Source organism: Oncorhynchus nerka, linkage group LG1 (genome assembly GCF_034236695.1).
Source record: "Oncorhynchus nerka isolate Pitt River linkage group LG1, Oner_Uvic_2.0, whole genome shotgun sequence".
Taxonomy (NCBI): Eukaryota; Metazoa; Chordata; class Actinopteri; order Salmoniformes; family Salmonidae; genus Oncorhynchus; species Oncorhynchus nerka.
Genome location: NC_088396.1, coordinates 18988334 through 19132512, shown reverse-complemented (window position 1 = coordinate 19132512; position 144179 = coordinate 18988334). Strand labels below are relative to the sequence as shown.

General features: G+C 42.7%; 2 protein-coding genes across 5 annotated transcripts in view; both read left to right on the top strand.

Annotated features, from left to right (window-relative positions):
* Positions 1–36158: 36158 nt before the first annotated feature.
* On the top strand, positions 36159–124706 carry slc4a3 (solute carrier family 4 member 3). Of its 4 annotated transcripts, XR_003860606.2 has the most exons (25): positions 36159–36277; positions 47646–47848; positions 74739–74900; positions 75860–76119; positions 76696–76910; positions 82544–82755; positions 99264–99406; positions 100097–100277; positions 100401–100536; positions 101789–101896; positions 104102–104279; positions 106089–106197; positions 106973–107157; positions 107349–107577; positions 107691–107906; positions 108290–108438; positions 108725–108919; positions 109000–109203; positions 109441–109530; positions 111542–111708; positions 113939–114192; positions 118523–118692; positions 119990–120163; positions 120647–120848; positions 120998–124706. XR_003860606.2 is itself a non-coding variant. In XM_029635324.2 (24 exons), the coding sequence occupies exons 3-24, from the start codon at positions 74867–74869 to the stop codon at positions 120725–120727; spliced, it is 3690 nt and encodes a 1229-aa protein (XP_029491184.2). In that variant the 5' UTR covers positions 36159–36277; positions 47646–47848; positions 74739–74866; the 3' UTR covers positions 120728–124706. The 4 variants fall into 4 exon arrangements, 3 of the variants coding, with proteins under 3 accessions (XP_029491184.2, XP_029491386.2, XP_029491463.1); XM_029635324.2 differs by having other exon boundaries at positions 120647–124706; XM_029635526.2 differs by lacking the exon at positions 101789–101896 and having other exon boundaries at positions 120647–124706.
* Positions 124707–142877: 18171 nt separating this feature from the next.
* Positions 142878–144179, top strand: part of LOC115109911 (insulin-like growth factor-binding protein 2-B) — an 18328-nt gene continuing 17026 nt past the window's right edge. The window contains exon 1 of the mRNA XM_029635193.2: positions 142878–143247. Within this exon, the coding sequence (XP_029491053.1) occupies positions 142884–143247 (364 nt within the window). The 5' untranslated portion in view covers positions 142878–142883. The remainder of the gene's footprint in view (positions 143248–144179) is intronic.

The window sequence follows — 144179 nt, the reverse complement described above, 5'->3', positions numbered from 1 at the left end:
AACAAGATTTCTAATCAATCGTCAGGTACCCTAATATGAAAATAAACAATACAATTTAAGACGGAATGTAGTATGTTCAATACCGGAGATAAATAACGAAGTGCGCGCCCTCATCCACTCGCGCCACAAGACTACAGTCAAAATGAGAGCCACCTTGAAAAACTACAACTACTAACTAATTTCTCAAAAACAAGCCTGAAACCATTTCTAAAGAATGTTGACATCTACCAACTTCCGGGTTGGAGCGAGCGGTCGCATCCGCACTTCAGTCCGCAGGTAGTATAACTTTTCATTACATTTCATTATAGTACAACGGTTTGATTTGTCTAATCTTAGCAATTTCTTCTTAGCTAGCTACATAGCCGTCATTGTATCAAAGATAATTGCGTAATTATCGTATTTCGTCGTCCTAACGTAGTCTACACTGCTATCTGCCCAGCAGCTAGCCAGCTAGCAAACGTCCACCGTCTACCGAATAGCAGCACTGTAGAAACTATTACACTCAACTGAACAACTTGATTAGTGTAGTGTTAGCTAGCTACATAGTTGTCTTTGCTGTCTTCGTATCCAAGATAATTGTGTAGTTTAGAGTGTGTAGTTTTAGAGTGATTATCTTAATTTACCGAGGTTAGCTAGCCAGCTATTTGTCGTCCTTAACGTAGGAGACACTGCTAGCTAGCCAACAGCTAGCCAACGTCTACCGAATAGAACTTCCGCACTCAACAACCCGGTCGCATTCCGCTTCGCTCCACAGGTAGTATCACATTTTCATTTCATTTCATTACAGTACAACGGTTTGATTTGTTTGATCGTAGCTAGCTACATAGCTAGCTACATAGCCGTCTTTGTATCAAAGATAATTGTGTAGTCTAGAGCGATTTTCTAGGTTAGCTAGCCAGCTATTGTCGTTCTTTTAACGCAACGTAACGTAATCAACACTGCTAGCTAGCCAGCTAGCCCCGAATAGCAGCACTGTAGAAACTATCACACTCAACGGAACGACTTGATTAGTGTAGTGTCAACAACGCAGCCACTGCCCGCTAGCCTACAAAGTCAACAACGCAGCCACTGCCAGCTAGCCTACTTCAGCAGTACTGTATCATTTTAATCATTTTAGTCAATAAGATTCTTGCTACGTAAGCTTAACTTTCTGAACATTCGAGACGTGTAGTCCACTTGTCATTCCAATCTCCTTTGCATTAGCGTAGCCTCTTCTGTAGCCTGTCAACTATGTGTCTGTCTATCCCTGTTCTCTCCTCTCTGCACAGACCATACAAACGCTCCCACACCCGCGTGGCGCGGCCACCTAATCTGGTGGTCCCAGCGCGCACGACCCACGTGGAGTTCCAGGTCTCCGGTAGCCTCTGGAACTGCCGATCTGCGGCCAACAAGGCAGAGTTCATCTCAGCCTATGCCTCCCTCCAGTCCCTCGACTTCTTGGCACTGACGGAAACATGGATCACCACAGATAACACTGCTACTCCTACTGCTCTCTCTTCGTCCGCCCACGTGTTCTCGCACACCCGAGAGCTTCTGGTCAGCGGGGTGGTGGCACCGGGATCCTCATCTCTCCCAAGTGGTCATTCTCTCTTTCTCCCCTTACCCATCTGTCTATCGCCTCCTTTGAATTCCATGCTGTCACAGTTACCAGCCCTTTCAAGCTTAACATCCTTATCATTTATCGCCCTCCAGGTTCCCTCGGAGAGTTCATCAATGAGCTTGATGCCTTGATAAGCTCCTTTCCTGAGGACGGCTCACCTCTCACAGTTCTGGGCGACTTTAACCTCCCCACGTCTACCTTTGACTCATTCCTCTCTGCCTCCTTCTTTCCACTCCTCTCCTCTTTTGACCTCACCCTCTCACCTTCCCCCCTACTCACAAGGCAGGCAATACGCTCGACCTCATCTTTACTAGATGCTGTTCTTCCACTAACCTCATTGCAACTCCCCTCCAAGTCTCCGACCACTACCTTGTATCCTTTTCCCTCTCGCTCTCATCCAACACTTCCCACACTGCCCCTACTCGGATGGTATCGCGCCGTCCCAACCTTCGCTCTCTCTCCCCCGCTACTCTCTCCTCTTCCATCCTATCATCTCTTCCCTCTGCTCAAACCTTCTCCAACCTATCTCCTGATTCTGCCTCCTCAACCCTCCTCTCCTCCCTTTCTGCATCCTTTGACTCTCTATGTCCCCTATCCTCCAGGCCGGCTCGGTCCTCCCCTCCCGCTCCGTGGCTCGACGACTCATTGCGAGCTCACAGAACAGGGCTCCGGGCAGCCGAGCGGAAATGGAGGAAAACTCGCCTCCCTGCGGACCTGGCATCCTTTCACTCCCTCCTCTCTACATTTTCCTCTTCTGTCTCTGCTGCTAAAGCCACTTTCTACCACTCTAAATTCCAAGCATCTGCCTCTAACCCTAGGAAGCTCTTTGCCACCTTCTCCTCCCTCCTGAATCCTCCTCCCCCTCCCCCTCCTCCCTCTCTGCAGATGACTTCGTCAACCATTTTGAAAAGAAGGTCGACGACATCCGATCCTCGTTTGCTAAGTCAAACGACACCGCTGGTTCTGCTCACACTGCCCTACCCTGTGCTCTGACCTCTTTCTCCCCTCTCTCTCCAGATGAAATCTCGCGTCTTGTGACGGCCGGCCGCCCAACAACCTGCCCGCTTGACCCTATCCCCTCCTCTCTTCTCCAGACCATTTCCGGAGACCTTCTCCCTTACCTCACCTCGCTCATCAACTCATCCCTGACCGCTGGCTTACGTCCCTTCCGTCTTCAAGAGAGCGAGAGTTGCACCCCTTCTGAAAAAACCTACACTCGATCCCTCCGATGTCAACAACTACAGACCAGTATCCCTTCTTTCTTTTCTCTCCAAAACTCTTGAACGTGCCGTCCTTAGCCAGCTCTCCCGCTATCTCTCTCAGAATGACCTTCTTGATCCAAATCAGTCAGGTTTCAAGACTAGTCATTCAACTGAGACTGCTCTTCTCTGTATCACGGAGGCGCTCCGCACTGCTAAAGCTAACTCTCTCTCCTCTGCTCTCATCCTTCTAGACCTATCGGCTGCCTTCGATACTGTGAACCATCAGATCCTCCTCTCCACCCTCTCCGAGTTGGGCATCTCCGGCGCGGCCCACGCTTGGATTGCGTCCTACCTGACAGGTCGCTCCTACCAGGTGGCGTAGCGAGAATCTGTCTCCTCACCACGTGCTCTCACCACTGGTGTCCCCCAGGGCTCTGTTCTAGGCCCTCTCCTATTCTCGCTATACACCAAGTCACTTGGCTCTGTCATAACCTCACATGGTCTCTCCTATCATTGCTATGCAGACGACACACAATTAATCTTCTCCTTTCCCCCTTCTGACGACCAGGTGGCGAATCGCATCTCTGCATGTCTGGCAGACATATCAGTGTGGATGATGGATCACCACCTCAAGCTGAACCTCGGCAAGACAGAGCTGCTCTTCCTCCCGGGGAAGGACTGCCCGTTCCATGATCTCGCCATCACGGTTGACAACTCCATTGTGTCCTCCTCCCAGAGCGCTAAGAACCTTGGCGTGATCCTGGACAACACCCTGTCGTTCTCAAATAACATCAAGGCGGTGGCCCGTTCCTGTAGGTTCATGCTCTACAACATCCGCAGAGTACGACCCTGCCTCACACAGGAAGCGGCGCAGGTCCTAATCCAGGCACTTGTCATCTCCCGTCTGGATTACTGCAACTCGCTGTTGGCTGGGCTCCCTGCCTGTGCCATTAAACCCCTACAGCTCATCCAGAAAGCCGCAGCCCGTCTGGTGTTCAACCTTCCCAAGTTCTCTCACGTCACCCCGCTCCTCCGCTCTCTCCACTGGCTTCCAGTTGAAGCTCGCATCCGCTACAAGACCATGGTGCTTGCCTACGGAGCTGTGAGGGAACGGCACCTCAGTACCTCCAGGCTCTGATCAGGCCCTACACCCAAACAAGGGCACTGCGTTCATCCACCTCTGGCCTGCTCGCCTCCCTACCACTGAGGAAGTACAGTTCCCGCTCAGCCCAGTCAAAACTGTTCGCTGCTCTGGCCCCCCAATGGTGGAACAAACTCCCTCACGACGCCAGGACAGCGGAGAGTCAATCACCACCTTCCGGAGACACCTGAAACCCCACCTCTTTAAGGAATACCTAGGATAGGATAAAGTAATCCTTCTCACCCCCCCAATTAAAAGATTTAGATGCACTATTGTAAAGTGGCTGTTCCACTGGATGTCATAAGGTGAATGCACCAATTTGTATGTCGCTCTGGATAAGAGCGTCTGCTAAATGACTTAAATGTAAATGTAAATGTAGTGGAAGCCATAGGAACTGCAATATGGGAGGAATTCCTTTGAATATCTCATACACAAGCATTTGAATGGAATGTGACCTCCAAAAAAAAAATCAGGATGGATTTTCCTCGGGTTTTGGCCTGCCATATCAGTTCTGTTATACTCACAGACATCATTCTAACAGTTTCAGACACTTCAGAGTGTTTCCTATCCAATGCTACCAATTATATGCATAGCCTAGCTCCTGGGCCTGAGTAACAGGCAGTTTACTTTGGGCACGTCAGTCATCCGAACTTCCGAATACTGCCCCCTAACCTTAAGAATTACATAAGTATTCACACCTCTGAGTCAATACATGATGAATTACCTTTGGCAGCAATTACAGCTGTGAGTCTTTCTGGGTAAGTCTCGAATAGCTTTTCACTCCTGGATTGTACAATATTTGCACATAAACAATAAAACATTCTTCAAGCTCTATCAAGTTAGTTGTTGACTGCCATTTTCAAGTCTTGCTATAGATTTTCAAGTCGATTTAAGTCATAACTGTAACTATGCCACTCAGGAACATTCAATGTTGTCTTGGTAAGCAACTCCAGTGTATATTTGGCCTTGTGTTTTAGGTTATTGTCTTGCTGAAAGGTAAATGTGTCTACCAGTGTCTTTTTGAAAGTGGACTGGACTAGGTTTTCTTGTAGGATTTTGCATGTGCTTAGATCTATTCCATTTATTTTTATCCTAAAAAAACTATAACAAGATGCAGCCACCAACATGCTTGAAAAAATTAAGAGTGGTACTAAGTGATGTGTTGTGTTGGATTTGCTCCAAACATAATACTTTGTATTCAGGACAAAAAGTTTTTTGCAGTTTTACTTTAATACCTTATTGCAAACAGAATGCATGTTTTGGAATATTTTTTATTCTGTTCAAGCTTCCTTCATTTCACTCTGTTAATTAGGTTAGTATTGTTGTTGATCCATCCTCAGTTTTTCTCTTATCACAGCCATTAAACTCTGTAACTGTCTTAAAGTCACCATTGGCCTCATGGTGGTTTCCTTCCTCTACGGCAACTGACGCCTGTATCTTTGTAGCGACTGGGTGTATTTATACACCATCCAAAGTGTAATTAAGAACTTCACCATGCTCAAAGGGATATTCAATGTCTGCTTTTCCCCCATCTACCAATAGGTGCCCTTCTTTATGAGGCATTGGAAACATCCTTGGTCTTTGTGGTTGTTTCTGTGTTTGAAATTCACTGCTCGACTGAGGGAATTTACATTTAATTGTATTAGTAATCATGTTAAACACTATTATTGCACACAGAGTGAGCCCATGTAACTTATTATCTGACTTTTTCCTCCTGAATTTATTTAGGCTTGCCATAACAAAGGGTTTGAATACTTATTTACTCAAAACATTTCATTTTTAATTAATGTGTAAACATTTCTAAAAACAAAATTCCACTTTGACATTATGGGGTATTGTGTGTATGCCAGTGACAAAAAAAAGTAATCCATTTTAAATTCAGGGTGTAACACAACAAACTGTGGAAAAAGTCAAGGGCTGTGAATACTTACTGAAGCCACCGTATTCAATTTAGAGTTCACATGTTAACACCACATTTTTCACGTGTAAATAATAACATGTTTTCACCTCACATGTGAATTGTGAAAACCTAACCCTCACATGTGGAACTGCATTTTCACGTGTAAAAGTTTTTCGCGTGAAAATCGAATTTGCACTTTCACATGTGAAAAACATTCATGTGAAAATCTAATTTGCAGTTTTAAATGTGAAAAACTTTTGAATGTTGTCAGGTGCAGTTTCATGGTGTCACAATTTTCCATCCCATGTTGTCACATTTATTTCACATGAGATCGTGTTTTCAGATGTGCTCAAATGTTTTCACGTGTTGTTCTAGGTTATCACTTTGCTTTTACATGTTGATGCATGTTATCACATTAACTTCACATTTGATCATTTTTCAATAAGGGCTGTACTTCTAACCTACTTTTGTTTTGTCAATCCACAGATATGTCACTCACAATAACAATCCATAATAACCGACAAAGCTTTTAGGAATAATAACAAGTAAATTGTGGAAAAGCACCCCCCCCCCCCCCTTTCCCCCCCTCTACTTCTCTGGAGTAGACTTTCACAGGGGACATGGTGGGGTGTGGGAAAGTGGAAATGCTGGAGGATGGGAGGGACAATGACCTCAGCACTGAGATCTGTTCTCCACATTAGGCTAAGAGGCTAGAGAGACTGAGAGGCTGGGCTAATTATCTAGTTTCCTGGAGCCACGGAGGGAGCAGAGGCCCTGGCCTGGCCTCATACTGGGCTGAAAAGTGAAGGTTTAGACCACTGGGTGGTACTGAAATTTTGAGACAGAGTTTACTTTCATTTTAGAGAAGATTTGGGGGTGGGGGAGGTAGGAATTCCCCCTGTCAGGGCTGATTTACTGATTCACTTTAGCCTTCAGACACCAAAGGGTTTTTGTCAATGCTTATTAACTGCTGTAAATGTTATATCTTTACTGTCTTCACAATGGAATGAAATGTCCTTTGGACCTACTGAATATTGAACTGCATCGGCAAAGATACATGATGTGAACACAATAACAATAGCCGTTGAAAGGACAGCACATTTTAAATTCAGGTAATTACAAAGAGTTGAACCTTTGACAGTCATCTGTCTAACATTTGTTTGACATTCTGTGGTCCAGAGAAAGCCTTGAGCTGATTATAAATCCTCTGATGTGGCCTTAACTTCGAACAGTACCACCAAAAGCATTCCCAAGTCTAGACGATAAGCTAAAATATATATTTTAACTGCAAAACAATGTACCAACTTCAAACCATTCCCTGACAGTGTGTACTTTGATATTTTCCCTCAAAGTAGACTAGACATAACATAGTAAATGTAAATCCAGGACACTCAAATTAGCATGATATGTAAAGCTTGGAAGGGTTACACAAGACAGATGGTTACATAAGGCAACAATGTAAGTAGGGTGGATGGGAGCTGTATAAAGCAAATGTCTTGCAACCCAAAGGTTGCGAGTGTGAATCTCATCACTGACAATTTTAGCTAATAAGCAACTTTTCAACTACTTACTGCTTTTGAGGTACTTTGCAACTACTTAGCATGTTAGCTAAACCTTCTCCTAACGCCAACCTTAACCCTTAAGCTAACCCTTCCTCTAACCCTTTAATGTGACTAGTTATTGCTTGTTTTTCTAAAGTCTACCAATCTTGCCGGTAGGCATGCTAGCTAAGACACAGGTAACTGCCAAAATAATGGAAACACTCGAGTAAGTTAGAGATATGAAGTATATTGAAAGCAGGTGCTCCCACACATGGTTTCTGAGTTAATTAAGCAATTAACATCCCATCATGCTTAGGGCAGGCCATTATTTTGGCTACCATGGCTATGCACACATAGGATGACAATGCCCCCATCCACAGGGCACAAGTGATCACTGAATGGTTTGATAAGCAAGAAAAGTATATAAACCAAATGCAATGGAGCTCTCAGTCACCAGATCTCAACACAATTAAACCCAATTGGTAGATTCTGGAGCGGCACCTGAAACAGCGTTTTCCACCACCCTGAACAAAACACCAAATTATGGAATTTCTCGTGGAAGAATGGTGTTGCATGCCTCCAATAGTGTTCCAGCCACTTGTAGAATCTGCGCCAAGCTGTATTGAATGTGTTCTTGTTGGTGGTGGCCCATCACCCTATTTAGACACTTTTTGTTGGTGTTACCTTTATTTTGGCAGTTACCTAGCTACTCTAACTTGATTGATAGCCTGAAATTACTTCTTCATAGATAATTATGAGGTTGGAAGATTGGGAACCTATCTGGTCTAGCTAAAGCAAACTTCATACAATTTCTTGGTGGCTAGTAGTATTACAGAGAAACAACAACCACCATATTATTTAAACAAACATTGAACATCTCATTCCAACATCATGGGCATTAATATGGAGTTGGTCCCCCCTTTGCCGCTACAACAGCCTCCACTTTTCTGGGAAGGCTTTCCACTAGATGTTGGAACATTGCTGCGGGGACTTGCTTCCATTCAGCCTCAAGAGCATTAGTGAGGTCGGACATTGATGTTGGGCGATTAGGCCAGGTTCGCAGTTGGCGTTCCAATTCAGCCCAAAAGGTGTTTGATGGGGTTGAGGTCAGGGCTCTGTGCAGGCCAGTCAAGTTCTTCATCACCTATCTCGACAAACCATTATGTATTGACTTCGCTTTGTGCACGGGGACATTATGCTGAAACAGGAAAGGGTCTTCCCAAACTGTTGGCACAAAGTTGGAAGCACAGAATCATCTAGAATGTCATTGCATGCTGTAGCGTTATGTTTTCCCTTAACTGGAACTAAGGGGCCTAGCTCGAACCATGAAAAACAGCCCCAGGCCATTATTCCTCCTCCACCAAACCTTACAGTTGGCACTATGCATTGGGCAGGTAGCATTCTCCAAATGCAGATTCATCCTTCGGACTGCCTGATGGTGAGTTCTCACTCCAGAGGACAGCTCCAGAGTCTAATGGCGGCGAGCTTTACACCCCTCCAGCCAATGCGTGACATTGTGCATGGTGATCTTAGGCTTGTGTGTGGCTGCTTGGCCATGGAAACCCATTTCATGTAGGTCCTAACGAACAGTTATTGTGCTGACGTCGCTTCCAGAGGCAGTTTGGAACTCGGTAGTGAGTGTTGCAACCGAGGACAGACCATTTTTACGCAGTACGCGCTTCAGCACCCGCCTGTCCCATTCTGTAAGCTTGTGTAGCCTACCACTTTGTGGCTGAGCCTTTGTTGCCCCTAGACATTTCCATTTCACAATACAGTACTTACAGTTGACCAGGGCAGCTCTATCAGGGCAGACATTTGACAAACTGACTTGTTAGAAAGGTGGCATCCTATGACGGTGTCACGTTGAAAGTCACTGAGCCCTTCAGTAAGGCCTTTCTACTGCCAATGTTTGTCTATGCAGATTGCATGGCTGTGTGCTCGATTTTATACACCTGTCAACAAAAGGTGTGGCTGAATTAGCCAAATCCACAAATTTGAAGGTGTGTCCACATACACTATATATACAAAGTATCTCTTGTCATATTCCCACAATGCTCCCACAACCTAAATATATGTTTTTGGAACTTTTAAAGAACATAAAACGTGTTCTGCAAACATTCTTGCAACATCAGGCTAATGTTTTTTCAACCTAGTAGAAACATAATCATCTGCACAACTGGATAGATTTTGTGTTTTGGGAACATCTCTTGTCATGTCCCCACAATGTTACCACAACCTACAGAAATGTGTTAGGTACTTGTAAAGAACATAACATGAGTTCTGGGAATGTTCTTGTAACATAAGAAGATTTTTGCCCCATAAATGAAACATTGTATAATAATCTACACATCTGGACAATTTCTGTGTTTTGGGAAAATACTATATATTTTGTTATGTCCCCACGATGTTCCTACTAGACCAGTGGTCACCAACATTTTTGAGTGAAGATCATTTTTGCAGTCAAAAAGCAAGCCAAGATCTGCTGCTTAGAATTTTTTTTTTACATCAACTTAAGAAAAACAGTTTTGTAAGAATGAGCTTTGTGCAGCAGGCCTAATACATTATCACAGCATATTAGCTGTATGCCTGGCCTGCCATCATTGTTCTTCTCAGACCATATTATATTTCAAAACTCGAACTTTGATTACAAAATAGATTAGTTTTGGTGTAACACTTGCGAGGCACAGCAGAGCATAAATTGAAATAATTTAACTTTTTTATTTTACTGCAATGATTTACTGCAAAGAAAACTAGGTCAAATCATGACGTCAGTGATGTCCAGGGCAGAAAGTTGGAGGTCTAGAAACATGTCAGAGTTTCTGACTTGGAACTCAGAGTTGGATGACTGTTCCAAACAATTTTTCCCAGTCGGATCTCCGAGTTCCCAGTTGTCTTGATTGCACTGAAGTCAGAAGTCATAGATGTTTGATTTCCCAGTTGTTTTGAACACGGCATCACTCTCAGCGGATAGCAGCAGAGGGTCCACCTCTCACGGTCCTTGCTCTCTTCTTCCTTTCCTCTAGTGAGACTGACCAGAGTGGGGACACTGTCCCTGTGCAATAATAGTGTTTAACAAGATTTTTGAATGACTATCCCATCTCTGTACCCCACACATACAATTATCTGTGTGGTCCCTCAGTCGAGCTTTGAACACATATTTAACCACAAAGACCAGGGAGGTTTTCCAATGCCTCACAAAGAACACCTATTGGTAGATGGGGGGAAAAAGCAGACATTGAATATCCCTTTGAGCATGGTGAAGTTATTAATTATACTTTGGACTGTGTGTCAACACACACAGTCACTACAAACATACATCCTTCCTAACTCAGTTGCCGGAGAGGAAGGAAACCACTCAGGAAGTTCAACATGAGGCCAAAACAGTTACTTAGTTTATGGCTGTGATAGGAGAAAACTGAGAATGGATCAACACCATTGTAGTTACTCAACAATACTAATCTAATTGACAGAGTGAAATGAAGGAAGCCTGAACAGAATATAAATATTCCAAAACATCCATCCTGTTTGCAAGACAATTTAATTTAATTTTACTAGGCAAGTCAGTTAAGAACAAATTCTTATTTTCAATGACGGCCTAGGAACAGTGGGTTAACTGCCTGTTCAGGGGCAGAACGACAGATTTGTACCTTGTCAGCTCGGATATTTGAACTTGCAACCTTTCGGTTACTAGTCCAACGCTCTAACCGCTAGGCTACCCTGCCGCCCCACAATAAAGTAAAACTCCTTAAAAATGTGGCAAAGCAATTAACTGTTTGTCCAAAATACAAAGCATGATGTTTGGGTCAAATCCAACACAACACATCACTGAGTACCACTATTCACATTTTCAAGCAAAGTGTCGGCTGCATCATGTTATGGGTATGCTTGTCATCGGCAAGGACTAGGGACTTTTTTATGATACGATTAAATGGAATAGAGCTAAGCACAGGCAAAATCCTAGAGGAAAACCTGATTCAATCTGCTTTCCCACAGACACTGGGAGACAAATTCACCTTTCAGAAGGACAATAACCCAAAACACAAGGCCAAATATACACTGGAGTTGCTTACCAAGATGACATTAATGTTCCTGAGTGGCCTAGTTACAGTTTTGACTTAAATCAACTTGAAAAATCTATGGCTGTCTAGTAATGATGGCTGTCTAGCAATGATCAACAACCGACTTGACAGATATTGAAGAATTTAAAAAGAGTAATGTGCAAATATTGTACAATCCAGGTGTGCAAAGCTCTTAGAGACTTACCCAGAAAGACTTACAGTTGGAACCGCTTCCAAGGGTGATTCTGCATTGACTCAGGGGGTTGAATATTTATCTATTCAAGTTATGTTAGTGTATTAGTTTTCATTAACTTTTTACAAATGTTAGAATTTTGTGTAGATTGTTGACAAAAAATTACAATTAAAATCATTTTAATCTCACGTTGTAACACAGCAAAAGTTGAAAAAAATCAAGGGTGTGAATACTTTCTGAAGGCACAACAATACACTTGTAAAGTTGCCGACACCTTTTTGTCCCAATATGCCCCCATGTTGAACAAAACCACTGAAACGTCATCCCAAGGTTCAAATTCTTAAAATGTAGTTTTCTTTCATTTCTGTCAGGATTCAATGACCAGAGCCAGTCTTCAAAATTCTAGGAAGCTCAAGCAAGAACAGAACAGAATAGGGAACATTCTGTTGTTCCAGAGTGTAACTAGGACTCCTGAAAGTATCGACTCCTTTAACCTGGCCTCAAAGGCGTAACATATTAAATGTAAATCTGTGACATTCAAATTAGTATGACATGTTACGTTTGGTATGGTTACTTAAGACAGAAAGCTCCTTAAAGCCAAAAATGAAAAAAGGGGAGGTTGGTCGGAGAGGATGGGTAGGTGTATAACACGAAAGTCTAGCAACCCAAAGGTTGATTTTTCGAGTCACATCACAGACAACTTTAGAATTTGAGCTAATTAGCCATTTGACCTAATACTTTTTAGCTACTTTGCAACTAATTAGCATGTTAGTCAACCCCTCCTCTAATCCTAACCTTAGCCTTAACCCTAACCTTAACCCCTAACCCCTACCCTAGCTAAAACTAGACACCTAGCCCCCTTGCTAATGTTAGCCACAACAAATTGGAATTCATAACATATTTGTATTGCAAATACGTAACATATTGTACACATTGCAATTCGTAGCATATGATACAAAATAGATGATGGGCATCCACAAATGAATACATACCATACGAAACGTAACATATCATACTAAATGGAGTGAGACAGATTTACATTTACTATGTTTCATCTACCCCTGACTCCAGGTTGTCTCCTTGGGGCCTTTGTGGAAGTGGAGGCTATACCGATACTGTTTGTAAAGTCAGATTGTCGTGTTTGTTGTTCTTCTGCTGTTGAGCTCTCTGCTTTGTGCAGCCTGTCCTCTGTCTTTTCGGGTCTGTCCTGGAACTTTTTCAGTACTTGTTTCTTTTGATTATTTTGTTAACAAGTCTCAATCACTGCGCAAGGCACTGTTGGAAATATTATATGATTGAGCCATTTTCATACAGAGTTTTCTTGGAAGGATACCTTGGTTTTGGCTGTTTTAATTTTGCTTTCAGTTTGTCCATCTTCTGCCCCAGAAATGTTCCTTTCAAATATTTAGTTGTCTTGAACTTGGATCCCAATAGGAATGCTTTCATTATTTGCATATTTGCTGCCTTTCTTCTTCCAACTTCCCTTCAAAATGTCTGCCTTGGCCACGCTGTATGTTATGTTCCATCTGCTGCATTATCCTCCACAAAAAAATCACTCACAAACATAATCATTTTTGGATTACAACATCTTGATTAAAAGACAGCGTTTAAAAAAATATGTTTCTACCTTTCAAACAAATAACACTTTTGTTTTGAACATGTCTGAGTTAGTCCACTGGCTTGAAATCTGTTTGGTTTGAAATCTATAATTTCTGCTAAAAATGTGTTTTTACCTGTATGACATCTGAAAACGAATATCTACATCTTGAAACTACATAACCTACACATCCAAGCGACCGACACACAAAAACTGGGACATACTGAACTGTATGTTGTCTTTTCACAATTCTCCAAGGAAGCAGCAGAGACATTCTAACACCGAAGCCTCAGTATTCACTATGAGAAGATACTGCTTCAGCTAATTTTATGATGTAGTATTCATTGCACAATAGATGCATTTCATAAGGACACAAAGACACTGGGATCACGTTTGAGACTTCACAAGACCATCCCTTCTTTTTTCTAGGACATGATTTATGTAGTCACATGTCAGATTCTGATTCTTTGTTAGTCATGTTAAAAATGCGTCTTGGTCCAAGCAAGTCTGAAGTATCATTTGTTTACATACCCCACTCGATTTTACATCACAACAGGAAAAAGGACATTTTCAAACTGCTCCTCGCTATAAAAATGCAACAAAGCCTTGGGGGAGTCTACGGTAATGTGTGATGTGAAAGAGACTACCTGCACTTAACACTTCTCTTCTCTACTCTTCTGGTGGTCTTTAAGCAGTTCTCTCCTGTGGGATCTAGGTCTGTAATCACTGGAGAAACAGCCTAGCCCCTAGGGCACAACCACAGTGCCTAGGTCCCTATCTGGAAGACTGGGAGACAATGGATAGTTACAGCTCTCGGGACTACTGAGGAATACATTGTTTACACTCCTGAGAAATGAAACTCAGACTTGATTCAGTTGTGTATACGTTTGGCATTGGTTAAGGTGTGCATTGAGGCATTTCAGGCTGAGGAACATTTTCAAATAATAGCCAAGCCATCCATTTTTTTTCAATGCATAACCTATCGACAGCATGTATTATGTGTTTAATGTTCAAACTATTAAGGCTAATCTCAACTTGATATTCTTACTGTATCTTCCATGTAAGGCACTTGATGAATATCAATAGGATTCTTCCAGGGCTAGTTCCCAATCCCCACCCCTGCATTGTCTGACACTGCTAGGAACTTTTAGCTCAAACACAGCCCACATCGTAGCTTCACTTAGTTGGCGTCGTGGCAAGACAGGGGGATGAAGTGTCAACGTTTATTCAGAAGTCTTGTGGATTCATGTTTAAAACCACATTCGTAGGGAAAGGGCACTCAGCAATAAAGTTCGTAATAGGAGACCTCTCTTCTGTTTTAATTTCGACAGGGAAACGAGAATAAAGTTCAACATGAACATCTCGCTTGTATGCCTCACTTTTATTAACCTAAAAAAAAAAGATTTAAAAAAAAAATACGATATTGTTTTTTACGGAATTCATTTACACACTTGCCCTGGGTTGTGTCCGGAAGGGAGAAAACAGTTTTAAATCCAGTGAAACCACCTGAACTCATCCAATAGTAAAATAACTTTTAGTTTTCTGTTCATAAGTGTTTTGTGATGGTGTATTTTATGGTGTGCCCTACTAAACACAACCCTGGTAGAGACTATTCTCCTGCTCCTCCATCTGGGCTCTGTTTGTAGCAGTGACACACAGCAACTTCAGATAATCTGTCTTCCAGATTTCCACCCATCACAATGATGTTTTTTCCCCTCCTGTTTATAAGTAGGCCGTCATCCAGGCGTTGACATTCCAGGATGCCGGATCACAATTTGCCGTAGGCAAATGGAAGAACATCAATCAACAGCTCATTGATAATGAGGGAAATGTACTCCCTTCATCTTCTAATGTTGGCATGACACTTTTCAAACAACCCCATCTTGTTTGCTTTTGCATAGTTGTGGTTCATTTCATATTAGTTCAGTATTGAAATAATGTTGTTAAGTGTTACTTTCAGTGACTAGTTAACCATGTTAAAGAATGTTGGAAATGATGAGGCATTGTCTCTGAATTCTGAAATGATTGAACTACTTTTTATATCTAGTATCAGTACCCCACCTAGTGAGCAAAGTGTGTATTGCTAACTCTGAAAGACAGCTTGCCTTGCCCTATATACCCCTTTAAATCCCATCTCTTTGTACAATCTCTCTAGCGATGGTTATGTTGCTCTACTACTTGTTGGTGCCCTGTGATTTATGTGACATGATGGTAGTATGCCTATATTGGGACTGAATAGGTTGATATTGATATTCAGCTAGGTAGCCTAGTGGTTAGAGTGTTGGACTAGTAACCGGAAGGTTGCAAGAATCCCTGAGCTGGCAATGTAAAAATCTGTTGTTCTGCCCCTGAACAGGCAGTTAACCCACTGTTCCTAGGCGGTCATTGAAAATTAGAATTTGTTCTTAATTGTCTTGCCTGGTTAAATAAAGGTAAAATATATACAGTATATTTATGGTCAGTGCTCAGACCATACACTGCATCAAATTGGTCTGCATGGCTGTCGTCCCAGAAGGAAGCCTCTTCTAAAGATGCTGCACAAGAAAGCCCGCAAACAGTTTGCTGAAGACAAGCAGACTAAGGACATGGATTACTGGAACCATGTCCTGTGGTCTGATGAGACCAAGATAAACTTATTTGGTTCAGATGGTGTCAAGCGTGTGTGGCGGCAACCAGAGAAGTGTATCTTGCCTACAGTCAAGCATGGTGGTGGGAGTTTCATGGTCTGAGGCTGCATGAGTGCTGCCGGCACTGGGGAGCTACAGTTCATTGAGGGAACCATGAATTCCAACATGTACTGTGACATACTGAAGCAGAGCATGATCCCCTCCCTTCGGAGACTAGGCCGCAGGGCAGTATTCCAACATGATAACGACCCCAAACACACCTCCAAGATGACCCCTGCCTTAATAAAGAAGCTGAGGGTAAAGGTGATGGATTGGCCAAGCATGTCTCCAGACCTAAACCCTATTGAGCATCTGTGGGGCATCCTCAAACGGAAGGTGGAGGAGTGCAAGGTCTCTAACATCCACCAGCTCTGTGATGTCGTCATGGAGGAGTGGAAGAGGACTCCAGTGGCAACCTGTGAATCTCTGGTGAACTCCATGCCCAAGAGGGTTAAGGCAGTGCTGGAAAATGATAGTGGCCACACAAAATATTGACACTTTGGGCCCAATTTGGACATTTTCACTTAGGGGTGTACTCACTTTTGTTGCCAGCGGTTCAGACATTAATGGCTGTGTGTTGAGTTATTTTGCAAATGTACACTGTTATACAAGCTGTACGCTCACTACTTTACATTGTAGCAAAGTGTCATTTCTTCAGTGTTGTCACATGAAAAGATATACTCATATTTACAAAAATGTGAGGGGTGTACTCACTTTTGTGATATACTGTATATATTTTTTTTTATTCAAGGTCCACATACAAAAGGTATGTGGACACCCCTTCAAATGAGTGGATACGTCTATTTCAGCCACACTTGTTGCTGACAGGTGTATAAAATAAGGCACACCGCCATGCAATCTCCATAGACAAGCATTGGCAGTAGAATGACCTTACTGAAGAGCTCAGTGACTTTCAACATGGCACCGTCCTAGGATGCCACCTCTCCTAACAAGTCAGTTTGTCCAATTTCTGGCCTGCTATAGCTGCCCCGGTCAACTGTAAATGCTGTTATTGTGAAGTGGAAACGTCTAGGAGCGACAACGGCTAAGTAGTGAAATGGTAGGCCACACAAGCTTACAGAACGGGACCGGTGAGTGCTGAAGCGCATAAAACTTGTCTGTCCTCGGTTGGAACACTCACTACCGAGTTCCAAACTGCCTCTGGAAGCAAGGTCAGCACAAGACCTGTAAGTCGGGAGCTTCATGAAATGGCTTTCCATGGCTGAGCAGCCGCACACAAGCCTAAGATTACCATGCGCAATGCCAAGCGTAGGCTGGAGTGGTGTAAAGCTGGCCGCCATTGGACTCTGTAGCAGTGGAAACGCGTTCTTTGGAGTGATGAATCACTCTTCACCATCTGGCAGTCCGACGTTTGAATCTAGGTTTGGCGTATGCCAGGAGAACGCTACCTGCCCCAATGCATAGTGCCAACTCTAAAGTTTGGTGGAGAAGGAATAATGGTCTGGGGCTGTTTTTCATGGTTTGGGCTACGCTCCTTAATTCCAGTGGAGGGAAATCTTAACTACAGCAAGCAATAACTTTCTAGATGATTCTGTGCTTCCAACATTGTTGCAACAGTTTTGAGAAGGCCCTTTCCTGTTTCAGCATGACAGTGCCCCCATGCACAAAGCGAGGTGATTTTGGAATGTGATGTTTGACGAGCAGGTGTCCACATACTTTTGGTTATGTAGTGAATATCTTGTTAGCAAATTGTGTAGACAAAATGTAATTATTTTGTAAATGCCTCATGTGGCCTGTATTTATTTCCTTGGAATGTATCACAGAGTGCAGAATTGATCATGGATGCTTGAGTGTGGGCATCTGAAGAAAGTGATGTATCTTAAAATGATATTTAGAAACGTTATATGCCAAACATTGGAATTTGAACCCAATCAAATTGAAAGAGTAACTTCAACGAGTTATTTGTGAAAACGGATCATAAGCGTAAAATCAAATTTTCCATATATTGGTGTAACCAGCTTTGGTCCTACATAAAGAGTTTAAACCAGGGTCTATCAACATTACACTTCTTGAAGAAGCCTATTCTACTCTTCTCACAGAGTTCAAACCAGGGTCTATTCACATGTCACTTCTCGGGGAGGCCTGCAGGGTGATAATGAGTTGTGAAATCTACAATACATTTGTGAAAACAGCTCAAATGTGTGAAAACATATTGTTCAGTGCAGAGTTTTTCTTATTAAATCTTGTTCTGAGGGCTGCTCTGCCTCGAGGGCACAGAACAAAGGGTTTGAATCGCACCCAAAACCCTACATTTTAACCATGAACTAATCTCTCATGGACAGATTCTGCACATAAATAGAATAATCTGTCGTGACGGGATGGAATACGTACACTCTTATAAAAAAAAGGTGCTATCTAGAACTTAAAAGGGTTCTTCGGCTGTTTTTGGTTCCAGGTAAAACCCTTTTGAATTCCATGTAGAACCCTTTACACAGAGGATTCTACATGGAGCCCAAAATAGTTCTACCTGGAACCAAAAATGTTCTCCTATGGAGACAGCCGAAGAACCCTTTTGGAACCCATTTATCTTAGAGGGTAGGATAACGAGCAGCAGTAGGTCCGGTGTTTGGGTTTACATCACTAAGATCAGGGGCTTTGACAGAGTTTCCTTTTGCGAGGGTGGAGACTTCACCAACCAAAACTAAATTACACAACATTTGAGTTCTGAGTCAACTGAGATTAACTGTTCACATCAGAGGAGGCTGTTGGGAGGAACTATAAGAAGATAGGCTCACTGTAATGGCTGAAATGGAGTACATGGAGTGTAAGTCGCTCTGGATAAGAGCGTCTGCTAAATGACTTAAATGTAATGTAAATGTAAAAATATCAAGCATATGGAAACCACATGTTTGACTCCGTTCCAATAACTCCATTACAGCCATCACAATGAGCCTGTCCTCCTGTAGCTCCTCCCACCAACCTCCTCTGATTCACATCTTGCCTGGATGTAAGATATTAGGTTCTCAAATCAAAGCAGATACCCTTCAGGACAGCAGGTAACCTAGAGGTTAAGAGTGTTGGGCCAGTAACCAAATGGTTGCTGGTTTGAGTCCCAGGACTAACTAAGTGGAAAAATCTGTTGATGTGCCCTTGAAAAACTGCCCACATCAACCATATTGCTCTGGCTAAGCATGTCTGCTACATGATTAAGATGCAATAAAGAAAACTCCTATATGTTTCCTACATCCCAGTTGTTACATAACAGACCTTAAACTGATGACTAAACACTTAACTTCTTGAGAAAGTATCACCAATGTGCTATTGAACATTTGTCTAATCGAAAGAAGGCATGTACAGTAAATCTATATAAATGTGCAGCATTGTGGGCTACAGTCAATCTCTACAAGGCTACTACTAGCCTACTACAGTACGCTATTCTGTGGTGGATGCTCATCTGGGTTAGCCTGACAACACACGAAATTCGTTCAATTTATACTTCATCCTGAGACTGCCATCATTGAAGTCATATGTGGTGATGGGCATTGTACAAAACTAGGTCGTCAGCGATTGGATCGTCTCTAACCAATCTGAGTATCAAAGCCAATGACGAATTTTCAAACTGGGCTTTGCCCATGTGTGTTCTGGCTCAACACATCCGTTTTTGGACCAGTCAAAGGACCCCGAATATTTTTGCATTAGGTGAAAGGTCAGGGAAGTACTCAGATCCAGACGCATTGGTTGTCGCTTAAATTAGGGTTAAAGGTTAATAATAATTTACATTTGTGGCTGTGGTAACTAGTGAAGATCAGACTCAGAGACTCATTGCAAAGAAAGAACTAAAAGCCGTGGGCGTGGCGTAGCGTTTAGCTAGAGCAGAGTCTGTGTAGCCAGAGTCTGTGTAGCCAGGCAACATCTGGATGCTTGAGTGAGGTTGCTTCACTGCATCACGTGGTTGAAGCATCACGCAGCTGGCTGTATCGCAGCGCGTTTCCACTATGAAGCATCATCGCGACTGCTGCGCAATTTGACTGCAAGCCTTTGCTACCAATTCCACCTAGGCAGCTCTCCAAACGCACAGGTAAGAGTTCAATCCAGATAGGAAAAAGGTTCTGACCAATAATATCATACAATGATGCAATGTTATTCGGAAAGCACAATAAAGAGCTCTAGCCGTTTTAGCCTCTGGAGTCTCCTTTTACAAGCTGCCATTAACCACATTATCCAGTCAACAAAGTAGCCTATTTGCGTTTAATATAAAGCAGAGACAAAGGACTTGATAACATGCAGCGTTCAAATGCAACCTTGCAAATGCACATCAAAGGGTCCATGCAGGTTATCCATATAGGACGCGTGGTAGCGCTGTGTATCGCAAGATGCTCACGGTATCGATGTAGCTGATATTATGGGTTGCTGCGGAGGCGGCGTAGCGCTGAATTTGATGGCTTTATTTGTGTCAATAGTTTTCAATTATGCTTAGCCTACTTAGGCCACTGAGTCAATATGTAGCCAATATGATTTTCGTTCGCATAGAACAAAGGACTGAATTGTTGGATGAAAGCGGATCCTATCAGCTTTATTATTGGGCGAATTCACAAATGACTTGAAAGTAGGTTAGGGTAGTAGTGTTTTACTTGCAGTGATGGTGTAAACGTGTACGGTGATATTTCAGTCAATACAAAATGCATTCATTATTCCCCCAATGCCCTAACTATTCATTCAATGCACCCTTCACTCTTCTATTTTGTCTCATTGCAATCCATGAAATTGATGTTAGGATTGTCTACCTGGACTCAGGGGTAGACGTAACACAGTGAATGTTAATCTATCTCACTCCATTTAGTGTAATCTATTACGTTTCGTATTCTAAAAAAATGCATGGATGTCCATCATCCATTTCGCATATTACGAATTACAATTCGTAATTGTAAAAAAATGGTAACGAAATGCTCTTTGTACAATACGTTACGAATTTGAAATAGGTATGACATGATGTTACAAATTCCAATTTGTTGTGGCTAACAATAGATAGTGACTAGGTGGCTAACGTTAGCTAGGTGGCTAGGGGTTAAGGTTAGCTTAAAAGGTTTAAGGTTATGGTTAGAGGAAGGGTTAACTAACATGCTACGTTGTAAAGTAGCTAAACAGCTAGCACATTTGGTTCCTTGGAAGTTGTGGGAATGTACTCTACCATTCAAAAGTTTGGGGTCACTTAGAAATGTCCTTGTTTTCCATGAAAATATACATTAAATTAATTGAAAATATAGGCAAGACGTTGACAAGGTTATAAATAATTATTTTTTTATTGAAATAATAATTGTGTCCTTCAAACTTGCTTTCATCAAAGAATCCTCCATTTGCAGCAATTACAGCCTTGCAGACCTTTGGCATTCTAGTTGTCAATTTGTTGAGGTAATCTGAAGAGATTTCACCCCATGCTTCCTGAAGCACCTCCCACAAGTTGGATTAGCTTGATGGGCACTTCTTACGTACCATACGGTCAAGCTGCCTCCACAATAGCTCAATAGGGTTGAGATCCGGTGACTGTGCTGGCCACTCCATTAGACAGAATACCAACTGATTGCTTCTTCCCTAAATAGTTATTGTATAGTTTGGAGTGGTGTTATGGATCATTGTCCTGTTGTAGGAGGAAATTGGTTCCAATTAAGCGCCGTCCACAGGGTATGGCATGGAGTTGCAAAATGCAGTGATAGCCTTCCTTCTTCAAGATCCCTTTTACCCTGTACAAATCTCCCACTGTACCACCACCAAGCACCCACAGACCATCACATTGCCTCCACCATGCTTGACAGATGGCATCAAGCACTCCTCCAGCATCTTTTCATTTTTTCTGCGTCTCACGAATGTTCTTCTATGTTATCCGAAAACCTCAAACTTAGATTTGTCTGTCCATAACACTTTTTTCCAATCTTCCTCTGTCCAATGTCTGTGTTCTTTTGCCCATCTTAATCTTTTATTTGTATTGGTCAGTCTGAGATATGGCATTTTCTTTGCAACTCTGCCTAAAATGCCAGTATCCCAGAGTCGCCTCTTCACTGTTGAAGTTGAGACTGGTGTTTTGTAAGGTACTATTTAATGAAGCTGCCAGTTGAGGACTTGTGTGGCCATCTGTTTCTCAAACTAGACACTCTAATGTACTTGTCCTCTTGCTCAGTTGTGCCCCGGGGCCTCCCACTCCTTTTTTTATTTTGATTAGGGCCAGTTTGCGCTGTTCTGAAAAGGGAGTAGTACACAGTGTTGTACGAGATCTTCAGTTTCTCACATGGAATAGCCTTAATTTCTCAGAACAAGTATAGACTGACACGTTTCAGAAGAAAGTTCTTTGTTTCTGGCCATTTTGAGCCTGTAATCGAACCCACAAATGCTTATGCTCCAGATACTCAACTAGTCTAAAGAAGGCCAGTTTTATTTATTCTTTAATCAGAACAACAGTTTTCAGCTGTGCTAACATAATTGCAAAAGGTTTTTCTAACACAACGTGCCATTGGAACACAGGAGTGATGGTTGCTGATAATGGGCCTCTGTACGCCTATGTAGATATTCCATTACAAATCAGCCGTTTCCAGCTACAATAGTCATTTACAACATTAACAATGTCGACACTGTATTTCTGATCAATTTGATGTTATTTTAATGGACAAAACAATACTTTTCTTTCAAAAACAAGGACATTTCTAAGTGACCCCAAACTTTTGAATGGTAGTGTACGTTGTTGGTTTCCCATTGGTACTGGGAAGGAAGCCATACGTTTTCTGACCGGTAAAGCTAAACACTTTTAAAAAACTTTCTGAGAACAGAAGTGAAAGTTTTGTTAATGTTCTAAAAACATGACTACATGATAGGACCATGAGGAAACCTGTAGAAAACATTATGCTGAAGTACTGAAATTCACACCTAAGAAACACATTCTCAGAATGTTATGTGCTAGCTGGGTATCCTGCACCATTCCTAGAACTTGTGGGAAGGTTGTACAGTGCATTCAGAATTTTTCCCCCCACATTGTTACATTACAGCGTTATTCTAAAATTGATTAAATTGTTTTTTTCCCCCTCATCAATCTATGCACAATACCCCATAATGACAAAGGGAAAACAAGTTTTTAGAAATGTTAGCAAATGTATAAAAAAACTGAAATACCTTATTTACATAAGTATTCAGACCCTTTGCTATGAGACTCGAAATTGAGCTCAGGTGCATCCAGTTTCCATTGATCATCCTTGAGATGTTTCTACAACTTGATTGGAGTCCACTTATGGTAAATTCAATTGATTGGACATGATTTGGAAAGGCACACACCTGTCTATATAAGGTCCCACAGTTGACAGTGCATGTCAGAGCAAAAACCAAGCCATGAGGTCGAAGGAATTGTCCATATAGCACCGAGACAGCATTTTGTCGAGGCAGAGATCTGGGGAAGGATACCAAAACATTTCTGCAGCATTGAAGGTCCCCCAAAACACAGTGGCCACCATCATTCTTAAATGGAAAAAGTTTGGAACATCCAAGACTCTTTCTAGAGCTGGCCGCCCAGCCAAACTGAGCAATCAGGGGAGAAGAGCCTTGGTCAGGGAGGTGACCGAGAACCCGATGGTCATTCTGACAGAGCTCCAGAGTTCCTCTGTGGAGATGTGAGAACCTTCCAGAAGAACAACCATCTCTGCAGCACTCCACCAATCAGGCCTTTATGGTAGAGTGGCCAGACAGAAGCCACTCCTCAATAAAAGGCACATGATATCATGTAGTTTGCCAAAAGGCACCTAAAGGACTCTCAGACCATGATAAAAAGTGTATCTGGTCTGAAGAAACCAAGATTGAACTATTGAGCCTGAATGCTCAATAGTTTCTCCACTTCTGGAGGAAACCTGGTACCATCCCTACGGTGTAGCATGGTGGTTGCAACATCATGCTGTGGGGATGTTTTTCAGTAGCAGGAACTTGGAGACTAGTCAGGTTCGAGGGAAAGATGAACAAAGCAAAGTACAGAGAGATCCTTGATGAAAACCTGCTCCAGAGCGCTCAGGACTTCAGACTGGGACGAAGGTTCACCTTCCAACAGGACAATGACCCTAAGCACACAGCCAAGACAACACAGGAGTGGCTTCGGGACAAGTCTCTAAATGTCCTTGAGTGGACCAGCCAGAGCCTGGACTTGAACCTGGTCGAACATCTCTGGAGAGACCTGAAAATAGCTGTGCAGCGAAGCTCCCAATCCAACCTGACAGTGCTTGAGAGGATCTGCAGAGAAGAATGGGAAAACTCCCCAAATATAAGTGTTCCAAATTTGTAGCATCATTCCCAAGAAAACACAAGGCTGTTATCGCTGCCACAGGTGCTTCAACAAAGTACTGAGTAAAGAGTCTGTATGCTTATGTAAATGTGATATGTCAGTTTTTTTTATATGTATATATTGCAAAAAATATATAAAAACCTGTTTTTGGTTTGTCATTATGGGGTGTTGTGTGTAGATTGATGAGGAGCAATTTTATTTCAATCATTTTAGAATTAGGCTGAAACACGTTATTTTTGTTGAGAAAATAAAGCGGCCTGTATGCAAAATAACCATTGGACAACCACGCTCTCACCAAGCTCTAAGAAACATATGACTCTCAGAACATAACGTGATAACTGGGTAAAAACTAGTAAGTAGTTGCTAATTAGCTAAAATGCTAAAGTGGTCCATGATGAGATTCAAAAATGTTTTTTTTGCGTTGGACGCCTACCCATCCACTCGCCTTTAGTTTTTGTCTTAAGTAACCTTCTGTTTCATGTAACCAGACCAAACGTAACATATGAGTGTGGCAGATCGACGTTTACTATGTTACATCTAGTCTTTGAGACTAGGATAGCAGAGGCTAAATTGACATACCAAGTGCATGACTTAGTCCTAGAAGCCTATTGATTTTGCAGAATGGGAGATGGGTAGTGTCCTGTTGTTGAAAACCACATGGCGCCTGTATTATGAGGTCTCAATTTCAATTCAGTATGCTTATCATTAAACATTCAGGCAGTTTTAACAGTATCACAATTATAGAATTATATTTACGAAATAAGGTCTTATATTGCTTATACTGTCAGTGATGTAGTGGTAAAAAAGTGTGTATCAATTCCAGAGACGGATCGAGATAAGCCGAATAACCAGCGAAATAAACCAAAACATATTACATTTTTAGAACTGTATTGTTTGGTTTCCTTTTTACGCAGGTCTATAGGAAAGGCCTAATGTATATTTCTGTAGTTAAAGAGATTCTCCGGTACTTTTGTATACTTTTTAGCCAGTAGTTCTGAAAGTAACACTCAAGACAAAAGTGGTCCCTGAAAATGGCGTACTACGTCACATATGTGAAGATATGTGCACCTTGTCATTGCTCTCTCTCACTTGCTCTGTTGTGTGTGCTTGATGTGCCTCTTTCTAGCTGTCACTCATATGGTAAGAGGCTGAAGCTCATTGGTTGAACTCAATGTTAGGGGAATGGCCCACATGGGGGAAATGTAGGGAAAATGGTGCTTCCAGAAAAACAGTCACTTTCAAACTAGGGATTTCATGGCTAATTTAGCCAAGACAGTCATTCTGCTTATAGATTAAGCATTTATGACCTACACATGGACACATCCAGCCCAAAGTGGGAGGTTTAAGAAATGCTTTGTAGTTGGCAAAGTTCTGAAGCATGTCTTTTAAAATGACACAAAATGCACATCAGCTCATCTGTCACAAAATAGTTTGGACTGGACACTAGAAACGTCCAGAAAAATAGGATGTGGATATGTTTATATTGAAATGTGTTATCTTTTAAATAACATTTGTGTTCTTAGTAACTCATGTGAGCTGCACTTTAATTCAGTTTTCTGTACTGTAAACTGCTAAAGTACAAAATGGAGAATGGCCCTTGGTTAATTCTAAAATGTTGTATTATATATCCATTTGAAGAGAAACAAGTTATAAATGGGTTTGAGGGGACCCCACATGGGGCTGGATAACAAGTTTGGGAACTACTGTACTTTTAACCATTCTCTCTGCGTGCTTACTCTTTCTGTTTGCATTGTATCCTGCCTCACCACTGTCTGTCAAACTACTCTGTGTAAGGCAAAGTTATTTTGTTATGTGAACTTATAGTAGCCTATATTTTGTTAAGTTATAGCTAGCTTAATTTCAGTCAACTTCTCTTTCTGAGGTCAGTCTCCGTTTAACGTCAGCTTCTAACTTCATCCATATAGCCAGCTAGTTATATTTAGCTATCTAGCTAACCATAGCCAGAGCCCTTGAGTTACAGTAGGTAGCCATCTGACTGAAATTTAAGCAACTTTTTTTTGTACGCTCATTCTCAGTGACTGTTTTTTTGGGGGTTGGTGGATGTCAAGGGATGGCAGGAGTTGAGGGTTGTTTTTAAAAAATGCCTTACGTCCTGCATCGCGCAAGGCCACTGTCAGCGGTGTCTCTCTCTACTTGTCACATGCCAGGGTTGGTAGATTTCATGTCTCGGTCTGTGCATTTGCCATTGAACAGAGTGGTGAATGAATGCACTGCTAAGAAGGCGAATCTGGGAAGAGCAGGCGAACATAATGAGCATACCTGAATCATTATTTCACTATTATTTCATTATTTCACTGCAGAGAGGCAGGTGCGATTGGAACTTAAATCAAGAATATTAGCATTCTGCCTCCCGAGCAATTTGAGCAATTGGTTTTAATTCCTGGCCATATGGCATTTTGCCCAGCCGGGGTCACATTCATAATCTCTGAAGTGCAGTCAGTGATTTCAAATGGGTTATTAGACTTCTCAGGTAAATTAACCATATGTTTCATAGAGCTTGGTGAGAGTGGGGTTGTCCTATGATTATTTTCCATACAACCTTCCTATAACTTTCTGGGAATGATGCTGGAAAGTTGCTTGGCTTTGGACCATTCATGCAACTTGACCCCAAAAATATATTTTCTTGGTATTTTGTTACCTTAACAGAATGTTTCCTAAAAGTTCAAACATGGTTACATTTAATTTCTAGAAACGATTTCCAACTGGTTTGACATTGGGAATGTTCTCAAATAGTAGGAAATGTATGGCTTCGTTCCCAGGACCAATGGGAAACCAAAAGCGTAGTTTTCACACAACTTCAAATGAACCAAATGTTCTAGCTGGGTGAGTCCTAGGGCTGCAAGATTAATCAAGTTTTTATCGAAATAGCAATAGCTGTGCTATTTTGGAATGGCACTTTTTCACTTTTTAAACTAAAAAAACAAACTTGATTTATTGCTCGATTTGATGGAGTTTTCTCTCATCTCTCCTCTTTTTGCCTCTTCCCAATCCCACACACACCAAGCCCCACCCACGGTCACTAAGGCAAGCAGTTCCTCATGCTCGAGATTAGTTATGCATGCATTGACAAAACAGTCAACTAATTTGACTGGGGGCTTGCCTGTTTTGCATATTATTTTTACATGAATACATGTCACATATCAGTTTGCAAACAATTTAAAACATTTATATCATTGAGTTAATAAAGCCACATATACATGGTCTCTATTTTGTTTTCTTGAGTAGGGCAGCTCTAAAATGCAAGTGTTAAAAAAATATGGTGCGTTGCGCCATGATTGGCTCAGTGTTCTGTCATTCATGGGGACACTACGTCACCACCAAGTCTAAGGGTAGAGCTCGAACATTCAAGCACCTTGGGTGCTGCCATAGAGTTACATTAGAAGTGCCTATCCAAGAAGGCTCAAGGTCATTGGCAACAGATAAAATTACATCAAATCACTTTATATCTACAGTAGCTTTGATTGGACTGACTTTCAGAATCTTAGCTAGCAGTCATCATCATGAATTAAGTCGACAATCTACTGGCAAATCCTTTTTAATCCTTGTCGTATGAAGATAAATAATGTAGAGAAATTATAGATAAAACGTATCGGTGCTTATCGGCCAATGGACATAAACATTACACAACAAGTTGGAAATCGCAAATTTATCAATGAGTGGTTTGGAAGGAATCAGTGGCTAACTGCAAGCGTGGAGTCGAGGTCTGGTCCAAAGTCTAAGATTAAGGGTCTCTTTTCCTAGTTTAAAATGATAAGCATTCAACATTGGTGAATGTCAATGAAGCGTGATTTGTGCCTAAAACAACTATTAACTCTGAACTGCAAAATCAGACTTTAGTGAGTTCAAGACAACTGGGAACTCGGGAAAAATGAGCTATGACTGGGAAAATACATTTTGAACTTTCATCCAACTCGGAATTGTAAATCCGGAACTCGGGCCTCTTTCTAGAGCTACGACCTGAAGATCACTAACGTCATCATGATTCAACAATTTTTTTGTTTTGTCGAGCTCCCTTTGATTAACCTGTTGCTTCTACTCGGGACGCTTGCGTCCCAACTAGAGCTCTGGAAATGCAAATGCGCTACGCTAAATGCTAATAGTATTAGTTAAAACTCAAAAGTTCATTAAAATACACATGCAGGGTATCGAATTAAAGCTACACTCGTTGTGAATCCAGGCAACAAGTCAGATTTTTAAAATGCTTTTCGGCGAAAGCATGAGAAGCTATTATCTGATAGCATGTAACACCCCAAAAGACCCACAGGGGACGTAAACAAAATAATTAGCATTTCGGCGTTACACAAACCGCACAATAAAATAGAAAACATTCATTACCTTTCACCATCTTCTTTGTTGGCACTCCTAGATGTCCCATAAACACTATTTGGGTCTTTATTTCGATTAAATCGGTCCATATAAAGCCTAGATATCGTTATATGTAGACTGTGTGATAAACGAAAAAAACATCGTTTCAAAACGTAACGTCATTTTTTAAAATTCAAAAAGTCGACGATAAACTTTCACAAAACACTTCGAAATACGTTTGTAATGCAACTTTAGGTATTAGTAAACGTTAATAAGCGATAAAATTCATCAGGAGGCGATGTAAAGATCATTAGCTGTCCGTCTGGAAAAATGTCCGGTTAGAAACTCAACGAAAATATCCGGTCCTAGACCTAAGTAGATACGGTGCCCTGCATGTGTTTGACCAAGAAAAAACTTGAAGGGAAATGACAAGACTCTAGACACCGTGTGGAAGCTGTAGGTACTGCAACCTCAGTCAATTAATTGTGGTTCACCTTTATCAATGGGTTCAAGTAGCGCATTGATATATTTTCCCATTTTCAGTGATCAGTTTTTCCTGTGCTTTTCGATGTAAATGCCGTTCTGGTAAAGCCACAGCAGTGATTTAACCAGTTTTATAAACGTCTGAGTGTTTTCTATCCACACAGACTAAGCAAATGCATATACTATATTCCTGGCATGAGTAGCAGGGCGCTGAAATGTTGCGCGATTTTTAACAGAATGTTCAAAAAAGTAGAGGGTCGACTTAAGAGGTTAAATTACTAAATTTGATGACTTTGATGACTAAATTTGCCCACGAAGGACTGCTGCGCCACTTCCCTGTTCAAGTGAGCACAGCACAACAAGGTGAGTCCAAAAATGTCTTGTATGTATGCTGCTGCATAAATGATTTAATATGCCAGCGAGATATGTATACTGCACCTTAGAAAGTAATACTAAGTGTATGTTGTTTAGTAAGCTGTTAGTTTTGGGCACCGTTTGTCACCATTATAATGCAATTAATGTATTGTTTATTGTTATGTTGTGTAGTGGCTTTGCTGGCATGCACCCCACATTATTAATTTTTGGCCCCACCAAGATTTACACTCTAAAATCGCTACTGATTATACTATTCATTTGTGTAACTTGCTCTCTGCAAAACACTAGTTAGTTGGTCATAGAAAACTACAAATGTGCCTTAAATAATTGTGTTAGCCCCTAATGCTAATCGCTAGTTAGCTAGCTGGCTAAATCCAATGAGATTGGGCAAATCTTGCTAGCAGACATTTGCCCTGATAAAGGCCGGTACCAGTGGTGGAGTATATAAGCATTGTTTGTTTAAACGCATGTTCTTAATCCAAAAGGATAAGGCAAAGAATATTCAAAAAATGTAGTCTGAAAATGTACTTGTATATACTGAAAAATATATATAAATGCAACATGTAAAGTGTTGTGTAAAGTGTTCCCATGTTTCATGACCTGAAGTTTTGAGTGAGCGTGCAAGTGGCATGCTGACTGCAGGAACGTCCACCAGAGCTGTTGCCAGAGAACTGAATGCTAATTTCTGTACCATAAGCCGCCTCGAACGTCGTTTTAGAGAATTGTGCAGTACGTCCAACCAGCCTCACAACCACAGATAATGTGAAATCTTTGCATTTACATTTTTGTTGATATTTAAATATGAACAAACATTTAACTGACCAACACTTTGGTTCCTACTCTGTCACAACCATCTCCTCCATAACTTTTGAATTCATTGTCATGCCAAACAAAACTGCATTCGAAGTGCCCACTGTATACCAGGTGTGTGTAATGATGGGGAGCAGGTGTGCGTTATGATGGTTGTCAGAAAACCTGAGCGCTGGAGTTGGTGTGATAGTACCCCCGACAATACCGGCCAAAAGAACAGCCCCAAGGGCGAGCAGGCGGAGCAGGAGGATCCTGGTGGAGAGCCATACATGATCACCAGGATGACGGTCTTCCTGCTTCCTTTGGTGTAAGTCGCTCTGGATAAGAGCGTCTGCTAAATGACTTAAATGTAAATGTAAATGTGGTGGACAGCATGCTGGGGCCTCACGTGGGCAGTGTTCCAAACTTCCTCTGAGCGCTGGAACCACTCATCCACCGCAGGGGCTTTGGTCTGGCTTGGCGTCCACGGGGCCAGGGCCAGCTGATATCCCAGGACGCATTGGAAGGGAGTCAGCCCGTTGGAGGAATGACAAAGTGAGATCTGGGCATAATCCACCCAGGGAAGGAACCAGGCTTACTCCCCCTACTGGTCCTAGCAGTGACTCCTAAGGAACCTCCCAGCTCCTGGTTGGTCCTCTCCACCGTTGGACTGATGCCAGTACGGTGAGGCTGGCCATGGCCTCCAGCTTCTCCATGAAAGCTCTCCATACCAGCGGTGTAAATTGGGGGCCACGGTCGGAGATAATGTCCTACGGAAGGCCAAATCTGCTGGAACAGTGCCTCAGAGACATGGAGAGCGTTAGGGAGACCAGAGAGAGGGATAAAACGGTGGAATTTAGAGAATCTGTCCACAACAACCAAAATAGTGGTGAAACCATCAGACGGAGGGAGATCAGTGACAAAATCAATGGACAAAGCCACTGAGGCACAGGAAGGGGAAGGAGTTTTCCTGCTGGAGCATGTCGGCAGGATTTGGTTTGGGCACATATTGAACAGGACTTGACATAGCTGGGGATTTCCTGTGCCATGGAGGGCCACCAGTGCTTATCTGAGATGGATAGAATGGTGCGGGTGATACCTGGGTGTCCAGCGGCGAGGGATGTGTGTGCCCAGGTCAACAGCCAAACTCTTACTCCAGTGGGAACGTAGATGCGTTCAGGACGACAGGTAGCAGGAGCGGGTACTCTCTCCAGAGCCTGACGGATGTCCCAAAATATGCGGCCAACAATACGGGAGGACAGAATGATGGGCTTGAGGGCAATCAACTGACGTGGAACCACAGGGTATGGGAAAGTCACTCTTCCGGCATCCTGGTGCCCAGGTGGTGACTTTCTGAGGATGACTTTGTTTATGGGTACTGGGATGATGAGGAAGGAAAGATTTCCTGGTGCATGGGTACCACAGTGAAGGTGAGTAGTGCTGTGATGTGCGTGATTGTGCCGGATCCCAATGGTTGATTATCCAGGGCTTGGATGGGAAAAGAACAGTGGGTATGAGGTTAGGTTGAGGGTGGAGACAGTGGCTGGTCGATGAAATTCCCCATGGCACTGGAGTCCACTAGAGCTGTAGAGACAACACTTGAGGGACAGCCAGCGAAATGGAAACCAGAAAGGTTTTGGCGGGAAATTATGATTATGGAATACTCACGCCTACCCTGGGAGACGAAAGATCACGGGGCCTCTCCTCTGCCCTTGTTGATCCTGGGACACAGCTGAAGCTGGTGCCCCTCCAGGACGCAATAGGGACAGAGCCCCAGCTGTGTCTGGTGATGCCGCTCTACCGCGGAGAGGTGTGTGGCCTCTAACTCCATGGGGTCAGGCTCTGCCTCAGGACAGCCAAAGGAGGAGGGCGAGGAGAGAGGTAGGCGCCGGCGCTCCCGAAGAAGGTTGCCAAGACGTATGGCCATTGCGATGAGCGAGTCCAAGTAAAGGTTGTTGTCCCAGTGTGCCAACCTCCTTGCACAGTCCTCTACTGAATAGGGTGCAGAGCGCTGGTTCATTCCATCCGCTGGAGGCTGCTACGGTCTGGAAGGTGAGGGTGTACTGAGCAGCGATTTGGCCATCCTGCTGGAGTTGGAATAGTCGCTCACCTCCCCCTCTGCCCTCCGGTGGATGGTATAAAACCACCCTGATAAGAGCCATGAACCTCTTGTAGGAACCCAGATCTTCCTCCTCTTCTCCTCCCAGACGGCTGTAGCCCACTCCAACTCCCGCCCGATCAGCAGGGATATGACTGTGGCAAACTTGGACCTCGCTGTATTGGGGGCTCCTGTCTGATGGGCGAAATAGAGGGATCACTGGAGTAGTATGACGGGGTCTGGGTAGCCTGGGGGAATGACTCGCTGAGACGACTCGTGGTAGAAGGCCCTCAGCTAGTTGAAGGTGAAACCTCTCGGAAGGCGTCGAGGCAGTGGAGGTACGCGGAGGACCTCTTCCATAGCTGCACCTAGTTGCACCAGCTGATTGTGGTGTTGGCGGAGTTCACCAACTGTCTGAGGACTTTTTCTTCTGCTGCTTTCATAATTAATGCGGCAGTATTCTGTGACGTATACACAGTGAGTCAGGAAGCAGGTGCAGGAAGTGAGTTTAATAATAACAAAACAAGAATACCGTACTGAACATGAAAACAAACCAATACTGCCTGATGACTGAGGGCTAAATAAAGAAAAGATAATCAAGGTGTGTGTAATAATGGGCAGCAGGACTAGGCGTGACCGATAATTACATTTCTATGATTCTAACAGTTTACCCAGGTGTTTTGACCTATAATCACAAGTAAAATTGCAACCAAAATATTTGCTAAAAAAAAAAACCGCAAATACATTTTTTACCATATCGTGCAGCCCTAATGTGAATCATCCTAGGGTGTCTGCAGCAGCCCAGTAGTCTCTAAATATAGATCCATACATCAACAAATAGGACGGCTTACAGCTTGCCTAGAGTGGGCAGATATTGCCTCAACTGAGTATTCTCGACTACCCTACCGCTGAAGTGCTCACAAGTGACAGGATAGCATTCTCAGCTATAAGTGGGTCTGCCGTTTTTGTTAGGCAAACTCTGTATAAACCTTGACACTTACTTACAGTGGCCATTGTCACAAAGTAATGGTCACTTTAATACTTTTCAACCAGAACCTGTATTCATAAAACGTTTCAGAGTGGTAATACTGATCTAGGATCAGTTTGGTATTTCAGATCATAATGAATAATATTCTCCAGACTATGATACCCCCATGGCAAATGTGGTGCACATTCATGCATGTTTCATTCTTACCGACTGCCTAACACGCTTGCGTAGCACACAAATACCATCCACACTACCTTGAAATGTTTCCTCCCTAACACCCTCGGCCTATTAATCGGATAAATCTGCCGTATGCATTGCCTGCAATCAATCGAAGTCTAACATGGAATCAATTTGTGCCTATTTAAGCTTGTTACTAGATCTATTGATTGTCCTAGGGCCAAGGATTTGACACAGATTATAGACTGAGGGAGGGGTGCCTGTTCTAACATGCTGAAATGAGCAGGGCTCTACATGGCAGAAATGAGCTCAGGCTGTCTCTCAATTCCAATGCTTCATGTTGGTGGCATGGGGGAGGGTTTGCTTTGCGGAGGGTTGTGTGGATTTTACACAGGCACAGGGGAGGGTAGTGCATTTTTTCCCTGGTTCACATTTGCTCTTTTTTAGGTTTAACTGTATAATTTCTTCCATCCTATCCACATTTCCTCATCTGCTTGCATGCGCATCCTTTATATCAAGGGGGTTTTCAAATAGCAAAATCTGATAGGCGGCAGCGTAGCCTAGTGGTTAGAATGTTAGACTAGTAACCGAAAGGTTGCAAGTTCAATTCCCCAAGCTGACAAGATAAAATCTGTTGTTCTGCCCCTGAACAAGGCAGTTAACCCAACTGTTCATAGGCTGTCATTGAAAATAAGAATTTGTTCTTAACTGACTTGCCTAGTTAAATAAAGGTAAAATAAAAAAAATAGGCATTGGAGAGGCCAGTTGCATCATTGTGCATGAAAGAACAGTGAAGACATGATACAGAGACACGCAGCTCAAAAGCTCCCCTATTAACAATAGTGGTAGGTGGATCATTTTTCCAGGTCTGCAATAGGCTAACTAGCAGTCATACCACACATAAAATCATTCATTCAATATCAAATAAAAATGTATTTGTCACATATGCCAAATACAACAGGTGTAGGTGTACAACACCTTAGTTTGACACGCTTACTTACAAGCCCTTAGCCAACAATGCAGTTTTAAGAAAATAGAGTTAAGAAAAGATTTCCTAAATGAAAAAAATAAAAAGGTTAGTCGAGGTAATTTGTACATGTAGGTAGGGGTAAAGTGACTATGCAGAGAAAATAAACAGTGAGTAGCAGCAATGTAAAAACAAAGGGGGATGGGGTGTCAATGCAAATAGTCCAAGTGGCCATTTGATTAATTGTTCAGCAGTCTTATGGCTTGGGGGTAGAAGCTGTTAAGGAGCCTTTTGGACCTAGACATGGCACTTCGGTACTGCTTTCTGTGCGGTAGCAGAGAGAACAGTCTACGACTTGGGTGACTGGAGTCTTTGCCATTTTTTGTGCCTTCCTCTAACACCGCCTTGTATATTGGGCTGTACGCACTACCCTCTGTAACGCCTTACGGTTGGATGCCGAGCAGTTGCCATACCAGACGGTGATGCAACCGGTCAGGAAGCTCACGGTGGTGCAGCTGTAGATCTTTTTGAGGATCTGGGGACCCATGCCAAATCAAGTCTCCTGAGGGGGAAAAGGCGTTGTCATGCCCTCTTCACGACACGTGTTTGGAACATGATAGTTTGTTGGTGATTTGAACACCAAGGAAGTTGAAACTCTCGACCCGCTCCACTACAGCCCCGTCTATGTGAATGGGGGCATGTTTGACCCTCTTTTTCCTGTAGTCCACCATCATCTCCTTTGTCTTGCTCACATTGAGGGAGAGGTTGTTGTCCTGGTACCACACAGCCAGGTCTCAAACCCTCAAACTTCAGGCCTGTAGCCCTGCATGGTAAACTCGATATCCATCTTTATAAACACAAGGTTGCTACAGTTATTGTTATTTCTGGTCGTAAACATTATTTTGAGTTAATTCGATGAGGGGAGAGGGTGTGCAATACATTTTACAGTGGTTTGTGGTTTTGTTTGCCAAAGAGTACATTGCTTTCTCTATGGATGGAGGCATTCCTCAGATGCCAGGCATATAAACATGTTGAGACACACTAGTGGTGGAAAAAGTACCCAATTGTCATACCTGAGTAAAAGTAAAGATACCTTAAAAGAAAATGAAGTAAAAGTGAAAATCACTCAGAAAAATATTACTTGAGTAAAAGTCTAAAAGTATTTGGTTTTAAATAAACTTAAGTATCAAAAGTAAATATAATTGAAAAAATATACTCAAGTACAGTATCAAAAGTAAAGTATAAACAGTTAATAATAAGCGAATCAGACGGCACAATTTTCTTGTATTTTTTAAATTTACAGATAGCCTGGGGCACACTACAACACGCAGACATAATTTACAAATAAAGGATTTGTGTTTAGTGAGTCCTCCAGATCAGAGGCAGTATTGATGACAGGGGGTTGGTATCTTGATAAGTGAGTGAAGTGGACCATTTTCCTGTCCTGCTAAGCAATGAAAGTGTAACGAGTACTTTTGGGTGTCAGGGAAAATGTATGGAGTAAAAAGTACATTATTTTCTTTAGGAATGTATAGTAGTGAAGTAAAAGTAAAAGCAGTCAAAAATATGAATAGTAAAGTAAAGTACAGATACAGTACCTAAAAATAAATACTTAAGTACTTTAGTACACCACTGAAAGACACACACACACTTCATCATGCATCCCTCTACATAACTCCCCCCCCACGGACACTCAGTCATAAACACAGCCCCTAGAGCCTAGACCCTGCTGTTAGTCAGCCAGATACTGTAATGTGACGGGCTTGTCATTTGATACGGGTCTGTCGAGAGGTTAAGGTGGTTGACTGGAGAGAGGTTCCTTTCTATGTGGAGGTTAGCTGTGGCCAGGGTGGCGACACACTCCACTGGCTGCTAGCTAGGAAGACACCCTGGCATAGAGAGGAGGGAAGGTAGGACCCTTAGTATTTATTGTGCAGACCTCGAGACATCTCTATTAAGGGCACAAGGAGGCAGTAAAACTAGTCGTGCTCAAGACTGGCATTCTTAGAGCCGTGTCACATTCAGATAGCTTCAGCACTAAAACGTAAAGGGGGATTCTCCATGGGTGGGCTAATATCTATGGCCAGGCTATTCATCATGATTGGATTTTTTAACTGCTTACTGCAACAGACGGAGCATGCAGACGCATGCCTTTCAATTACAGTTTTAGCGTAACTATATACTTGTTCGGGCTCTGAGTGCAGTGGCCCACTTTCACAGACACTGGGGAATCTCAAGGGCATCTAGAGGTGGAGGCTGGAACTAGTAGCTAGCTACACCATAGTCTTAATACAGTAGGCGGGCCCTTTGATAGGCTTGTCGGCATTGTGGCCTTCAGAAAGTATTCATACCCCCTGAATTCAAAATGTATTAAATATATTTTTTTCTCAATGATCTACAAACAATACCCCATAATGACAAAGTGAAAATATGTTTTTAGAAATTATAGCAAATTTATTGAAAATGAAATACAGAAGTATCTCATTTACATAGCCTGCGTATTAATACTCCTGAGTAAATACTTTGTAGGTGCACCTTTCTGGGTAAGTATCAAAGAGCTTTCCACACCTGGATTGTGCAACATTTGCCCAAATTTCCTTAAAGATATTCAAGCTCTTTCAAATTGGTTGTTGATCATTTTCAGGTATTGCCATAGATTTTCAAGTACATTTAAGTCAAAAATCAGCCACTCAGGAACATTCACTGTTTTCTTGATAAGCACCTCAAGTGTAGATTTGACCTTGTGTTTTAGGTTAATGTCCTGCTGAAAGTAGAATTCATCTCCCAGCAGACTGAACCAGATTTTCCTCTAGGAATTTGCCTGTGCTTAGCTCCATTCTGTTTATTTTTAATCCTGAAAAACTCCCCAGTCCTTAATGATTACAAGCATACCCATAACATGAAGCAGCCACCACTATACTTGTAAAATATTTGACTGACCGTCTCAATTCGGTCTTATATAGCAAAATTAGAAATTGTGTTTTTTACATTGGATAAAACTAGAGACTCAGAGCTAGAAAATGGTATATCATACACTACAGTTGAGGAACAATGGAAAAGTAACCTCGCTTTTGAGAAAATGGCCCTTTTAATGTTTTTGTACACCTACTGGAGAGCTCTTTGTTGTCTATACCCACACCCTCTTAAGTTTTAAGCACCCATCGCTTTATTTAAATTTTTATTTTTATTTCACCTTTATTTAACTAGGTAGGCCAGTTGAGAGCAAGTTCAACTTCAGCGATTTTTGCAATTCGTTCCAGTCATTGGCATCAGAGGTTTTGCAGATCTTTCAGAACATCTGCTATCTGGATTTGGGTGAAGGAGAAACTGGGGAGGCTTGGGGAAGAAGCTGTGGGGGGTACGGAGCTGTTGGCCGGGGTTGGGGTAGCCAGAAGGAACGCATAGAGAAATGCTTATCGAAATTCTCGATTATCGTGGATTTATCGGTGGTGACAGTGTTTCCTAGCCTCAGTGCAGTGGGCAGCTGGGAGGAGGTGCTCTTATTCTCCATGGACTTTACAGTGTCCCAAAACTTTTTGGAGTAAGAGCTACAGGATGCAAATTTCTGTTTGAAAAAGCTAGCCTTAGCTTTCCTAACTGACTGCGTGTATTAGTTCCTGACTTCCCTGAAAAGTTGCATATCGCGGGGACTCTTCGATGCTAGTGCAGTCCGCCACAGGATATTTTTGTGCTGGTTGAGGGCAGTCAGGTCTAAGTGAACCAATGGCTATATCTGTATCTGTATCTATAGTTTTACATTTTTTTGAAAGGGGCATGCTTATTTAAGATGGTGATGAAATTACTTTTAAAGAACTACCAGGCATCTCCTACTGACGGGATGAGGTCAATATCCTTCCAGGATACCCGGGCCAGGTCGATTAGAAAGGCCTGCTCGCAGAAGTGTTTTAGGGAGCGTTTGACCATGATGAGGGGTGGTCGTTTGACTGCGGACCTATCGCGGATGCAGGCAATGAGGAAGTGATCGCTGAGATCCTGATTGAAAAGAGCAGAGGTGTATTTGGAGGGCAAGTTGGTCAGGATAATATCTATGAGAGTGCCCATGTTTACAGATTTATGGTTGAACCTGGTAGGTTCCTTGATAATTGCATGAGATTGAGGGCATCTAGTTTAGATTGTAGGACTGCCGGGGTGTTAAGCATATCCCAGTTTAGGTCACCTAACGGAACGAACTCTGAAGATAGATGGGGGCCATCAATTCACATATGGTGTCCACGGCACAGCTGGGAGCTGAGGGGGGTCTATGACAGGCGGCAACAGTGAGAGACTTATTTTTAAAATTAGAAGCTCAAACTGTTTGGGCATAGACCTGGAAAGTATGACAGAACTTTATAGGCTATTTCTGCAGTAGATTGCAACTCCTCCCACTTTGGCAGTTCTATCTTTACGGAAAATATTGTAGTTGGGGATGGAAATCTCTGAATTTTTGGTGGCCTTCCTAAGCCAGGATTCAGACACGGCAAGGACATCAGGGTTGGCTGAGTGTGCTGAAGAAGTGAGTAAAACAAACTTAGGGAGGCGGCTTCTGATGTCAACATGCATGAAACCAAGGCTTTTACGGTTACAGAAGTAAACAAATGAGAGTGCCTTGGGACACGCAGGGCCTGGGTTAACCTCCACTTCACCGAGGAACAGAGGAGGAGTAGGATGAGGGTACAGCTAAAGGCTATCAAAACTGGTTGTCTAGTGCGTTGGGGACAGAGAATAAAAGGAGCAGATTTCTGGGCATGGTAGGATAGATTCAGGGCATAATGTACAGACAAGAGTATGGTAGGGTGCGGGTACAGTGGAGGTAGACCTAGGCATTGAGTGATGATAAGAGAGATTGCATCTCTGGACGCATTAGTTGTGCTGGGTGAGGTCGCCACAGTGAACCATAACAATGATAACTATCTTAAACAACAGTATATAAGGCATATTCACATTAGAGAGTAGAGGTCGACCGATTAATCAGAATGGCCGCTTAATTAGGTCCGATTTCAAGTTTTCATAACAATCGGAAATCGGTATTTTTGGGCGCCGATTTGCCGATTAAAAAAAAAATATATATATATATTTTTTTACTCCTTTATTTAATCTTTATTTAACTAGGCAAGTCAGTTAACTGCCTCGTTCAGGGGCAGGAAGACAGATTTTCACCTTGTCAGCCTTACAGTTAACTAGTCCAACGCAATAACGACCTGCCTCTCTCTCGTTGCACTCCACAAGGAGCCTGCCTGTTACACAAATGCAGTAAGCCAAGGTAAGTTGCTAGCTAGCATTAAACTTATCTTGTAAAAAACAATCAATCATAATCACTAGTTAACTACACATGGTTGATGATATTGCTAGATATTATCTAGCGTGTCCTGTGTTGCATATAATTTGACTGAGCATACAAGCATACCTAAGTATCTGACTGAGCGGTGGTAGGCAGAAGCAGGCGTGTTAACATTCATTCAAACAGCACTTTCGTGCGTTTTGCCAGCAGCTCTTCGTTGTGCGTCAAGCATGGTGTGACCGAAGTGAAATGGCTGGCTAGTTAGCGCGCGCTAATAGCGTTTCAAACTTCACTCGCTCTGAGCCTTGGGGTGGTTGTTTCCCTTGCTCTGCATGGGTAACGCTGCTTCGATGTGGTGGCTGTTGTCGTTGTGTTGCTGGTTCGAGCCCAGGGAGGAGCGAGGAGAGGGACGGAGGCTATACTGTTACACTGGCAATACTAAAGTGCCTATAAGATCATCCAATAGTCAAAGGTTAATGAAATACAAATGATATAGAGGGAAATAGTCCTATAATAACTACAACCTAAAACTTCTTACCCGGGAATATTGAAGACTCATGTTTAAAGGAACCACCAGCTTTCATATGTTCTCATGTTCTGAGCAAGGAACTGAAACATTAGCTTTCTTACATAGCACATATTGCACTTTTACGTTCTTCTCCAACACTTTGTTTTTGCATTATTTCAACCAAATTGAACATGTTTCATTATCTACTTGAGGCTAAATTGATTTTATTGATGTATTATATTAAGTTAAAATAAGTGCTAATTCAGTATTGTTGTAATTGTCATTATTACAAATACATTTTTATAAATCGTCCGATTAATCGGTATCGGTTTTTTGGTACTCCAATAATCGATATCGGTATCGGGGTTGAAAAATCATAATTGGTCGACCTCCATTAAAGCGAGGCATAAAGCAATCACAGGTGTTGATTGGGAGAGCAAGCTAAGACAACAACGAGTAAGACAACAACAGCTAATCAGCTAAGACAGCAACAACAGGTAAAATGGCGATGAACGGGCAGAGAGGGTCAGTTAACTACACACAGGGCCTGAGTTCGAGGCTGGGGCTGACAGATAAACAAAATTAACAAAATGGAGTAGCGTGATTAATGAACAGTCCAGCAGGTATCAGCTATGTAGCCAAGTGATCATAGGGTCCAGTGAACAGCAATAGATGAAACAGGGAAGCCGCTAGGTTCGCGGCTAACTGGTGCTAGCTTCGGGACATGAGCGTTAGCAACTTTAGTCACTCGGTTTAAATTTTTAATGTTTAATTTCACCTTTATTTAACCAGGTAGGCTAGTTGAGAACAAGTTCTCATTTGCAACTGCGACCTGGCCAAGATAAAGCATAGCAGTGTGAACAGACAACAGAGAGTTACACATGGAGTAAACAATTAACAAGTCAATAACACAGTAGAAAAAAGGGAGTCTATATACATTGTGTGCAAAAGGCATGAGGAGGTAGGCGAATAATTAAAATTTTGCAGATTAACACTGGTGTGATAAATGATCAGATGGTCATGTACAGGTAGAGATATTGGTGTGCAAAAGAGCAGAAAAGTAAATAAATAAAAACAGTATGGGGATGAGGTAGGTAAAAATGGGTGGGCTATTTACCGATAGACTATGTACAGCTGCAGCGATCGGTTAGCTGCTCAGATAGCAGCGATGATCCAATGCAAAGGGCCTGAGCTTACGGCAAGAATCCAGTGGTGTAGTGGATTCTAGTCATGTTTAAGGATTCACATGTGAGGCTGTGTACTAAACAACCACAGATTTCAAGACTGAATGCTGTTTTATACTACAGGTGTGTTTGTAAATTTAATCTGGAGAGCCAGAGTGGGCTCTGGGCGTTCGTAAACTCAATTTCGTAAATTCAGTGTTTCGCTCTCGGAGCATTCAGAGCTCACACTGGACGCTATGGCCGATGAGTAGGGTTGATCTGAGCGTTCTGACCTAACAACAGCAGTCAAGCACCCAAGCTAACTGGCTAATGTTGGCTAGCTACTTTCAGACACAAATGAGAGAACAACTCACTCTGACCATTTTACTCGCCCTAGTAGAGCTGGTTAGGCTGTTTTTATGTTATCCAGAACGTTGGTGACTGCAATTGTGCTGCTGGCAACAATTTAACTATGCTTTTTAGCCAACTTTTACTGACACCGGCCATATTCAACAGGTGTTGAGGTTTTGTAAATTCGTCAGTTATTCTGCTTCCAGCTACGTCTATCGACAGTTGTCGCAGTGACATCATAAACATTCTATTGAAATGGTTACTTGCATAGTGGAGTCTTTTGTTTGGACATGTAGCTAGCTAGCTAAACAATGAACCATATTCCCAACTCATAACATTACTACTGCATGAATCTGCAGGTAGCTAACCAACCATGTTCATTGTTAGCTAGCTAACATTAAGCTATAACTAGCAATGCAAATGGCTCTGAGATATGAATAATATTACTACACAGATCATACACATAATGTTAGCTAGCAAGCCAGCCAGCTAATGTTAGCTAGCTAACAGTACACTTTAACTTGAAATGAAAATGACTTTCTGACTAAATGTAAAACGTATAATATCTGAAAATGTAGACTATTTTCTAGAATAAAATGTAGACTAGAATCTAGACTATTTTACCCGTCACGGATGCCATGGTTGGCCTTAGTTTGAAGATGTAATCTCTTTTCAATGCTGTCTGCATATTTGCAATCAAACGGCAGAATTTTCTTCATCTCCTTAGCTATCATACTCTAATTCCACTGATTTCAAAACTCGGTCCTCCAGAAAGTGGAGAGCAACACTTATGCAGTTCTACTACGTGATATCTTTCAAAAAAGGATTATCTACACATACTGACCAGCTCATGTTATAGACAGAAGCGTTCTACATGGCAGACCGATCCTAAAACATCTCTCAACATCTCCGGTCCACTCATTATCTCAGCCAATCATGGCTAGCGGGAAGGTTGCTGACTTTCTCCATGGCTAAATGAAGTAGGCATGTAATTTAACAATGTTATTTGTATTTTCAGATGGAATACACATTTGTTATTAGGGCACATGAAAGTTCACATTACCAGAAATAATTTCTGCCCCCAAAAAGTTTACTTTCAAAAAGTAGTGACATGCGGCACACGCCTAGTTTCCTGAAACGGGTCACATATGGAGAGTGGTACTCAGTAATGTTTTGTATTTGATTTGTCCCAAACATAACACTTTCTATGCAGGACAAAATGTGAATTGCTTTGCCAATTTTTTGCAGTATTACTTCAGTGCCTTGTTGCAAACAGGATGCATATTTTGGAATATTTGTGTTCCTTAAACGCTTCCTTCTTTTCACTCTGTCAATTAGGTTAGTATTGTGGAGTAACTACAATGTTGTTGATCCATCCTCACTGCTGGACTGAGGGACCTTACTAATAATAGTATATGTGGGGTAAAGAGATGAGGTAGTCATTCAGAAATCATGTTAAACACTATTATTGCACACAGAATGAGTCCATGCAACTTATGTGACTTGTTAAGCAAATCTTTACTACTGAACTTTTTAGGCTTGACATAACAAAGGGGTTGAATACTTATTGACTCAAGACATTTAAACATTTCATTTTTCTTGAATTTGTACAAATTTAGAGAAAAAAACATCAGCAATCTACACACAATATCCCAAAATGACAAAGTGAAAACAATTTTTGCAAATGTATTAACATAAAAAACAGAATAACAGATATTATTTACATAAGTATTCAGACACTTTGCTATGAGACTTGAAATTGAGCTCAGGTGCATCCTGTTTCCAGTGATCATCCTTGAGATGTTTCTACATCTTGTGGTGAATTAAATTGATTGGACATGATTTGGAAAGGCACACACCTGTCTATATAAGGTCCCACAGTTGACAGTGCAACCATGAGGTTGAAGGAATTGTCCGTTGAGCTCCGAGACATGATTGTGTCGAGGCACAGATCTGGGTAAGGGTACCAAAACATTTCTGCAGCATTGAAGGTCCCCCAAGAACACCGTGACCTCCATCATTCTTAAATGGAAGAAGTTTGGAACCACCAAGACTCTTCTTAGAGCTGGCCGCCTGGCCAAACTGAGCAATCAGGTGGAGAGGGGCTTTGGTCCGGATGGTCACTCTGACAGAACTCTAGAGTTCCTCTGTGGAGATGGGAGAACCTTCCAGAAGGACAACCATCTCTGCAGCACTCCACCAATCAGGCCTTTATGGTAGAGTGGCCAGACAGAAGCCACTTCTCAGTAAAAGGCACATGACAGCCCGCTTGGAGTTTGCCAAAAGGCACCTAAAGACTCTCAGACCATGAGAAACAAGTTTTTCGGGTCTGATGAAAGATTAAACTCTTTGGCCTGAATGCCAAGTGTCATATCTGAAGGAAACCTGGCACTATCCTTACGGTGTAGCATGGTGGGGACAGCATCATGCCGTAGGAATGTTTTTCAGCAGCAGGGACTGCAACTAGTCAAGATCGAGGGAAAGATTAATGGAGCAAAGTACAGAGAGGTCCTTGATGAAAACCTACTCCAGAGCGCTCAGGACCTCAGACAGGGGAAAAGGTTCACCTTCCAACAAGACAACAACCCTAAGCACGCAGCCAAGACAAAGAAGTCGTGGCTGTAATCGCTGCCAAAGGTGCTTCAACAAAGTACAGAGTAAAGAGTCTGCATACTTATGTAAAGTTAGCAAAAGAGTCTTAAAACCTGTTTTTGCTTTGTCATTATGGGGTATTGTGTGTATATTAATGAGGATAAATGTAATCCATTTTGGAATAAGGCTGTAATATAACAAAATATTGAAAAGTCTAGGGGTCTGAATACTTTCTGAAGACACTGTATGTAGGGTTGCAAAGGGAGGATATATTACTGTAAACTTGTTATCTTTCAACTTCCAGAATTTTTGTGACTTTCAAGTTTTTTTTGTGTATTGGATCACATTACATATAGTGTTCTTTTTGGGTACTTCATGTTATCGGCGGTATATGAAACTATCTCTGGCCCTCTTTCTGGCCTTATCACAAGTAAAATATACAAAGTAATCAAATAAGATTTTAAAATAAAAATTTGAATAACAAAGCTGTAAAACATTATCCTAAATATGAACCATCAACTAAATGAATACCATTGGTGTTTAATATGAGGGTTTCAGCATGAAATATTATTTCTATATAAAATGTTTTACAAGCACTTATTTATTCTAATATAGAAATATGTCTTTGTTGTAAATATTTGCCACCAAACTGGTTGCAGTTGTGAAAAAGTCAATGGTTGGAAGAGTTGGAGAGTTAAGCTGCTTTTTTCCCTCATAAATTAGGCTATTTTCTCTTGAACAATATGGTGTTTCCACTAGAAACTACTGGACAATATGGATACAGATATAGAAAATGAATGCTATATATGAATAAAGTTTTAAAAGTATAAATTACCAAACTTACCATAGATTGCCATATTTTACCTAAGATTCTTCTAACTTTGGTAACTTACTACCGGTAGCTTTGCAACCCTACAAATAGTAAACAATGGACATTTTTCCACCTTGCCCTCTTATAGGCTGTTGTGGAATTTTCACCATATAGTTGTTTATTTACATTTACATTTAAGTCATTTAGCAGACGCTCTTATCCAGAGCGACTTACAAATTGGTGCATTCACCTTATGACATCCAGTGGAACAGTAGTGCATCTAAATCTTTTAAGGGGGGGGGGGGGTGAGAGGGATTACTTCATCCTATCCTAGGTATTCTTTAAAGAGGTGGGGTTTCAGGTGTCTCCGGAAGGTGGTGATTATCAATTTTATGTGGCACATGCAGTATATGTGGCATTTTTCTAACCAATGGGGAGCCTCAGTTCCAGTGCCCCACAGCAAGTAACATACTGTTCACTCGGGACACTGTTCGTTATATCGAGTTATTCTCTGAGCGACCAATCCTAGCCAGCTCGAACGCGACTGGCACTGGGCATAAAAATACATAACAAGGCGCCTGGACCAGATTTTTTTTGGTCTGGATCCTGGATGTCATCCAGGCAGGCGGATCTTTGGTGGGGGGAAAGATTGTTTTCAGCCCCCTTGCCCTCTCTCCCACTGCCCTGGCCTGGGTAATTACGGCTCTACTGTTCATGGTATGTTTACACAGATGAGAAACACCTGTTGCTTCTCCCCAAGCAGAAATCAGTCAGCCGAGGCTATTTTGGCAACGTCAGGATTATTAGGTGATCCCAAGGTGCCCTTGGCAAGCGTCGTTACATTGATAGCAGTTTTCCACTTGCACTTTGGTTTATTGTATAACGTAAACAAACATTAAAATAAATGTCTGTCTATTAATATGCTAGCTATATAGCGTAGCTGTTTTGGGGCTTGCACGAGACTATTCCTTGGCAGCGTGCTAAGACTTGTGACGCAAGTCGGCCTATAGGGACCATGCTTGCGTCAATATATTTGAGTCAAGTATGGCAGACGGCTGTTGCAGATTTACGAAATTAATGTAGTACTTCCCAGAACATTGTCCTTCAAACTGCCCCTTCAGGTGATTAACTCCAAAAACAAGTTACTCCTGCTGACATGAAGGTTTGACAGAGGTAACGGGCAGAGAAGGTCTAGAGAACATTTAAATGAATCCTTTTATCATTAATATACAATTCCTTTGCAAGCCTATTAGCTAGTCTGCCGCCAATAACAATGTTAAAATCTCCATGGGTTCTCCAAGGGTTCTCTGTTTACATCTGGTTGTGATGGTTGTATAGTTCCAACAGTCATTTGTAGCTGTGGATTGATACGTTTACTTTAATCAACCTCTATTGTTCTTGTGTGTATTAGTAGAAACAACATGCTCCTGTCACAGAGCTTTTGTTTCTGTAAAGTATTGTTTATAAGGTCAAACAGTTGCAGCCAGTTATTTTAATCTGCTGCGTTTGTAATGCCACTCTGTGCCGTGTCAATACCACAATGAGAGTGGGTTTCCGCCACAGATAAGTTATAACCACTCCTATTGCTCTTTCCATTTGTTTTTGAATTACATGTGCATCAATGTATAATGTGTGATTAGACACAATCTAATAAATTGTGATAAACAAAATCACACAATTTATGAATTGTGTAGTTACACTATTTGTAGCTACCTTGTAAACAGTACATGTTAGGGACACCAAAGAACATTGCAACAGTTAAAAGGACACCAAAGCCTGGTATCTCTATTTATCAACCAGTGATAAGAGAGGACTGTCATTAGGCACATTCCTAAAGGGCCAAGGCTGTAGAGGCATTAATCGTCGTGCCATCCTTTCAGGTTGAGAGGGCTGCAAAATTCACATGGCCAATGGCCTTACCTAAAGTTGCACTGACAAGCATGCTGGCACTGAGATTGTTTGTTGGGCATATAAGAGAGTAGACATATAGACAGGTGGTCAGGGGCATAGGTCTCAGAGGAAAGGGAGGATAGAGAGACAGTTGGTGTTGGGCATGCCTTTGGGGATGGCAGGATGCCACTGTAATTAATCAGGAGTGATGGCATGGAGGGGAACTGGATTGGGATAATCAGAAGCAGATGCTTGTACTGACCACTATTCTGAGAGGGCCTGACCTGCTGTATTTCTGCAGTCTCTGTGTTTGGTTATTTTGTGTATACGATGTCTATTCATTCTGTGGAATAGAATAGCAGAGTAAAGAACTGTCAATGTTGTTCTCCTACTTAGCTTTAACTGATATCATATACTGTATGTGCCAACTCCTTAGGGTAGCGGCAGGAGCTAGGGTTAGGGTTGTGGCAGGATCGGTGTTAGGGTTGCGTCTGGAGCTAAGGTTAGGGTTGCAGCTAGAGCTAGGGTCAGGGTTAGGGTTGTGACTGGGGTTAGGGTTAGGTCTGCAACTGAAGCTAGGGTTGGGGTTTGTATATGTGTGTCTGTCAGTGTGACTGTTAACAGGCAAAACTAGGTTCCCTTCTCACTTAACTGTCCCCTGTACTTCTCTCTCTTGCCTACACAGGTTATGCCACTCCACAGGCTTCCTCAAACCCCCACTGTGAAAGAGAAGGGCTGATCCCTAAGCTCTAGCTACTCTCCTCCCACCTCCACCCACCTCCCTCCCTAACCACACATAGCCCCCCACTCCCACTCCGCCGGACCCCGTACCCCATGGCTGCAGGAGGCCATGCCCCTGAGAAGGATGTGTTGATCAACCTGCATCAGGTAAGATCGATCGATTTATTTATTTATCCATGATGTTTATTTTCCTTCAGGAGGACATTACTTCCGCAGCTCAATATATGTTACACATATAATATGTACAGTGCCTTGCAAAAGTATATATCCCTCTTGGCGTTTTTCCTATTTTGTTGCATTACGACCTGTAATTGAAATGGATTTTTATTCTATTTCATGTAATGGACATACACAAACGAGTCAAATTGGTGAAGTGAAATTTAAAAAATAATGTTTTAAAATTGATTTATTTTTATACGGAAAAGTTCAGTACAGATCAGGGTTGGGTTCTAAAAACATATCTGAAACTTTGAACATCCCACGGAGGACCATTAAATCCATTATTTAAAAAATGGAAAGAATATGGCACCACAACAAACCTGCCAAGAGATGGCTGTCCACCAAAACTCACGGACCAGGCAAGGGCATTAATCAGAGAGGCAACAAAGAGACCAATGATAACCCTGAAGGAGCTGCAAAGCTCCACAGCGGAGCTGGGAGTATCTTTCCATAGGACCACTTTAAGGTGTACACTCCACAGAGCTCGGTTTTACAGAAGAGTGGCCAGAAAAAAGCCGTTGCTTAAAGAAAAAAATAAGCAAACACGTTTGGTGTTCGCCAAAAGGCATGTGGGAGACTCACCAAACATATGGAAGAAGGTACTCTGGTCAGATGAGACTAAAATGTAGTTTTTTGTCATTAAGGAAAATGCTATGTGTGGCGCAAACCCAACACCTCTCATCAGCTCGAGAACAGCATCCCCACAGTGAAGAATGGTGTTGGCAGCATCATGCTGTGGGGATGTTTTTCATCGGCAGGGAATTGAAGGAATGATGGATGGCACTAAATACAGGGACATTCTTGAGGGAAACCTGTTTGTCTTCCAGAGATTTGAGACTGGTGCGGAGGTTCACCTTCCAGCAGGACAATGACCCTAAGCATATTGTTAAAGCAACACTCGAGTGGTTTAAGGGGAAACATTTAAATGTATTGGAATGGCCTAGTCAAAGCCCAGACCTCAATCCAATTCAGAATCTGTGGTATGACTTAAATATTGCGGTACAAGGTGTGTAACCTCTAGCGTCGAGCAATCCCGTATCCGGGAGCGTAATTATAGCCTCAATCTCATTACCATACTGCAACGTTAACTATTCATGAAAATCGCAAATGAAATGAAAGAAATATATTCACTCACAAGCTTAGCCTTTTGTTAACAACACTGTCATCTCAGATTTTCAAAAAATGCTTTTCAACCATAGCTACACAAGCATTTGTGTAAGAGTATTGATAGCTAGCATAGGATTAAGCCTAGCATTCAGCAGGCAATATTTTCACAAAAACAAGAAAAGCATACAAATAAAATAATTTACCTTTGAAGAACTTCGGATGTTTTCAATGAGGAGACTCTCAGTTAGATAGCAAATGTTCATTTTTTCAAAAAAGATTATTTGTGTAGGAGAAATCGCTCCGTTTTGTTCATCACGTTTGGCTAAGAAAAAAAATCTGAAAATGCAGTCTCTACAACGCCGAATTTTTTCCAAATTAACTCCATAATATCGACAGAAACATGGCAAACGTTGTTTAGAATCAATCCTCAAGGTGTTTTTCACATATCTATTCGATGATAAATCATTCGTGGCAGCTGTATTTCTCCTCGAAGCAAACGAAAAATACACGCAGCTGGAGATTACGCAATAATTGCAACGGAGGACACCAAGCGGCCACCTGGTAGATGTAGTCTCTTAAGGTCAATCTTCCAATGATTTGCCTACAAATAAGTCACAATGCTGTCGACACCTTGGGGAAACGACAGAAAGTCTAAGCTCATTCGTGACCCATACACAGCCATATAAGGAGACATTGGAACACAGCGCATTCAAAATCTGGGGCACTTCCTGTATGAAATTTCATCTTGGTTTCGCCTGTAGCATTAGTTCTGTGGCATTCACAGACAATATCTTTGCAGTTTTGGAAACGTCAGAGGGTTTTCTTTCCAAAGCTGTCAATTATATGCATAGTCGAGCATCTTTTCGTGACAAAATATCTTGTTTTAAACAGGAACGTTTTTTTTATCCATAAATTGAAAGAGCGCCCCCTATATCCAAGAAGTTAAACAATGTACTGAGTAAACGGTCAGAATACTTATGTAAAGTATTCAGATGGCGTCGAAGGAGATGGCTGCTGTTTTACGATCCCGTAACCAATTGTGCTATTGTGTATGTTTTTTCGCATTATTTGTAAGTTATTTTGTACATAATCTTTCTGCCACCCTGTCTTATGACCGGAAATAGCCTTTTTTATTATCAGGACCGCAATTACTCACCCCATACTGGAGGAATACTTTTTCCTCAACAAGTCGGACGGGAAGGATTTACTTCAGACCCGACAAGGCATTCATCCCCGTAATTCGCTGGAGAAAGAGACAAAGGTATCGTGGACGAATATCCGGGTGCCTTGTAAAGATCCGTCGCCGAAAGGGTAATCTACCTTTACCATTGGTCCTATTAGCCAACGTACAATCAATCGATAATAAAAATAGACTAACTACGATCACGTATATCCTACCAACGGGACATTTAAAAACTGTAATATCTTATGTTTCAATGAGTCATGGCTGAATGACGACATGAATAACATATAGCTGGCAGGTTTTCAGCTTTTTTGGCAGGATAGAACAGCGGCCTTTGGTAAGACAAGGGGTGGCGGTCTATGTATATTTGTAAAACAAACTGTTGGTGCATGAAATCTAAGGAAGTGTTGAGGTTTTGCTCGCCTGAGGTAGAGTATCCCATGATAAGCTGGTGACCACACTATTCACCAAGAGAGTTTTCATCTGTATTTTTCATAGCTGTCTACATACAACCACAAACCAATGGTGTCACTAAGACCGCACTCAATGTGCTGTATCGGCCACAAGTAAACAGGAAAACGCTCACCCAGAGGTGGCGCTCCTAGTGGTGGGGGACTTTAATGCAGGAAAAATACATTTCTACCAGCATGTTAAACGTGCAACCAGAGGGTAAAAACTCTAGACCACCTTTACTCCACACACAGAAACACGTACAAAGTCCAATTGGCAAATGGAGGGCGAACAAAAACAAAAACTAAAGCAGGAAGCACCAGTGACTCGGTCAATAAGAAAGTGGTCAAATGAAGCAAATGGTAAACTACAGGACTGTTTTGCTAGCACAGACTGGAATATATTCCGGGATTCTTCCGATGGCATTGAGGAGTCCATCACATCAGTCACTGGCTTTATTAATAAGTGCATCAATGACGTCGTCCCCACAGTGACCGTATGTACATACCCCAACAAGAGGCCATGGATTACAGGCAACATCCGCACTAAGCTAAATAGTAGAGCTGCCGCTTTCAAGGAGCGGGACTCTAATCCGGAAGTTTATAAGTAATCCCGTTATGCCCTCCGACGAACCATCAAATAGTAAAAACGTCAATACAAGACTAAGATTGGAGCCGGTGTAAAACGATTCAACGCTCGTCGGATGTGGCAGGGCTTGCAGACTATTAGACTGCAAAGGGAAGCACAGACACAAGCTGCCCAGTGACACAAGCCTATCAGACGAGCTAAATTACTTCTATGCTCGCTTCAAGGCAAGTAACACTGAAGCATGCGTGAGAGCATCAGCTGTTCTGGACGACTGCGTGAACATGCACTCCATAGCCGATGTGAACAAGACCTTTAAACAGGTCAACATTCACAAAGCCGCAGGGGCAGACGGATTGTCAGGACGTGTACTCAAAACATGCTCTGACCAACTGGCAGGTGCCTTCACTAACATTTTCAACCTCTACCTGTTTGAGTCTGTAATAACAACATGTTTAAAGCAGACTACCATAGTCCCTATGCCCAAGAACACTAAGGTAACCTGCCTAAATGACTACAAACGCATAGCACTCACATCTGTAGTCATGAAATGCTCTGAAAGGCTGATCATGGCTCACATCAACACCATTATCCCAGAAACCCTACCACACCAACAGATCCACAGCTGATGCAATCTCTATTGCACTCCACACTGCCCTTTCACACCAGAACAATAGGAACACGTATGTGAGAATGCTAATCATTAACTGCAGCTCAGCGTTCAACACCATAGTGCCCACAAAGCGAACCCTGGGACTAAACTCCTCCCTCTGCAACTGGATCCTGGACTTCCTGATGGGCTGCCCCCAGGTGGTAAGGGTAGGTAACAACACATCCGCCACGCTGATCCTTAATACGGGGGCCCCTCCTGAACTCTCTGTTCACTCATGACTGCATGGCCAGGCACGACTTCAACACCATCGTTACGTTTGCCGATGACACAACAGTGGTAGGCCTGATCACCGACAACGATGAGACAGCCTATATGAAGGAGGTCAGAGACCTGGCCGTGTGGTGCCAGGACAACAACCTTTCCCTCAACGTGATCAAGACAAAGGAGATGATTGTGAACTATAGGAAAAGGACAACCGAGCACACCCTAATTCTCATCAACGGGGCTGTAGTGGAGTAGGTTGGGAGCTTCAAGTTCCTTGGTGTCCACATCACCTACAAACTATCATGGGCCAAGCACACCAAGACAGTCATGAAGAGGGCACGACAAAACCTATTCCCCCTCAGGAGGCTGAAAAGATTTTTAATGAGTCCCCAGATCCTCAAAAGGTTCTACAGCTGCACCATTGAGAGCATCCTGACTGATTGCATCACTGCCTGGTATGGCAGCAGCTCGGCTTCCGACTGCAACGCACTACAGAGGGTAGTGTGTACGGCCCAGTACATCACTGGGGCCAAGCTTCCTGCCATCCAGGACCTCTATAACTGGCGGTGTCAGAGGAAGGCCCTAAAAATTGTCAAAGACTCCAGCCAGCCTAGTCATAGATTGTTCTCTTTGCTACCACACGGCAAGCGGTACTGGAGCGCTTCCGGAAGTCTATGTCCAAGAGGCTGCCAAACAGCTTCTACCCCCAAGCCATAAGATTCCTGAACATCTAATCAAATGGCTACCCAGGCTATTTGCATTTCCCCCCTATTACACTACTGCTGCTCTGTGTTTATTATCAATACATAGTCACTTTATTTTATTTATTTTTATTTGACCTTTATTTAACCAGGTAGGCTAGTTGAGAACAAGTTCTCATTTGCAACTGCGACCTGGCCAAGATAAAGCAAAGCAGTTCGACACATACAACAACACAGAGTTACACATGGAATAAACAAACATACAATCAATAATACAGTAGAAAAATCTATGTACAGCATATGCAAATGAGGTAGGATAAGAGCGGTAAGGCAATAAATAGGCCATGGTGGTGAAGTAACTACAATATAGCATTTAAACACTGGAATGGTAGAATGTGCAGAAGATGAATGTGCAAGTAGAGATACTGGGGTGCAAAGGAGCAAGATACATAGATAAATACAGTATGGGGATGAGGTAGATTGGATGGGCTATTTACAGATGAGCTATGTACAGGAGCAGTGATCTGTGAGCTGATCTGACAGCTGGTGCTTAAATCTAGTGAGGGAGGTAAGAGTCTCCAGCTTTATTGATTTTTGCAGTTTGTTCCAGTCATTGGCAGCAGAGAACTGGAAGGAGAGGTGGCTGAAGGAAGAATTGGCTTTGGGGGTGACCAGTGAGACATACCTGCTGGAGTGCATGCTATGGGTGGGTGCTGCTATGGTGACCAGTGAGCTGAGGTAAGGCGGGGCTTTGTAGACTTGTAGATGACCTGGAGCCAGTGGGTTTTGCAATGAGTATGGATCGAGGGCCAGCCAACGAGAGTGTGCAGGTCGCAGTGGTGGGTTGTTTATGGGGCTTTGGTGACAAAACGGATGGCACTGTGGTAGACTACATCCAATTTGTTGGGTAGAGTGTTGGATGCTATTTTGTAAATGGCATCGCCGAAGTCGGGGATTGGTAGGATGGTCAGTTTTATGAGGGTATGTTTGGCAGCATGAGTGAAGGATGCTTTGTTGCGAAATTGGATTGGAGATGTTTAATGTGAGTCTGGAAGGAGAGTTTACAGTCTAACCAGACAACCAGGTATTTGTTGTTGTCCACATATCCTAAGTCAGAACTGTCCAGAGTAGTGATGCAGACGGGCAGGCAGGTGCGGGCAGTGATTGGTTGAAGAGCATGCATTTAGTTTTACATGCATTTAAGAGCAGTTGGAGGCCACGGAAGGAGAGTTGTATGGCATTGTATGGCTCATCTGGAGGTTAGTTAACACAGTATCCAAAGAAGTGCCAGAGGTATACAGAATGGTGTCGTCTGCGTAGAGGTGGATTAAAGAATCACCAGCAGCAAGAGCGACATAATTGATGTATACAGAGAAGAGAGTCGGCCCGAGAATTGAACCCTGTGGCACCCCCATAGAGACTGCCAGAGGTCCGGACAACAGGCCCTCCGATTTGACATACTGAACTCTATCAGAGAAGTAGTTGGTGAACCAGGTGAGGAAATCATTTGTTGAGTCTGCCAATAAGAATGTTGTGATTGACAGAGTCAACAGCCTTTGCCAGATCGATGCATACGGCTGCACAGTAATGTCTCTTATTGATGGCGGTTATTTACATTTTACATTTAAGTCATTTAGCAGACGCTCTTATCCAGAGCGTTTAGGACCTTGAGCGTGGCGGAGGTGCACCCATGACCAGCTCTGAAACCAGATTGCATAGCGGAGAAGGTACGGTGGGATTCAAAATGGTTGGTAATCTGTTTGTTATCTTGGCTTTCGAAGACCTTAGAAGACAGGGTAGAATAGATATATGTCTGTAGCAGTTTGGGTCCAGAGTGTCTCCCCTTTGAAGAGGGGCATGACCGCGGCAGCTTTCCAATCTATCAGAATCTCAGACGATACGAAATAGAGGTTGAACAGGCTAGTAATAGGGGTTGCAACAATTTCACCGATCATTTTATAAAGAGAGGGTTCAGATTGTCTAGACCGGCTGATTTGTAGGGGTCCAGATTTTGCAGCTCTTTCAGAATATCAGCTATCTGTATTTGGGTGAAGGAGAAGTGGGGGAGGTTTGGGCGAGTTGCTGTGGGGAGCGCAGGGCTGATGACCGGGGTAGGGGTAGCCAGTTGGAAAGCATGGCCAGCCGTAGAAAAATGCTTGTTGAAATTCTCAATTATAGTGGATTTTTTGGTGGTAACAGTGTTCCCTAGCCTCAGTGCAGTGGGCAGCTGGGAGGAGGTGCTCTTATTCTCCATGGATTTTACAGTGTCCCAGAACTTTTTTGAGTTTGTGCTACAGGATGCAAATTTCTGTTTTGAAAAGCTAGCCTTAGCTTGTCTATATTTGTTCCTAACTTCCCTGAAAAGTTGCATATCACGGGGGCTGTTCGATGCTAATGCAGAACGCCACAGGATGTTTTTGTTCTGGTCGAGTGCAGTCAGGTCTGGAGAGAACCAAGGGCTTAAAAGATTCCCACAACTTTCAAGGAACCAAATGTACTTTAAGGGCTTGTAAGTAAGCATTTTTCAGTAAGGTATACGCTTGTTGTAATTGGGCGCATGTTACAAATAAAGTTTGATTTGATTTCTATTTGCCATATATTGAAATCCAATATGGACTTTAACAGAATGTTTCCTAAAAGTTCAAACATGGTTACATTTTATTGACATTTTGGTAATGCTCTCAAATAGTTACGAGGTCGTTAAAAACAACATTCTTCTGTGGGAATCGCAGTACTTCAGCATGAATGTTTCTACTTGTTTCCTCCCGGTTCTAGAAAATTAAGAAACCTTCCATTAAAACCACACGCAAATGTTAGTAATGTTCAAAGAATGTTCTAAGAATATTATTTAATGACCGATACATTCTGTTCTCAGCGTCAACAGATCTCTATCTTCTATCTTGTTAAGTGTGTTCGCGTGTGCTGGCTGCACCCACTAATTGGCCACACATGATCTTAATGAGTTCTTGTTTCCTTTAAAATATGGTCTGTTTGAATAGAAAATGTTTTTATGTTAAAAAAAACATGGCACAGTTAAAAATGATGTTTGCATGAGTAATGCCAAAGCAAATTCATTTCCATGTGTCCTATCTGTGTTCGGAGTTCAAAACAATTAACCCAAACTAACTGTTATTAAACGTCTTGTTGAAACATTAAGTAAAGGTTTTAAGGAAGTTATTATTCAAAAACCTCCAAATAATCACAATGTTAAGAAAATGTTCTCAGAATGTTATTTAACTTCCTTAAAATAACCTAGAATTTCCTCATTTTTTTCTCAGACCCTCCCTGCAACCTAAAAATGTACATTTCCAGAACAGGCAAAATGTTCACTTCCATTCTCAGAACATTTTAAAATACTTTTTCCAGTCAGGAAACGTATGGCTTCATTCCTAGAACCAATGGGAATCCGAAAATGTACAGTCCCACAACTTTCAAGGAACCAAATGTACTAGCTGGGACACTCCTTCATTAAAAAATTCAATACATATGTGTATTAATTTTAACTGATCAAAAATAGCTATAAATATCACAGTGGGCCTTGAAGGTGAGCAAGCGGGAAAATACTGTGGGTAAATACTAGCTAGTCTACTAGCTTGCCTTCTGGACATCAAAGGTTAAGATCTTAAGCTCTCCAGTCAGTATCCGTCATGCTGCATCAGAATTAACCTCTAGCCTCTGGCCCTGACAGAACCTCTTAAGGATAATGCACTGTATGCTCGATGGTATGTGCCACTTCCCAGGTAGAACAAGTTGACAGATAGATGGGTGGGAAATAAGGGCAGATGTTGCTGCCGTCAGCTGTTATCACTGCTGAGAGATCAGAGGTAACAAACTGCCAGTGTAGCCAGCCACTGAGCTGCTTAGCTGCAGGGTGAGGCACTCATGCTATGTATCCTTACACTTGTATGACCCCTGTAGATTATACTGTGGATGTACTGTATTTAGATGTGTTTGCATGTAGAGATAGATACACTTGCTGTATTACAGTGTGTGCAACAGTGTTTGTGACAGCATTTAATTTGAAGCGTACAGAAACACACTCATTTTGAATCCTGCCCGAGCATGTGTGTGTGTGTGTGTGGCATTTCCCATGCACACTAGGCTGGCTATCGAAGGCTTTGTCTCTTCGTTCATCTATCAGCTAGCATCGAGAGCTTAGCCTCTCTCTGTCAGTGCCACATCTCCTTTGATTGGCTGTGAGAGAGTGAATTCAATATGTGCCCTTTCATAGACACATCTGCTATAAACAATAATGCCATTTCACCTCTGCATTTCTCTTTCTAAATCCTTTTTTGTAATTTCTCTCTCTTTCTGAGCAGTCATCTCTCTCTCACGCTCTTTCTCTTGGCTCCTTTTCCCTCTCTCTCTGGGCAGTATGACGTAGTTTAAATGCTAAACCCGCCTCTTCTCATGACAAACCAGTCATTAGTTTGTTTTTTCACTTTGACATTTTGCAGCAGTCACAAAATATCTATCTAGGAATAGCCTGCTGTAAAAAACAGCATAGACCAGCATAAATTTCAAGCTAGTTCGTTCTGGTGTATGTTGGTCAGCGCTGGTCAGATGCTGGTGGAGCTGGTCTGACCAGCATGGCCTAGCTCAGTGGTCACCAACCTTTTCTTTGGCAAGATCACTCTCTCAAAATGCAAGCCGAGATCTACTACACAGATTTTTTTGTTACATACCTTAAAAAACGTATGTATATGCAACATTAATCTATTAAAAACTGTACTGTAGCAATGAGGTTTGTGCTATACACCCAATACATCACAGCATATTGGCTTTGCTTGAATTGCCCTGGAAATGCATTGTTGTTTGGACAATTTATTGAAGTATGCCAAATAATAACTCCGATAATAGATCAGTTGTTATATTACTTGTGAGGCACAGCTGAGTGTGCAGCTGAAATAATTAGCTTTTTATTGTAGTTTTACTGGGCTGCTGGTGCCTGCATCTGATGGTTAGTCTCAGTGGAGGGAGAGAGCAGCAGACTGAGGGTCCGCCTCTCAACGTCCCTCCGCTCTCCCTTTTATCTGCTGATACTGACCAAAAAGGGACACTGTCTTCCAGCTGATAGAGAAACTCATGCCTCATGCACAAATTCATGTTGTTACTCCAATGAAAAGAGAAAGTGAAATATTCCTCGATATTAAAAAAGAGCCATTAATAACAAAGCAAGTCAAAACACATTCTTACTCATTAATTACAGCTGCAGTGCTGGTTGTAGTGCGAGTGGAAGTAGGAAGAATGCACCTGTTATGGCTTATAAAAGTATTTCATAAAAGGTGTTGACAGTGCTGAGTAAAATCTTAAACATGAACACACTCAAAAACAGCATCTCTTTGCTGTATTTGTATTTGTCTCTCTACTCCTGGTTTTAAAATGTTTAGAAATCTCACAGTATGAACTTTGCTTTAACTTTCTTTTATGCCTGCTATGTTACTGCAGACAGACATGGCAGCTGAATCGGGTGCACCTACCACCAATAGCGCAAATAAATAAATAAAATAGGAACGCAAGGCTTTAGCGTAGCGTTCTTTACATCATTTTTTGCCTATTGTCTATGAATGCCTTGGAGATCGACCAGTCGATCGCGATCGAACAGCTGGTGACCACTTGTCTACCTCGTTATGCTGGCCAACCAGCCTTCTGTTTCATTTGATTTATTAGGCTCCCCATTAGCCGACGCCAATGGTGACAGCTAGTCTTACTGGAGTCCGACATATAACGGAAAATACTTTACAGACCAAAATACTTTCTCTGACCTCCTCCCTATAGGGTGTCTCATCGTGGTCGGTAGTCAGGCCTAACACTGTTGTGTCGGTAGCAACCTTAATGATGGTGTTGGAGTCGTGTTTGGACACGCAGTCGTGGGTGAACAGGGGAGTAAGTACACACCCTTGAGTGGCCCCAGTGTTGAGGATCAGCGTGGTAGACGTGTTGTTGCTTACCCTTTCCATCTGGGGGCGACTCATCAGGAAGTCCAGGATCCAGTTGCAGAGGGAGGTGTTTAGTCCCAGGGTCCTTAGCTTAGTGATGAGCTTCGTGGGCACTATGGTGTTGAACGCTGAACTGTAGTCAATGAACAGCATTCTCACATAGGTGTTCCTTTTGTAAAAGTGGGAAAGGACAGTGTGGAGTGCGATTGAGATGGCGTCGTCTGTGGATCTTTTGGGGCGGTATAACGAATTTGAGTGGGTCTAGGGTTTCTGGCATGAGGGTGTTGATGTGAGCCATGACCAGCCTTCCAAAGCACTTCATGGCTACCCACGTGAGTGAATTAGTGTCTCGCTCCTTGAAAGCGGCAGCTCTAGCCTTTATTTTGATGCTGATGTTGCCTGTAATCCATGGCTTCTGGTTGGGATATGTACATAGGGTCACTGTGGGGACAACGTTGCCGACGACTGAGGTGGTATACTCCTCAACGCCATTGGATGAATCCCCAAGCATATTCCAGACTGTGCTAGCAAAACAGTCCTGTAGCGTAGAATCCGCGTCATCTGACCACTTCCATATTGAGCGAGTCACTGGTACTTCCTGCTTTAGTTTTTGCTTGTAAGCAGGAATCAGGAGGATAGAATTTTGGTCAGATTTTCCAAATGGAGGGCGGGGGAGAGCTTTGTACACATCTCTGTGTGTGCAGTAAAGGTGGTCTACAGTTTTTTTTTTCTCTGGTTACACGTAAAACTGATTTAAGTTTGCATGCATTAAAGTCCCTGGCCACTAGGAGCGCTGCTTCTGGATGAGCATTTTCTTGTTTAATTATGGCCTTATAGAGATGTTTGAGTGTTGTCTTAGTGCCAGCATCGGTCTGTGGTGGTAAATAGACGGCTACGAATCATATAGATGAGAACTCTCTTAGTATATAGTGTGGTCTACAGCTTATCATAAGGTACTCTACCTCAGGCGAGCAATGCCTTGAGACTTCTTTAATATTAGACATCGCTCACCAGCTGCTTTGACAAAAAGACATACCCCCACCCCTCGCCTTACCAGAAATCCAATATAGACGGTGTTAATTAAGAGATAGATGGGAGGGGTTCAATGGTGCTGAAGGGTGGGACAAATAACAACAAGATAACAAATGTAAAATATACTGTTAAAAATATATGTCAAATAGAAATCAACTGAATGGACATCAGAAATAGGAAGGCCAGGACTAAAAACAAACAAAATATACAGTTGAAGTCAGAAGTTTACATACATTTAGGTTGGAGTCATTTAAAACTTGTTTTTCAACCACATCTACTTTGTGTATGACACAAGTAATTTTTCCAACAATTGTTTACAGACAGATTATTTCACTTATAATTCACTGTATCACAATTCCAATGGGTCATAAGTTTACATACACTAAGCTGACTGTGCCTTTAACAGCTTGGAAAATTCCAGAAAATTATGTCATGGCTTTAGAAGCTTCTGATAGGCTAATTGACATCATTTGAGTCACTTGGGGGTGTACCTGTGGATGTATTTCAAGGCCTACCTTCATACTCAGTGCCTATTTGCTTGACATCATGGGAAAAATGAAAGAAATCAGTCAAGATCTTTTTTTTAGACCTCCACAAGTCTGGTTCATCCAATTTCCAAATGCCTGAAGGTACCACGTTCATCTGTATAAGCAATAGTACGCAAGTATAAACACCATGGAACCACGCAGCCATCATACTGCTCAGGAAGGACACACATTCTGTCTCCTAGAGGTGAATGTAATTTGGTGTGAAAAGTTCAAATCAATCCCAGAACAACAGCAAATGATCTTGTGAAGATGCTGGAGGAAACAAGTACAAAGTATCTATATCCACAGTAAAACGAGTTCTATATTGACTTAACCTGAAAGGCCACGCAGCAAGGAAGAAGCCGCTGCTCCAAAATCACCATAAAAAAGTGTTATTGCTTCTTAGTTTACTCCAATTAGGGGAGGGGTGGTAGGGTTTGCAGGAAATAATACATGAAAATATGTAAACATTTAAAAATAAATCTGTTAAAGGAATGAAATATCTTATTTTTTATTTTTTTTACAAGTTCTTTAAATGTGCTGAGAATGTTCCAAAGCCAAGCAACTATCCTGCACCATTCCCAGAAATTTGTGGGAAGGTTGAATGCAAAATAACCATAGGACAACCACACGCTCACCAAGCTCTAAGAAACACATGATTCTCAGAATGTTCTAGCTGGGGTGCCTTTAACTCTGCCTTTAACTCTCAGAAAAGCAAAACGTCAGTTTAGGGCTAGGTTATTTTCCCTCAAATACCATCTATGTACAGTGGGGCAAAAAAAGTATTTAGTCAGACACCAATTGTGCAAGTTCTCCCACTTAAAAAAAGATGAGAGAGGCCTGTAATTTTCATCATAGGTACACTTCAACTATGACAGACAAAATGAGAAGAAAAAAATCCAGAAAAATGTATTTGCAAATTATGGTGGAAAATAAGTATTTGGTCAATAACAAAAGTTTATCTCAATACTTTGTTATATACCCTTTGTTGGTAATGACAGAGGTCAAACATTTTCTGTAAGTCTTCAAGGTTTTCACACACTGTTGCTGGTATTTTGGCCCATTCCTCCATGCAGATCTCCTCTAGGGCAGTGATGTTTTGGGGCTGTTGCTGGGCAACAGGGACTTTCAACTCCCTCCAAAGATTTTCTATGGGGTTGAGATCTGGAGACTGGCTAGGCCACTCCAGGACCTTGAAATGCTTCTTACGAAGCCACTCCTTCATTGCCCGGGCGGTGTGTTTGGGATCATTGTCATGCTGAAAGACCCAGCCATGTTTAATCTTCAATGCCCTTGCTGATGGAAGGAGGTTTTCACTCAAAATCTCACGATACATGGTCCCATTCATTCTTTCCTTTACACTGATTATTTGTCCTGATCCCTTTGCAGAAAAACAGCCCCAAAGCATGATGTTTCCATCCCCATGCGTCACAGTAGGTATGGTGTTCTTTGGATGCAACTCAGCAATCTTTGTCCTCCAAACAAGACAAGTTGAGTTTTTACCAAAAAGTTTTATTTTGGTTTCATCTGACCATATGACATTCTCCCAATCTTCTTCTGGATCATCCAAATGCTCTCTAGCAAACTTCAGACGGGCCTGGACATGTACTGGCTTAAGCTGGGGGACACGTCTGGCACTGCAGGATTTGAGTCCCTGGCGGCGTAGTGTGTTACTGATGGTAGGCTTTGTTACTTTGGTCCCAGTTCTCTGTAGGTCATTCACTAGGTCCCCCCGTGTGGTTCTGGGATTTTTGCTCACCGTTCTTGTGATCATTTTGACCCCACGGGGTGAGATCTTGCATGGAGCCCCAGATCGAGGGAGATTATCAGTGGTTTTGTATGTCTTCCATTTCCTAATAATTGCTCCCACAGTTGATTTCTTCAAACCAAGCTGCTTACCTATTGCAGATTCAGTCTTCCCAGCCTGGTGCAGGTCTACAATTTTGTTTCTGGTGTCCTTTGACAGCTCTTTGGTCTTGGCCATAGTGGAATTTGGAGTGTGACTGTTTGAGGTTGTGGACAGGTGTCTTTTATACTGATAACAAGTTCAAACAGGTGCCATTAATACATACAGGTAACGAGTGGAGGACAGAGGAGCCTCTTAAAGAAGAAGTTACAGGTCTGTGATAGCCAGAAAGCTTGCTTGTTTGTAGGTGACCAAATACTTATTTTCCACCATAATTTGCAAATAAATTCATTAAAAATCCTACAATGTGATTTTCAGGATTTTTTTTCTCATTTTGTCTGTCATAGTTGAAGTGTACCTATGATGAAAATGACAGGCCTCTCTCATCTTTTTAAGTGGGAGAACTTGCACAATTGGTGGCTGACTAAATACTTTTTTGCCCCACTGTATATCCTCAAGGTGAAAATGCTGAACATATCCCACTCTTCTTTTAATATTCTCTGCTGCAGAATCAATGGATGATATTCAGTCTGATTAAATGGGTTTAGCAGTGATGACTCATACTGGGGCTATGGGACTATTAATGTGTGTGTGTGTGTGTGTGTGTGTGTGTGTGTGTGTTAGATTCAATGTATAAGGAGTCTGCAGTCTCACAGAATGAGCTCCAGTAAGTGGATACTGATGAGTCACCATGTATGGCGGCATATCATTTTTCTACTACAATATGCTTAGAATTGTTACTTTTGCAGGTGGGAGGATCAGTTATCACACACACACACACACACACACACACACACACACACACACACACACACACACACACACACACACAATAAATCTCAAGCTAAGGTGGAGCCCTGTCTCGTTTAGTTTGTCTGCTCTTCCAACGTTTACCTCAGCTAGAGCGATGGCACATCTGATCCCCACTGGTGTAGGGTGAGGTGGGATGGGTGGGGGTCAGCAACAGTGGTGTTAACATAAACCACATGTAGGCAAGCCCTATCCCCAGGGGCCAACTGGGACTGGGTTACCATGGTGATGTCATCCAAGCAGCCACCAGCCAGCTTCAGCACTATGTCAGCTGCAGTAACAAGGGGAGATCAGGGGGGCAGGACCTCTGGAGCCCAAAGGAATCCAGTCAAATCGGACTCCCAGGTCCTTGGATATTTTGCTGTGTGGTCACTTCCAAACTATTCACAGCACTAAAGAGGTTTGCATACCTGTGTAACCCTTCTATTTCAAGGTGGGAGTTCCAGGAAGCCTGTGGGATGGCATAGCCTGTGTAGGCATGAGAGAGAAGTACATGGGTAGAGTTAGGTTTGTGTAAAGAAACACAACTATGCCTACGCTAGAACATGCAGGGAAAGGGGGCATTGTGACAACAAACTTGGATTAGATGGACATCGTAAATGTGTGCCCAATATGGATCATTGTTAACTGGTACTGGATGGAAAACCATATTTTACAGGTTCTAAATGACTACCTAAAGGCCTGCAGTTTTGGGAATGGAGAAGTCTGCTAGCTGCTGCCCATAGAGTGTCCTACAGTGGTTCGTCCTTTAAAAGTTGCAGCTTACTGCAGCACAGCTTGCATGGTGCCACAGAATTCTATGCCACTGTTACCATTAATTATATGGCACTGTTACCAACCACTGTTACCATTAGTGCTAGTTTGACCACAAGAGGGCATCTTTGAGAAGTATTTGATAGCCTTCAATAGTGGCTGTACTAGAGAATTTAAAACCTTTTTTGTAAGAACATAGTATTTGGGACTGATTTTAAGAAATTTTGCTATATTGATTTGATTAATGAAACCAATAGCCACTTCATAGGTGTCGGCCAGCACAGGTATCAAACCTTCATCTGTTGCAACGCATTTTGCACTGTGATGCAGCATCTTAGACAGCTGCGCCACTCGGGAGGGGCTATTATAATACTGTACATGGTGTCCAGGTCAGGATAACCAAAACATTTATTTATTAAAGACTATCAGAAAGATTGTTAGTACTTATTTATTTTGTTCCAAAGCCATGAATGAGTGAGTCACTCAGCTTTATGTAGGTGCCGAGCTATACGACTGTGCCAACTTAATATATAACAATATTTTGGAGGTTATTTGGTTTTCAAAAATACTAAAGTGAGTGATTGTAATCTGAATAAAGGACCAAATAATATTTGTAAAGGCCAAAACATTTATTTCTGTTTTTAGAGGGAGAAAAACGCTGGGCCATTTGTGCCGCCTATGGGACTCCCATTTCACGGTCGGATGTGATACATAATAATAATAATAATAATAATACTTTTTGTTGTATTATTTGTTTTGTCTTTTCTGGTGGATTAAACTGATATTGGAACTAATCACTGCCGATTGTGATACAGCCAACCTAACTAAGAAATACATTTGACAATATAATTATCCCCCTACCCTCCTTCTAGGCAAGTCTATTGTCCAGCCACCTGTTAATCGCCATGGTGGCACTGTACTACGTGACCGTGTGTTTTTGAAAGAGTATTTTCCAGTAAGCAACAGTTTGTTGACCTTCATTAGACAACATTGTTCCAATATTTCTGTAATTCAGTGATATTTATTCCCATAGTAATTTGTGAAAGAGTATTTTTATCATTATTTTATTAACGAAAGCATAAAGATGCTGATGAAGAAATACAGTGCTGTACAGTATATGCTTTATCCGACATGCTTTTACATTTGGGCAATAAAGCATTTTGAAGATTATTAGGCTATTGTGCAGTCTGACAAGTAAACATAGCCTACAGTACATACTGTAGTAAATATGGGAAAGTGCCTAATTCCTTACATGAGGGAGAGCAGGCCATGTCCAGACTTTCTCAGTGACCTCAAGCCCCACTTTAATGCTTTTTCGGGTTGCATCACCCATGAACAGAAACTTCTGAAACACAGTATTAATGATGAACACCCAGAGATTCACTGGTAAGCCACATTTGCCTCAGGATCCATCCCAGTTGGTATTCTTTGCCCACCCATGTTATTTCTCTTCGGTTACACATCGTTGGAATAGCTGAACAGCATAACGGTCCGGACGGCCCTTGCTGTGCCTGGTGAGCAGTTGGTCAAGTTCTGTTGTCAGAAGAGGAATATAAATGTCAGGGTGAACCAACGACCTGATAAACCCGCCAGGTATGTTGACTCTGCCTGTCGGAGGTGGAGTTCCAGAGCTCACAGGTGTGCCTGGCATGGATTGTGACTCCATCTCGTTCATCACCCTTTTCAACGCGTCTTTCTATGCCTGACTCTCCACCAATGCCGCCTGGCTCTGGACCAATGCATCAGCTGTCGCCTGTACCTCTGCCCTCAGATAATGTTTCTCTTTCTGATGGTCTGCCTTCAATGACTCAATCTCGGTCTTCAAAGTTTGAATCTGATCCATGTGCACCTTCATCAGATGAACAGAATGGTACCACCCTGAGCCCCCATCGATTACAGTGGCCAATGATGGAACCGGTAGATCAATTAAGAATTAGAAGTGACTCCCAACACACAAATGCTGCATACACGTTTGAATAATCTAGCAAAAGTAACCGTTTTCTTGGCAACCATGTATTTTTCCGGTGCGGCCTGTCGTCCAGCCCTTTGTCCTCTGATCTCCACGGAGGGTTGCCGGCATGGTTGTATGCTCTGCAAAAACACATTCACGTTTTTAGTACACCATTTTTTGATTTATTAACCTTTATTTCATTATCAATTTTATTACACAGTATGCCTACACATTGACAGGCTATATACATTTCTTTGAAGAAAATGCACTGAAACCAAACTACCTTTAGTTTTGTTGATCCTGTCGTGGTTATGGTCCTAACCCTGGAACAGGTAGCGCCATAGAAATATGCTGGCTTGATGATGTCATCTTTTTTTTTTTTTAGATAAACAGCTCGTTTTTGAATGGTAACTGTGTTAAAGGTGGAGTTTGTGGCAGGGTGAAGAATACTGAAAAGGTGTCACACCTACAGTAGCCGGGCAATAAAGAGTCTATTGTCCTGCTAATCGGCCTAAAAGTGTTTGAAAACCTGTTTTCAAAATGCCACCAGCAGTCAATCACTATTGTAAATAAAAACACAGCATCTTGTTTACATTGTTTATTGTAACCACAATGTCACAAATAATTTGTATCTATCTTTCCAATTACTTTTAGAGTTTGGGATTTCCAAATGTGTGCTTTTCATATCCTTTTTCAGTAAATCCAGTTCGGATTTAAGTATAACTTTTCAGTGATGCCTTTAGTGAGAGGTCTAATGCTTTAATATTCAATAATATCTGCCCTCCGAAATCATATCTAAGGGGCATTTTTCGCGCCATTATTAGTAACATTGTTTTAGTTTGAACATGCAGACTGGCACTAAGAACAGCGGGAATGTTTCAGCGCCATTATTAGTGCAATGCCCCTTAAATTGTTGCTCTGTGCTACCCAGTGGGGCAGGGTGGGGGTGGGGTCCACCCTCCCCCTTCCTCCTTCCCCCATCCCGTGCCCCCTGCCCTCATGACTTGAACCTTGCTCGCCCACCGCTATTTCAGTGGATTCAGCTGAAGAACTGCAAGGCAATCCCATTGTGCGCCACTCGGGTGCCATGACCAATATGACCAATACTGTATATATTGTCCTGCTAATAACAGGGTTAATAATATATCTGTGAGAATATCCAAGGGGCTTTTATATAATTCTAAATTAATAATAATTGCTCTGCTTCCAAAATAACAATATTTTGGAGATGATAATGTAAAAAGAGCGAGAAAAAGGCCATTCTTGAACATGGGGTGAGACATTGTTACTAATTTGTAAGTAAAGCCAGTTTGTTATAAATATTTATTTCTGTTTTTAGAGGGAGACCTACAGTCATCTCATGGGTCTCCCAGTCAAGACCGGCACGGGTTGTTATGTCCGTCGTCGGAATGAGACCAAAGCGCAGCGGGGAAAGTGTACATCTTACTTTATTTTCAAATGACACCAAAAAACAACAAAATACAAACTAACGTAAAGTTCTGCAGGCTCCACAGCAACTATGCAAAAACAAAATCCCACAAACTCAGGTGGAAAACAGGCTGCCTAAGTATTATTCCCAATCAGAGACAACGATAGACAGCTGCCTCTGATTGGGAACCATACCCGGCCAACAAAGAAATAGAAAACTAGAATGCCTACCCAAATCACACCCTGACCTAACCAAATAGAGAAATAAACAGGCTCTCTAAGGTCAGGGCGTGACACAGGTATTGAAACAGCATCTGTAGCAACACAGCTTGCTCTGCGATGCAGTGTCTTAGATCGCTGCACCACTAAGGCGCTGTACAACGTGACTGGTCGGGAGTAGGCTACAGTACTACAGAGACACAGTAGCGCCTTGGGACACAAAAGCATAATCAGGGCTCTAACTCCCCCTTGCGCTGGTCTCTAGCAATGAAGTAGTGACGCAGGGTACCGTACTAAACCCCAAATGACCTCTAAGTATCACAGCATAATCACACCTGGCAGAGCCTGCTGCTTGTGACATTTCTAACTCTATCTGCAGTTTATTCAGAGCCCTGGTGAAGAGAGAACAAACACATCTGTAGGCCAATCCTGAATTCCTAGCGCCGTCCTTTGTTTGTCTCGCCAGTGTCACAAATGTAAATGCAATTCATAACCTTTTTTCTGCACTCTTTCAAGCCCACATGTAGCAACAAGGCAATTACCATTCACACAATAGCCAGATACAATGTGCAGGATGAAGAGATGAGAGACAAACACTGTTCAGGCCAATATGCTTGTGTTGGGAGTACAATGTGATGCTTAGATAGTTGTCAAAAGCAATATGCTTCAAATTGTGCTTTTGCTTCTTTACCTCTGTCCTTTTCTCAGTTGAAGCGGAGATTTGGAACAAATATTTGTGTGCCTGTACAATAGGTGTATAAAGACAGTTGTCTCAACTCGACGAATGTTGTTTGAACATGATAAAACCTTGAATTCCATTTTTAACTGTGACAGTGAGCTTGACAGTTCAGTGAATACTGATTGAATACTGTATTCCACTCATCTGAATATACAGTACTAAACATGTCATACAGTCATACATTACCTCCCTCATTCATAGCCAGAGAGTAACTTCCTAACATAAAATAACTCACATGAAATGAGATTATTAGCCTGTGACTTGACTTACTTAGTTGACATAAACCTCTTGGCCCCCTTGGGAGAACAGTGTATCCACCATGGCTCTCCGCCTCTCTCCTCTCTCTCTCTCTCTCTCTCTCTCTCTTCTGTGCAAAGGCTTTTAGCCAGGAGATCACCACTCTACTACTACTCAGTTCTTGTAGTAGAGTGTCTCCGGTTGTTTTTTGGACATTAGCCTGTAGCATAAAGACATCATAAGCATCCGTACAGATTTTGATGGATGGCATCCAGGCATGGACTATGTCAGCATAGATTATGCAAAGGAGATAGGAGGCGACAAGAGTGACATAGTGACTGACATTGTCATGATTACAAATGCCCAGAAACTGACCAACACAAATGCACACGCATGCACAAGTGAGCGAGCGCGCACACACAGAGGACTGGGCTCAGGCACATGGCCAAACACTTGTCTGTGATGGGGAGAATGCTATATCATCTGACTTCACAGGTAGTGCCGTCTGTATTACTGTAAGGTCAAAGATGGAGTCTGGATGAAAGACACACACACACACACACACACACACACACACACAGCGTCACTCCACTTATCAGCACCTTCTAAATATTTTAATGATCTTCTTTGTGCTGGATTTTCCTAGCCACAGCATATGAAATATTAATTATGCTTTTTAAACCAGGGCAGTTATGTGCATTGTCAGATGTGTTTGAATCAAAATATAGTTTTATACAGAACACTTGTTGTGAAGAAATGATGGTTGTGGTATTGGTGCAACTGTAAAACAATGCTCATATATGCTTATAACAAGTAACAACACAGTGTACCTGTCAGTTTTTGTCCTCCCGAACAGGCACCTGTTGGTCCTTCTCACCTCAACAAACAACCCCCACCCCTTCTTGTCTTAACTTCAAAGCCCAGATGAAAGCTTCTGGAGGCCAATGGGAGCTAAAGGGTGAGGCTACCTCATCTCTAAAAGCCCCCTCTGACAATGTGCATCTGAGCTATCGTCACATGCAGACCTGGGCAGAAAATAGTTGTATTTTGTAATTTATTTGAAAATTCCAACAATTCAAATACTCAAGGCAGTCAAATATAGTTGATATTGATTTTCTTTGATATTCAAATACAAGTCTCAGAAAAACAATTAATATTTGAAGGTATTTGAATATATGCAAGTTATTTGAAAACCAAAAAATTATTATTTGATGGCTGCCAAATATTTAATGAAGAACCAAAAACTACAACAGTTAGTTGAATTTGTATAAATATATGATCATAAGCACATGATGTCGTGATGTGACTACCATTAATGCAGTGATGGCTATTTATCAAATAATTATATACCAAGTTCAATTATTTCGCAAATAAATTAATCATATAACAATTAATTAAGTGGTAATCTGGGGCACTGCGGGAACATTTTAGTTAACGAGTTACTATTTCCCAATTGAACTCAATCTCAATATACTATCCATCATCCGTCACTCATTTGCTCCTATTTCAGTCTCATTCTGAACATCATAGTATCCTATGAATCTGCACGAACCCTAGTATCCATGATGAATCAGCTTACACAAATTGGCTTAATTATTTATTTACTAACTAATGAAATAATCACACAGAAATACATAAACACACACACAGCATAGTATTGAATATTAGCATAATGCAATGAAAAGTCCCTATGACGGCTGGTTATACAATGAAAGGGGGTGGTGAACGAAAGAGCGGGAGAAGCAGAGACGAAGGAATTCAACTGTCATACATACAGTTGAATAATACGCTCATCGTAAATATGGATATTTAGCACCCTAACAACCACTCAATCAAATTTAAAAATGCAATGCACATATTTACGCTTTTATGTCTTTGTCATCTCTGTTGAAATCGCCCGGTCCATTTTCTGGGGAGTCAGTTGAAAGAAAGTCTCTGGTTGTGTAAGTCACTAAGTGTCCACCAGAGGTCACCATGTCCTTTGTACTCGTAGCAACTTGGTCTCGGAGTGTCTGTTAGAACGGATCTTCCAGAGCTGTACCACTCAGTGTTAAGCGGGCCTTGTCCTTCACACTAATTATTTAGAATAGATACCCTAGAGATACCTATAGCAGTGAGAGGAAATTGCAGGTAGCCTAGTGGTTAGAACATTGGGCCAGTAACTGAAAAGTTGCTGGATTGAATCCCCGAGTTGAGAAGGCAAAAATCTGTCATTTAGCCCCTGAGCAAGGCAGTTAACCTACTGTTCCCTGAGCGCTGAAGACGTGGATGACTATTATGGCAGCCCCCCGCAATTCTCTGATTGAAAGGGGTTGGGTTAAATGCGGAAGACACATTTCAGTGGAATGCATTTCGTTGTACAACTGACTAGGTATTCCCTTTTCCCTTATTTGACTCTGGTCGTCAATCAAGTTTCCTAGGTTAACAGTGCATAAACAGCTGTAAGCTGAATGTTCCTGTGCAGTCTTCTTCTTCTTCGAGAGAGAGCGAGAGAGCTTCAGAGGGTATAAACATTTTCTGGTATTGAAGTCTTTAAACCATTTCTTTAAAGTATTCAGCTTGCGCTGCACATATACTGGTCTTTAGTTTTAAACCATTTCTCAGCCGTGCAGACACTGCACCACGCTGTCTGGTCTAATGTACATTTTGTTAGGAGTCCTTTCATAAACACTCTCGGGATAATGTCTGTGCTCACATGGGCGTGGTTACTGACTGGGTAAAACTTTACATGAAAAACAATCTCATTTAGAAAGCTAAAATCACATTTCATCTTCTCACAAATAGTTTCATGTTTAATCATATAACTTCCACAACATTTAAATGTACATCTGATAACTGGGACGTTTACATTTGTAGAGATACCGTTATTTGGTTATACCGTCCTTAATGATATCACAAAACAACAACTGATTGACATGATTATTGTTTAGAGCCCCACCAACCAACCAACATTATTTATATTAGAAATATTGTTTCAATGTCCAACGTTTTGATGTTAAAGTTTTGGGGCAGAGTTTCTCTCTACTCACAAAGGATTTTTGACTTCTTCATATTGCAGTGCAGAGAGAGAGAGTTTACAACCCCCCCCCTCTTGGATCCTCACCCAGGAAAATTTTGTTTGTTGGGATCTTAGACATAAATATTAATATAGCCTATAGGTAGAATGAAATACATTAGAGTAGACCACTTTTGCAGCTTCAAAATAACATATATATTTTCATAATAAGTGAGACATAAGGTAATACAGTAACACTCAATATACATGGCCGAGGCTCAATCAAGCTAGTCATCTTGACTAGTTTCTTATGTCATTCTCGTTGGCACCAACAGTTAAAAAGTGTTGATAGGGGATAGAATGCGATTGGACCATCAGATAACATACTGTATACTACATACTTAATGAGTATATACTACATACTATTACTTCATTTTAGTATATTGTAAAGAAATGGTATCATTTCAGTTGAGTGGACAAGCGCTTCACCTGTCTGCCGGTAGTTGATGCTGTTGCTATGCAACTTCTTGCTAGCTTGTTAGCATAACAACGACTAACTAGCATAACTAGCATAACTTACGACTTCACTAACAATGTCCACTGAGAACAAAAAATAACTATACCACTTAGCTATGCTAAGAATGTCGTGAATAATCAAGTCAATAAACGTTGGGTAGTTAGTTAGTTATGCTGTATATTACAGGCAAGTTCGATGTATTAGTAGCCAACCAACTTCAGGTAGATAGCTAACATACTGGTACATGCAAGCAACTGTGTGGTTCATAAGGCTAGCATAGCTAACACATTGCCAACATAACGTAACTTATTTGATAAGTCATTACTCTACAAAAAAGATTGCAGTTTTGAAACTGCAGTAAAAGTGCAGTCAACTGTGGCATTTTGGATTCAGTAATTGCAGAATAACTATAGTGTACTGCAGTTATCTTGCACTCTAACTGCAGTCACACTGCAAAATTACTGCAGTAAAGACCCTGTGTTAATTTGGATGCAATATTTGCAGCATACTAAAGTTATACTACACTTGACTGCAATCTTTTTTTGTAAGGGTACTTTTTCACATTGCTCAACACTTCTTAACATTTGTCATAATTAGTTAAAGCATTGAATTTGTATCCTCTCTTCAGCTGCATATTTTCTGGCATTTTCTTCAAATCTGAACATTTTGTGAAGCCACGCCCATTTTCAGAAGAATTGCCTTATGGGCCCTAAAAGCATGGAAATTGTGTCCACTGCTTATGTGCTTCATAGTTTGTCGTATGTAGTATGACATCTGGGAACTTTTGGCATACTAACTATATCTATACTATGACCAATAATCAAACTACATGCTGAATTTATGTCTGAAATAGTAGGGTTAGTGCTGTTAATATGAGTATTTGAACACAGCTATATTGTATTGTGTTAAAGTTTCTGAACAGTCATTCTGAAAGTACTTTTTCTCTCATGTCTAACTACCAGGACGTTTGAAAAGACAGGCTGAGTGGGCAGGGAGCTTATAGTCATGAGCTCGCCTTCACTGGCAGCTCTTTCAAACGCCTATGTCAATCAACTTGGATGCAGTGGGCAGCGTTGCAGTAAAATTATCTCAAGCAAATTTGGTGACACACAGTGCAACTCAAACAACATTGAAATTGCATCAGTGATGCATCATTTTTTTCCTACATCTCCTGTTTGGCATGTCTCTTGTTATGCGGTTCAAAGCAGCACTGACGGATGTGTTGACTGTAACTGCATCTGAGTTTTTAACAACCCTTCCCCCCTTTTGTTCCATGCTGTCTGAAGACACAGCTAGCCAGTAACTAGCTTGCACCAGACATAGATGAAAGGGGAAACACATATGTATCTTTGCCATAGATGAATAGGGTCAACTTTTAATTATATTTGCTGACACCTTGCAGTCAAATTTTGGCAGCAGTAGAGTAGCTATCTAGCTATATAAACCACACCCCATATCGCCGATATTGGTTAAAAGGCAGTACTTTTAATTAGGTAAAGGAATATCATGTTACCATAGGTGTATTAAAATGAGAGTTAAGGTGATGTCACCTTGTCCCCTTAATAATGAATCCAAGTGTTTGACATGTGGAGGGGACCAGTAACTTTATGATCAAACTTTATCAATGTAGAAGGAACAGTCATTTTTCATACTATGATCTGGTTTCCTTCAAGCATCATCCAATTTCGGGAAAAACATGATTTTGACTCTTTATGACATTTAAACAAAGTACATTTGAATGAAAACATATTCACTCAGGAGCTCACTTGGTGAACTCCAGAGGACTGAAATTGGATGCAACAAGCTTGTCTTCGTCAAATTCAGTCATGGGTGGTAACTCTACAATTCATTTAAAGGAAGGCACTCTGGGAAGTAAGGCTTTACACAAAGCAGTGTGTTAGTGGGGCCCTTTCCGGCAATCAAATTACCTAGTGGCCGCGAGTGGAATGGTATTCATATTTTTCATATTTTCATAATTAATAAACATGTATTTTTTAAACGATGAAACCTGGTGTTTCTATGTAAAAACAGTTTTGTTAGATTTCAGTCATCTGTGATAAAGTGTAATATTGGGCTGCAAACTCAAAATTTGAATACATTTCAATTGTATATCTGACACGGTACAGGTGTCTTCTTTTTTGTAAGCCCATTAGCGACAGTAGTGTGTTATTACAGTTTTTATTTGACCTTTATTTAACTAGGCAAGTCAGTTAAGAACAATCTCTTATTTACAATGATGGCCTACCAAGACAAAACACACATCACGACACGAGAGACAACACTACATAAAGAGAGCCCTAAGTTGACAACATAAACATGGCAGCAGCACATGACAACACAACATGGTAGCAACACAACATGACAACAACGAAAAAGTGTTAGTAGAGAGCCCAGCAGTGCATTAGGCTAGCCTCACCCTCTCTCAGCGCTCTGCTGCATCGATCCGCTGCACGTGAGTAGATTGGCTAATGACAGGTCCCGTTGTATATACATAGTACTACGGAGCGGACACTGATGCTGTCTGTTAACGTATTTTGGTTTCTCTGATCTGGTACAGTTGGTCATGCTACTGTTACAGACCTTTACCTCTCCTATCACTTACCCTACACACATGCACATACACACGTATGGTGAATGGACTGCACTGTCTGTGACGACTCACTGACACACTGAAAGTTGGCTTATTTAGGTAAACATTGTAATACATTGGAGTAATTACATATGTAGGAACGCGATTGATGTAGCTTGACTATAAACCACTTGGTAACTGCAGAATTTGTGACATTGACAACATATACACAAACTCCCCTATTCATTCTCTCTCTCTCTCTCTCTCTCTCTCTCTCTCTCTCTCTCCTACAGGAGGAGGAGGATGAGGAAGGTTCCACAGAGGAGCAGGAAGAGGAGAGGAGGAGGACTGGGAGAAGGCATTATCAGTGGAGAGGTTTGGGGACATCATCACTGAGTCCGTGTTCAGCAGCGGAGACAAAATGGGCCGCAACTACAACGAAAAGGATTTTGAGTGTAAGCCCTTTCACCAATCTGTAGACTTCTATACTGGTATGCTTTTGTAGAACACAGGGGAAAAGTTCCCAGGGTGTCTGCTTTTAACAGTTTTTGCTAACATGAATCAGTGTTGGGGTTCATAAGCCTGCCGGTATAATGCTTTTGGAAACAGCTTGATATCGGCAAGTCCTCATCCTAGTAAAGTTGTCAGTTGGACTACTGTCATCGCCACTATAGATGGCAAGCAAATGAAACAATATTTGGATATAGTGTAGCTTATCCCCTGAAAGTACCCTTGTTAACTTGCCATATTGTAGTGATCTGTTAATAGCTAGCTAGCCAATTTGACATGGTCCATCAATCAATGTAGCCTATATCATGCCTGTCAGCAGCAATCGTAATTGAACACTCTTGTTACTTAACTGCGCTAGTTGGAGAAGAAAAGTACAGTTGGAGAAGGAAAGTACAGTTGGAGAAGAAAAGTACATTTGGTCTACTTAACACTAAATGTTCAGCCAACTGTACAACGTTTCTACCTGTAGCTTGCAAAGTAAACATCAACCAACAACACCACGGCAAACACGCCCTAGGTGCCTACACCGACACATAAGCATGCAGTTACTTGCTGCTTAACTGATGATGGAGCTAAATGTGAGCAATTGTTTTGCATGGAATAATCTGAAATCTGTAGGTCTGACTTTTGCTCTTCATGAGGTGATGACATTACAACCAAATAGTTAACATTTATTTAACAAACGGCACGCAGTTGTCAATGGTTTTAGCGGAGCTCTGGGTCTGCTTGCCCCAAAGCAGGAAAATTGAACACTCTACACCATATAGTGAAGTTGTATTGAAAACAACCTGTAAGATGTTATAAAGTGTCTGTAAATGCTCATAACACTTCTTACAAACACAATGCATTATGCCGGCATGCTTTGCCATTATTCTCACTTAAACTCCTACGTTCCCTTTCGCAGATCATCGGCACACCTTTCACCACACTCACCACCCCCTGTCCACCCACCTGCCCCCGCCCCAGCGCCTACGCAAGCGGGTGCTCAGCATGGACAGCGACCGCCGGCGCAAGAAGAAACGAAAGAAAAAAAAGACCTCCATGCCGCCCTCGGAGGTCACGCCCACCATCCATGAGGTAGATGAGGAGGAGGAGGCGGAGTCTGAGGCAGAGGGGCGGGACCAAGAGGCCACGCCCACTGAGCAGCCTGACAACCAACCACAGGTAATTTAACAAAGAAAGTTGGGATAATGTCTGACGGTCAATGAGAATGCCTGCACAGCAAATACCCCAGTGTTGATTTAACACTGGATAATTTGCTGTGTATTATTGTTATGTATCCTTTATTCTTTATACAGTGTGCTACAATGTTTTGAGTGTTGCAAGTAGAAGTCTAGTATATTAATCTGTTATATATATTCATTCAGTATATTAATTTCAAAGCCGATCCAGAGAAAAATGTCCGTCACACTCAACATGTGATGTGTGAAGTTGGCTGGGAATTTTGGTCTACTGTGTAATATGAGACCTTTAATAAAAAGCGGGCAGTAGCTGACACAGGAAAGATGAAGATCTGCCAAGTACTAGTCTAACAGGTGCCCTAGAGAGAGAGGGAGAGCTAGGAGTCCTATGTTCGACACCTTGTTCGCCTGACTGGGACAGGACAGCACCTGACTTGAACTGACACTCACGGTTCAGGCACTTAAACTCAATCAACTGGCCTTTAGATTGAACCTTCAGATGAAGCTGTTAGGGATTCCTTGTACTAGGACCACTGTAACCAACTACGTCTCCTCTCAGTTTAGCTTGGGGAGTGAGGAGGATTTGGATCCGGCTCTCCCTTTCACTTCCTTCCACATGGAGAGCGAACAACATCTGCCGCCAGAGAAGGCCACATTGGCCACGGCAGAGGAGGTGGTGGTGGAGGATGAGGAGGAGGAGGAGGAGGGGGAACAGCAACAGGAGGTTCGGGATCAACCGGAGGATGAGGAAGGTGATGAAGAGTCCAACAACAGGTGGGCCCAGTAGCTAGCAAGACAATAGACAGTATATTGGCTGTGGTGTGAAACAATTAGTATTTTCAAATCATGCATTTGTATTGTTCACTACGATATCCAGTAACCATCCAACACTTCATATTTTGTTAACACACCTCGCCGTAAGGCACGAGGTGAAACTAGGATGTTACTAGCTAGATTATATGCATAATAAATGATACATTAAGAAAACGCAAAACTGAAGTGCACTAAAATAGTACAGTGCCTACAATATTTGTTTTGTGTGACAGAGGTCCGTACTTAACATTTTAAGATCTTTAAAATCTCATCAAACAATGCAAATACCAGCTCGTCCTACTATGCTATTCATTTTGTACACTTCAAACAGTCAATGCTCATTATGCCCGATTCCAGTAGATTTCTGTTTTTAAGTGAACATCTAAAAACATCAAAGCATTTCTAGTGCCTTGCAAAATTATTCAGTCCCCTTGGATTTTTTCAATCAATCAATCAACATATTTTTAAAGCCCTTTTTACATCAGCAGATGTCACAAAGTGCTATACAGAAACTCAGCCTAAAACTCCAAACAGCAAGCAATGCAGATGTAGAACCACTGTGGCTCGGAAAAACTCTCTAGAAAGGCAGGAACCATGCTTTGGGTGTTGGCCAGACCTCTTCTGGCTGTGCCGGAGGGAGGTACATGGCCATTAAGGCCAGATTGTTCTTCAAGATGTTCAAAAGTTCATAGATTACCAGCAGAGTCAAATAATAATCACAGTGGTTATAGACGGTGCAACAGGTCAGTACATCAGAACTAAAAATAGGAGTGCCAAGCACAGGAAGTAGCTCTTTCAGTAGTTTAGTTGGAATAGAGTCCAGTATGCAGCTTGAGGGTTTAGAGGCCATGACTATTTTCATTAATGTGTCATGAGATACAGAGTTAAAAAACGTGAGTGTCTCCATTGATCCTAGGTCATGGCACTTCTGTGCTGACTCAGGACAACTGAACTTTGGAGAAATACACAGATTCAAAGAGGAGTCCTCAATTAGCTTTCTAATGATCATGAAGTTTCTAATGATAATGAAGTTAATTGAAGAAGTTCATGAATTCATCACTACTGAAGTAAAAGCCATCCTCTCTTGTTGAATAATGCTTTTTAGTTAGCTTTGCGACAGTATCAAAAATACATTTTGGATTGTTCTTATTCTCCTCAATTAGGTTGGAAAAATAGGATGATCGAGCAGCAGTGAGGGCTCTTCGATACTGCACGGTACTGTCTTTCCAAGCTAGTCGGAAGACAATTTGGTGGAGTGCCATTTTCATTCCAATTTTCTGAAAGATTGCTTCAGGGTCAGGTATTTTCTGTATACCAGGGAGCAAATTTCTTGTGACAAATGTTTTTTGTTTTTAGGGGTGCGACTGCATCTAGAGTATTACGCAAAGTTACATTTAGATCCTCAGTTAAGTGGTTAACCTAATTTTTGTACTCCGACATCCTTGGGTAGGTGGAGGGAGTCTGGAATGGCATCTAGGAATCTTTCGATGATCCTTGGTTGGGGTCTGGGCAGATTATTTGTTACGATTGCAAACGTAAGTCCGATAGTCCAGGACTATGAGGAAAAAGTCAGCCAGTCCACAGGACAAATCTAGATCCAGGGTCCGGAGACGTTGGACAAAACCCACAGAGTTTTGATGATGGCCCCGAAAGCCTTTTGGAGTGGGTCTGTGGACTTTTCAATGTGAATATTAAAGTCATCAAAAATTATCTGGCAGAATATTATCTGCCATGACTACACAAGGTCCAATAGGATTCCAGGGAACTCAGTGAGGAACGTTGTATACGGCCTGAGGAGGCCTGTAAACAGTAGCTATAAAAAGTGATTGAGTAGGCTGCAATGATTTCATGACTACATTCTCAAAAGATGAAAACGTACACTTTATATTTTTTTGAAATGTTTAGATTTTTGTTTTGCTGTTGTAAATGTTTACAACACCTCCTTGTTTGCAGGATGCACGGGGGATATGGTCACTAGTGTAACCAGGAGGAGAGGCCTCATTTAACACAGTCAATTCATCAGGCGTGAGACATGTTTCAGTCAGGCCAATCACATCAATATTAGTTAATTGACTATGACTGCCTTGGAAGTGAGGGATCTAACATTATGTAGCCAAAATTGTGAGATGTGAGATATCACAATCTCTTTCAATAATGACAGGAAAGGAGGAGGTCTTTATTCCAATGAGATTAGTAAGGCGAACATCACCATGTTTAGTTTTGCTCAACCTAGTTTGAGGCACAGACACAGTCTCAATGGGGATAGCTAAGCTGACATAACTGACTGTGCTAGTGGCAGACTACCTAAGCTGGCAGGCTGGTTAACAGCCTGGCCTGCACCCTATCTCATTGGGGAGCGAGATGAGTTAGAGCCCGGTCTTTGTTGATAGATAAGATGAGAGCACCCCTCCATCTAGGATGGAGTCCGTCACTCCTCATCAGGCCAGGCTTGGTCCTGTTTGTGGTGAGTCCCAGAAAGAGGGCCAATTATCTACAAGTTCTATCTTTTGGGAGGGGCAGAAAACAGTTTTCAGCCAGCGATTGAGTTGTGAGACTGCTGTAGAGCTCATCACCACCCTAACTGGGAGGGGGCCAGAGACAATTACTCTATGCGGACACATCTTTCTAGCTGATTTACACGCTGAAGCTATTTTGAGCTGGGTGACTTCTGACTGTTTCATCCTAACATTGTTGGTGCCGAGGTGGAGAGCAATATCGCTATATTCTAGCCTTAGCCAGCACCATCTTCAGATTAGCCTTTACATTGGTAGCACTGCACCCTGGTAAACAGTGTATGGCTGGATATGGCCAATGACTAGGGTTTTCAATTTGTCTGAGCAAATGTGGGAGGCTTCGGCGGCTCAGACCCAGTAATGGGTGGAGGAAAGACCTGAGAAGGTGCGGCCTCTGACTCCGACTTGTTGCTTAATGGGGGGAACCAAATTAAAATTTGTTGGCTGAATGAGCGACACAGGTTGAGCACGCCAACACCATTGCTTTGCAGAAGCCTTAAGAAACTTGTTAGGCTGCAGGGACTGGGCAAGGGGATGTCTACTACTATCTGTACTTACTGGTGGCACAAACACTGTTTCATCCTTTCCTACACTTAAATTGCCCTTGCCTAACGATTGCATCTGAAGCTGTGCTTGCAACACGTCTATTCTCACCATAAGGCAATAGTTACTGTGTATATTATGAGTACAGCGACTGCAATTGGATGGCATAGTGCTGATGTTAATGTTACTACTTAGCTTATTCAGCTGGTGGAGGTCCTGTCGAAGTGAAATAAAAAAAGTTGAGCGAGGAAGAAATGAAGACGTTGCTAAGTGTATTAAAAGTATAAACTGAAAAGTTTGGCAGATAGCCAAGTAGTAACAAGCAGCACAGCAGCACAGATACAAGTCCGGAAGTTTAGGGCGGAGCTAGCTGGCCGCAGAGCTTCACATTTTATTGTGTTACAAAGTGGGATTAAAATGGATTCAATTGTCATTTTTGTCAACAATATACACACCATATTGTGTGTAGATTGAGGGAAAAACAATTTAATACATTTTAGAATAAGGCTGTAATTTAACAATGTGGAAAAAGTCAAGGGGTCTGAATACCTTCCGGAGGCACTGTAAGGTCCCTCAGTCAAGCATTTAATTTCAAGCACAGATTCAACTACAAAGACCAGGGAACTTTTCAAATGCCTCATAAAAAAGGGAAATGATTGGTTGATGGTTAACAATAACTTATCCGACATGAATATCTTTAATCTTCATGGTTTAGTTAATAATTATGCTGTGCATTATGTATTAAACCATCAAGACACCTCAAAGATATTGTCATCCTTCTGAACTGAGCTGCAGGAGAGGAATTTAACTGCCCAGGGATGTTACATTGGTGATTGTAGGGCAGCTACAGAGTTCAATGGCTGTGATGGGAGAGAACTGAGGATGGATCAACACCATTGTAGTGACTCCACAATTATGACCTAAATGAAGTGAAACAAAGAACACAAATATACAAATGGAATAAATGTTTTGTCCTATATTCAAAGCCATATGTTTGGGGCAAATCCAACACACCACTGAGACACTGCCTCCTTATTTTCAAGCATGGTGGTGGCTGCATCACGATATGGGTATGCTTGTTATCAGCAAATACTGGGGAGTTTATCAGGATGGGGCTCAGCACAGACAAAATCCTAGAGCAAAACCTGCTTTAAACCAGACACTGGGAGATTAATTTACCTTTCAGAAGGACAATAACCAACAACACAAGGACAAATATACACTGGAGTGGCTTACCAAGAAGACAGTGAATAAGAACCAAGAAGACAGAGGCCAAGTTACAGTTTTGACTTAAATCTGCTTGACAACCTATGGCAAGACTTGAAAATCGTTGTATAAGCCATCTTGAAAGACCTTGACTAATTTTGAAAAGCATAATATGCAAATATTGCACAATCCAGGTGTGCAAAAGCTCTTTGAGAGTTACACAAGAAGACTCACAGAAGACTTGTTGCCAAATGTGTTTCTAATATGTATGGACCCAGGGAATTTAATTATTATGCAACTAATACATTTTATTACATTTAAAAATATATATATATTTGTATTGTATTTTTTGCTTTTTTCTTCCACTTTGACATTACAGAGTATTTTCTGTAAATTGTTGATAAAAAAAAAATGTAATACCACTTTGCAACACAAGAAACTGTGAAAAAATCCAAAGGGTCTGAATACTTTTACAAGACACACACTGTATGTGTCTCAAATGGCCAAAGTGTGCCTGTCACAATCATGTCTACGGGGGGGGGGGGCATGTACCCTAGATATGATCTGTACTGTATGAGTAACCGCATCTGGTTCATTAAGACATACAGCTATGAGAATATGAATTATTTGGTAATGGTTTGAATAATGTATGGAAGCATCCTGGGTGGTGGAACTGCTTGGAGCCCAGCGACATATTCATTAGGGCACAACGTAGCAAAACATTTTGCAATAGAAAAGAAACATGAGCATTTTTTATTGTAAATTTGTTTTTCTTCCGTTTGGAGCCTAATGAACGCAAACCAGGTATTGTCTCTCCCCTCTGCAGGGCGGTTAATCTCACTGATTTATTATTATTGCTGCAGTGAATAAGAATCGAAGTAACAATGTCATGTACTGTTATGCCATCGTTGCCTGAGTGAAAGCAGCCAACGACTCACCCTGTGAGGAAGCCAGTGTTGTGGTGAAGATATTGTGGTGCTGTGCTGTGTTCTGGCGCCCTCTGTTGCAAGATGGACCACACTACATCCAACAATCTGACCACTCCCAGATGATTCATACTGTGTGTGTGTGCCAGTCAAGATGTTTGTTTGTATAGGCTGAGCTGATGTTCATTTTTGAAGAAGAAAAAGCAGAAAGTAGATACTCAAGTTCTAATACTTTGGGATAAAAAGCACCACTATGTAATGGTTTATGGCTGTTTGTCCTTCATGATAGTTGATGCAATGGATTACAGATATTTACCTGACATACTTCTAAAGCAAATGTTGGAAGAATCTTTACGATGGATTTTCACACATACTCAAGTGAACCCCACTGTCCTGCCCTCCCCAGGTGCCCCCCCTCTGTGGACCCCCCTAGTGTGACCACCTGTGGCTGGTTCAGGAGGAGTCCCCTCCACCCTGCACCGAGGACCAGTTACGACCTGCGGGAGCGCATCTGCATCGGCAGTATGACAACCATGGAAACAGCCGTATACCAGAAAGTGCCCACTGACGACGCTGAGGCTGAGATGCTGGCTAGTGCTGATCTGGACGACATGAAAAGTAAGACCCACACACACACACATACTTAAACAGAGAGAATGGACCAGTCCCCAAATCAACCACTCTAGCCAACCATCGGGCTGGAGAGCTGACCCCCAGCAGCACTAATCAGACACACCTGATTCTACTAATAAGCTGCTTCTCGGTACCTTGATTGGCTGAATCAGGTGTATTTATGTAGGGCTGGAGCAAAAGCCTGCACACTCAGCTCCTGGAGGCGGGTTGACCATGCATGGCTTAGCCCCTGTTTTCTGAAAGGCATACCATTTTTAGTTTGTGCTGGTTCAAATGAACCTAGGCCATACCTTGCGACTTGGAATACATTTTTAGCCAAACTCTCGGTTCCACAATCGGCACCTTGACGGACAAGGAAGACAAAACCCAGTCAGCATCCTTCATACCTCACAAAAACAGGTGGCTCCAGTTGCCTTCCCAGTTGTTCTGCGGGGGAAGATTGAAGGGATAAAAGTACAGGGATAAAATATCAATCATAAATCACTTACCACACACAGGAGGATGTACTAAGTACACAAAAATAAATTGCTGGGTTAAAAACAGCCCACTCTGTTGTAACGTAATGTAAAAAAATGTGGAAAAGGTCAAGGGGTCTGAATACTTTCCGAATGCACTGTATTTATGACAAGGAGGATTGAGGAGATAATAGACATTGTGTCACCTTATATTGCTGAATAGAATATCCCTAAAACATTGTGAGAAATAAACATAGGCCATATAGTGGTTTGGGCTAATGTGAAAACATAAACCAACTAATGGTTCGCTCATAGAAGTTTATGATAAGTGATCATTCATTAAAGTAAAGTTTAGCTACTTACCAGTTGGATAACTGTCCATTTAGTGAAGCAGGAACAGGTTTGTTTCTTCAATTCCTTTTTGGAATACAGAAAATGTTACCAGGACACCAGTGATTTTGTTGACAGCAAAATCCCTGTGGTCGCAAAAGCAAACTAACTGCTCCTCATCATCAATAAGTTACTCCATGTCTGTAACAATTGTAGTCACATATTAGAATTCTCTGCAGCACAAACATTCCTCATTTGTAGACATTGGAGCACAATTGCCACAACTGTACCACCAGTCTGTGTTGTTGCTGGGGTTGGGTTGGGGCTCCAGACGAATAGCTCACATAGAACAGATCTACCTTTTCTTAGACTTGCTTTCAATGAGAATGACATATCTGTAATTCACATTTCTATGTGGATTTTTTGGGGTTGCCCAAAAAGTTACATATTGCAGCTTTCAGTATCCTCACTACTTCTACTTTTAAAAAAAATCAGTGATGTCAAACTCCTTATAAGGGCATATCGTGACGTTTCCCTCACGAGGGCACCTCCATATGCAGTTGTTACCCATCTCTACTGTTGTGGTAGTTGGTGACGTAAAATAATGATGTAAAAAAACACAAATATTTTAGGTGGAAAAGTACACATTTCCTGATGCAAAATAGCTCATTCGGACGTACGCTTTCAATAAGACAATTCATTTATCCACAGTTCGCAGATTTGTGAATCATGCATTCACTGACAACGGAGCAGACTGAGGCTTGCATCCAGCAACGTCACAAGTCACGTGATCTGTTTTTGCAGCTGTCTCTCAGTTCTGTACTCCAGAGAGAGAGGGGTACTGTATTATTGTAGATCAGGGTTCATCAACTAGATTCAGCCGCGGGCAGATTTTTTCTTAAATGGAAGGTCAGGGGCCCGGAACATAATTACAAATAATTTGTTGACTGCAAGAAGCCCAAACATATATAATATTTGACTTAAACATAATCATTTCAAACCTTGTTTACATTTGTATACTATCACATATATCTCTCTATTATGCGTGGGAATATTTTGGAATATATTTCCAAAATTAAAATAACTTGGGAGCCAGTGGGGGAACCCTGCCATAGAGCATGTACCTGAAGGGGAAAAGTGTAGACAAAAATGACATTGTAGGGCATTATTGATGTAAAAATATATTACACATCTGTCTAATAATATAATCTGTGTGTTATTCTATTTAAGGTATGTTGTTTATATACAGTACCAGTCAAAAGTTTGGACACGCCTACTCATTCAAGGGTTTTTCTTTATTTTGTACTATTTTCCACATTGTAGAATAATAGTGAAGACATCAAAACTATGAAATAACACATGTGGAATCATGTAGTAACTAAAAAAAAGTGTTAAACAAATCAAAATATATTTTAGATTTTAGATTCTTCAAAGTAGCCACGAGCCAAGAGTGTGCAAAGCTGTCATCAAGGCAAAGGGTGGCTACTTTGAAGAATCTCAACAATAAAATATATACACTTTCTTGGTTACGACATGATTCCATATGTGTTATTTAATAGTTTTGATGTCTTCACTATTATTCTACAACGTGGAAAATCGTAAAAATAAAGAAAAACCCTTGAATGAGTAGGTGTGTCCACATTTTTGACAGGCACTGTATATATAGGGTTAGCGACTCTCTTTATTTTTATGACAAATAAATGGGTAGCACTCCCTGGCCCATTCCACAATAATTAACAGAGGAGATCAGTTAGGCTTCCCGACCCAGCAAGGGAAGCCTTGACCAGATGCTCAGACCAGATGGAAATGGAACAAGAAACAGGGCACCCACTATGAAACAGACAGGCTATCAGATGTAGGCGATAGGACAGTAAGATGTCAGGCTATAGCACATATATCGTATAGCTCATATCCGTTCCACCTCCTCCCCGTCACTTTCCACTCCGACGAGTCCATATTGTCATTCGGTCACAGCACACAGCAGTATATTTGTGGTTTACAATGATAGTTTGATGTGGTACAGGGTTACGGTTTGACGTTTGTTGATTGTTAACTGGCATTATGTAGGGAAAGCCCTAGCATAGTTTTTTAACAGGACATAACTTTAAAACGTCCAGGGGTGTCAGGGATTTCCTCCTCTTCTTCCGAAGAGGAGAGGCGAAAAGGATCAGAGGAACAATATGCGGCGTGGTAAGTGTCCATGGTTCTTTTAATACGTAAATGTACACATGAACAACTGACTACAAACCCAAACCAGCCCTATCTGGCGCAAAACACAGAGACAGGAACAATCACCCACAAACACACAGTGAAACCCAGGCTACCTAAGTATGATTCTCAATCAGAGACAACTAATGACACCTGCCTCTGATTGAGAACCATACTAGGCCGAAACATAGAAATACCCAAATCATAGAAAAACAAACATAGACTGCCCACCCCAACTCACACCCTGACCATACTAAATAATGACAAAACAAAGGAAATAAAGGTCAGAACGTGACAAGGGGTAAAACATAGAGGATGTACTGTAGCACTGCATTTGAATCTAGTACTATAGCTTTCATGATAACCATTTGAAATGTTCACAGAGATTTGGCCTATCTTGCCCATGGCACTGTGAGTTCCATTGCCCCACTGAGAGTGTACTTGTTCATTCACTGAGAGTAACATGGCTGATGTGGGTTACCAGTGACCCTGCTTGGTAATGCTAGAGCATAGATGTGATATGGATTACTAGTGACTATGCTTGACAATGTTATAGAGCAGGAATGTCTTGAAGATTCAACTGGTGCTTATGTTCAGAATGCCTCTAAGCAAGTGAAACACATGCTCACGCACGCACGCGCTCACACACTGTAAACACGTTTGAGGAAAGGTCAGTGTTCAGCTCAGGTACCCGTTGTGGGATGAATAGTGGCAGACTACTAGAAATAATCACAGTTTCCATGGAGACCTGTGCTGGAGACAGGCTCCAAAGCAGAGTACCATGCTGTGTAACAGCAGTATGCCTACTGTTTGTCTGTATGTGACTGTGTGTCTGTGTTGCGGAATTATGATTTTCTCAGATGTGTGGATGTTTTCTGAGAGAAGAAGAGAGCCATCACGTCAATGTTTTCCTCCTGATCCTCTGATTCAGCCTTGACTCTGCTCTTGCTGCCTGCCCTCACCCCACCAGCATGCCCCGCCCCAGCCAAGTGTCCATCCCAGGATCAATGGACAGCCAGCGTCACGGAAACGGTTGAATTGGCCCAATAGGTTAGAGGGAGGTCTGAAAAAAAGCGGATCAGTTTGTGTCTGTATTTCCTTTTGGAATGACAGCTCGAGCCCCCTGTTATTCTTGCTGTGGGACCAGCACGGGGGGGGGGGCCTTCAGAGCTTTACACTTCTGCCTGCTCAAGCCTGCTCTGCCTGAGGCTCTACCACTAACTCTACTACCGACACCACTTACACCTCCGTCTGCGCCGATGGGAGGACAGCAGCAGTGTGACATTTCTCTTTCGCTTTTGAGGTGGATCGGGGCTAATTAGGAGGACGCTGAGAAGATAAACATCTGTTTTTAGTCTTTTTTTGTCTTTTTCTCCTACACTTTTTTCCTCATTTCCATTCTTCGTACTCCATAGGGTATCCTCACTTGATAGAGTGGATTTCCAGCGACAACAGCTAGTGCAGAATAGGACCTATAGAATCAACTCTGGGGCAGCCAGCGAGAAAACGCCTGCCAAAAAACAGGTCAAAAACCTCCACCTGAGCTCATAGTAGTCTGCAGAGTGGACATAGTGTTTTGGTAACCAGCAACCACTATTCCAGCTTTGCTTTTGTTCCTGTTTCTGACGAATAACACAGAAGATGCCCAGGCTTGGCTGACAGCTAACACCAACCCCTCGGCAAGAGACGGCAGGCGAGAGATCGCCAGAACCCTGGATGAGCAGGGCGCCCACCTGGAGCAGGGTGGGGAGGAGGCACCACAGACACCTGCGCCTACCCAGGAGATGACAGACCCCGGGGGGCAAGAGAACAAGGGACCACCAGCCCCCTCTTCGGAGGAGGTGATTGGAGACAAACGCACCTATTAAGAAGGGACCAACACCAAGGCAACCACCAACGTTCACAGATCAGGGACATTGGACACCTCACCCCAGTGTGCCCCTGTGCTCCTCCAGCATAGCGAGGGAGCAGAGGTTGTGCGCCGCGCCTCTAAGTTCAACATGGTGGGCTTGGAGGACTTTGAGGAGTTTGTTTTTGATTTCGATGACTATGACCTGCTGGAGTCCATCCATGACCACACGGGGTCCCCTGAGAACCCAGACCCCTTTGAGCACATCCGTAAGTACCAGGGCTCACACCCACAAGGGAAGCAGTGTGTGGTCATGGAAGAATGAACAACACTTTACAACAAATTCCCAAGTTTTAAATTAACACTGAGAGTGTGGACCCGGGTAGACACTTTACAGTATTGTTTTAACACACTGCTTAGTGCTTGTTGCATTCATCCATTTTCAGTCTTATGGACTTCACCGAGTGAGATCCTAAGTGAGTATGTTATCATAGACATTTAATTATTTAACCCATTACAATGTATTTCATAAGCCTTATTTTAAGGGTTTACACAAAAAAACTACTGGGTTGTTTGGATGACCCAACTGCTGGGTTGCAGGCATTTTTAAACAGAGCAAGGTTGGTTTGTTGATGCTGGGTTATTGAGATATGACCCAGCGGGTCAGATTAGAAGACTGGAGGCGTGGCTTAGTAGGGGTATGACTTTTAAGGAAGTTATTTTTGGCCACATGTGAGTGTAAATGTAATTCCGGTTCATCAGTTCTGTTGAATTGTTTTTACATGTTACGGTCAAACACTGACACTTTTGTAGCTTTAATGAAGATTACAGAAGTGTATGACTTTGTTAAAAGTTAATGAATTAAATGAATGAAAACCCAATTGGTGGTTAAATTAACTCATGTTTGGGTAATCTGAACAACACAACATGTTGGGTTATTTACCAAACCTGACAGATATATGTGTAATTCCTATTGAAAGCCAGCCAGCGTGGGCATAACCAATTTTTGGAACGTTTTATCAGCCGCAACCTAGATTCAGAATGTCTGCCAAGGTCAGGAAGATTGCAATATGAGACTACCTGAAGCATCTAAACTGGAACAACCATTTCAATAATGGGTGCAATAAGTCCAAGTAACATAATTGGATTAGTTTAGAAAATACTTATCATTTATATTTGAGAAGCATACGTTTAATAAATCAATCAAAACATAGATATTGAAACTAACAGTTATGAAACTCAACCTACAAATAGAGTATCCTGGGAAATATGATAATGATGGGTGTGGCTTTGTTTCAACTGGTTATTTACACCAACACTGAGGTTATGTTAAACCAATAAGCATTAATTCAACACTTACAGAGTTAATTGTTATGTTTAGAGTGTCGGCACTTGGATTCAGGAGGTGGGATTATTATCACATTATTATCATCATTCTCATTTTAATACAGCAATGGTAACATTATATTCTCTTACCTAATTTAGGTTAGGATAACTGTGTAAGGGGACAACATACTGCAACATACAGGGCTTTTGGAAAATATTCAGACCCCTTGACTATTTCCCCATTTTGTTAGGTCATCTATCTAAAAACAATACTCCATAATGATAAAGCAAAAAATATGTTTTTAGAAATGTTTGCTAATTTATTTATTTATTTTTACGTAAAAAAGTATTCAGACCATTACTCAGTGCTTTGTTGAAGAACCTTTGGCAGCAATTACAGCCTCTGGTCTTCTTGGGTTTTAAGCTACAAGCTAGGCACACCTGTATTTGGGGTGCTTCTCCCATTCTTCTCTGCAGATCCTCTCATGCTCTGTCAGGTTGGATGGGAAGTGTTGCTCCACAGCTATTTTCAGGTCTCTCCAGAGATGTTGGATCCAGTTCAAGTTGGGGCTTAAGCTGGGCCACTCAAGGACATTCAGACACTTGTCCCTAAACCACTCCTGCTTTGTCTTGTGTGCTATGTGCTTGGGGTCATTGTCCTGTTGGAAGGTGAACCTTTGCCCCAGTCTGAGGTCCTGAGCGCTCTGGAGCAGATTTTCATCAAATATCTCTCTGTACTTTGCTCCGTTCAACTTTGCTTCGATCCTGACTGGTCTCCTAATCCCTGCTGCTGTTAAGCATCCCCACAGGATGATGCTGCCTCCACCAAGCATCACCGTAGGGATGGTGCCAGGTGTCCTCCAGACGTGACGTTTGGCATTAAGGCCAAAGATTTCAATCTTGGTTTCAGCAGAACAGAGAATCTTCTTTCTGATGGACTGATTCCAAAGGCTGACCCAAAACATTTCCGGCAGAGAAGAGGTACTCGGAAGGGACTTCTAGTCCGTCTCAGGAGGCACACACACCACCCACTACTTCTGAGTATATTACTCGCTAATGTTCAGTCTTTGAATAATAAAGTTGACGAGCTCAGGGCGAGGATTTCCTTCCAGAGAGACATCAGGGATTGTAACATACTTTGTTTCACAGAAATATGTCTCTCTCGGGATTTATTGTCTGAGTCCATACAGCCAGTTGGGTTCTCAGTTCATCACGCAGACAGGAATAAATATCTCTCAGAGAAAAAGAAGGGCGGGGGTGTATGTTTCATGATTAACTACTCAGGGTGCGATTGTGATAACATAGAGGAACTCAAGTCCTTTTGTTCACCCGACCTAGAATACCTCACCATAAAATGCAGACCGTATTACCTCCCAAGAGAATTCTCTTTGGTTATAGTCACAGCCGTGTACATTCCCCCTCAAGCAGATACTGCAACCTTTTTGCTCAAACATGCACTGTCAACTGTGGAACCTTATAAAGACAGTTGTGTGCCTTTCCAAATCATGTCCAATCAATTGAATTTACCATAGGTGGACTCCAATCAAGTTGTAGAAGCATTTCAAGGATGATCAATGGAAACAGGATGCATCTGAGCTCAATTTCGAGTCTCATAGCAAAGGGTCTGAATACATATGTAAATAAGGTTTTTCTGTTTTTTATTTGCAATAAATTTGCAAATAAATCTAAAAACCTGTTTTCGCTTTGTCATTATGGGATATTGGGTGTAGATTGATGAGGAACATGTGTTATTAAATCCATTTTAGAATAAGGCTGTAATGTAACAAAATGTGGAAAAAGTCAAGGGTTCTGAATATTTTCCGAATGCACTGTACATAGGTTATGTTGCAGGTAATTACTCTCAAGGAGGCCTATGAAATGTGACTGGAAAATTGAATCATTAATTTGTTTTTTTTGTTTTGTATACTGTTTCCAGATAAGGATCATATTTGCCAATATTAGAATCTGTTTTATTCTTAGAAGCACATACATTACCTTGTTCTCATTCAATTATGCCTAAGATAAAGTATGACTATTGATACAGCTAGTTAGTATTTGATTGATTGTTTTTCCATTGACGTACATTTCAGCTTACATTGTTTCCCATGGCTATAAATGGCTCCATTTGCTGAAATACATCAGCGTTCCCATTCACTCATCTACAGTACTTCAGAGCAACGGTAAATTTTTCCATTTTTCCACGAATGGAGAATGTGAGTCTAAAGTGGAGGAGTAGCACTCAACTCTTTTGGTGGAAAGCCCTGACATTGGTAATTGATTAGTGAGAATTCAGAGTTGTTTTTATTGATTGTATGGAGCAATAAATACAAGCTAATTTCTGCCAATGCTTGGTTGGCCTGGGTGAATTGGAACCCTCTCTATCCCTCGCTGTCCCCTGCTAAACTATTGATCATGTGGCCCCTGTTCGGTCCTGGGCCCCTCCTTTACTGGGGCAGAAAGAAATCCCATAGACAAACTATATGGTTGTTTATATGACTGGCACTGGATTTGGACACTTCTGCAGTAGTGCTGTGAGGGTTACCTCGGTCCTGGTCGCAATGACAGTGTGGGCACTGGTGTCCAATGACAACCAGAATGGACCCAAAGAGCTCATCAGAGAGTGAAAGAGGGAGAAAGGGGACAGGTGTTAAGAGAAGTGTCATCTGTTTTCTGGTTCATCATCTGGTTTCTTTGCTTGACTTTGGTGATGGCTCTCTGCCCCTCTGTATAGATAATACATACTGAATATACATTACACCTTCTACTGGGTTCATATAGATGCCACAAGCGGGTTACCTAAGGGATATAACTAGCTACAGAGCATTCCCAGAGATGCAAAAGAGAAGGGACAAGGGTTACTAATAGGCCCATAGAAGAGTCACCTATTGATCATTCACAACCAAATCAAATCAAATCAAATTTATTTATATAGCCCTTCGTACATCAGCTGATATCTCAAAGTGCTGTACAGAAACCCAGCCTAAAACCCCAAACAGCAAGCAATGCAGGTGTAGAAGCACGGTGGCTAGGAAAAACTCCCTAGAAAGGCCAAAACCGAGGAAGAAACCCAGAGAGGAACCAGGCTATGTGGGGTGGCCAGTCCTCTTCTGGCTGTGCCGGGTGGAGATTATAACAGAACATGGCCAAGATGTTCAAATGTTCATAAATGACCAGCATGGTCGAATAATAATAAGGCAGAACAGTTGAAACTGGAGCAGCAGCACAGTCAGGTGGAAGTTGAAACTGGAGCAGCAGCATGGCCAGGTGGACTGGGGACAGCAAGGAGTCATCATGTCAGGTAGTCCTGGGGCATGGTCCTAGGGCTCAGGTCAGTTGAAACTGGAACAGCAGCATGGCCAGGTGGACTGGGGACAGCAAGGAGTCTTCATGTCAGGTAGTCCTGGGGCATGGTCCTAGGGCTCAGGTCCTCCGAGAGAGAGAAAGAAAGAGAGAAGGAGAGAATTAGAGAACGCACACTTAGATTCACACAGGACACCGAATAGGACAGGAGAAGTACTCCAGATATAACAAACTGACCCCAGCCCCCCGACACATAAACTACTGCAGCATAAATACTGGAGGCTGAGACAGGAGGGGTCAGGAGACACTGTGGCCCCATCCGAGGACACCCCCGGACAGGGCCAAACAGTGAATCAACCCACTCAGGTGACGCACCCCCTCCAGGGACGGCATGAGAGAGCCCCAGTAAGCCAGTGACTCAGCCCCTGTAATAGGGTTAGAGGCAGAGAATCCCAGTGGAAAGAGGGGAACCGGCCAGGCAGTGACAGCAAGGGCGGTTCGTTGCTCCAGAGCCTTTCCATTCACCTTCCCACTCCTGGGCCAGACTACACTCAATCATATGACCCACTGAAGAGATGAGTCTTCAGTAAAGACTTAAAGGTTGAGACCGAGTTTGCGTCTCTGACATGGGTAGGCAGACCGTTCCATAAAAATGGAGCTCTATAGGAGAAAGCCCTGCCTCCAGCTGTTTGCTTAGAAATTCTAGGGACAATTAGGAGGCCTGCGTCTTGTGACCGTAGCGTACGTGTAGGTATGTACGGCAGGACCAAATCAGAGAGATAGGTAGGAGCAAGCCCATGTAATGCTTTGTAGGTTAGCAGTAAAACCTTGAAATCAGCCCTTGCTTTGAAAGGAAGCCAGTGTAGAGAGGCTAGCACTGGAGTAATATGATCACATTTTTTGGTTCTAGTCAGGATTCTAGCAGCCGTATTTAGCACTAACTGAAGTTTATTTAGTGCTTTATCCGGGTAGCCGGAAAATAGAGGATTGCAGTAGTCTAACCTAGAAGTGACAAAAGCATGGATAAATTTTTCTGCATCATTTTTGGACAGAAAGTTTCTGATTTTTGCAATGTTACGTAGATGGAAAAAAAGCTGTCCTCGAAATGGTCTTGATATGTTCTTCAAAAGAGAGATCAGGGTCCAGAGTAACGCCAAGGTCCTTCACAGTTTTATTTGAGACGACTGTACAACCATTAAGATTAATTGTCAGATTCAACAGAAGATCTCTTTGTTTCTTGGGACCTAGAACAAGCATCTCTGTTTTGTCCGAGTTTAATAGTAGAAAGTTTGCAGCCATCCACTTCCTTATGTCTGAAACACATGCTTCTAGCGAGGGCAATTTTGGGGCTTCACCATGTTTCATTGAAATGTACAGCTGTGTGTCATCCGCATAGCAGTGAAAGTTTACATTATGTTTTCGAATAACATCCCCAAGAGGTAAAATATATAGTGAAAACAATAGTGGTCCTAAAACGGAACCTTGAGGAACACCGAAATTTACAGTTGATTTGTCAGAGGACAAACCATTCACAGAGACAAACTGATATCTTTCCGACAGATAAGATCTAAACCAGGCCAGAACATGTCCGTGTAGACCAATTTGGGTTTCCAATCTCCAAAAGAATGTGGTCATCGATGGTATCAAAAGCAGCACTAAGGTCTAGGAGCACGAGAACAGATGCAGAGCCTCGGTCCGATGCCATTAAAACGTCATTTACCACCTTCACAAGTGCCGTCTCAGTGCTATGATGGGGTCTAAAACCAGACTGAAGCATTTCGTATACATTGTTTGTCTTCAGGAAGGCAGTGAGTTGCTGCGCAACAGCCCTCTCTAAAAAATTTGAGAGGAATGGAAGATTCGATATAGGCCGATAGTTTTTTATATTTTCTGGGTCAAGGTTTGGCTTTTTCAAGAGAGGCTTTATTACTGCCACTTTTAGTGAGTTTGGTACACATCCAGTGGATAGAGAGCCGTTTATTATGTTCAACATAGGAGGGCCAAGCACAGGAATCAGCTCTTTCAGTAGTTTAGTTGGAATAGGGTCAAGTATGCAGCTTGAAGGTTTAGAGGCCATGATTATTTTCATCATTGTGTCAAGAGATATAGTACTAAAACACTTGAGCGTCTCTCTTGATCCTAGGTCCTGGCAGAGTTGTGCAGACTCAGGACAACTGAGGTTTGGAGGAATACGCATGTTTAAAGAGGAGTCCGTAATTTGCTTTCTAATAATCATAATCTTTTCCTCAAAGAAGTTCATGAATTTATCACTGCTAAAGTGAAAGTCATCCTCTCTTGGGGAATGCTGCTTTTTAGTTAGCTTTGCGACAGTATCAAAAAGGAATTTCGGATTGTTCTTATTTTCCTCAATTAAGTTAGAAAAATAGGATGATCGAGCAGCAGTAAGGGCTCTTCGGTACTGCACGGTACCGTCCTTCCAAGCTAGTCGGAAGACTTCCAGTTTGGTGTGGCGCCATTTCCGTTCCAATTTTCTGGAAGCTTGCTTCAGAGCTCGGGTATTTTCTGTGTACCAGGGAGCTAGTTTCTTATGAGAATTTTTATTTTTTAGTTTTTAGGGGTGCAACTGCATCTAGGGTATTGCGCAAGGTTAAATTGAGATCCTCAGTTAGGTGGTTAACTGATTTTTGTCCTCTGGCGTCCTTGGGTGGGCAGAGGGAGTCTGGAAGGGCATCAAGGAATCTTTGTGTTGTCTGTGAATTTATAGCACGACTTTTGATGTTCCTTGGTTGGGGTCTGAGCAGATTATTTGTTGCAATTGCAAACGTAATAAAATGGTGGTCCGATAGTCCAGGATTATGAGGAAAAACATTAAGATCCACAACATTTATTCCATGGGACAAAACTAGGTCCAGCGTATGACTGTGACAGTGAGTGGGTCCAGAGACATGTTGGACAAAACCGTCGATGATGGCTCCGAAAGCCTTTTGGAGTGGGTCTGTGGACTTTTCCACGTGAATATTAAAGTCACCAAAGATTAGAATATTATCTGCTATGACTACAAGGTCCGATAGGAATTCAGGGAACTCAGTGAGAAACGTTGTATATGGCCCAGGAGGCCTGTAAACAGTAGCTATAAAAAGTGATTGAGTAGGCTGCATAGATTTCATGACTAGAAGCTCAAAAGACGAAAACGTCATTTTTTTTTTTTTTGTAAATTGAAGTTTGCTATCGTAAATGTTAGCAACACCTCCGCCTTTGCGGGATGCACGGGGGATATGGTCACTAGTGTAGCCAGGAGGTGAGGCCTCATTTAAAACAGTAAATTCATCAGGCTTAAGCCATGTTTCAGTCAGGCCAATCACATCAAGATTATGATCAGTGATTAGTTCATTGACTATAATTGCCTTTGAAGTAAGGGATCTAACATTAAGTAGCCCTATTTTGAGATGTGAGGTATCATGATCTCTTTCAGTAATGACAGGAATGGAGGTGGTCTTTATCCTAGTGAGATTGCTAAGGCGAACACCGCCATGTTTAGTTTTGCCCAACCTAGGTCGAGGCACAGACACGGTCTCAATGGTGATAGCTGAGCTGACTACACTGACTGTGCTAATGGCAGACTCCACTATGCTGGCAGGCTGGCTAACAGCCTGCTGCCTGGCCTGCACCCTATTTCATTGTGGAGCTAGAGGAGTTAGAGCCCTGTCTATGTTGGTAGATATGATGAGAGCACCCCTCCAGCTAGGATGGAGTCCGTCACTCCTCAGCAGGTCAGGCTTGGTCCTGTTTGTGGGTGAGTCCCAGAAAGAGGGCCAATTATCTACAAATTCTATATTTTGGGAGGGGCAGAAAACAGTTTTCAACCAGCGATTGAATTGTGAGACTCTGCTGTAGAGCTCATCACTCCCCCTAACTGGGAGGGGGCCAGAGACAATTACTCGATGCCGACACATCTTTCTAGCTGATATGCACGCAGAAGCTATGTTGCGCTTAGTGATCTCTGACTGTTTCATCCTAACATCGTTGGTGCCGACGTGGATAACAATATCTCTATACTCTCTACACTCGCCAGTTTTAGCTTTAGCCAGCACCATCTTCAGATTAGCCTTAACGTCGGTAGCCCTGCCCCCGGGTAAACAGTGTATGATCGCTGGATGATTCGCTTTAAGTCTAATACTGCGGGTAATCGAGTCGCCAATGACTAGAGTTTTCAATTTGTCAGAGCTAATGGTGGGAAGCTTCGGCGTCTCAGACCCCGTAACGGGAAGAGTAGAGACCAGAGAAGACTCGGCCTCTGACACCGACCCGCTGCTTAATGGGGAAAACCGGTTGAAAGTTTCTGTCGGCTGAATGAGCGACACCGGTTGAGCATTCCTACAGCATTTCCTTCCAGAAACTGTGAGAAAGTTGTCCGGCTGCGGGGACTGTGCCAGGGGATTTATACTACTATCTGTACTTACTGGTGGCACAGACGCTGTTTCATCCTTTCCTACACTGAAATTACCCTTGCCTAACGATTGCGTCTGAAGCCGGGCTTGCAGTACAGCTATCCTCGCCGTAAGGCGAGTACAGCGGCTGCAATTAGAAGGCATCGTGTTAATGTTACTACTTAGCTTTGGCTGTTGGAGGTCCTGACGACCACGTCAAATGGCAAACCTCGCTAGTGACCGTAGCTACTGGAGGAAGCTTGTGGTCGACTGTGTTGCAGCTGAAAGATGATAATGTTGATTGATCAATATCTCTATTGTCCTAATTGGGAAAGTCACGCTGCCGCCAGGAATTGACGATATACAAGATGTGTAAACCACATATACACACTACTCACTAAAAGAGGGGCTACAGAGAGAGCAGTGGAATACAGAATGCAGAATGACATGAGTTCCACACTAAGGGCCATTAGAGGATTTACAGAGGGTGAAGCTGCACGGGGTGCTACAGAGGACATTGCAGAGACAGACACTGGTCGCTTACTATGGCAAATAATTGGGGTTACCGAGGGCATACACTATGTTCACTACTGTGTTAATCTGTATCAAATCTTTTCCATCCAGACTGGTAATTGTAGAATTGAAAACAAAGGGGGCAGAGAGGGAGAAAAGTGGGGTTGTCGAGGGCATACTCATTGGCACAAATAGGGCACAGAAGGGGCACAGAGGGAGAGAAGTGGGGTTATGTAGGGCATAGGAGGGGGGCATAGAGTGGGTATTAGAGGGGCACAGAGTGCAGATAGCATCTACAGACGGGGCATTCAGAAGCTACTCAAGATCACAGGCAATACTTTGGGAAGGTATGATGATGATGACTTGAATTCACATGTATATACAAAAGTTACATGCATATTGTAGCGACCTTAACCCAACACCTATAGACCTCATCAAGAGGTTCAGATCTTTTGACGCAATGACTAAGATGTTGGGTTGACAGTTGTTGGACTCGGGTTCGAATTCCATGTTGAAAAGTGTTAACAACACAATGGGTTATTTTACTCCAATAAGTGTTAATTCAACACTTACAGAGCTCATTATTATGTTTAGAGTGTAGGTCCTCATGAAATAGATTGCAATATAATATAATGACAACATTCTCTTAGGATTGCACTTTATAAAGTTCATAGGACTGAAATTTATGAATTTATGAATGCAACAACCATGTCTCTGTCACTAACAAATTCAGTCATGGGTGGTAACTCTACAATTTACTTGAAAAGGAAGGCATATATATATGCAAATAAAGCTTTACTAAGCAGTGTCTTAGTTCAACACAGTTCAGTGTCTATATGGGTTCACACTTTCAGTGTTCATTCAACACTGGGGAATTTGCTGCGCACTTTACGAGCAGCAGAATAACTTGTACTTAGTTAGCAAAGCTCAGAGCGAGTCCAGCCAAAGGGTGTCTCTTCCACTTCAATACCGAGTTACCCCTGGGAGCACTCCCAAACCTGTTAGCATAGAGCGTGTGTTATGATGATTATATTGCCTGAACAACACCACAGAATGAAAGAATAGAAGGATGGAGGGATGAACTTGGGGTCAGAAGGATGGAGGATGAGAGAGGGAACAAAACAACCTGTTTCCTAGACTTTGTTTATGGCACACTCTGTGGTGGGTGTGACTACAACACAAAACAGCTGAGGTATAGAGGTGGTCTGGCCAGGCCTTCTCCCCAGAGTGTCTGCAAAACCAGCCCTTTGATTGGCAGTGTAACTAGCATCTACCCACACACACACACACACACACACACATGTGCACACACACCCTTGTCCTTAGAGCGTCCTCTTCCTCGTTCCACCCACATCGCCAGGCCCCGCTCCTAAGGAGTAGACAGCATCAATTATGCAAAATTCAATCAAATATGGTTTGTGGCCTGAAGAGCTTCAAATTGAATCAGTTTTTTTTTATTCTCTAAAGGTCTGTGGTGGGCGAAAAACCACCCAACATAACGACCCGTCTGTTTGCCCAGCTCCTCTGTTACCTCATGTACCTACTGTGTGTCGTATTTTCCCTTTATTTCACATGGAAACTTTAAAGGGGCAATCGACCATCATGATTATGTACCCATTGAAGTACCTAGTCAGAACCCAACATATAAGCTTGTTTTGCTCCAATGTTTGTAAGCAAAGTAAATGTAAATAAACACTAAAGCCTCAAAACATGAATTTGAGAGTGGTTACATTTCTCCAGCCCTATCCCGCAGATTTTTACTGAAACAGGGGCAGGGAGTGCGCTTTGTTATTGTTTCAACTGCTTATTGCGCTTTTAATAGACATCTATAATCAGATTGATTTATTATTCTCTGTCATAAGACAGAGCTCCCCCATAGAGACCGTACTCAGCCAGTCTTTTGCCTGGTACACACATACATTTGACATAACAGTTGTGATATTTGCAAAAACAAAATGTGACACCGCACAACGGTTGTGTTGTGCAGACAAATTAAAACACATGTCAAATGCCTCATACAACCTGAGTGTGTACGATACCACGCCTTCGAGTGAGCACAGTTGACCTTTTCTGCAGCTGACCTCCCAGTGTCATTAATAATTGCTCCTGTTGTTGTGCTTTAAGGTCACCGATTCGAGGACAACCCTGGAGTGAGGCGTCACCTGGTGAAGAAGTCATCTCGATGCCAGCTCCTCCAGACCACCAACAGCTCTTCTCAACTGTCCAGCGTGAAGAAGAAGAGGACGGCTGACAAGAAGACCCATGAGGTGAGAGAACAGACTCCACGGCACCAGTTGATTGGTCAATTGATTAATTGACTAATTGGAAATATTAAATCATTGAAAACATAGGATCTTCCTAGTAATTGCTTACTAAACATTTAGCAGATCTAAAGCCAGGGAACTTCACTTCACAGTTGGAGTCACGACATACTGTAGGCCTAAGCCCTCAGTCATAACACTTAGAAGATCTATTTTGAGACTGTATAATCTAATCCGTGACCTTTGCAACATATTTTCTAACTTTGTGTACTATTTCTATCAAAGCGTTATCTGAGTAGCTCCCTTGTGTCCCATTCGTATGATGTCATAGTCTGGCAAAGGAGTGATCGCCGTCTATCTGGTCCCTATAATGTTCCAGGAAGGTTGGAGCTATAACATCGACTCTGTTAGCGCGCTGTGTGCTCCAAGAACATTCCCTGCAGAAACATTTCAATAAGTCTCCGACAGTGCAAAGCACACATGTCAATTAGACCAAAAGCTTTTTTCCTTAGACTTAAGAAGAAAACATTCTGCTTTACTTCATAGACTTTAATATAATTGAATTTGACATTTTTCCATTCAATAGATTTTCAATTTAATTTCAATTTCAGTTCTTGAACAAACAAAGAAAAGAAAAAGAGAAGATGAGCCATATGGGAAGTCATGGATAACTAGGTGTCTGTTTGGTCTCTATAGGTGTTTGTGGAACTCAATGAGCTGATAGTGGATAAGAACCAGGAAATGCGCTGGAAGGAGACGGCCCGCTGGATCAAGTTTGAGGAGGACGTGGAAGAGGAGACAGACCGCTGGGGAAAACCCCACGTGGCTTCGCTTTCCTTCCGTAGTCTGCTGGAGCTCCGCAGGACCATCACACATGGTGACGCCCTCACCACACACACAAACACACAGTCACAAATTGACTATTGGTAAAACTTTGAAATTCCACTACAATAGGTAGTAAATCTGTGCCCTTCACTCTCCCCCTGCCATCCCACATAAGGTGCCGTCCTTTTGGACCTGGAGCAGACCACCTTGCCTGGTATTGCTCACCTGGTGGTGGAGACCATGATCATCTCAGACCAGATCAGAGCGGAGGACCGGGCCAACGTGCTCCGTGCCCTGCTGCTCAAACACCAGTGAGTGGTCAGCTGCCCAGGCTTTAGCTCAGAGGGCTATCCCACATAAAATAGCACAGTGCATTCGGAAAGAATTCAGACCCCTTCACTTTTTCCAATGTTACAACCTTATTCTAAAATTGATTAAATATATATTTTTTTGTATATATAATGCACTGTACTAGAGGTCGACCGATTATGATTTTTCAACGCCGATACCGATACCGATTATTGGAGGACCAAAAAGAAAAGCCGATGCCGATTCATCGGCCGATTGAAGAAGAAGAAAAAAATATTTGTAATAATGACAATTACAACAATACTGAATGAACACTTATTTTAACTTAATATAATACATCAATAAAATCTACTCCAAGTCTCAGAGGGAGTGACGTTTGAAATGCTATTAGTGCGCACCCCGCTAACTAGCTAACCATTTCACATCAGTTACACCAGCCTAATCTCGGGATTTGATAGGCTTGAAGTCATAAACAGCTCAATGCAGTCACCTCCAACCCTAATATAGGTCACCTCCAACCCAGTATAGATCACCTCCAACCCTAATATAGGTCACTTGATTCTAATAATCTGCTGGTTAGTAAGATGAATCGGGTTTGTTACAACTGGAGTTGGAGCAAAAATCTACAGGAGGGTAGCTCTCCAGGAACAGGGTTGGAGACCGCTGCCCTACCTAGTGCACATAGGGCTCTGTGGTTCTGGTCAAAAGTTGTGAACTATTTAAGGAATAAGGTGCTATTTGGGATGCATATAGTGATTATAGTTGGACCTACAACCAAATGATAGAATAAGTAGTGGGAGATTAATACTAAATACATAGCCCAGTTAAAACATTTTTCAAAATCTCACTTGACAGAGATGTCAATCTCAATGTGACTTCCCTGGTTAAATGAAGGATCTCACTGTTTTAAATCATCACAAACAATTGAAACCATTTCTTTCAGTTCGGGGGTTTGAACTTGCTAGTCCACCGCTCTAACCACTAGGCTACCCTGCCACCCCATATATAGGGAGAAAAGACTTGATGAGTGTCAGCAGTCAATTTGAATTTAAGGCTGAGGAATGAGCAGTATGAGTACATGACTGAAGGATAGAGGAGGACTTTTCCTATGTGTTTTGTTGCCTTCAATGTGGTAGCTTGCAATAGTTGTGGCCTATGTGGCCTCATTCCAACATACGCATGCATAAACACACACACAAGCACGCACTTTTCAAATTTGTGTGAACCCTCTCTTCTATCTGTCTCTGTACTCAGATTCAGTTTTCCTAGGCCCAGTTTGGTCCCTAGGCCCAGTTTGGTCCCTAGGCCCAGCTTGGTCCCAGATCCCGACACAAGCCCTCCAGTAAAGAAGAGGACAGAATGGTACCATGTTTGGCCATAACAGTATTCACCTTGCATGGTGCCTTGAGGTACTCTGTGGTGGAACATTAATGGTTTGCAGAGACTCAGCAGCCATGGTTTTCTTACTAATGTTGTGGTGTGTTCCTGGGTTTGCTTCAAGCAATCATCCATTTTGATCTAAATGGTATGTATGCCTTTTGGATGATGGGCCTATTGTGTTGTCTGAAGTTGATCGATTGCTGTGTTATATTAGTGTGTTCTTTTATACCTGTTGCTATTATGCTGTTTGATGTTTAAATTGGTACAGGTCACCATCTACACATTTCAGAGTCAGAAAGGACAATATGAAAATAGTGTCATAAGGTCTATTATGGAAAACAATATATATATTTTTTTCTTCTCATTTTGACAGTGAAGCTTGAGGACAAATGTACTTGCAGTTATATTTATCCCAGGCATTGTTGTCAAAACATGGGTTGTGGCTTCATCCCAGAACTGGAACCTGCCTTGTCTGTCTCTTATGGTGCCAAGTGCCAACCTCCCTGTAAGCCATGTTACACCAGGGGTCAGTGACAAGTCACCTGGCAGTCTGTCACCAACCATAGAGCAAACTCTGGGCCAGATTGAACCATTGTCAACCATTTAGACAGATTCACTATAAGAGCACCACACACACATGCATACACTTACACACACACACACAGACAAACACATTTGGTTGAATATATTAAACTATGGCTCTCTCTCACACACACACACACACACAGACACACGCATGCATGCATACACTTACACACACAGGCAAACACATTTGGTTGAATATATTAAACTATGTCTCTCTCCCTCCCTCTCTCTCGCTCTCTCTCTCTCACACACACACACAAATACACACAACAGACGGTCATCAGCACTCCGCCACCAGGCCTCGTTGCACACACCCCGTCAGTTGCAACCTTTCAGCAACATTTTCCACCATGTCACCAGCTGCTTTCCATGGGAAAAGCCTTCGAATTGGCTGAGCCAGTCCAAGATAGGAATTTATGATGTGGAAAGAAATGCATCAAGGTGGCTGTAGAATTTAGCTCATCGCTTACTCATTCCCGTTTAAAGATTCTCTGGGTGCTGCTTGAGCACAATTCGGTGTGGTGGCACACCTTGTTCTTTTGTTTTGTTGAACTATTGTGTCCAACTCGGGAGACGGGTAACAAGACCAAACGGGCCTAATGATGGAGGTGATGTCACCTCTGGACCGGAGTGTGAGTGTGATCAACTGTCTATGTGCTGTGAGGGGCCTGGTCACACACGCAAGCACACACACACACACACACACACACACACACACACATTGCTGTCTTGTTTTAGAGGAGCACACCTAACACAATCCAGTGTGTTCCATGGAATACATAGAAAACCACCCACTTGAATAGGTTGAGTCAAATTTTTAAAGAGTCTTTATAACATATCCTTGAGTCTTTATAACATATCCTTGAGTCTTTATAACATATCCTTGAGTCTTTATAACATATCCTTGAGTCTTTATAACATATCATTGAGTCTTTATAACATATCCTTGAGTCTTTATAACATATCCTTGATAAGTCTTTATAACATATCCTTAATACGAGTCTTTATAACATATCCTTCATACGAGTCTTTGTACCATATCCTTAATACGAGTCTTTATAACATATCCTTAAAAATATTCTTTATAACATATCTTTAATAAGAGTCTTTATAACATATCCTTAATAAGAGTCGTTATAACATATCCTTAATACGAGTCTTTATAACATGTCCTTAATACGAGTATTTATAACATATCCTTAATAAGAGTCGTTATAACATATCCTTAATACAAGTCTTTATAACATATCCTTAATAAGAGACTTTATAACATATCCTTAATAAGAGTCCTCATAACATATCCTTAATACGAGTCTTCATAACATATCCTTAATAAGAGTCTTCATAACATGTCCTTAATGAGGGCCTTCATAACATATCCTTAATAAGAGTCGTTGGACGGTATGTAGAGGATATGAAGGATTTGTTTCTTTTGATACTGACTCCATTAACTATCATCCACTTCTTGAATGGACGCAATACATTTTGACATCACAGTGCATAATAACCACTTTATATTGTATCGCAACCTTCATGAAGTTCCAGTCTTATTGCATGGCAACTCCCGACTGTAATACAACCTCCTGTGTCTCCTGCTTCCAGCCACCCCAACGACGAAAAGGAGGGCCTCTTCCATCGCAACCACTCTAGTAACAGCCTTCAAGGCAGCTTCCACCGCAACCACAACCACGGTCCCAACACTGCGTTGCCCCTTGTGGCCGAAGACTATGCAGCGGTCCACCACCACCATGACAACAAAGCACCAGACCATGACAAAGAGGTGTTTGTGAGCTTGTTTATGAGGGGCGTGGGCAAAGTGTTGCTTTTTTGTTTAGTCTTGTGCACATCTATAGGCTGGACTGGAGATGTATGTTTAAAGGCCCAATACAACCGTTTTTTAATCTCAATATCAAATGATTTCTGGGTAAAAATGAAGTATCTTACTGTGATTTTTAAAAAATTAAAATAAATTTAAAAAAACAAGAATAGCTTCTTAGCAAAGAGCCATTGTTCAAGCAACATTTCTCTAGGACTGTCTGGGAGTGGTATGAGTGGGGAGTGGAAAATGGAAAACAAGCAGCTGTTATTTGCAGAGAGGTTTGGAATGATCTTATTAGTCTATTAACTAATTTACTGCCTGGTGATGTTACCAGGCAGGCTAAAACTCCATCCCACCAAAACAGGCTGAAATTTCAGGCGGTCGTTTCAGCTCTTACACTAAAAGGATATTATCATAATTTTCACAATTTCACATTATTATTACAACCTCATAGTCTGGAAGTACAGTATATATAAAACAGAGGAAAATCACATTTTTTGAGTGCGCTGGGCCTTTAAAGCTATTGGTCCGATACTGATATTTGTGTCTGCGTCTTTGTGTCTCAGTTACAAGCCTGAATGTTTATTCAGATGGACATAATACACCTTTTCTTGGCTCAATGGCCTTGTCCAATTCCTTTGAAAACAAACGAAGAATGGTCTGAGTAGATGATTTCAAGTTCTGAGGCACAGAGATATTGCTCAAATTCCACCTTGAAATAGAAATACAATACTGTATGTCATATTCAATTTTTTTCTCCATTGTATAGTACTGTATATCACACACACTGAATGTACAAAACATTAGGAACACCTGCTATTTCCATGACAGACTAACCAGGTGAATCCAGGTGAAATCTATAATCCCTTTTTGATATAATTTGTTAAATCCACTTCAATCCGTGTAGATGAAGGGGAAGAGACAGGTTAAAGAAGGATTTTTAATGCTTGAGACATGGATTGTGTATGTGTGGTTTTTCACACTCAGCAGTTTCCATTGTGTATAAAACATGGTCCAACACCCAAAGGAAATCCAGCCAACTTGCCACAACTGTGGAGTCAACATAGGCCAGCATCCCTGTGGAGTGCTTTGGACACCCTATAGATTCCATGCTCTGATAAATTGAGTCTGTTCTGAGGGCAAAAGGGGTGCAACTCAAAATTAGGAACGTGTTCCTAATGTTGTGCAAACTCAGTGTATATTAGAGTGTAAAAACAAATCTGAGATATGCGTCGAGTTCAGTAATGCAGCCACAGTGGGAAACAGAAAACCCCAGATATTGCTTGGAATCGGAGACAAAAAAAAACTTCCATTAGCCACTCCACCCACATGAGATGAATGATGTTCTTAGTCAGCTTACAGGTGCTCCTTGTTAAAACTTCTTGATGCATTAACTGTGAAACTTTAATGTTCCCCGTGGCTTGAAACTTTGGCAAATTTAAAACAGCTCATAAAAATCTAAAACTCCAGTCGTATTAAAATATTTGAAAGTGATTTTACCATTTCGTACTTTTGTCACTGACGTTGTGTTGATTTGTGTCTGCAGATGAATGCTAGATAGACACTGTACGACTGTTCGAAGTTCATAACAGTCTGTAAAATTGACAAATGTAGGGTTTGGATCAACTAATACCAAGGCGAGAGCCTGTGGATGTTCTGTGACCGTCTGGCAAAGCTTTTGTTTAGCACAGGCCTTACACAGGCTTAGCATGAAATACATCCTTATGTTTACGCTTCACCTGTTAACATTTTTCTGGTTTGTGACTTCAGAAATCACATCACCCCCCCCTGCCGACGGCTCACGACCATCAGGTTACCAAACACACAAAACTCTTAGCCAAGATTCCCAAGGACGCCGAAGCAACCGTGGTCTTAGTGGGTAAGCCCAAGGAGTATATATACAGTACCAGTCAAAAGTTTGGACATGAGTGTTTTTCATTATTTTTTACTATTTTATATATTGTGGAATAATAGTGAAGACAGCAAAACAACAAGAGATACGCCATCTGGTTTGCTCTTAGTGGGAGGAAAAGCAGTCAACAAGTGCTCAGCATATGTGGGAACTCCTTCAAGACTGTTGGAAAAGCATTCCATGTGAAGCTGGTTGAGAGAATGCCAAAAGTGTGCAAAGCTGTCATCAAGGCAAAGGGTGGCTACTTTGAAGAATCTCAAATATAACATATATTTTGATTTGTTTAACACTTTTTTTGGTTACTTTTGAGGTCTTCACTATTATTCTACGATGTAGAAAATAGTTTTAAAAAATTAGAAAAACCCTTGAATGAATAGGTGTGTCCAAACGTTTTCCGGGTACTGTATGTGTGTGTGAAACATGCATTTGGATGTACTGTACATTTATTTTCACGGCTACATTTGCCTGTGTAAGTATTGGCTCTGTCCGTTCACATGCCAGCCTTAAGGCGGTGTGTACCAATTGTTAGCGTTGATTTAATTTCTAATTGGCATAACTCATCTCTCCACTGACAGTAGTAGTAGATGTGTGGTGCTATTTCTCAGGCAAAATGGCTTGCCCTGGAAACACCCATTGGCTGCAATATTAGCTTAGCTTGCCTCCCTTAGCCCTCACCAATTACCCCTTACCTATTAGCATTAGCATTGTTTCCAAAGATCCTTAACTGTGTGTCATTCCTCAGGGTGTGTGGAGTTCTTGGAGCAGCCGGCTATGGCCTTCATCAGGCTGAGTGAGGCGGTGCTGCTGGAGTCGGTCCTGGAGGTGCCGGTGCCAGTCCGTTTCCTCTTTGCCCTGCTCGGCCCCGCTCAGTCCAACATGGACTATCACGAGATCGGACGCTCCTTCTCCACCCTGATGTCTGACAAGGTAGCTGACCTGTAAAAAAACATGGCACACAACTTTTCCCATAATTCCTCTCAGCTGTAAATGGTACAAATAGTACAAACATTTAGGTCTGGTTTCCCAGACAGATTAAAAGTCCTGGGAAAAAAATAGAGGTTTAGTCTGGGTCAGTGAGATCTTGTAGACCATTACTCATCTCTTCAAAACATCCCCAGAACTTCCACGAGGTGGCTTACTTCGCGGATGACCGGCAGGACCTGCTGAACGGCATCAATGAGTTCCTGGACTGCAGCATCGTTATCCCCCCGTCGGACGTGGAGGGCAAGGACCTGCTAAAGACGGTAGCCTCCTTCCAGAAGCAGATGCTGCGCAAGAGGAAGGAGAGAGAGAACATTAAAAAGGGCATGACCCATGCCACCCCCGGGACAGACCAGGAGACCAAAGGTGATCATAATTGTATTTATTTCTTTATTTTGTTTGCAGCCCTTTGGAGTTCTCCAGGAGTAGATTGAAAAACACAGGCTTACTGGATGTCTGTCTGTTTCACTGCACTGCAGAGGTGAGCCAGGACGAGCAGGAAGAGGAGGACCAAGAGGTGGACCCCATGAAGCGGTCAGGCATCCCATTCGGGGGCCTCATCCATGACATCAGACGACGCTACCCACGCTACGCCAGTGACATCAAGGACGCCTTGGACTCACAGTGCATTGCCGCCATCATCTTCATCTACTTCGCAGCCCTCTCACCCACCATCACCTTCGGAGGACTGTTGGGTAAGAGAGCTTTGCCGGCACATATTTGTTTTCCTTCTACCCCAAAAATGTGATTCACCGACGTTTCAGAACAAACAATGAAATGTTTGCTAGCTGTCCTAAGAGGATGTGTACTCCATAAAGTGCTAGCTAACTAAATAACCAGCTAGCTTAATATAACACCCCATTGCCAAAAACGTTTGCGACAACATAGCTAGATGTTTTTCACAATTTACTTGTACCTCTACATGTCACTGTAGGTTTTAGATACTGAGTAGTTCACTAATATTGTACAATATTCAATAGTGTTCTCATTAACTCGAAAGTAGCTGTTACTGAATGAGAAGATACATAAAGGAAGTTTAAAAACTACAGCTCAGTCAATATCCTTTCCAATTAAACAGGAGAGAAAACAGAGGGCATGATGGGAGTCTCTGAGCTTATCATCTCCACGGCGACCCTGGGGGTGCTGTTCTCGCTGTTGGCCGGACAGCCCCTGCTCATCATTGGATTCTCAGGACCGCTGCTGGTGTTTGAGGAGGCCTTCTACAAGGTGCCTGAAAATAAACACATATACAGCAGGGCGATGGTGGACAGGAATCATCCAAAAATCATGATAATTAAAAGCATTTTTAAAAGGTCTTAAGAGCGTTAGATATGTGTATCTAATAGGCTACTTCATGTTGCACAGCCCATTTGAAACCCCATTTGCCCCGGTTCGGAGCCTATTAAATATCTATTTCACTCTTCCATTCTCACTCCCTTTCTGCCTCTCTTTCTCCCTTCCTCCCTCCCTTCCTCCCTATCTCTCCGTCTCTCCCTCCCTCTTCCACCCTCAGTTCTGCCAGGCCCAGGGCTTCGAGTACCTGACTGGCCGGGTGTGGATTGGCTTCTGGCTCGTCTTCATAGTGCTGTTGATGGTAGCGGCCGAGGGCAGCTTCTTGGTCAAATACATCTCACCCTTCACCCAGGAGATCTTCGCCTTCCTCATCTCGCTCATCTTCATCTATGAGACCTTCTCGAAGCTCATCAAGGTAAAAACCAATGGGTAATGTTTTACATGAGGACAGTCTGATACATCAGATGTGGTATTTAGCCTTTTTCCATCTTCCAGGTATTCCAGGAGCATCCTTTGATGAGAAGCTACCCGCCTGCTCTCAGCCTGCCTGGTATGGACTTCATCAACCCCACAGACCCCGGGGGCCCGGTCCTAAACCAACCCAACACAGCCTTGCTGTCTCTCGTCCTTATGCTTGGCACCTTCTTTGTGGCCTTCTTCCTCAGGAAATTGCGCAATAGTCGCTTCCTGGGCGGGAAGGTAACCTATGGCAGCCATTTTCTCAGAAACCCCTCATTTGTTTTCTCTGGGCTCATTTCAATCCAACGTATAGGTTTTGGTCCAAGTGTTTCTCCCTTACTAATAACAATAACAATGTTATCACAAAATGCAGTATGAATATAGGCTTCCTATTTTATACCTACCGTATACAGTATAATCTATACTAGTGACCCTATGATCTGGAGAGTGTTCTGTTTTATCATGTGATCCCCCCAGGCCAGAAGAGTCATCGGAGACTTTGGCATCCCCATCTCCATCCTCTTCTCTGTACTGTTGAGTTACTCCATCCCCGACACGTACACCCAGGTAACCATAACTGCCATTGCCAACACCTACATCCGTATATGTGACTGACGGGCCTGATTCGGTCTTATGTTGCAAAATTTGAAATTGTGTTTTTTACATTGGATAAAAGTAGAGACTAGAAAATGGTATAGCATACACTGCATTTGAGGAACAATGGGAAAGTAATTCTGCTTTGAAAGTTGATAAAATGGCCCTTGAATGTTTTGGTACACATACTGGAGAGCTCTTCTTTGTCTACACCCATTCGGCATCGTTCACACCCTTTTAAGCTTTAGCCCCACCCATCTATGTGAGGCCATGTACTAAACATCCAAAGATTTCAAGACTGAAGGCTGGTTTATACTACGGGTCTGTTCATAAATTTAATCTGGAGTGCAGAGTGTGCTCTGGGCGTTCGTAAATTCATAGTGCTGTCAGATGGTCTATTTGTAAATTCAGAGCGTTTTGCTCTTGGAGCGTTTAGAGCGCACTTTGGACGCTCTGGCCGAGGTGCAGGGTTGATTCGAGCGTTCTGCCCTAACAACAGCAGTCAAGCACCCAAGCTGACTGGCTTATGTTGGCTAGCTTGCTAGCTACTTCCAGACACAAATGAGTAAACAGCTCACTCTGACCATTTTACTCGCCCTAGCAGAGATGGTTAGGTTGTTTTTATGTTATCCAGAGCATTGGTGACTGCAACTGTGCTGCTGGTAACAATTTAATTTGCCAACAATTTAATTTGCCAACGCTTACTGACACCGGCCATATTCATCGTGTGTTGAGCGTTCGTAAATTTGTCAGTTATTCTGCACTCTAGCACACTCAGACGAGAGTACTCTGAAATCGGAGTAGATAGCCAGAGCGAATTTACAAGCTATGTCTATCGACAGTTGTCACAGTGACATCATGAACATTCTATTTAAATGGTTACTTGCATACTGGAGTATTTTGTTTAGACATTTAGCCTGCTAGCTAAACAATGAACCATAATCCCATCTCATAACGTTACTACCCTGTATGAATCTGCAGGTAGCTAAACAACCAGAATCAATGTTAGCTAGCTAACATTAGGCTATAACTAGCAATGCAAATGGCTCTTAGATATGAATAATATTTCTACACAGATTAAACATGTAACGTTAGCCGGCTAACGTTAGCTGGCTGGCTAACATAGACTTTAACTTGAAATGAAAATGAATTTCTTGACAAAATTAGAAAATCTGAAAATCTAAATGATCTGAAAATGTAGCTACCTAGACTATCTTACCATATACATGGATGGATGCTTCACCATCTCTGTCAAGGATGCCATGGTTGCCCTTAGTTTGAAGATGTAATCCGGAGGCAGGTTTTTTACACACCAGTGTGTTCTCTTTTCGACTCCGTCTGCATATTTGCAATCAAACGTCAGAATTTTCTCTGTCTCCTTAGCTATCATAGTCTAATTCCACTGATTTCAAAACTTGGTCCTCCAGACAGAAAGTGGAGAGCAACACTTATGCAGTTCTACTACGTGATATCTTTCAAAAAAGCAGGGTTAGAAAGGATTACCTACACATACTGACCAGCTCGTGTTATAGACAGAAGCCGGCTACTTGGTAGACCAATCCGAAATCAATTCTCAGGGTGTCCAGCACACTCATTATCTCAGCCAATCATGGCCAGCGGGAAGGTTGCTGACTTTTTCCCTGGCTAAACCATCTAAGCTCATAATTTAACAATTTTATTCGTATTTACAGATGGCTTACACGTTTGTTATTAAGGCACATGAAAGTTTGCATGTTCCAGAAGGCATTTCTGCTCCCCAAAAAGTTTACGTTCAAATGGCTCACCTGTGAAGTAGTGACGCGCGACAAACGCCCAGTTTCCTGAAACAAGTCACATATCTAAAGGCTCCACTACATCCCTGATAACTACATCCCTGATACACATTGAACATTTAAAACAAAGTCACTCACAACAAACTGTCCTGTTCTTGCTCATTATAATTTTGCCCTGACTGATCTTGTTTCTGTTGCCTGTGATTTTACAGAAGCTGAATGTACCATCTGGTTTCTCGGTCACGTCTCCTGACAAGCGGGGCTGGTTGATCAGTCCATTCGGTGACAAGAAGCCCTTTCCCTTGTGGATGATGGGAGCTTCGGTGGTGCCCGCTCTCCTTGTCTTCATCCTCATCTTCATGGAGACACAGATCACCTCGTAAGTGCTGCCTGTTGCTATGGTAACGTGTCACTTTAGAAGTGAAGAGGGAGTCAATTACCATGGTTATGCCAGTCACATTTGTTAGACTAGATAAAATGAAATAACATTTTATTGGTCATGTACACATGATTAGCAGATGTTATTGCGAGTGTAGTGAAATGCTTGTGCTTCTAGTTCCAACAGTGCAGCAATAACTAACATGTAATCTAACAGTTCCACTTCAACTACCTAATCACACTAATCTAAGTAAAGGAAGAAGAATATATATAAATGGATGAGCAAAGACAGAGTGGCATAGGTAAGATGCAATAGATGGTATAAAATACAGTATATACATATAAGATGAGTAATGCAAAATATTTAAACATTATTGTGACTAGTGATCCATTTTTTAAAGTGGCCAATGATTTCAAGTCTGTATGTAGGCAGCAGCCTTTCTGTGTTAGTGATGGCTGTTTTTCAGTCTCTCGGTCCCAGCTTTGATGCACCTGTACTGACCTCACCTTCTGGATGGTAACGGTGTGAACAGGCAGTGGCTCGGGTGCTTGTTATCCTTGATGATCTTTTTGGCCTTCCTGTAACATCAGGTGCTGTAGGTGTCGTGGAGGGCAGGTAGTTTACCCCTGGTGGATGCGTTGTGCAGACCGCACCACCCTCTGGAGAGCCTTGCGGTTGTGGGCGGTGCAGTTGCCGTACCAGGCGGTGATGCAGCCCGACAAGATGCTCTCAATTGTGCATCTGTAAAGGTTTGTGAGGGTTTTAGGTGCCAAGCCAGTTGAAAAGTTGAAAAGGCGCTGTTGTACCTTCACCACACTGTCTGTGTGGGTGGACCATTTCAGTTTGTCAGTGATGTGTACGCCGAAGAACTTAAAACCTTCCACCTTCTCCACTGCTGTCCTGTCGATGTGGATAGGGGGGGGGGTGCTCCCTCTACTTTTTCCTGAAGTCCATGATCATCTCCTTTGTTTTGTTGACGTTGAGTGAGAGGTTGTTTTGCTGACACCACACTCCTAGTGCCCTAACCTCCTCCTTGTAGGCTGTCTCGTCATTATTGGTAATCAAACCTACTACTGGTGTGTCATCTGCAAACTTGATGATTGAGTTGGAGGCGTGCATGGCCACGCAGGCATGAGTGAACTAGGAGTAAAGGAGGGGGCTGAGCACGCACCCTTGTGGGGCCCCAGTGTTGAGGATCAGCGAAGTGGAGATGTTGTTTCCTACATTCACCACCTGGGAGTGGCCCGTCAGGAAGTCCAGGACCTAATTTCACAGGGCAGGGTTGAGACCCAGGGCCTCTAGCTTAATGATGAGCTTGGAGGGTACTATGGTGTTGAATGCTGAGCTATAGTCAATGAACAGCATTCTTACATAGGTATTCCTCTTGTCCATATGGGATAGGGCAGTGTGCAGTGTTATGGCAGTGTTGCGTCTGTGGACCTATTGGGGTGGTAAGCAAGGTGGAGGTGTTATGATCCTTGACCAGCCTCTCAAAGCACTTCATGATGACAGAAGTTGGTGCTACGGGGCGATAGTAATTTACTTCAGTTACCTTTGCCTTCTTTGGTACAAGACCAATGGTGGCCATCTCGAAGCATGTGGGGACAGCAGACTGGGATAGGGTGAGATTGAATACGTCCGTAAACACACCAGCCAGCTGGTCTGCGCATGCTCTGAGGACACGGCTAGGGATGCCGTCTGGGCGATGAGGATATATGTTGTCTCATACGTGCTAGTTGGGTAACCATGGTGATATCAGTGTAGGGGTTGCTATCGAGAAACCAGTTTTTGGTAGGATGATGTTGTGAAGCAAATCTATAAACAGAGTTGGAGGTACTGCAAGTTCAACTATGTCAACTATCAATTGGCTGCAGGCCATAATGATTAACCAACTGACATCTGTTCCTTCTCTGGCATTTACCAATCACATTGGAGTAGAGTGAAGATTACTGACTTTATATCACAGGCACAATACTAAACAAATAAGAACATGAAAATAGTGCTTGTTTCTATATGTGGTGACCTGGGCTGCATACGTGTGCTGGGTGTTTTACTTGTGTGTGTGTGTGAACATACATGTGATTTTGCACATATGTGTTTATGCATGTATGTGTAAACATGCATGTGGATGCATGTGTGAATGTATGTGTACATGTGTGTGTGATTTACACCTTCCTTACCCATTCCTTACCCCCCCTCTCTTTACTCTTCCTCCATCCTCCCATCCTAGACTAATCGTCAGCAAGAAGGAGCGTCGCCTGGTCAAGGGATCGGGCTTCCACCTGGACCTGCTGCTCATTGTCACGCTGGGCGCCATGTGCCCTCTGTTAGGCCTGCCCTGGCTCACAGCCGCCACTGTGCGCTCGGTCACGCATGTCAACGCCCTTACTGTCATGAGCAAGGCCACAGCGCCTGGCGAGAAGCCTATGATCCAGGAGGTGAAGGAGCAGCGGGTGACGGGCCTGGTAGTTGCCGTGCTCGTGGGTGAGGAGGATGCTGTTTTTCTGGAAAGGATTGGATGTAGGCCCTGGTGTGATGTGAAGGAAGGTGTCATTGATCAAAATCAATTCAAATGTACTTATAAAGCCCTTTTTACATCAGCAGATGTATGGCTATGAAAAACTCCCAATGAAGGCAGGAACCTAGGAAGAAACCTAGAAGGGAACCAGGCTCTGAGGGGTGGCTAGTCCTCTTCTTGCTGTGCCGGGTGGAGATTATAAGAGTACATGGCCATTACGGCCAGATCGTTTTTCAAGATGTTCAAACGTTCATAAATGACCAATAGGGTCAAATAATAATCACAGTGGTTGTAGAGGGTGCAACATGTCAGCACTTCAGAACTAAATGTCAGTTGGCTTTTCATAGCCAAGCATTTAGAGGTCGAGACAGCAGGTGCGGTAGAGAGAGAGAAAGAGAGAGAGAGGGTCGAAAATAGGAGGTCTGGGACAAGATAGCGCGTCTGGTGAACAGGTTAAGGTTCCATAGCCACAGGCAAAACAGCAAAAACTGGATCAGCAGCACAACCAGGTGGACTGGGGACAGCCAGGAGCCGTCCTCTGACAGATACAGACAGAGAGATGGGAGAATTAGAGATAGCATACTTAAGTTCACACAGGACACCAGATGAGACAGGAAAAATTCATGAGATAGGACAGACTCACCCTTGCCTCCCAGCACATAGACTATTACAGCATAGATACTGAAGGCTGAGACTTGGGGGGTCGGGGACACTGTGGCCCTGTCCGATGATACCCCCAGACAGGGCCAACCAGGCAGGATATAACCCTACCCACTTAGCCAGAGCACAGTCCCACACCACTAGAGGGATATCAATAGACCACCAACTTACTACCCTGAGATAAGGCTGAGTATAGCCCACTAAGATCTTCTCCACCGCACAAGCCCGAAGGGCTGCAAAACCAGACAGGATGATCACGTCAGTGACTCAACCCACTCAAGTCGAGTATAGCGAAAAAAGCGTGGCACGACATGACACACTACTCCTAGGGATGCCATGGAAAACCACTAGTAAGCCAGTGACTTAGCCCCCATAATAGGGTCAGAGGGAGAGAATCCCAGTGAAGAAAGGGGAGCCGGCCAGGCAGAGACAGCAAGGGCGGTTCGTCACTCCAGTCCATTGGTTGCACCCCTTGGTCAGACTAAACTCAATCATAGGACCTATTGAAGAGATGAGTCTTCAGTAAAGACATAATGGTCAAGACCGAGTCTGTGTCTCTCACACGGATAGGCAGACCATTCAATTAACATGTAGCTCTATAGGAGAAAGCCCAGCCTCCAGCTGTTTTTTGCCATCATTGTAAGCCTGCCACACACACACTATACAATACATTTATTAAATATAAGAATGAGTGTGAGTTTGTCACAACCTGGCTGGCGGGAAGTGACAAAGAAATCTTATAGGACCAGGCCACAAATAATAATAATCAATCATTTTGCTCTTTACTTAGACACCTTACATATAAAACCTTATTTGTTCATAAAAAAATGTGTTAATGAGACACATAACTCTGCAATGTTGGGTTGTATTGGAGAGTCTCAGACTTTTTCCACACACAGTCTGTGCCTGTATTTAGTTTTCATGCTAGTGAGGGCCGAGAATCCTGTCATACATAGGTATGTGGTTGCAAAGGGCATCCGTGTCTTAACAGCGTGATTTGCCAAGGCAGGATACTCTGAGAGCAGTCCAATCCAGAAATCTGGCAGTGGCTTCTGATTAAATTCAATTTTTCACAGAACCACTTGTTGTAAGATATCGGGAAGTGGACTGGAGGCAGGACATCAAATCAAATGTATTTATATAGCCCTTCGTACATCAGCTGATATATCAAAGTGCTGTACAGAAACCCAGTCTAAAACCCCAAACAGCAAGCAATGCAAGTGTTGAAGCTTGGTGGCTAGGAAAAACTCCCTAGAAAGGCCAAAAACCTAGGAAGAAACCTAGAGAGGAACCAGACTATGAGGGGTGGCCAGTCCTCTGCTGGCTGTGCCGGGTGGAGATTATAACAGAACATGGCCAAGATGTTCAAATGTTCATAGATGACCAGCAGGGTCAAATAATAATAATCTCAGTGGTTGTAGAGGGTGCAACAGGTCAGCACCTCAGGAGAAAATGTCAGTTGGCTTTTCTTAGCTGATCATTCAGAGTATCTCTACCGCTCCTGCTGTCTCTAGAGAGTTGAAAACAGCAGGTCTGGGACAAGGTAGCACGTCCGGTGAACAGATGAGGGTTCCATAGCCGCAGGCAGAACAGTTGAAACTGGAGCAACAGCACGACCAGGTGGACTGGGGGCAGCAAGGAGACATCAGGCCAGATAGTCCTGAGGCATGGTCCTAGGGCTCAGGTCCTCAAAGAGAGAATGAGAAAAAAAGAGAGAATTCGAGAGAGCATACTTAAATTCACACAGGACACCGGATAAGACAGGAGAAATACTCCAGATACACCAGACTGACCCTACTGACACATAAACTATGGCAGCATAAAAACTGGAGGCTGAGACAGGAGGGATCAGAAGACATTGTGGCCCTGTCCGAGGAAGCTTGCTTTCAGGGTTCGGGTATTTTCTTTATACCAGGGAGCTAATTTCTTGTGACAAATATTTGTTGTTTTTAAAAGGTGTGACTGCATCTAGGGTAATACGTAAGGTTAAATTTAGGTTAGGTGGTTAACAGATTACTCTACGTCTTTGGGTAGGTGGAGGGAGTCTGGAAGAGCATCTAGGAATCTTTTGGTTGTCCGAGAATTTATAGCACAGCTTTTGATAATCCTCGGTTGGGGTCTGATCAGATAATTTGTTGTGATTGCAAACATAATAAGATATTGGTCCCAAAGTCCAGGATTATGAGGAAAAACGTTTAGAGCCACAATGTTTATTCCATGGGACAAAAATAGATCCAGGTTATGACTGTTGCAATGCGTAGGTCCGGAGACATGTTGGACAAAGCACACTGAGTCGATAAAGGCTCCTAAAGCATTTGGTAGTGGGTTTGTGGACTTTTCCATATTAAAGTCACAAAAAATGTGAATATTATCTGCAATGACTACAAGGTCCGATAGGAATTCAGGGAACTCAGTGAGGGACGCTGTATATGGACCAGTAATCCTGTAAAAGGTGACTGCATAGATGTTATGACTAGAAACTCAAAAGACGAAGATGCAGTCATTTTTTAAAAATGTTTTATTGACATTTGTTGTCGTAAATGTTAGCAACACCTCCGCCTTTGCGGGATGCATGGGGGATATGGTCACTAGTGTATCCCAGAGTATCTTGTAAGGTGTGCTGTACTGTTGCACTCAGAAATGTAACATGGACAGCAAAGTAAGAAATAGGAAAATAAATAGTCAATGGTTGATAGGGACTATGTTCTAATACCAGTGGTGTAGTTTATCTGTGTATATAGCGTTCTCTGTGGTTAAACCTGCAGTGGCTTGCGAAAGTATTCACACCCCTTGGCATTTTTCCTATTTTGTTGCCTTACAACCTGGAATTAAAATAGATTTTTGGGGCGTTTGTATCATTTGATTTACACAACATGCCTACCACTTTGAAGATGCAAAATATGTTTTATTGTGAAACTAACAAGAAATAACACAAAAAACAGAGAACTTGAGTGTGCATAACTATTCAACCCCCCCGAAGTCAATTTCATATATTATTTATATCCCAACCCTGATCTCTACTTCTCCACAACTGTTTGGAGAGCCCCTTGGTCTTCATGGTGCCGCTTGCTTGGTGGTGCCCCTTGTTTAGTGGTGTTGCAGACTCTGGGGCCTTTCAGAACAGGTTATATGTTGAGATCATGTGACAGATCCTATGACACTTAGATTGCACACAGGTTTACTAATTATGTGAGGTAATTGGTTGCACCAGATCTTATTTAGGGGCTTCATAGCAAAGGGGTTGAATACATATGTACACACCCCTTTATCATTTTTTGAAACAAGTAATGTTTTTCATTTCACTTCACCAATTTGGACTATTTTGTGTATGTCCATTACATGAAATCGAAATAAAAAATCAATTTAAATTACAGGTTGTTATGCAACAAAATAGGAACAACACCAAGGGGAATGAATGCGTTTGCAAGTTACTGTAACAGACGTTCTTGAATGGTGTTACACCAGAACTATTTACTCGTGGACAGACTACTTCAATATAACCAGATTTGAGTTCCGGGTTAACCGAGATTACTGCTGGACTGGCTCAGTCGATCTGAATTCAACCAACCTACAGATCCCCATGCGACCTGGATCTCACACATTTGACCTTTCACCTTTGACTTGTGTTTTCCTAAGGCATGTCTATCGTGATGACGGACGTGCTCCGTAACATCCCACTGGCCGTGCTGTTCGGGATCTTCCTCTACATGGGCGTCACGTCGATCACTGGCATCCAGCTCTACGAGCGCATCACACTCATGTTCACGCCCGCCAAGCACCACCCCGACCACATATACGTGACCAAGGTGAGCCCAATAGCAGAATACGATGGAGAGTCTACTCGACCTCTGTTTTTGTTATAGATTTGTCCCCAATCTATTTTGGTATCCTGCTTTTGCATGTTTGTGAGTTTATTTGTGCATGATGTCGGACTTGAGTGGGATTGTGTGTGTGGACTTACTTTGCAATCAAATGATAAAAGGATAAAGTTGACCATAGACATTGATCTAATGTCGGTATTGCAATAGGTATGTTTTTGATCCGTGTCTAGTCAGGTGCAGGCTGTCAATGTTAGTGAAAGACAGAAGGGGATCCACCCACTAGATGGAGCTCAATCCATCTAATTCTATTTTTCTTTTTACCTTTATTAAACGAGGCAAGCCAGTTAAGAACAAATTCTTATTTACAATGACAGCCTATCAGGGAACAGTGGGTTAACTGCCTTGTTATGGGGCAGAATGACAGATTCTTACCTTGTCAGCTCAGGGATTTGATCCAGCAACCTTTTGGTTACTAGCCCAACACTAACCACTAGGCTACCTGCTGCCCCACTATATAATCATTTCCATAGGCATTCCATAGGCAGGGTAGCAAATCTTAACTTAACTTACTAGTGTACAAAAACCTTTAGGAACACCTGCTCTTTCCATGACAAAGACTGACCAGGTAAATCCAGGTGAAAGATATGATCCTTTATTGATGTCACTTGTTAAATCCACTTCAATCAGTGTAGATGAAGGGAAGGAGGCAGGTTAATTAAAGAAGGATTTTTAAGCCTTGAGGCAATTGAGACATGGAGTGTACATGTGTGCCATTCAGAGGTTGAATTGGCAAGACAAAATATTTGTCCCTTTGAATGGAGTATGGTAGTAGGTGCCATGCGCCCTGGTTTGAGTGTGTCAAGAACCACAACTCTGCTGGGTTTTTCACAATCAACAGTTTCCTGTGTGTATGAAGAATGGTCCGCCACACAAAGGACATCCAGACAAATTGACACAATTGTGAGAAGCATTGGAGTCCACATGGGCCAGCATCCCTGTGGAATGCTTTCGACACCTTGTAGTGTCCATGCCCCGACGAATGTGTTCCTAATGTTTTGTACACTCAGTGTCTGTCTGTCTCATCTCTATGAACAGTATGTGTTAATTGTCCTGCCCAGATCATTATTCCTAAACAAATGAATATAAAATATGAATTCAATTTATTTCAATTATGGTTAAGGCTGTACTTAAAGTCTGCAGGTATGATGCATTGTAAGACTTGTCATAAGCATAAGCAGTATAACCCCATTTTCATGTTTGTGTGTGTGTGCGTGGGCCACAGGTGAAGACGTGGCGTATGAACATGTTCACCATCATCCAGCTGGCCTGCATTGTGCTACTGTGGGTGGTCAAGTCGACCGTGGCCTCACTCGCCTTCCCCTTCATCCTCATCATGACCGTGCCGCTCCGCCGCCTCATCCTCTCCCGGATCTTTGAGGAGCGTGAGCTTCAGGCGGTAGGTGGACATTCCTGGAATTCTCTGAATTCAGGCACAATCATCTGGTCCAGGCAACATTGGGTCACACGTTACAAATAATAACACTGATGTCCTGTGTTCGCAAGGGGATTTCTGTTGATTTGTGAAATGTGCATGCTACACAGTACTTTAATTCAGTTAACAATACATTTGTAAAATGTTTATCTCCTCGAAGTCAAGTCTCTAAACCACATGATCTTAACGAGAACGGACTTGATCAAAACACAGAGAGTGTGTGTGTGTGTGTGTGTGTGTGTGTGTGTGTGTGTGTGACAGAATTGTGGGTTAGATTCCTGGGACCAGCCACGTGTAAAATGTATGCACGCATGACTGTAAATCGCTTTGGATTCAAATGTCTGCTAAATGCCTATTCTTCTATTATTGTTTCACTATATTGGCCAAAGCATCAAGACACTATGAATGAAGATTCTGATGACATCCCAACATCTCTCGCTCTTACAGCTCGACGGGGAAAATGAGGACTCCCCCAACTTTGACGAGGATGGTCGGGACGAGTATAATGAGATTCACATGCTTGTGTAGACACGTCACACGGGTAGGCCCAATCGTCTCTCTCCATCTTCCAAGGCTCTCTCCATCTTCCAATCACGAGCATGTTTCTTATTACGTCTGGGAGCTGTGTCTTGAAAACACTCAGATGACGGTAGGATTTTCGTCCAACAGAGAAACATTATGTGTATATATACTGTATATACATATATTATATTCAAATTCTGCTGTACTTTGATCTCAAATGATGTAAAGGAATAACCCCACTGTTATAATTTGTTTCTGGTTTTCCTGCTGCAACAGTTTTTCCTCTCAAAGAGGTCAGTAGCTCTGCTGCCCTACTGTTGCTGAGCGTGTCAGGAATCCTCAAGTGCGTGACATGGACATTGCACCTTTTAAACACAGACCAATAGTTCATAAACACTCGTCCCCACTCAAACCCTGGACATGGGTTCTTCCTCTTACTTTTAACGGTAAAGCTCTCTACAGGTTCCGGGCATAAGTGCAATGACAACAACCCCAAGTACTCCAGTAGGTTGGTTTTCCCTCCCAGTGTTGGAGTCCCATTTATTTGGGGCACCGGTGGAATGAACACTGGTTGTATGACAGCCACACTGGTTTCACTGGGAGCGAATACTCCACTGCCCTCCTCAGCATAACTGCCTTTTTACCCTTCTTCGTACTGTAGCCATTACCAGTGGAATTCAATGACCACGTTAACCAAACAGGAAGTTCGGCATTATTTTCACTGTGTGCACTCCCTTTAGTTGTGTGCTCCTCACAGGATACGTTCACTTTTGACCTTTGTGATTCACCTGCACCGACACACCAGTTCCCTGGTCCAATAACAGGAGAAGATACATTCGTTGATCCCCTCTGAATGCGAAGATACAGTACATGAGGATTACGTGTGTTTTGGAGAGATGTTACTTTATAAGGTATATTCTGCCCAACAGGCCAATCCAATGATTGTGGATGCATACAAGTAAACACATTGAGATCTGCTGACCTTGAACATGTTTAAATTTTTCTTTAATATTTTTGTGACCTTACCGAATTAAATGTTAGCCTACCTATTTACTTTAGTTTGTTGTTAGTTGCCAAAATTATATGAAGCGATATTGACATATGGAGTGCATTCTAAATGCCTGTTAGTTGGAGGAATTTGCAATTATTAACATTATTCAAAACCTTTGTCAAAGTCACTGGAATTATACCACAGGTATCAAAATCACTGTGTAGCACCACTGTCATTGTGTACTTCCATGTTCTGTAGGCAACTGTTGGATGTGAAGGGTACTATAGCATAAGGTAAAACTAACCTTTGTAAAGCAAATAGATCATTGATCATTGGTTTTGTGTCCCTGTTGTGTACACAAACCATTCAAGGAAATATTTAAAATTATACACACAGGTGGTTCAGAAGTGATTATATACAACTTGGCATGTGTTTAACATGTACAGTGATTGGAATGGACTCTTTTCCCAAAGGTTCAAGTTTCTACCCCACACAGAATGTTTGTCTGTTTAAAATGGACTATGTTATCATGAACAGTGCTGCAGAACCATAGGTTTAAATTGATACACGTGAAGTGGAGACCATGTTTCAAATATTGAAGCATCTGCTGAATTTGACGAAATTATGCATTGTATAATATGATACTGCTGTTTTTTTTTTAAATAGACCCCACTAGAGAAGTGTAACATCACATGTCTTATTGACTCTTGTCGTACAAACACTACACTCTTAGAAAAAAAAGGTTCTAGAAAGGTTATTTGCGGAGGGATAGGGTTCTACCAAGAAACGTTTTGATCTGAAGATCACTTTTTTGGAAGACAAGGGTTCTTTGTAAGGGAAAGGGTTCTACCTAGAACCTTTAACATTCTAAGAACCGTTTTTGGAGGAAAGAGTTCTTTGATAATTCTTTAGAGGGCAATAAGGATTCTTTGGAAGGCAAGAAGGGTATTTTGGAAGGCAAGGGTTCTTCATAGAACCATATTTCCCAGCATGCTCTAGATAGAACCATATACAGGGAGTTCTATAACGAACACTATATAAACGATTCAAGATAGAACCCTCTGCAAAGGGTTCCCCCCTATGGGGACAATCCGAAGAACCCTACAAGGTACTACTATTTAGCAGCTTTTTTCCCTAAGAGTGTAGATACTGGAATTGCAATGGCATGTTGTGTATGGACAACCTACTTAGCCCCTACCGTGTGAGACGTATTGAATGTACAGGCCTATATAGTAAGTTTCCAGGGATGTTGTTTTGATAGTCTCTACTTTGTCTGCACTGTCTCTTCCGCTGCTCTGTTAAACTGGAGGTATGCTAGCGTCAACTTGGCTTCTGAAGGAAGGACTTAAGTCAATAGAATTTCAGACCAAAGTGGCCGTGCTTTACTCTGGGCTTGGAGTAATAGACAGCTACTGGCATTGTATTTGGCATGTCAAAGGCAAAAGGTATCACAGTTACCATGGCGTCAGACATGAAAATGGGAAGAGGGCAAGGGGAGAAAGCTTCCCCCTCACTTGATGTGAAGGAAAAACGGGGAAAGGTCTATGTTGTTTGAGAACACGGGCTTGCTGGTGTGTTGAGGGCTACCAGAGATCCCCGTGGCCCTGTGGTGGATATGCCTACACTCAGTAAAACAATCACTCAGTCACTGGGAAAAAAAATAAAGATTTGGAAGAGTGGTTATTATTCAAGATAATAAAAAGGTATAGTGTAGCCACTTTCTTCTGTTCTGTCTGGATTCCTCAAGATTTGGAGCAGGGACATGAAAAGAAAATAGTTCTAGGCCCATGAAAAAGGCCTGGCATGTTAGATGTTGGGAATCCACAATGTTTCGTCGCCTGATACCTCCATGCTAGCACAGACCAGACCACCCACCCAAAATCTAGGAATATAGCGTTATGTTTTAGCCGCTGCTACTTACCCGTCTCTCACTTGAAGTCTCTGGGACCTTTTTTTTCTTCATTTGATTGGATGACTAGGACATTTGTGAAGGCGTTAAGAAGTACTGTAGACAATCAGAAATGTATGCAATTAGATTACCTGTATATCTTTTATGTATCTACCTTTATAAGTAATAAGATAGCACTGCTAACCCTGTGGCAACATCCTATTGTATGTCCAGTTTTTAAATTTTTATTAATGGGTCTTTCCCAACTTGTCCTACAAGTTTGCACCATGTAATGAATATAAAGTCATAAAGGTGAAGGTCCCCTTTAAAGGGATAGTTCAAGATTTTGACAATGAAGCTACGAGCTAGTTCCCTCAATGCTAACTAGCATTAACACAATGACTGGAAGTCTACTGGAACAGTTAGCATTAGCACCAGTCATTGTGCTAATGCTAGTTAGCTTTGACTCGCAAAACTACCTTCCTGCATACTGTACGCAGAGACATAAAAATGGTATCCACTAGTTCATCAGACTCTGGGGAAGTAGATAACAGGTTTATTGTTAGGTAGGTGAATGTGGCATTTAAAGGATTTTCTGCAGCTCACTTGTAATGACGGACTTATGACATATCTCTCAATGAAGGACAATGTTTTTAGTGTCACTCTTAAGAAGGTGAGTATGGTTTATACATGCTATACCTGTGTTAAAATCATCCTGAAGCCATGTCACACACAAATATAGTGACACACATACACACACACACACACACAAAGATAAGTCTTTCTGCTCTGAAAACGATACCTATTGAAGTGGGGTTTGTCTGTCTGAGAAAAAAAAGTATGTGAGTTAATTTTATGATAAATTATGAATTACTTTAGCATTAGCAATACTGAAAGATACTTATGTTATGTGGATACTTGAATAGCGGTTCAGCCTGTTATTATTGTAAAGAGGTTTTCAAACTACTGTAAAACAAATTGTTATTTTTTTGTCTGAAAATAAATATTTATGTGTTTCAAATAAATCTATCACATTTTTATTCAATACTTATTTAAGAACATAACAGGGTATTACAATACTATAAGTACCATTATTCAACATACAATATGGGTGTACAAAAATGTGTGTTTCTGAATGTTAAACAGATATCCAACTTTCTGTTGGCTACGTCTAGTGTGTCTCACGTGAAAGTGTATTTTGTGTGTGTGTGTGTGTGCATTTGTAAGATTTGTCCACCAAGAGGGTTGGCTCTCAGAGCCCAGTGGTTGTGGTGATGTGGACACACAGCAGGGGGAGGAGCAGAATGGTGATGATACAAGGCAGAATCAGCAACATCAGGACAGCGAAAGCCGGGTCCTCCACACGCGAGCAGAGTGAGAAGAACATCTGGTGCACCTCTAGGAAGATGTCATCCTTCAGTGAAGGCTCCACACACCTGGTACTGGTGGCTACTTGTTCCACACAGTGCTTCAAAATGATGTAGGAGCTGATGGTGAAAAGGGGAAAAAACGTAATGTTCCATTTCCCTATTTCTCTCCTGAAGTGGGCATTCACTCACTCCATTCCTTTTAATGGGGAGTGAACAAGTGCACACTTCAGGAAGAAAGGGGAGAGAAATGGGCCAGAGCCACTGTCAAAACAGACTAATAAAAGTAGGATGTACTAAACAGCCTGGACTACTGTGAACCAATCGCTCAAATTTCAGGGTGTAACCGGTTGATCTGTTCCCAGTGTTAAAGAGACACCACCCAAACACACCATTTAGTTCTCCAGGGTTTGGGCCCTGCAGGCGATGTCAACAGTAATATATGAATTATTACAGTGTAATTAATGGGCTAGCACTACATCTTCGCTCTGAACAAACATGTGATGTCGGAGAAATACGAGTGGAGCAGTGTGGCTAGACATGTGCACTAGGCTACCACCCCCAAACATTGAATTAGCTCTAACGTGAAGTTACACAAAAAACACCCTGGAGACAGGAAAGGTCTGACTCTCCCATGACTAAAGGTCGTATCTTTAGCGATATAGCCATTAAAAATGGTCATACGCGGCTATACTTAGCCCTTTCCTCTGTTCTCACTCATCAGCCAGGGGATGTGAGCTCAGGGCCCCCCCCCCCCTCAATACAAAATACAATAGGCAGGAAGGCTAGAGGCAGGTCAGGCTGTACACCAAACCCCTCTGTTGTAGGGGTACACACACGCACCCTTTAAAGGTGGGCCAGGGACATCTGTGCTGATAGTTGCTAGCTTCCATGCTCTGGTTGAAGTTTGGGAGGCAGTAACCATGCACGTAGTGGTCGAACGTCAGCCTGTTGCACAGTGCAACGTAGCCACCCTCGCTAAGCCCTAGAAAAAAAACAAGAGTTGGTGAAAAGTAAACACATCGTGACAGCAGACCCATTTATCCCAACTCCCAATCTATTACAAAATAAGAGTAAAAAACATCAACCATTCGATAGAACTGTAGATTTTCGGCAGTGGGTTGGTGATTTCATGTCTGTTAAGACAATAATGTTAACAAAACATTATTTTTCATATAAATCCCAGACCATTACGGAGCGAGGGAGGAGGCGGTGAAATATTCCACAGTCTCGCATGTCTCTTTTAGTACTACTGAATCAGTAGACACTAGTTAGAATGTGTTTTTCCATTATTTTTAGGTGGTATAAAAACTGACAGCGAAACAACTGTTGAACCACAAAGCTCTTGTATTTGGAACAGGACAGTTCGGAGATATACAGTGGCTTGCGAAAGTATTCACCCCCCTTGGCATATTCCCTATTTTGTTGCCTTTTGTATCATTTGATTTACACAGCATGCCTACCACTTTGAAGATGCAAAATGTTTTTTTAAAGAAGAAATAAGACAAAAAAAAACAGAACTTGAGCATGCATAACTATTCACCTCCCAAAAGTCAATTCTTTGTAGAGCCACCTTTTGCAGCAATTACAGCTGCAAGTCTCTTGGGGTATGTCTCTATAAGCTTGGCACATCTAGCCACCCATTCTTTAAGGCAAAACTGCTCCAGCTCCTTCAAGTTGGATGGGTTCCGCTGGTGTACAGCAATATTTAAGTCATACCACCGATTCTCAATTGGATTGAGGTCTGGGCTTTGACTAGGCCATTCCAAGACATTTAAACGTTTCCCCGAGTGTTGCTTTAGCAGTATGCTTAGGGTCATTGTCCTGCTGGAAGGTGAACCTCCGTCCCAGTCTAAAATCTATGGAAGACTGAAACTGTCTTCCCTCAATAATTTCCCTGTATTTAGCACCATCCACTATTCCTTCAATTCTGACCAGTTTCCCAGTCCCTGCCGATGAAAAACATCCCAACAGCATGATACTGCCACCACCATGCTTCACTTTGGGGATGGTGTTCTCGAGGTGATGACAGGTGTTGTGTTTGCACCAAACATAGCTTTTTCCTTGATGGCCAAAAAGCTCAATTTTAGTCTCATCTGACCAGAGTACCTTCTTCCATATGTTTGGGGAGTCTCCCATATGCCTTTTGGCGAACACCAAACGTGTTTGCTTATTTTTTTCTTTAAGCAATGGCATTTTCTGGCCACTCTTCCATAAAGCTCAGCTCTGTGGAGTGTACTGCTTAAAGTGGTCCTATGGACAAATACTCCAATCTCCGCTGTGGGACTTTGCAGCTTTTTCAGCGTTATCTTTGGTCTCTTTGTTTCCTCTCTGATTAATGCCCTCCTTGCCTGGTCCGTGAGTTTTGGTGGACTGCCCTGTCTTGGCAGGTTTGTTGTGGTGCCATATTATTTCAATTTTTTAATAATGGATTTAATGGTGCTCTGTGGGATGTTCAAAGTTTCAGATATTTTTTTATAACCCAACCCCGATCTGTACCTTTCCACAACTTTGTCCCTGACCTGTTTGGAGAGCTCCTTGGTCTTCATGGTGTCGCTTCCTTGGTGGTGCCCCTTGCTTAGTGGTGTTGCAGACTCTGGGGCCTTTCAGAACAGGTCTACATATACTGAGATCATGTGACGCTTAGATTGCACACTGGTGGACTTTATTTAACTAATTATGTGACTTCTCAAGGTAATTGGTTGCACCAGATCTTATTTGGGGGCTTCATAGCAAAGGGGGTGAATACATATACACTCACTAATTTGACATTTTTACCTTTTTTTTAAAAACAAGTTATTTGTTTCATTTCACGTCACCAATATGGACTATTTTGTGTATGTCCATAACATGAAATCCAAATAAAAATCCATTTAAAATTACAGGTTGTAATGCAACAAAATTGTAAAAACGCCAAGGGGGATGAATACTTTTTTTTGCAAGGCACTATATTACTTTCTCCCCCACTTTTAAAGGCCTTATATGTTTTTGCTGTAGCATGACAAATAGAGGACTAGACTGCTGTAGACATTGCTGGATCAGGATAAAAATTCAACTGTCCTCAAAAGGGCATTGAAAAGTAGGTTGGAGGACCAAGTCAAGCGAAGTAGTGTAATTGTTGCTCACGTGTTAAGGCCACGAGGATCACAATAAGGCAGGTCAAAATAGTCTGTCGATTCTCCATCTGTCAGAAATAGATACTGTCCATAGTTAATCAAACAATGACAATTCAGTAATGGCAATACGTAATGTTTGCACCTGCAACTACCTATCAGGTGTGCAGATAGTGTGTCCTACTGAGTATCGTCACCATCAACATGTTGCTTCCCACCATTTGATCGTCTAGAATACAAGGCAAATGTAAAGTAAAGGTCTCAGGCCTCAGGCTGGCATCATTAAGACCACATGGTACACTAGCAATAGGGTTTGAAACCGGCTTATGCCAGAACCAGGCTACAGATAACTACATTAGAGTCTGGCAAATGCATGCCAGCAACTGCTTTTACACATAATGTTCCCTCAACTTGTGGCAGTTTGAAAAATTACTTATTAATCCATGCCCTGCCTTGCCAGACTATCACCTCACTTCGCCCTAGCATACTAGCATTCTTTCTGTGCAGATAAGTGACTCAAATGGATAATCGCTTGTCGTGTCATTTAGTTCTATAAAAATAGATGACTGAAGAGGGAAAGAGAACATCTGCTTATGTTCTGATATGATTAAAATATCAAGTTGCTTTGTATTGTTTGACACGAAACATTTGTATTTTTATGTCTAATAGCTGGCAAAAAAAAGTGAATGGCCAGCTGGTTACTGAATATTTTTTAAATTAATGTATCTCTTGGGACATGGGAGTCACTGAAAACAGATGTGGAGAGGAATGCAGACAAATGTACCATCTAAATTTTCTAATGTACGGTTTGTGTCTATGTATACTGTCAAAACTGGTACAATGGTACAACCAGGATGGATCATTTAAAGTCATTTAAAGCTAAAAGTTATACTGGGAGTTGTGAGTAGATTTACAAACACCAAACAATTAGTTAAAAAGTACAGCAATTGACTGCACTCAACCGATTTACTTAAGTAAAAGTAATATATAAAGCTATATATCATATTCTTTATATTAAGCAAACCAGATGGCACGATTTTCTAGTTTTTTAAATTTATGAACAGACAGTGGCACACGCCAGCACTCATTTATAAACACACTATTTGTGTTTAGTGAATATGCCAGATCAGAGGCAGTAGGGATGACAATGTGTTGTATTAATAGGTGCGTAAATTTGACAATATTGCTGTCCTGCCTGAGCATTCGAAGTGTAATGAGTACTTTTGTTTGTCAGAGAAAATTTATGGTAGTGAAAGGTAAATATTTTCTTTAGGGATGTAGTGTAGTAAACTAAATACATATACACAACAACAAAATACTTAATTAATAGTAGTAGTAATAATTACTTAATACTAAGTATTAGTATTAATACTTAATACTTTCAAGTATTTTTACTTAAGTACTTTACACAACTGGATACATTTTTTATGTATTTATTTCACCTTTATTTAACCTGGTAGGCTAGTTGAAAACAAGTTCTCATTTACAACTGCAACCTGGCCAAGATAAAGCAAAGCAGTTTGACACATAGAACAACACGGAGTTACACATGGAATAAACAAACATACAGTCAATAATACAGTAGAAAAAGTATATATACAGTGTGCGCAAATGAGGTAAGATAATACCTTGACTTATATCTGTAGATTAATTCATCTTCTGTTCCTGGAAGGTCACACGCAAAATCTGGAGCCCAGTCGGTCTCCTGTGAAGTAGAGTCGCTGCTGAAAACCAACTAACCAAGGAAACATTGTTTCATGGCTGCAGCGAATGAGAACCCCTTTAGGGATTCAGGGTCTTATCAGTCCGTGGGACTGGGAGTTGTGTTTATGCAATCTCCCAGCTCTAAACCACTGTCAGGCTGCTTCCTTTCCCATGCTTCTATACTTAAAACCCCATCCTCCGGCTATACCCAAGTGAAACGGACAAGCAGGCCTTACATTTTGGTATGTTAAAATGTACAGTATATTAATGTTGGGGTGGGATGGAGGGCCTAGATGGGGGAAGAAGGGATGGGGAGAGAGGGTACAGGCTTGGTGATCCGCTCTCTACCCTTAACTAGCAACATGTATTGGGGTAACCGACACACACTGCACACCAGACAGAGACAGACAGTACACATACAGTGACCACAACACATCCCTATTGTAGGCACACAGAAGTGCATACAGACAGACAGAGATGCACACACATACACACACACACATACAGACAGCATCCAATTAAATAGTTTTGTTAAGCTGTAAATTGATGACCTAGTTCCACTAAAAAAGTCACCCTCCCCTCATGTTTTTTTGTTTGTTTCAAGCATCGTATTACAGTTCTATATTACCTTAATAGATTGGAAAGCAGGGAGAGGCAATAGATTTATCTGAGAGTAACACAGTGTTGAGTTTTCTCTCCCTACTGATATTTCCTGAGTAATTACATGCCATAAATCTGCTCCCAGACCTGCTCTTGACCCCTCGGTGTCTCCCGGCTAATAGCAAGCCACAAGACAATGGGTAGCATTGTTGTTGTGTGTCACGAGTAAAACCGTGTGAATTGTGACTTGATTTAAACTTGAACCACATTGTATATGGCCTAAATAAGCCCAAGATCTATCTGCAGTAGTGGATGAGGCAAAATACGGTGTGTAGACAGTTTAATTCAATTTAGCGCTACAACCGTCACCATCATTGCATTACCTTTTTTATTGTCATTGGATTGTCTACGGTGAGATATATATTTCATGCACACACAGCATTAGGCAAGCTGTTTCTCGGCACACATACTACACTGACAGATATGGATGAAGTTCTGTTACGCACCCAAGAGTTTCTCAATCCTGATACTGGAAGGCGCCAAATGCAACCCAATCCTACAATCAAGCAAAAAAAGTTGACTTGTAATTATAAAGCCTTTTGGTAGTCAATATGCTCCAGAGAAGCCTTTAAAAAAAGGATTATAACTTTAACCGTCTCGTTTATTTATAAACTCTCAATAATATATTTTTTGGTTTGATGCTGTGACATTTTAACCACTTTCAAGACAACACTCAGTCGTTGTTTTTGATCGACTACTATAGCCAAAGGAGCAGTACTGCTATGTGAAGTAGCCACCTTTACTCACGAGCCTAATGTCTATGTCCGTGCCCGCCTGTCTCTTTCTTTACCTTCTAAAACACACAATAGCGACATAGAGCTGTGTAAACAGACAAGCTTGTAGATGTCCTGCAGACTGTGACACTCGCCTCGCAACACGTTGACAGGGCCCAGAGCTAGTGCAATAGGAGTGACTTGTAGCTGTCATACCCCTATGGCATTGCTTAGTGACAGCATGTTTAAGCCTATGGTTGCCAGAGTGAGGTTGACATATTTATGGCTTGTCAGCCACTAGCACAATAATATACCTCTGTAATGTAATGTATGTCAAATGTTATTCTTAAATCCCAAAAGGTAATGTGACCTGTTCCATAAACTATGAAGGATAAGTGTCCTAACAAGTTTGAAAAAAAGCACTGTTTAGGGTTGTATGGTTGTGCTAGTAGTTGTTTCCTAGGAGAGAGTGGTTGAACTTTTCCAAGTCTCTCTTGTTCTAAAAACATCTCAGGTCTCAGAACAATTGTTCCGGAATGCAGCACTCTGGGAATGTTCCCGAAATGGATTGAAGAATGGCAAGAGGCCTGGATTGTGCTGATGAGCATCCAGCCCTACTATGGACACACACGGAGGCTAAGACACACAATCACACACACACTTACTTTTTTATTATTATTATATATTTTTTTAAAGCCTAATGGCCGCAATTCATGAAGCCTTTAGACTTGGAGACCCCCACTTTCTCTACAATTAAACAAGCAACTAAAGCAAAGCTGGAAAATTTCACCCTCAAACCTTTCATCTCATCAGTCAAATGTTTTTGTTTTGGGTGTTAGCTTTTGTCAAAACAGCGCCCTTCTCTTCACTCTGCTCCTTTCAATTAAACTCAAGAGTGAGCAATGGAAAGTTTGAACACCATTGTGCGGTGTTTCATGTGCCTCGACTAGACGACCACTTGACAGATGAATCTTTCAGGAGTCCTGTGAAAATACCTTTCAGCAACCCCCGTCATGTATTTTTCCCCTAAGTGCAAAATGTGATGATTCAATGATTTCGCTCATGCACATCCATCTCGAGCTGCTAAGCAACATACACATAATATAATAATCATCAATTAGCTACTTGTGAAATGTGCAGGAATGGTCATATGAAAACATTTCCATTTCACTTAGTTGTCTGCATAATATCGTTAGAGTCAGGGCAAACATACAGATGGCACAGGGTCCGCACTGAAAATACTTGTTTGTGAAAGTGAAAAACTGTGTTGTTTGGACAGTGTGTCTTATTGGTGTAATGGAAAATTTTGCCTCAGATAGGTTCTGCTAGACGGGAAAGCAGAAACCATGGATAACCTGTACACCTGCCTCAAGAGAGAGAGAGTGCCTCATTCCAGGACCATGTCCAACACTGCAAACACTCCTTCAATATGTACACTCTTCAGTCAGTCTTGTGTGCCCTGACCATGAAACGCCAGGATGAATCAACAGCTTGGAGCAGCTGTGGGTTCTCCTCTCTGAGGTTACTGAGGTGCCTGGTGATGGTAGTCAGTGGCTACAGAGGCTCAGACACAAAACACTGCATCACGTGGCTTCTCTCTTTCGTCGAACATCTGTGCACCTTGAAAGAGACCTTTGGCGAGAAAGTGATAGTCCCTCTCTGCAAAAACATGTACGTCATTGACGAAGACAAGAGCACTGCCAATTCTGTTTGGAATGTCCCTTTGACCTCTGACTCTTAAGGCCCACCTCCTACGTTTCCGACCAAGGTGGCCAATTAGCTCTTTGTTCTCCGATGCAGATGGGCTTTGATGTTTGTCCCTGGTCCAATCAAGGCAGAGAAGTTCAGTCTACTGACCAATGCTGATGGGGCTGAGTGGTTCGTCAAGGTTCAATGGCTTGTACCGGATATCCTCTATAAGAGCTCTAGGGCTGCCCGACTTGACTACCAGTGGGTAGATCTGCACCAGCATTGACACATGGGTAGGAGAGCAGGGTGCGGTGGGTTGAAGGCTATCCAGATATCCCCAGAGGTCTACCGGCGGGAGATGAGAAGGGAATGATGTGCATATCCTGGTTGTGAGGAGAAGGGAGGGAATAGCCATAGAGGCCCAAGCCAGACTGAGGAAGTCTAGCAGGGAGCTTATGGCTTTGGCTGGGAAAGAGCAGTGGGTGCTAGCTCTGGAGGTGAGTTACAGAAGGCCACCTACAGGATACAGGACATCCAGGCCAAGCTCCGACAGGAGAGGCTGATGATAGAACATGAGGCCCAGCAGGAGGTCAGTGAGGTGGGGGAGACGAAGGCAGAGGAGCTGGGCCTCAACCCGAGTCTGGAGCTTGAGAGGAGGTTGAGGATGGAGTTGTACCATGGGAGGAAATTGCTGGGAGACCTGCTGATGGAGCTTGAGATTCACCCAGTTCTCAAACGCTACGCTGATATGGTGAGCGGAGAAGTGAGACAGATAATTCACATTTTATCTAGCTGGTATCAAATAAAATACAATTGTATTTGTCACATGCGCCGAATTGAAACAGTGACTTTACCGTGAAATGATTACTTATGAGCCCTTTCCCAACAACGAGTTAAAAAGTAAGAAATAGAAAAAGGAAATAGTTATACAATAAAATAACAATAAGAAAGCTATATACAGTATATGGTATCCATACAAGAATAGCCTCAGAGTCATAATCAGGTGTCAACGTCTCAGGGAGTTGTCAGCCTCATGCTGTCCTAATATGGACACTGTAAGCTTAAGCATCTGTCAGTGTTCTATTTTACCTTGTTCCATGACTTTGAGGTGAGGGATCGGTGAGGACAGCAGGAGGAGACTCTACGGGCCATAGATGACAGTAAGGGCTGCAGGTTCCCCCCTGAGGGTGCCCTTTCCAGCCTGCTAGCCTCAGCCTCTCCATTTAGTTCATCCATCTCCTCAAGGCTGTTCTCCCTCAGATAGACCTACAGCAAGAGGCTTTCATCTTGGAGTACCAGTTCAGGTCCGTCCCCTGCTCAGGCTCCCTGGGTGGAAGGAGTCCTTTATCCCTGGGCCTCCAGATCGATACCCAACCCAACAAATGGATTGTCGCCTGGGGGATGCCTGATGAATCCTGGAGAAAAGCTCCAGCTTCACAACAAGGCCCATATTTGATTTAGTTTCTAAAGATTGTCTTTTTTTAAATTCCACCTAATTTAGTCAATGATGAACACACACACACACATGTACGATTGCATATTGTGTTTGTTCCCGGTACAACATTTTTACGACAGACATTCTCTATGAATATTTAACTACAGTAGTGAACGTCCTTAACCCAATTTGGTCGATAACACAATAAAAGAAAACAATGAATGTCCCATCAGAGCACAAACACACTTTGTGTACTCCCCCTATGGAAGAAACTCATGATTTCATATTTGAAATTCCACATGTGAAATCATTTGAAAACATGTTTTTGGTGAATAGCATGAGGTGGCGCACACCTAAAAAGTAAAGAGTAAACTATAGGCTATAAAAATAGAGTCGCACACTCCGAGCTCCCAGTAATTTATTGGGTAAAACACCAAAGTTTCAGCATCCCTGTGCCATCTTCAGGGTAATATCATGAATGCTTGAACCAGGTTATGTAGACAAAGAGTGTAATACATTTTTATTTGAGTAGACACTCTTATCCAGAGCAACTTACACTAGTGAGTGCATAAATGTTCATACTTTTTACCTAGTGGTCCCCTGTGGGAAACGAAGCCACAACCCTAGGGGTGTATGCACCATGCTTTACCAACTGAGCCACATGGGACACCAATCACCATAATGAGGGGTGTGTCATAGTAAGTAGGGTGATGAAGGATGAAAAAGTGAAACTGTTTCTAAAAGACAATCATTTACAGAATGTTTAATATATTAGCCTATTCTTTTGATAATCATATTGCAACATGATCAAAATGCATTATTATATCATTTCATATATATATATATATATATATTGTAGCGACCCGCACAGACAGCTGTGTGTTATGTGTTATGCGGTTAGTTGGTTGTGTTGTACTTACCAGTACCCAGTGTTCGTGGGGTCCGACATGCCAACCAACCTGCTATCTGCCAATCACGGGAATGCCTGGAATGTTCTAATGCTGGGCATCCTGGTGGTTGGTGGAGTGGCGGGGAGGGTGGGGGTTTGGCAGGGGGATGGAGCATTGGACGTTTAAGGCCATGTTTAGCCATTGTTCTCCCTCCTATGTCTGGGCTTCACAAGAGAATGTCACAGTTGTTTTATACCGGTATCTTTCATTTATTTGGTGTGGGCTACAGCCAAACAGTAGCCTGTGTGGAGTTGGGTTAATAAACCGTGAATTCGTAAACTCAAGCCTCTGTCTGGACAATTGTTCCTTTATGATCTAGCCAGGTCATTAAAACGTAGATAAAAGTTAGCCAGCTACCTAGCTGACTACCATGGCTAGCTAACGTACATGAGAACGGGGGATGAAAATGCTTAGAGGGAATCCGAAAGTGAAGGTGGAGGTAAGGGACGATTATTGCCAAGGAGGTGCGTGTGCATGGACATCGGAGGATCTGGCTGAGGAGATCGCCAGGGCATTGGAGCACAGAGGCCGCTTGAGGGAGACCGCTAGAATGATGGCGGCTGAAGCGGGTATGAGTGCTCCGTCGACTGTGCTTTCGAGTGGATTCTGGTAGGCAGACCGAAGGGGTGACGTCGATCCTGCGGGACAAGGAATCTGGGGCTCAGGTTGTAAACAAACATGCGCTCAGTTCCCGATTGCCTCCGTATCTGTTAAGAAGCACTGAGGAAGCACTTTGGACAGTGTGTACAGCCTGGGCTGCTGCACTCCGAAATGAGTAATAGACGCAGGTAGCCTGGAGAGCCGCTACGGGTGCTAGCTAATGACATTGAGAGCCTCTCTCTGCGGGCATATGCTCACATGCCCCCCTCCGTGCAGAGCGAGCTAGCACGGGACCTGTTCATCCAGGCGCTCTCTCCTACGGAGCTGCGCATACAGACCCAGCTGGCTCATCCTGAGTCATTGCAGATAGCCTTGGAGATGGCTTTGGAGAGGGAGCTCATTTGGGCTGGGGCTTCAGCTGGGGCTTCAGTGGGGGTGCAGGGAGACAGACCCACTGTGGGGGATGGGGGGCAGAGCAGCCCAGAGCCGGAAAAGCCTGCATGGGTGGCTGAAATTACTGAACTTATTCGTGCTGTGTCGCTACAGGTGGCACGAAACACATGCCCTAGTCCCAGGGTCTGCTGGGGGTGTGGCCAGTCATGCCATCTGCGCCGGGATTACCCCATGTCCCCCAGAGCTCGGGGTCCGCATAGATGGGGCGGTGCGGACACCTGGCTCTCTTTCCCAACCACCACCATCTTCAGGAGGAGCCCACCGACACGCACGGTGGAGTCCACATCCCCCAGGAGGGCAAACGGAGGGTGGTGGGCTGGACCTGTGTTGTTTTTTTTGTCATGTTCCAGTCATTGTGGAGGGGGTGCCCTGCACTTCACTGGTGGACACTGGGTCCACAGTAACCCTGGTGAGGCCCGGATATTGTGCCAGGTTGGACTCAGATTGAGCCCACAACTGTGCAGCTCCGCATAGTCACATGTGAGCTGAAAGGGCAGGGAATAATGACTCTGACAGTAGGGGGCAGGTCTGTGCGTCATCCTGTGTGGGTGGCGGTTGTGCAGGACCCTTGTATCCTGGGGTTGGACTTTCTTAGGAGCACAGGCTACCAGTTAGACCTAAATGGGGGCACACTGAGCTTCCAGGGAGGGCCGGCAGTCAACATGGCCCCCCTAATGTCACATTCACACAACCCAACAAACCCGTTACTCCAACAGTTAAAGCAGCAGAGACTCATGGCTGCCCCCCCCCCCCCTCCCCCACATCTGTGTGTGACTTTTCCCCAGCCCCTCTGTCACCTACGGCTGTGTGTTATATTCCCCCAGCTACCTCCACGACACATCCCTCCTTGAGTCTTGGCCATGCCCCCCCAGCCCAGCTACCCCAGATGGGAGAGGAGAAGACACTGTCTGCAGTGAAGGAGATATGGGGGAGGAACTGTGTTGGTCTTGACCCCGAGCAGCAGGAACAGTTGTGGCAGATGCTGTTTGAACTCAGAGACCTCTTTGCGCTGAATGAGGAAGAGATGGGTCAGACTCATCTGGTGCAGCATGAGATCGACACAGATGAGCCCCTAGGTGTCCCCGCCATATCCCGCTGGCACGCATTAGGCGGCAGACAAGCTGTGTTGGAGATGCAGCGGGCAGACTTCATTGAGCCCTCAGACGGCCCCTGGGCGGCGCCAGTTATCATGGTTCCTAAGAAGGGGGGCAAGCTGAGGTTCTGTGAGGACTCCAGGCGGATGAATGAGGTAACCAGGAAGGACTCATACCTCATACCACGTATTGGTGAGTTGCTGGATGCGGTTAGGGGGTGCTCCTAGTTCTTCTCACTAGACATCCGCAGTGGATACTGGCAGGTACCCCTCTCCCCAGAGGCCAGAGCCAAAACTGTGTTCTCCACTAACTGTTGACACTGGCAGATCAAGGACCTGTGCTTCGGCCTGTGCAACGCCCCAGCTACTTTTGAGCATTTGATGGACAGGGTGCTGGATGGCATCCCCCAACAGGAGTGTCTGATATACCTCAACAACATCCTGGCCCATGGCAGCTCCTTCCAGTCAGCCCTGGGGGCGCTACGGCATGTGCTGGAGAGGGTGGCTGCCGCAGGCCTGAAGCTCCACCCCGAGGAGTGCCACTTCCTTCTTGGGCCACCGACTGGGGAAGGAGGGTATCAGCACCATGGAGGATAAGGTCGGGGCTGTCCAAGACTGGCCAGCATCAGCTGAAGAGCTTCCAGGGCCTGGCGTTGCTGCTCCGCTGAACCGCCTGCTGCTGAAGGACAAGGCCTTCACTTGGACAGTGGGGTGCGAGGAGGCCTTCATCACCCTCAAATGTGCACTGATCGAGGCCCCTGTGCTTGCCCCCCTGACCTTACCTTGCCCTTTATCCTGGACACAAACGCAAGCAATGTTGGCATGGGTGGGGTGCTGGCCCAGGTGGGGCCAGAGGGGGAGAGAGTGACACAGTAGTGCCGGTACTGTGTCACCCGGCGGGAGCCCCTCGCTGTTGTGGCTTCCATCAAACACTTCAAGTACTACCTGGGTGGCCTGCCATTTAATGTAAGGACTGACCACTCTGCTTTCCAGTGGCTCATGTCTTTCTGAGAGCCAGAGGGGCAGGTTGCATGCTGGTTGGAGGAGCTTCAGCCATATAGGGCAGGGGCACACCACTCCAACACCGACGCCATGTCCCGTCGGCACTGTACTGCAGATGGCTGCCGCCACTGTGAGCGGAGAGAGTGCCGTGAGAGAGAGAGCTGTGCGTGGAGGAGGGGGTCTGTACCACAGTGTGTCGGGCAAGTGGGCCTGTCTGCTGTGAGCTGCAGACTGTCAATGTGGCTGAATGGGGGCAGCAGCAGGGACGGGACACAGACCTACAGCCAGGTCTACAGTGAGTAGAGGCGCAGCTGAAGCCACCGTGGGAAGAGGTGGCAGTGCTCTCACTCGTGACCAAAGGGTTGTGGTCAAAGTTTGAGAGACTGCGGCTGGCTGATGGCGTGCTACAGCGGGCATGGAAGGAGTCAGCTACGGGAGAGGAGACGTTGCAGGTGATGGTCCCAAAAGCACTGCGGGAGGCTGTGCTCCAGAGCACTCATGGGGGGGTGGGGACTGGATACTTTGGGGTCACAAAAACACTCCACCACCTCTGTCAGGGCTTTTAATGGGGGAAGCACAAGAGGGATGTGGAGGACTTTTGCCGCCGCTGTGACAACTGCACAGTGAGAAAGGGCCCTCCAGACCGCTCTCATGCTCAGCTCCAACAGTTCCCAGTGGGGGCTCCCATAGCGAGGGGGGGAGTGAATGTAGTTGAACTGTTCCCCACCACAGACAGTGGAAACCGCTGGGTGCTCAAGGCCATGGACTATTTAATAAACTGACCCGAGGCCTTTGCTCTGCCTGACCAGGAGGCAGAGACCATAGTCGACATCCTGACAGCAGGGATGTTCAGCAAGTGGAGTCCCACCACAGCAACCAAGGCATCATTTTGAGTCCTGTGTGTTCGTCACTGTGTGTGAGAAGCTGGGTATGCACAACACCCTCACTACTCTTCTCCATCCTCAAAGTTATGGCCTTGTGGAGCGCTTCAACAAAACGCTTGGACAGCAGCCAAACACCAGCGTGACTGGGACAAGCACCTGCCTATGGTCCTCATGTCATGCCGCTCCGCTGTCCAAGACTCCACCTCCTGCACGCCTGCCCTCCTCAAGCTGGGGAGAGAGATCCGCACCCCTGTCATTGAACTTGCCTGCGCATTTTGGGGCTTGTCATGCTTAATTAGATGACTCGGGGGTGGAAAGAATGCGGTAATGACAAAATGACCCTGACAGTGAGTACAGACACAGTCGTTGGATATCCACAGGGGCTCCATAGCTCCATAGCCTGTACTGGGACTGCACTCTGTCTGAGTATATGAAATTACCCCTAGTTGTTTGTTTCCCTGTCTAATGGTTAGGGTAAGCTATTCGGGAGGATATAAGCTTATTCTATACCTGTGCCTCTACACTGAGGTTATTACTGTAGAACCTCCTAGACGTCTCTTCTGTCATGTGCATTCCTATCTGTTTCTATAAAAGGCCTTTTCACACTGCATTGTTCTTAATGTGCTAATGTGCTCTGTTTTGTGTCCTCAGGTGGAAGGATTAAATTATATTATTTTGACAAATAAAATTATGCAGAACGCATTACTGGCATCACGAGCATATGTAAATGAAGTGAAAGTGCTAATTTTGTGATTGGACAGTGAGAAATCAAGGCGTTGTTCTTGTTTTACACTGGCTATTTTGGCACCAAGTTTCTGGGGCTAACCGCGAAAAGTTGCTGCTAACCATATCCCTTAACCCAGGGATAAGGTGGCGGCACACAGAGGCACGGATATTCCACTTCTCACTCCAGGTCAGACGCAGGAAGGGTGTTTAAGTGTGGGAAAGTATGTCAACTGGAAAAGGTACACTAGTGTTCTCCCTCTCACCCGGTCGCCCAGTGGGCCATCCTGCAAAAATGTTGTGGCTATCCTCAGTTGTGATCATAATTTAACCATAGAGTCATACCTGTCTACAAAGATACGGTCGATTACTGAATTATAACAAATGGCGTAAACCAAAATCAAATGATTATTTGAGCCCTCAAATTAGAATGTATCATTGGCTCCCAACTAGACTTCCCTTGATTGTCATGTGAAAGCCAACGTTTACATGGGTGAATTACATTTAGTTTCATAGGTGTTCGAGAGATCTCATATATATCTCACATTATGAATCCCATGGTAAGGTAGTCATCAAATGTAATTAATGGACTATCCAAACTAGCCTTTCAGCTTCCTCCTCTGCCCTCTACGATGCATTCCGGGTAGGCAACCCGCTGACCATATACTGTACAGTATATATACAGTTGAAGTCGGAGGTTTACATACACTTAGGTTAGAGTCATTAAAACTCATTTTTCAACCACTCTACAAATGTCTTGTTAACAAACTATAGTTTTGGCTAGTCGGTTAGGACATCTCTACCTTGTGCATGACACAAGTAATTTTTCCAACAATTGTTTACAGACAGATTAATTCACTTATAATTCACTGTATCACAATTCCAGTGTTTCAGAAGTGTACATACACTAAGTTGACAGTGCCAGCTTGGAAAATTCCAGAAAATATGTCATGGTTTTAGAAGCTTCTGATAGGCTAATTGACATAATTTGAGTCAATTGGAGGTGTACCTGTGGATGTATTTCAAGGCCTACCTTCAAACTCAGTGCCTCTTTGCTTGACACCATGGGAAAACAAAAGAAATCAGCCAAGACCTCAGAAATAAATTGTAGACCTCCAAATGTCTGGTTCATCCTTGGGACCAATTTCCAAACACCTGAAGGTACCACGTTCATCTGTACAAACAATAGTACGCAAGTATAAACACCATGGGACCACACAGCCGTCATACCGCTTAGGAAGGAGACGCGTTCTGTCTCCTAGAGATGAACGTACTTTGGTGCGAAAAGTGCAAATCAATACCAGGACAACAGCAAAGGACCTTGTGAAGATGCTGGAGGAAACAGGTACAAAAGTATCTATATCCACAGTAAAATGACTGGTGCACTTCACAAAATAGATGGCATCATGAGGAAGTAAAATTATGTGGATATATTGAAGCAACATCTCAAGTCATCAGTTAAAGCTTGATCACAAATGGGTCTTCCAATTGGACAATGACCCCAAGCATACTTCCAAAGTTGTGTCAAAATTGCTTAAGGACAACAAAGTCGGGGTATTGAAGTGTCCATCACAAAGCCCTGATGGAGTGTTCATCACAAAGCCCTGACCTCAATCCCATAGAAAATTTGTGGGCAGAACTGAAAAAGTGCGTAAGAGTAAGGAGGCCTACAAACCTGACTCAGTTACACCAGCTCTTTCTGGAGCAATGGGCCAAAATTCACCCAACTTATTGTGGGAAGCTTGTGGAAGGCTACCCAAACTGTTTGACCCAAGTTAAACAGTTTAAAGGCAATGCTACCAAATAGTAATTGACCCACTGGGAATGTGATGAAAGAAATACAAGCTGAAATAAATCATTCTCTCTACTATTATTCTGACATTTCACATTCTTAAAATAAAGTGGTGATCCTAACTGACCTAAGACAGGGAAGTTTTACTCAGATTAAATATCAGGAATTGTGAAATTCTGAGTTTAAATGTACTTAGCTAAGGTGTATGTAATCTTCTGTCTTCAACTGTACATGCTATAAAGTAAGAAGGCACCCACTAAGACAAATAAGCTTCATTAATATCTGCTAACGTAGGCCCCTGCAGGATAGGCTCCTACAGTGGTTGTGCTATCTTTGGACCCCTTGAGTCAACAAACATTGCTCTCCACGGTGGCCAAGAGACACAGATACCCTGTATGCGTTTACAGAAGCCTGCTTGCTGGATAAGCACAACAACCCCTACTCACTACCAATAAATCAATGGGACATATGGGGGAGGGAGATCCATTTCGGTCCTTGGGACAGCTTTAATTGAGTGTAAATGGTAATGCGAGAAATGGAGTGGTCATGTCAGAGACACCCAGCACACGCTGTAATATTCCCTTGGAAAGTTCTGTTTCTCTGCTCTGCTGCTTGTTGTTTAAACATACTCTCATGAAGAGCAAAAATTATCTTGACATTATGGCTGAATCAGATGTATTAATGCTTAGGATAATTTTTCACTCGGGACAGCAGTGCAGCCTAAGATAATATTTAAAATGTTCTAAGTAAAGATAACATCATTTGAAAGCACAAAGCAAGCTCTTGCTATAGTCGAAGCATGGCTATTCGAAAATATTTATTCAGATATTGACATTTGATCATTTGTTCCTTCAGTAATTCGTTATCTACTGCACACTAAGGTTATGCAAGAGACAACTCACTGCAAGCTACATGTCGTTAATTACCTGCCTTCAAGACATAAAATATCAGAAACATGACAGTTGATAGGACCCTGCAGATTGCACCACTGGGTCTCCCACTTGTTTACTATGCTAACACAGTTGAAGGTTCCACTTTTGGACCCAAAGTTTACATCCTTATCTATTCATGTTACTCTTTATTAGACGGTACAGCTCGAGGTAGAATGGTGCTATATTATGGCTGCAGTTTGCTGCTGCTTACATTTCTTGCTCTGCCGGGTCTATTGCTCGGGGGCGTGGTATTCCATTGTCCGAGCTGTGCTGCGGAGCGCCAAGCTGCATGTCCTATGCTTGCTACAACCTGCACTGAGATAGTCAGGGAGCCCGGCTGTGGCTGCTGCCCAGTGTGTTCCCGGTTAGAAGGCGAATTCTGCGGCATCTACACACCGCGGTGTTCCACAGGGCTGCATTGTTATCCCACTGCAGATTCAGAATTGCCCTTGGAGCAGCTGGTTCAGGGGTCAGGACGATGCTCACACAAAGTAGACCCGGTACCCAACCTCACTCAAGAGCATCAGGACAAGAGTGGTAAGTAGACTGTCGTAAGAGAAGGTTATCATTATTGTAGGGTTACAAGTATTCTGTGTTATACATGTCTTTAATCGGCCACAAAGGAGTTCACAATATTGAAGTGCATGATATCTGCTGAATGTCATAGGCTGGTATACTGGAGATCTATTGCTTCTCTATATGTTTCCATTAGAAATCAATACCCCAAGTAGTCCCCTTATTAGGTGTAAATGGCAAAACATGTATTTAGAAATAACAAGGATTTGTTCAATGGATCATCATTGATTTCTGGAAATGAATGTTGACATCCGTGGTGTGTTTGGACTAACAGGTAGATCCAAATGCTATTCATCTATTTTTGTCAAACTGCTAACCATGTTTGTCTGATCCTATTTCTCTGTTTTTTTAAACAAAGTAAGTGCATGACAATTTTCCCCCTTTTTTTAATGCCCAAAGCAGAGGTCAAAGATTAATGCTGCCGGCAGTAACTTAGTGCCATCTCACATACAGCATCCCCTTCACATGAGTATTTCCATTTCATGAGCCAGTCAAGTGTAAAAAAGGCACTATTAGGTGCCAGGTGTCTTGTAAGCTTGGGGCTCTCTAAATTATCTTTAATTAGGTAGCATGTCATATTCCTACACATAGCTCCCCCCTCCCCCCTTCATCCATCTCCCTCCCTCCATCATGTGTTTGTTTGATAACTGTTGCTGTTATTGGCATGACATCACATCTTTCAGCAATGGGAAATGCTGTACGAACTCATGTGCTTTCGTACCAAAATAAACGCACAAAATTCAGAGTACATACAGTACACTCAGGATGAACTCATCATTTTCAAGGGATTCTGTGCTTGGGTGGATGTTTGAAGATTTGTCCTCATCTGACTGAGCACACAATGCATAGGCTGGAACTGCATTCAGTCTCTCAAAAACAGTGGGTTCTGACAA

What these genes read in the sequence shown, in the direction of transcription:
- slc4a3 (XM_029635324.2), top strand. Translation starts at nt 74,867, where the DNA reads ATGGGCCGCAACTACAACGAAAAGGATTTTGAGT. An exon ending in CACCAGACCATGACAAAGAG is followed by an intron (nt 104,280 to 106,088) that starts GTGTTTGTGAGC and finishes TTGTGACTTCAG; the next exon opens with AAATCACATCACCCCCCCCT. An exon ending in AGGAGCGTGAGCTTCAGGCG is followed by an intron (nt 120,164 to 120,646) that starts GTAGGTGGACAT and finishes TCGCTCTTACAG; the next exon opens with CTCGACGGGGAAAATGAGGA.